The sequence below is a fragment of the Schistocerca piceifrons genome, chromosome 3 (genome assembly GCF_021461385.2).
Source record: "Schistocerca piceifrons isolate TAMUIC-IGC-003096 chromosome 3, iqSchPice1.1, whole genome shotgun sequence".
NCBI lineage: Eukaryota > Metazoa > Arthropoda > Insecta > Orthoptera > Acrididae > Schistocerca > Schistocerca piceifrons.
In genome coordinates, this window is record NC_060140.1 from 583,184,294 (window position 1) to 583,322,893 (window position 138,600).

The window sequence follows — 138,600 nt, forward strand, 5'->3', positions numbered from 1 at the left end:
TGAGTACTTCAATCGTTCAGGAAACTGACCATTCCTAAAGGAAACATTACAAATATGGCTAAGTACAGGACTAAGATGTGCAACACAGTGCCATTTTGTCTAAAACTGACATGGTGAGACTGTGGCTGTGTACAATTAATGTAGCTTAATTCTTACAAAGAAGAAAACAGCAACCGGCCACATAGTACTTTAATATTCTGATACGCACTCCATCATATCCATGAGAGTCCCTAATCTTCAGTGATTTAATTATTTACTCAATCTCCCCTTGCAGTATCACAGAGAAGTATTTCAGACATCAGTCTCGGAAAAGCATTTTCCAAGAGAGTTATGTGATTCCCTGTAGAAAATAATTTTTTATTTATTTCACCAGCAGTGCTCAGAAAATGATTGTTAAATACTGTACATATATCTGATTTATCAGGAACAGAAATATTTTTACTACGAATTGACTTTATATCGTAGAACTTGTTCTGCTGACCGTACACTTCCTTCACAACTGACCATATGATTTTAATTTTATCCTATGAATTAGCTATTCTATTTGCATACCACATACTCTTTGCCTTCCTAATAACATTTTTAACACCTTACACTGCTGTAGCTTGATTGTGACTACTTCTAACATTTTGATACAATCCCCACTTTGTTCTACATGATATCCTTATCCCACTAGTCAGCCACCTAGGCTGCCTTTTCCTGCTAGTACCCTATTTAGTTGGTTCTAATGGAAAGCAACTCAGGTAGCGACATAAGAAAGGATCTGATATTACATTATATCCAGCAAATCACTGAAGAGATTTGGAGGCATTTTATAGAAAACCACCTTACTTAATTTTATTCAGTTCTATATTTTGATTATCTTCCACAAACAAATTTAATGAATTCAAATTACTGCAAGAGGTGTGTCCAGGAAGGAGGTACTGTTTTGTTCTACCGCCATTGCGGCACTTGTGTCACAATTCTGCAGATTCACACTTTTCTCTCTGGTTCATTGTCTTTTCACTGACACCATTACAGCTGGATTGTATTGTATCTACTGTTATTAGTGATCATTGAAAATGTTTAAGACAGTCTCTGAGCTCGCCAACTAAGAAGTGTGTTTTGTATTATTTTTTTGTGCAAAGACTGTTAAACCGACTGAAATTCATTGTCAGCTTGTAGAGATTTATTGTGACAAGGTAATGACTAATGGAATTGTGAGAAAGTGGGTGACACAATCAGTGATAGATGAAACAATGATCATGAAAAATGGAGTGGGCGGCCTTCTGTTGCGAATAGGAAAATTCCTGAAAACAGACGGCTCACAGTAAGAATTCTTCGTGATAAATTTCCACAAATTTCAAGAACGATTTTGTATGAGATTAAGAAATTTGTGATAAATTTTTGCAAATTGTGTTCCGTCTGGGTTCCGAAAATGCTTAGGGTTGTCTACAAAATGAAGCGACTTGGCAGCGCCGTGACATTTGTTACTTGTTACAGTGATAAGGCAGACGAATTCTTAAATAGAACTTTACACCAGTGATGAACTTGGATTTGTCTTGTCACTCCAAAATCAATGTAGTCAGCACAGAAAACATTGCTGTGTTCTGGGACAGACAGGGCATTCTGCTTGTTGAGTTCCTTTCTAGAGGTGAAACCGTCAATGCGGTACAATACACTGAAAAATTGAGAAAACTTTGACACACAATTTAAAACAAAAGGCATGGAATACTGTCAAGGCACTGTCTTGCTTCATGACACTGCACTTCCCCATTCTGCTGGTGTTACTCAAAACCTTATTTAACAATTTGGTCGGGGGCATTTCGAGCACCTGCTATACAGCTTCAATCTCACACTTGTTCCTGAACTTGGAAGCATGATTTTGGAGGAAGCTGCTTTGGCAGCGGTGACAATGCAAAGAACGGTGTTCAGCTGTGGTTGTCTTCACTGGCTACATATTTCTATGAAGAGTGCATGGAAAAGTTGGTTTCCTGCTTTCATACATGTTTGAACAATGGTGGGACCTATGTAGAAAAATAGTTTAAGAAATGCTCTTTCTTGTGAAAATAAATTTTGGTTTAAAAAAATGTTTTTAGGAGCTTTTTTTCAAAACATTACTATTTTCCGGACATGCCTCGTATCTGTCTCTTATATTTCACTAGAAATCCTTTGCAATACTAAGCACTGCTGTGATTGGAAATAAATGGATATCTTTCAGCTCTACCAACAAAAATGAATTTTGAACTCGGGATTGTTTCTCGTTTTCCTGAGTACAGGGACAATGGTGCAACTAAAGCAGAAACATTCACAAACTGTAAGTAATAGTTAGATAATCACTTGATGCTATAGCACATGTCCCTTTAAACTTGTGGGAGCTCCATTTTGGTGCATCTGGCCACAGATCCCCAGTAGCTCAGAAATATCAAATGAAGGACAATTTAGTATGCTCTCAAAGGTAGTTCTTCTTCCATTGAGGATTGCACATCTCATTCGTATTACCATGGGGTTTGTACTTTGGCCTAGGAAGTATTTAAAAGCTACATGTATCTGTGGTCATATGTATCATGGCAAAGCCAAATGATTTAAATAGATGGACACAGGTGCTGTACCTTCGATTCTTTGACATTTGGAAGAGGATCTTAAGGTATGTGTCCCAAAATATCTGTTAAAGAATCTTAAGCCTAAAGACTTATTTTATAAGGGCAGATTTGTAACTTACTGTTGCTATTGAAAAGCCAGTGTACAAAGTGCAAGTATTTCAGACCATGAGTGAAAGTGTGAAGGTTACAATAACCATCCTCTTGCCCAAAGGCAATGGACATTAATAAATGGTTCCTAGACAATTCTTTGTTACTACACTTTGAAATAAACCCACTATAAGCAGTTCAGAACTTGCAAGTATGTGCTCCCAGCATACATCTAAAATATGAAAACCATCAGAGGGAACGGGCTGATAGTGAGAAACTCTTAGGATTTCAACCTGCTAATTAAACTGGGAGGAGGATATTACAGAATTGCTAAAGCACCTAAAAAACTTAACGTCATTATTTTGAGGCACAAGTGATACAAAAATATGAAAGCTGGCATACTTTGGCTGCTTTCACTCCCTAATGGGGTCATTTTTGGAGCAACTCATAAAGCCAAACTGTAGTTTTCTGAGCACAAAACCCTGAAATATTAATTATTTGTGATGGAAAGTGTCTTTCAGAGGCCTGATTCACAATATATTTATTCCTTAATGAAATTTGTCAGAAGTATCTTTCTTTTTTAAGCCTACCCCTCAGTTCATGGAATTATACTAAAAATAACTGTCTTCATACAGATTTAAGGCGTTTATTTACTTTGGTCCAGAAAGGTGTCCATTATTTAGCAACACACATTTTCCAAAACTTACCTGAATACAGTTCAATTTAAGCACAGCTTAAAGGACTTGTTAGGTGGCATTCCCACGCCAACGACGAATTTATTAATATCAAACAATGATGTTTTTTGTATGTACATTTACATATTTGTGACAGATTTCTGACTTATTCCACATTCACGAGAACCTTTCACTTATGATATAAGGAAGTGAAATAGGCATTAAAGAATAAAGTATTTTTGCATTGTACCGTATTCTACATCCTTGAGGATCAAGGATCTATGGAAGAAAAGAAGGATCTATGGAAGAAAAGTATATTTAATCTTGCACAGAATGCACTGGTTACTTGGTGCCAAATTTATGTTAAGGATAAGCAAAACTGAGGAAGACATTCTTTAAAAATCATTCTTGTGGTATGAGGGGGAAAACCAGATAAGAAGGAACTGTTAGAAAGTGACAATAAAAAAGATTGATTGAAACCAGATAGGTAAAGTATGCAGTGAAGAGGTGAATAAGTTGGTAGAAAATATTTTATCAGCTGAATGATACTCACTAAGGCACCCTGAATAGCTAATTTAGTACTGGAAGCCGCAGTATGGTGGAAAAATTCGAGGGGTAGCCAAGGATTACAATGTATATAACTCATAACAAAACACTGTGTTGGAAGATATGCCATCCTGTATCAGGCCATTAAAGTGGCTGGTGAGTTTATTCAAAAATTAAATGAATTCATATTGCGATAATTGCCCCAGGAGGTGTAGTTTTACAGTATTTTATCTGTCCTTGCATGCAGTTCAGTAACTGACAAAAGTAACTAGGTGCCTTCACAATGGTGAAAAGGTACAACTGCAAATTAAATATACTTTGACCATTTCTGCCAATTACCATGTACTTTGTTCATATGCTGTCATTATCAAGCTATGCTTGATTTGCTCATTAGTTACATTTTGTACCACTCAAGTATTTAAATTTTTGTTTTAACTTACTACACTTGGATGTTACTTTTAGTGTTCATGGTGTGTGTTCTAGCATCGATGAAATCGTCAGAAAACAAGCATTAAGGAAAATAAAAATATTTATTACAGACTTTTAGAAAGTCAGTCACAGCTGACATTTAACTTTAGTTTAATATATACAAGAAAAAGGAAAAATCTCACTATTTTGTGCAGTTAAAGCTTCATGTCATGAGGGTAAAAAAAGTTAAAAAGTTCACAGCACATACTTTGTTAAATAATAAGTTGTAGCAAAGCATTCATTACATTCATAGTCTGGTCGTCTACAAGAACAATGTCAAAATGATTTAAATATTCTTCTAAGCACTCGTCAACCTGGAACATAAGAAAATACATTTATTATATGGGATAACTTAAGAAGTCAGGAACGTAAATATTTATATTATGAAAATTATTTTTACAGGTAATAACTAATGTGTTTAAAACAGGGTATATGTCCTGTTAAATGAATTCTGTACAGACAAGTGTGCCATAGGATTGATAGAGCATCCAATCTTTTCCTGATAAATTGTTTACTACACATTTTTGCCCCCAGGACAGTGATTAACTTGAATGTTAAATCATTATTCTTTTTTCTTGTTTCTTTCTTTTTCTCTTCCTGAAACCTCTTCATTCTTTTGTTTTGTTCCTACTTCCTTTCCTCTGCCCACATTTTGTCTGTTTTCTTCCTTTCTTTTACTTTAAATTTTATATTCATAACTTTGTTTCTGAAGGTTTCTTTTTCATTTATCATTTCCCTACAGATCTCTGCTTGTTTTATGTCTTCTCCTATTTCTTGAAACCAATTTTTTTATTTGAACTGTTCACTGCATCAAAAATCCTCTTTGTGAGTCTGTTGTTCATTCTATGTACACTGAGGTGACAAAAGTCTTGGGATACCAATATGCACATATACAGATTGCGGTAGTATTGTGTACACAAGGTACTGCACTGGTGGAACTGTCATTTGTACTTGGGTGATTTGTACTTGGATGATTCATGTGAAAAGATTTCTGACATGATTATGGCTGCATGACAGGAATTAACAGATTACGAACACAGAATAGTAGTAGGAACTGCAGGCATGGGACATTCCATTTTGGAAATCAATAGGGAATTCAATATTCTGAGATCCACAGTGTCAAGAGTTCTTTGAGAATACCCAATTTCAGATGTTACCTCTCACCACAGACAGTGCAGTGGACGACAGCCTTCACTTAATCACCAGAGTAGTGATGTTTGCATAGGAACTGTCAGCGCTAATAGACAAGCAACACTGCATGAAATAACTGCAGAAATTAATTGGGTCTTACAATGAATCTATCCATTAGGACAGTGTGACAAAATTTAGTGTTAATGGGCTATGGCACCATACAACTAATGCGAATACTTTTGCTAACAGTGCGACATCACCTGCAGTGCCTCCCCTGGGTTAGTGATCATATCGGTTGGACACTTAAAATGACTGAAAAACCATGGCCTGGTCAAATAAGTCGTGATTTCTGTTGGTAGGAGCTGATGGTAAGAAAAATGTGATGCAGACACTACAAAGCCATGGACACAAGTTGTCAAGAATGCACTGTGAAAGTTGGTGGTAGCTCTGTAATGGTGCGGCTGTGTTTATATGGAATGGACTGGGTCCTCTGGTCTAACTGAACCAATCACTGACTGGAAATGGTTATGTCAGGCTGCTTGGAGACTATATTTTCAGCCATTCATGGATATTACGTTCCCAAGCAATGATGGAATTTTTATGAATGACAATGTGCCATGTGACTGGGCCACAATTGTTCGTGACTGGTTTGAAGAACGTTCTACACAATTCGAGCAAATGATTTGGTCATTGGCCACTCACACTGCCCTAAATGCACCCCACTGAACATTTATGGTACAAAACTGAGACGTCTTCATGCACAAAATTCTGCACCGACAACACTTTCACAATTACAGGAGGGGGCTTCCAATGACTTGCTGAGTCCATGTCACACAGAGTTGCTGCACTACACCGGGCAAAAGGAGGTCCGATACAATATTAGGAGATATCCCATTACTTCTGTCACCTCAGTGTATGTGTCCACAGAATTATAGTTGCCATTTTCTGATCATTTCTATCAATTTGTCTGTATGTCCATATAATTCTTCAGATGGTCTCTTCATCCATATACCATCTCTGTGTACTGCTCCAAAACTTTTTCTCGGGATTTTCTGTTCTATTTTTTGTGTCTCTGTGATGCCTCATGCTCTGATTATGGTCATTTCTGATGCCTAGAGCACTTCTGGTAGTACAACTGTACTGCAGTGCCTGAATTTGGCCTGTCTCGAAACATTCATTTTATTGTTGTGCATCATCATCAATTCGTACACTTTCTGACTTTTTTTGTTCATTTTATGTTGGATCCCTTGTCTGATCCTCCTATTTGTATATATTCCCAAAGATATCCGAATTTTTCCACTCTGTTAACCTTTCTGTATTTTGTGTACATGGTTTGGTTGTTATTGTTTTTCTTTCTTTCAATGTACTGCATTTTCTCATATATCTGTGAACCTCTTTTGTAAGACTTTGTGTAAGCATTCCTATGCTTGCTTATTGTCTACTGCTGCTGAGTATAGCCATGTCATATGCAAATGCCACACACCTTATGAGCATCTTGTTGGCACATGTTCTCCCTAACTGAATCCCTTTTCACCCCCCCCCCCCCCCCCCCTCCCCCCACTGTTTGGTAATTTGTTTCAAAGACCTTGTGGAATGAAATTGATGGAGACCATCTCTTTGTCTGAGCCCTGTATGTATCTCAAATGGGTCTGAGGTTTCTCCTATAAATTTTATTTTGGATGTGGTGTCTGTAAGTATCCTAGTTTTTCTGTCTATTCCATATACTTCTTATGTGTCAAAGAACGTCTGCCTGTCTATGGAGTTGCAGGCCTTCCTAAAGTCCATGAATGTGACTACAGTGTTGCTCATGTGTTTGATCTGCAGGAGAGTTGCAAATCTATTCAGTAAGGACCTTCCTTTTCTGAAGCCTTCTTAGTGTTCACCTATCTTTGTGTCGGCTTGTGGTTCTAGTCTGTTGAGTAGTGCGTTGGGGAGAATTTTCTACGTGACCGGTAATGACATACCTCTGTAATTATAAGGGTCTGGCTTGTCACTCTTTTGTCTAGCTGGCGAATCAATGCACTTTTCCATTCCTGTGGAATTTTCTTTGTATTCCATATTTCTTTGAGAATTTTGTCTTTAGAGTTTCCAGATCTCAGAGATAATGTTGTCTTCTGCTGGGGCCCTGTCTTTTTTTTTTAGTTATTTTATAATCTCCTCTTTCTCTGTTATTGTAGACTGTTTTCAACCTGGGTTTGGTGTTGTTTTTATGAGTGTAATTTTTCTTTAGACTTCAAGCAACTGAGGAGTTTATCAAAATAGTTTTTAAGAATTCTGCTATTTTCTTTAGTATTTGTTTCCAGAGATTGGCCTATTCTTTTGAAACATATATTTGGAGACCCTTTGTATTTTCTCTGAATATTCTATAGAAATTTCTCATGTTATTTCTCTTGCAGTCTCCCTCAATTTTATTTAGTCTACTTTTGTTGTGTGTCCTTTTCACTCTTCTAATATCTTTTGAGGATTGCTTCTGCACTTGATAGAAATCCTGCCATGTCTCTCGTTTTCTGCTACTGCTAAACTTCTTTCTATGTTCAATGGATTCATTGCAAGTTGTGTACCACCATCCATGTTCTCATTTCCTAGGAGGTTGACACCAATGAATTGCATTCTGAATTGTCTTCGTGAGGCCTGTCCAACTTTCTGTTGTATGTTGATTAATTTCTTCACTAATTTTATCTTTGAAGGGATGGTCAGACTCTTAAGATTTCTTTGAGTGTTCTCACATTCAGAATTCCTCTTGTATTTTTGTTCGTTTTGACTACATGACCTATTTGGAATTCCCCCCGTATGTTTTTGCGCTTTTTCCATGTTGTGAATTTTTGTCTTGGCTTTTGAAATTGCTTTGACATAATTTTTAGGTTAAAATTTTGACAGTACAGTATGAGATGTTGCCCTTGTTGGTGTGACTGTTTGCTGTGTTCGGGTCTGTGATTTGCTTGTTCTACTTCTCTTTGCCCAGTTGCGCATAAAAGTCTCCTAATACAATTTTAACACATCTTTCTGTTATTTTCTTTGTTACTTCTTCCATGTCTTCCCAAGTCTTCGACGTCTTGTGTTTTCTTTCAATTGTGATCGTTTGTTGGTGCACGTGCATTGTGACTGTGTATCTCTTGTTTCCTGATTCAAGGTTACTGTGGAGATTTTTTCTGATACTGAATTGAAATCTAGAAAATATATATGCCATCATATAACCAGGAGAGAGAAATAATTCTCTTTGCTCATGTTGGAAGTCGCATACTCAAACCTAATGTGGAAACTATACCATTTGAAAATATAAATAAAATTTTCTTGAAAATTTAATAAACTTAAGATGACAAAAGATCTGACCACAACATAGGAAATAATTCATGACAGAAAATATTCTGAATTCTTAGTTGCTTATGTTGATAAGAACCTCCGCCACACACCGTCAGGTGGCTTGCGGAGTATGGATGTAGACATAGACTGTTAAAGATAATGTTAAATTCTAACTTCAGCAACTTATTCATTGTGGATAATATTAGATTTTGAAGATGAAAATGTCAAAGTGGATTATTCCTGTTTAGCAGCATCATATCATGGAACAAGAGTGATTGTTGCACAGAAGTGTGTAATAAAGTTAATATGTGGTGTGCACTGTTGAACCCCTTGTACACAGCTCAGCACATTGACAACAGCCTCACAGTACATTTACTCCTTCACAAAGTTTGTTGCAAACAATCAACCACAGTTTGAAATAAACAGTAACGTTCATTAATTATAATACTAGCAGGAAAAACAATTTAAATTGTCCATCACTGAGCCTTATTGAAGTGCACAAAGGAGTAAGATATACAGTGATAAAAATGATTTATCACCTATGCAGTACTGTAAAAATTTACTAGATAATAAAATCATCTTCAAACAAATTTAAATGTTACTTGGTTGACAATTTCTACTTGAGAGAGAGAGAGAGAGAGAGAGAGAGAGAGAGAGAGAGGGAGGGGGGGGGGGGATTACACCCCCACCCCCCTCCCCTCTCTTTCTACTCCTTTTCATCATGCTTGTCTTTGTTTTTATTTTTAAATTATTTATTTAAATTCATGTATTGTACTGACCTTGTCATACAGAAAACCTATTTTCAGTATTGCATTTGGACAGTGCACGCCCTCTGCCATACCTGCATCTCCTACGACATCACCCATTAATATGACATTTGGACGGTTTGTGACCAGCTGGTGGGAGGGAAAAAAAAAGGCAGTTGAAAATAATTAAACTTCCTGGAATTTTTATCATAATAATCTCTAAAGCACATAACTGCATTATTAAGGACTTATTTCAATGACAAATATGTGACATGGATACCTAAACCAATCCAATACAAAATCTTATCTTTACCTGAGTTGTACACTCAAGGATGAGGTGTAGGTTTGACTTTCTATCAGTAAATTGTTCAACGTACTGAATCAGAAATGATGTTTTATAAAGTTTTATGTAAAGGCAGAGAAATCTGCATCAGTGCTTGTTAAAGCATACCTATACAAATTTGCCACAAGTAAAAGAAAAAGTATTTTAGAATAAGTGTGACGAGATAATCACACTAACAGCAGTCATTGTTAAATAACTTCCCAGATAAAAACACCCCAAATAAAGTGACATGCTGCAAAATATTCCCTTCTCATTCTTGTAAAAAGCGTTAAAACATGGATTAGTAGATATCATTCATTTCTCTGTTCATTATGTTGATGTAAGTGAGGGATGTGGAACATGAAAGGGATTGCAGGACAACTGTGAGAAATGATTGTAGCTTTCCTAGTAAATTTCACACTATAATGTCCTGAACATACATTTGTACCTGTAAGGTCTGATGACTCAGATAGGGATGTGACAGTGAGGTGTGGAGATTAGAGAAGACAGAATTCCTCTAGCTTCCGGTTCTCAAGCAATTCTTGAGAAGCCCAGAAGAAATTATGTGGTAGCACATGTCGCTGGGCGCTAGATGAGTGACAGACATGCACTGGGGTTGTTATTTGACTTGAATGCACTGGTCACACAAATATTCAAGAAAGGTAGTAGGAGTAATCCACTTAATTACAGGCCCATATCATTAACATCAATATGCAGCAGGATTTTGGAACATATATTGTGTTTGAACATTATGAATTACTTTGAAGAAAACGGTCTTTTGACACACAGTCAATGTGGATCTAGAAAACATTGTACTTATGAAACACAACTAGCTCTTTATTCGAATGAAGTATTGAGTACTATTGACAAGGGATTTCAGATCGATTCCATATTTCTGGATTTCTGGAAGGCTTTTGACACTGTACCACACAAGCAGCTTTTAGTGAAATTGCATGCTTATGGAATACTGTCTCAGCTATGTGACTGGATTTGTGACTTCCTGTAAGAGAGGTCACACTTCGTAGTGATTGACGGAAAGTCATAAAATAAAACGGAAGTGATTTCTGGCATTCCACAAGCTAGTATAGGCCCTTTCTGGTTCCTTATCTATATAAACTATTAGGAGACAATCTGAGCAGCCGTCTTAGGTTGTTTGCAGATGACGCTGTCGTTTATTGACTAAAAAAGTCATCAGAAGACCAAAACAAATTGCAAAACGATTGAGAAAAGATAGCTGAATGGTACGAAAATAGGCAGTTGACCCTAAATAACGAAAAGTGTGAGGTCATCCACATGAGTGCTAAAAGGAATTCGTTAAATTTCAGTTACATGATAAATCACTCAAATCTAAAGGCTGTAAATTTAACTAAATACCTAGAAATTACAATTACGAGCAGCTTAAATTGGAAGGAACACAAAGAAACTGTTGTGGGGAAGGCTAACCAAAGACTGCGTTTTATTGGCAGGACATTTAGAAAATGCAACAGACCTATTAAGGAGACTGTATACACTACACATGTCCATCCTCTTTTAGAATACTACTGCGTGGTGTGGGATCCTTACCAGATAGGACTGATGGAGTATATCGAAAAAGTTCAAAGAAGGGCAGCATGTTTTGTATTATTGCGAAATATGGGAGACAGTGTCACTGAAATTATACAGGATTTGGACTGAACATCGTTAAAAGAAAGGCGTTTTTCACTGCAACGGAATCATCTCACGAAATTCTAGTCACCAACTTTCTCCTTCGAATGTGAAAATATTTTGTTGATACCGCTCTACATAGCGAGAAACGATCACCACGATAAAATAAGGGAAATCAGAGCTCTTATGGAAAGATATAGGTGTTCATTCTTTCCGTGTGCTATACGAGATTGGAATAACAGAGAATTGTGAAAGTGGTTCAATGAACCCAGAATGAGATTTTCACTCTGCAGCGGAGTGTGCGCTGATATGAAACTTCCTGGCAGATTAAAACTGTGTGCCCGACCGAGACTCGAACTCGGGACCTTTGCCTTTCGCGGGCAAGTGCTCTACCATCTGAGCTACCGAAGCACGACTCACGCCCGGTACTCACAGCTTTACTTCTGCCAGTACCTCGTCTCCTACCTTCTAAACTTTACAGAAGCCATTAGAGGGTACAATTATTGCTTCATGTCTGATTAACAATGGATAAATGAAGTGTTGCTTAAGTAATTATGAGACAAGTATTTTTAATGACACTGGATAAAAATTCTCCTTCGCAGGAGAGCTTCTGTAAAGTTTAGAAGGTAGGAGACGAGGTACTGGCAGAAGTAAAGCTGTGAGTACCGGGCGTGAGTCGTGCTTCGGTAGCTCAGATGGTAGAGCACTTGCCCGCGAAAGGCAAAGGTCCCGAGTTCGAGTCTCAGTCAGGCACACAGTTTTAATCTGCCAGGAAGTTTCATATCAGCGCACACTCCGCTGCAGAGTGAAAATCTCATTCTGGAAACATCCCCCAGGCTGTGGCTAAGCCATGTCTCCGCAATATCCTTTCTTTCAGGAGTGCTAGTTCTGCAAGGTTCGCAGGAGAGCTTCTGTAAAGTTTGGAAGGTAGGAGACGAGGTACTGGCAGAAGTAAAACTGTGAGTACCGGGCGTGAGTCGTGCTTCGGTAGCTCAGATGGTAGAGCACTTGCCCGCGAAAGGCAAAGGTCCCGAGTTCGAGTCTCGGTCGGGCACACAGTTTTAATCTGCCAGGAAGTTTCAATGAACCCTCTGCCAGGCACTTAAATATGTTGCAGAGTGTCCATGTAGATGTAGATTGCTGACCCTAAACACACTGGCAGATCACTGCGCTCTTAACTCGTAAGGCTCAGGTTTAATTTGGAAACCTGTCCGATCTCCCATGTTCCAACCAGTCGCACACAGCTGTGACTCCTGCAACATTAGAAAGTATAGATACTCTTATTTGAAGTGATTGACAGATCAAAATTAAACATCTCGCTGCTCAAATGGACATCTCTGTTGGTGCTGACTCTCTCGTCCACCAGTTGAGGTACTCAAAGGTAAGCGCTGAACAGAATACCGTAAAGAGCAACAAAGGACCATCTGTGGTGGATTGGCACTTTATTTTACAGGTCCGTTTTGATCACACAAATTTTTACACTTCACTATTACCAGTTTCAGATACTGCCATCTTCATATCCGTTACAAACAAAAACAGTGAGTAACCAACTACGTTCAATTTGCTGACGCTAAATCTGTAAAAGTCCTGGTGCTACATAAGCAAGATAAAAAGTGTTTACATGATTAATAGCCATGTATACCAGCCACACATACCATAAAATATTCTGATGTAGTATCAACGTGAAACTAAACATGTAGGTACATAGTAAGTGCTGGTCATGATCGGCAGAATGTGTCTGCTATTTATGCAAGAAAACTGAGATCAGCAGAGGGTACTATAGCTAGGATACATGATTGACCAGTATCGCAAATGTAATGTTTAAAATGTGTTATGCATAGTGATTAATTAAAATTACTTCACATGGCAAAACGAGCATCTGACAATGAAACATGTACTGACATACTATACGTGGAATTGGATCCGTACTTAAAATGCACATAAAAAGTGCAAAGACTAATAATGTGAAGCTCCTAGCCTGGCAAAAGAACATAAAATTGTTAAAAAGCCTGTATAAAAAGTATAAGATTAAAAACATCTATAAAATAAAATCTTCCGGCCTGAGAGATCAATTACCATAAACATAATTGTAAGGTATTAACAAAGCAGTGACTGGTAATTAAAAATGAAGCAGTCAATAATACATTCGGAGTGTGCTCTCAATGGCGGAACATCCTGGCTTCTCTGTATGACGTGCTTGTTTTCCTGTGGCGGAACTTGCGGAGGAAGGTCCAGTCTCCTCATCGCCAGCAGCCGGCGCACATGATGGTATGCCAATCCGCTGGGGCGCTCGACGCTGCTTAAACTAGTAGGTTTCTGAACACATCAAAATAAGCATTTAGGTTAAACTCATTCTGTTCATTCAGCAGTAATTCCGGTTGCCGTTTTCTGTGCACATAAATCTCCATTTCCTCAAATAGGTTCAGTAACTGTCCCTTTGGCACCCTATGCAACACTTCCATATTATTCTCTATGTTCCCTACCGAATGTTTTTCTCTGTCTAAATGTGTACCGAAAGTGTTCTTATTTTGGATATATGTATGCTCTCTAAAACAAGTCTTAAAATTCCTTCCTGTCTGACCGATATAAAACCTGTCACAAATGCGTCACTTTTTATCTTGCTTATGTAGCACCACGACATATAGATTTAGCATCAGCAAACTGAACTTACTTGGTTACACACTATTTTTGTTTGTTACAGATCTGAAGATGGCAGTAGCTGAAACCGGTAATAGTGAAGTGTAAATAATAATAGCACTAATAATAATAATAATAATAATAATAATAATAATAATAATAATAATTTGTGTGCTCAGGACGGACCTGTAAAATTAAAGTGCCAAAAATATGATCAAGGACTCACTTTCAGACTTTGTCTTTAATTGATAAACATGGTGAATTGCGTGCATGTTATGAGGCTGATCATGACAATTTTTGTCGAACATCCTCACAGGCGATGAATTGTGGGTTCATCACCAAGTCTGAAACAAAACCATAATTGAGTGGTGCCACAACACTTCTCCTCTGAATAAAAAGTTCAAAATTGCACCCTCCACCGGTAAAGTCATGGCAACGTAACGATCAACTCTGAAGCTTATTGCGCTACCCTCAGGAAATAGAAGAAATGGATTTTGCATCTTTTGCCACAAAAATGCAAACAAGCTTCTTCTCAATGACAAGGCAAGGCCTGACCCAGGTCTGCGAAACTGAGAGGAGCTCACAAAACTTCGCTGGACTGTTCTTCCTCATCTGCCTCACAGCCCAGATCTCATGGCTTCTGACTTGGCCCAATGAAAGATGCACTCCGTGGGAAGCAGTATGTGGATGATGGAGAGGTTACTGATACAGCAAGATGGTGGCTCTGATATCAACCAGTAGAGGAGTACAATTTTGGCATACAGGCACTCCCAATAAGGTAGTGTGAGGCTATCACACTGGATGGTGATTATGTTGAAAAATAGGGTTTTGGAGCCAAATGAGTGGGAAAAATCAAAGTGTATTGGAAGCCTACCAACCTGCTTTCAGAAGAAAAGTGTTGCAAGACCTACTGTTCCTCATATACACACCGGAAGAATGCACAGGTTTTTGTTGCTGTCCCCTTTTTTAAAAATAATGTTTTTGTTTTGTGTTAGATCTGGTTTTTTTTAAAGTAAAAATTCTAAGATTTTTGTCTTCTGAGAAATCTACTACTAATTCTACAAAAATTAATGAAGGCAGTACAGTTGATACAAATTTAGAAAGTAAAATTTCAAATTCTTGCTTGCACATACGAAAGATAAAAATTGCAGCTGCTGCCGCTCAATGCTCTGCTGTGCAGTAGTTTTGTGCAGTATCACAGAGTGTGACAACTTCTCAAGAGAACCTGAGAAATTTGAGAATTTACCTTAGTATCACGCGTTTCTTGAGCATGATCACAGTCCATCCTTTGATAATTGGTCATGATAATTGAAGAAACTCCTTGAGAGAAAGAGGAGGAGGAGGAAGAGACTGAATCAGAACTATTAGATCAGGAGCTGAACTGTGGTTTTCATGAATAAAGGTCCAGGTTTTGTCATGTTTCAGAATGATTTTCACATACTAATATATCCTTGTCTGAAATTAAAAAAATCATCATATTATAGAATCCTAGTAATAAGCTCCCACACTGACTCCCATGAGTTTGTCATTTTCTACTGAATCCATATTAGGACCTCTCTCATGTTTTGTCCGTTGCTTTTCTGCCACTATCAAGTCTCCATGTGCATTATTTGCTACCCTTAACTTTTTTGTGCAGACTTTGAAATCATTTTTATGCTACATTTTTACAAATATTCCTATCCTCAAATAGCTCATCATAAGTTACAAAACATAAGTTATGTAGGCAGTGTGACATTACAGAATATAAATTACAAAGATAGTGTGATGAACAAACATCTGTAGCTCTTGTTCAGTGAGAGTTCTGACATAATTTCTATCTTGAATGACTGATGCAATGTTACCTGTGCCTTACTACGATTCTAGAAAAGTAAATTTCTCTAACTTTTTGCAGGGTACGCATCCTGCCAATAGTGAAGAACAAGGATGACCACAGAATTTAATTCCCGCCAAAGAAGATATGATACTTTCACAGAATTAGATTATAAATGCTTGAGGAAGAAATACAGAGATGTGAAGAAATAAAAAGAAATCTGAACACCAAGAAGGAGTTGTGCAAGATAAACAAAAGTTGGTAGGTATGTTTCTACATCTGAAACTTTATGTCTATTCAATTTTTGTGCCAGTTTCATAAGAATGGCACTAGTAGTGGCACTACGAGGAAGTGAATCAAGTTTGTTTTAATTACATGCTGTAACTGTGGTGAGCATTAGTTACCTCTGAGGTTGGATGAAGCGAGTTGATGTTAGTCAAGAATGCCCTTAAGATGATGATGACACCATTAATGACAGCTCACAGAGTTTGAACAAGGTCATTTAACAGAGCAACAAGAAGTTGGATATTCCTTCAGTGATATTGCAGAAAGACTTGATGGATATTCCTTCTGTGATATTGCAGAAAGACTTGATGGATACACAGGCAATGTACATGATGGCTGACAACAATGATCATGGAAAGGGTCACAAGAAGACTGAGCTCCAAATAGCCACATGACACTACTGAGATAGAAGAGCATTGTGTTCGGTTTCTGGATGTGACACATTGTACTGCATCTGCAGCAGCAATTTGAGCACCACAATGACACAGCAAACAATTTCAAATTGGTTACATCAAGGACAGCTCTGAGCCAAATGCCCTATAGCGTGCCTTCCGCTGACTCCAAACCACCCCCCATTTATGACTTCAGTGGTATCAAGTGAGAACTCATTGGGTGGGGGTGGGTGGGGGGGGGGGTGGAGGTCTGTTGTATTTTCTGACAAAAGCCGGTTCTGCCTCAGTGCCAGTGGCCAGTGATGACCGTGTGTTGGTTAGGAGAGGTCAAGTGAGCACTTGCAACCAACCTGCCTGTGGCTGAGACACACTGGATCTATACATGGAGTTATGGCCTGGAGTGCAATTTTATATGACAGCTGGAGCATTCTTGTGGTTATCTCATGCACCCTGACTGCAAATCTGTATGTCACTCTGGTGATTTGACTTGCTGTGCTGCCATTCATGAAGAGCATTCCATGGATTGTTTCCCAACAGGGTAACACTTGCCACATAACACTATTGTGACCTAACATGCTCTACAGAGTATCAACTTGTTGCCTTTGCCTACTCGATTATCAATATGTCTCCAACCGAGAACATCGGACAACTCCAGTGTCATCCACAACCAGCATTAACTGTCCTTGTATTGACCAATCAAGTTCAACAGGCATGGAACTCCATCTCACAAACTGACATTTGGCATTTGTATGACACAATGCATGCACATTTGCATGCCTCAGTTCAACATCCTGACAATGACACTGGTTATTAATGGACCAGCATTTCAATTTTCAATGGCTTTTCTTACACTTACATTAACCTGTGATCTTGCAATGTTCATCACTTAAATACGTTACCTAGACAAATGTATTCCCAAAATTTCATTACTCTACATTAATAATTTCTTGGTGTTGGATATTTTTCCCCATCATTGTATAATGAAAATTCCCATACTGATGAGTCTGTAGTGATAAGATAGCAGACAGAACAGAGCAAGATGTGGTTTAATATTTGAGTATCAATTCTTTTTTGTAGTTGGAGGACTTATGAAACAGTACAACTGTTCGAGCCACAATTGAAAAGGAAGGTGTTAAGGCGCATACACACTAGGGCAATGAACGACAGCCAGTGGATTTGGCCAAGCATTGGTCATCAATGGTGTGGAATCGCAGTTGGCTCTGATAACTTGTCGATGTTGCTCCCGTTTTGTTACTGTTATAAAGAAATGTTTTAATTACGATTTCACTGGCTGATATTATGAGGGAAGAAGAGTATTTAGAAATCACTCTATGTGCAACATTTATTTTACTGCAAGAAGCTGAGCATCAGAAAAAGGAGAAATGATGCTGGCAGACAACCTCTCTTTAAAAAGGTGGATCAGTGTGGTGGGGTAAAATTAATGAGTGACCTTAAAGCTGTGTTGGAATACGAGGTATATCATAAATTTTTTCCAAATGAAAGTAACAAATTTTGAATAGTTGTTGAAGTGTACAGGCTCTAAAATTTACAAAGATGGAATCTCTTCTGAGTACCACTCAGCTCCATTCTTAAGTTTGTTTCTTTCTGTCATTCACGGTGAAATGATGTCAATAACAACTCCATTTTCTTTTTCACATTGTACACATTACTTTCAAATTTCCCTCCAAATGTCTAACCTTTTCAGTTTGTTTTTACAATTGCAGTCTGTAGAGTCCCATAAACATTACTGTTTGTGATTAAACTATCAGGTTTAATGCTGTCTGCGTATTCCACTCCATGCTCCAGTGTTTATAAATTCAATAAATACATATCCATCATGCACACACAGCACATCACTATGGAGCCAAACTAGGAGAGAGAGGTCCAAGCGCCATCGCTTTTATGTTACTGTCAGCAAACCGAACTGCAACTGAGGCCAACCGCTTCATTGGCTCCTATTTGCCACCCATCCACACTACGCACATCTCAGCCAATGAAGTGCTTGTCTATCATTTGTTGGCCTAGCGTATATGCGTCTTTAAAATGATGTCATCAACAGACACTGAATGATTTGATTGCACTAAGATTAGGCATAGCATTCTTTTAATTAATCATTCCAGCATTCACCTGCAAAAACTGCAGGAAATCTACATCAGAACGGGCTGACTGAATTTGATCTCATTCTTCCTGTATGCAGGATAAATATCTTAAGCACTATGACACCTCTTTAGTTGCATAGTTCGACTCTGAGACTATTGATATCCATAGCACACCTACTTGTTGGATTATGTGATTAAGAAACAAGATTTTCTGATACTTCATGTCTATTTTAAATGTTGTTATGAAAGATAAAACCATCAATATACCGAAATAATAGTGGAACATGTTAAGGAGATTTTCTAGTCAAGTTAATTGTACATAATTCATCAGTTATTATTGTTGTTGTTGTTGTTGTTGTTGTTGTTGTTGCTGTTGTGGTCTTCAGTCCAAAGACTGGTCTGATTCATCTCTCCATGTTACTCTATCCTGCGCAAGCCTCTTCATCTCCAAATCAATTATTGATAGTGACAGGAAAATCTTGCCAAAAAGATAGTGTGAAATGTATAGCAAAACTGGCAGCCAAGAAACAAAAGTATAATCAAACCAAAGTTGAGAACACCCAAGAAGTGACCTTTCATATGGCTCCTTGAAGTTGGCAGTATAATAGAAGCTGTAATGCAGAAGTTGTCAAAATAGAGAGAGATTAATCATCTAGTACGAAATGTCCACATGCCTGTATATGACTATAAGAAAAAGTGTAACACTCAACACTGAGTCCTGAGGTATGCACAGGTTCTAACCCAAAACACAACAAAGTAACAAAATAATGTGTGTCAAAACTGGTATTATAGTATCACCAGGCAGTTTAATATGTTTTATGCAAATCATAAAAGACAACTTTATGATTCACAATAGATGGGCAACTATTATCTTCTTCAGTTTTCATGGCACATTTGTGAGACATTGTTCCATAACAGTCAATGGAAGTTGGGGCCTGGCTAAACAATGGGAATGATGGTATTGTCCTGCCACTGTGAGGGAATTCACCTCTAAGTCATATACAACTACAAATGATGAGCAGGTAGCTTTTATAATTCATATTCAGGCATTGAATCGTGAGTCAGTGCCTGGGCTTGTGTTGAGGTAGGAATTAAGGGTTCTAAGCAAATTCTTGTTCATTAAAAGTTTGGTTGTATGGCTTCGAAACATGTCAACATCAAGAAGGAATTACATTGTAAGGTGCAGAGAGTTTGGAAGACTTGTGGTCAAATAATGTAAAGGGGATAGATAACACACTTTCAAAATTTCAAAAATCACTAGAAAAAGTGCCAACAAGTTGAAGATGGTGTCAATATTGAAGGAGACTTACGGAAAAATGTCATCCACATGATCTTGAAGGTAGCAAGGGCAAATAAGTACAAGAACTATCATGCAATCAGATTAATGGCTCAGGCTTCTTAGCTGCTGACAAGGACAATACACATAAGAATGGAAAAGAAATTGGAGTATCTGCCATATTACGATCAGTTTGGCTTCAACACTTTGAAGACCAGCCACTTGGAAGAATTTCAGGCCTAGAAAACTAGCCATTTATGCCACTATTTAAAGTGTTATTAGCACATGCGTAATTGATGTACCTTAAACGAGTAATAAATACTTTGAAAAATAAAAAAAACAAAGCTTCAAGATTTATTTTTATATTTACTTTACTTCTTTGATAGATTCATCATCATCAGGATTTTCTTCCAGTGAGCCAGGTACGAACTTTGTGAATCATATGCCTCCAGTAGTTTTTGTCCTGGTATAGCTTTTCCCTCTCCACTACATCCCATGTTACTCCTCTCCTCTTGAGATCTTCCTTAACCTGGTCTGCTCATCTCTTTCTAGGCCAGCCAATGAGTCTTCTTCCTGGTACTTCCATCTCCAAATACTGGTGTGGAGTTCGAGTCAGGTGCATTTGCTTCACATGACCGAACCACTTCAATCTCAAAGCACTCATCCTCTCCTCTGTAGTCAATGTCACCTGCATGTATCTCCTTACATAATCATTCCTGACTCTTTCTCTCCTAGCTTTTTGTAGAGCTGACCTAAGGAACTTCATTTCACATGCTTCTATTTGACTCTCTTATTTATGACACAGGCCTCTAGACTATACATCCCCTCATGATTGGCAGAAGATAAGTTTTATATATGGTCTGCCTGGCTCTTTGAGGGACTTCTTTGTCCCAGATTAGATTTCGTACTTGGTGGAAGAAGCTAGATCCTTTTGTTATTCTGTTTAAGACATCTAGTTTGGAACTTCCATTGCACAATATGATACTACCCCCATAATTGAAGCTCTCCCCACACATTTAACCTTCTCCCCCTCCAGTATGATGTGACAAGGTGTGGGTGTCCTGCTCATCTTCATTGCCACTGTCTTGTTCCTAATTACAGTTAACTTGAATTTTTTAAATTTTGTGTTCTAGTAATCTAGTCTCCTCTGAACCTCCATTTCCGTCTCTCCCCAAATGGCAATGTCATCAGCAAAAACAAAAGTGTTGAGATGCACAGTTCGTGAGATGTCACAAACCTCTTCAGAGCCCAGCTCAAAGGACAAGTAGTGATCGAGCTTCACAATACATGATGGGTGTTGATGTCTCCCAACAGGAGAAATGGTTGTGGGAGTTGTTGTATAAGATCTGTGAGAGCCTCAGAGCCTATCACATCTTGTGGAGATAAGTACAGTGAGCAAACAGTGTCCTCTGACATACACGAATTTCAACTGCAACCACTTGTACATCAGTATATCCAGTGGGAGGGCACAGGAGTGGTGTGCATTATTGATGAATGTGGTGACCCCTTACCTGGCCCTTTCCCCAGTCAGGTTATCATTGCAATGGAGGGTTCAGCCCCACAGTACGGGGGCACCAGACAATTTAAAACGTGTTTTCTGCAAACACAAGTACAGAGGCCATTCCTGCACAAGAAATTTTAGTTCCTCCATGTGTGCCCTGAAACCATCAATGTTCCACAGCAGTATGGGACCCATTTATGATGGGGACAGCACTTTTATGCTGTTTTCCCATGGTGAAGGGAGCCTATAGTGGATTCAGGCTCAGTCTTGGGCGAGATTAGTGCCCTGGGCCAACATCGAGGTCCATTGGCTCCGAAGATTAATCGAGAGAGATGACAGAGAGAGTGACGTCAGCACTGTCAGACCGTATTTTTCTCACCTCCGCATCCAAGGTTGACACTTTGCCTTTAAATTTTTGGCCTGTGGAAGCTTCAGAGCCACAACTGCAGCAGTGGTAGTGGCAGTGCTGGATGGTGGACCAGGTTGAATCTTTGGAGGAGTAGGAAACTCTGAAACATTAGCATTAGCAACTGTGGTCTCTTCTGATGTTCTGGGGAGGGGGGCCGAAGGGGGGGGGGGGGGGGGGGGAGAGGTATGGGCTTTGAAATAATTGGAACAGCAGAAGTGCCTCAACAAGTGCAGGTATTAGTGCTGAAACTAGCAACCTCTGTTTGCTTAGCAGCATTGGCTTTCAGAACAGGAATTTTAAGAACTGAAGCAAAGGAGGTAGTGAATGTGGAAACTAGCAACCTCTGTTTGCATAGCAGCATTGGCTTTCAGAACAGGAATTTTAAGAACTGAAGCAAAGGAGGTAGTGAAATGTGAGAGGCAGCTTTGTCTTATACATCTTTTTGGCCTCATCATGCACTTCATAGTTTCAAGGTCTTTTATCTTCCATTTTTCAAGGTATATGCTACAGTCCCTACTCCAGACAGGATGATCCCCAGAGCAACTCACACACTTTGAGGATATAAACAAATGACTCCTTCATGGGTGGCCTAACCAGATTCACCCCAAATGGTGTGCACACAGCACTGCCACTTAAAACAGCACGACGTGTTGGGGACATAGGTCCGCACACTTAAATAAAGGAAACCTGCTGTAGGAATGTCCATCAGATCCCTGCATGCCAAAACACCTTTGCTGACATTTGAGGTGGTGTGTAGCTCAGTTTCAATGGCATATTCAACAAGGCTTTTTGTTTTCTGCAGGTTTGTCGCTTGTTGGGAACTAGAGGTTTCAACCAACAACATCCCACTGCACATCCATTTGATACACTTTAACATACCTGCTATTCTCTCTAAAACCTTTGGAACGTAAAAAAGTGAAACTTTATCAAAAATTCGCTCTCTTCTTTTAACTAACAAAAATACATTCTGGCTTGCAGCATGTGTTCTATTACATGAGGCCTCTTGAGAAATTTGGTGTTGGTATCTGCCCACAGCCCCATCCATTCTACTAGGAGGAGGTGGAGAAAATTTTGAAGGTTCCATTTCAGTCCCACGAGCAGCTACAGAAATAAGGACCCACTCAGACAGAACTCCACTTGCCTGTTGCAGCAAATTCCCCACAGATTTCGTGCTAACAACTATTCTATCCCAACAGCCATGCATTTTATTGCCTTGCAGCACAGCTTGAGATTAAAGGTTTCTTTTTTACATAGGGTTTTACCTCCCCACGAACTGGGTGCTAAAACCAAAATCCCCATTCCCTGTGACAGACAACGTTCACTGCACTGCACAGTGGTCACTGAAGCATGCCCACAGCTTACGGTGACAGAGAGCTGACGGCAGTTACCTCTCCCTAGCTGGGTCGCCAAGCCCACACCCAGCAAACAAATGCGAGCCCCAGAGGACAGGTATGGTAATGTTCGAGAATAGAATAGTGATTGTTGTTGGACTATGCTGATTGCCGAGTAGGATAATAATTGTCACAATTCCAAGACCATGGCAGTAGTACCAAATGATCCATCTATGGGGGCAAGGAGGAGGCTGAAATCTGGAAGTGAAGGGTCATGCCCTAAAATCCCCTTTCACCAACAGTTTTGATGGTATGATATATACAAACAAGGGATTAGTATTGATTTTTGCTCTCTCTCTCTCTCTCTCTCTCTCTCTCTCTCTCTCTCTCTCTCTCTCTCTCCCCCCCCCCCCCCCCTCCTTCATTTGGAGGGGGAGGGATGGTGTGTCTGTTACCACAGGGGTCAAAAGAATTGTCTTCACATTGAATTTCTTCTTCTTCGTGTACTGGCAACGACACACTCCACCCTGTTTAGTACAATATATAGAGCAGTACTCTCCTCCCCCCCCCCCCCCCCTACTCCATGAACCATGAATTTTGCTGTTGGCGGGTTGGCTTGCATGCCTCAGTGATACAGACAGCTGTACCATAGGTGCCACCACAATGGAGATGTGCCCATTGAGAGGCCAGACAAATGTGTGATTTCTGAAGAGGGGCAGCAGCCTTTTCAGTAATAGCAGAGGATGACTGACTGATGTGGCCTTGTAAAACCAACCAAAACAGCCTTGCTGTGCTCATATCGCGAATGGCTGAAAACAAGGAGAAACTACAGCCACAATTTTTCCCAAGGATACGCAGGTCTACTGTATGGTTAAATGATGATGGTGTCCCCTTGGGTGAAACAGTCCCTCAATCAGATCTCTAGATGGGGACTATCCAGTAGGATGTCATCATCAGGAGAAACAAAACTGGTGTTCTATGGATGGCGTGGCATGTTAAGTCCCTTAATGATCAGGTAGGTTAGAAAATGAATTTAATTGAAGACAATATAAAATGCAGCAAATGAAGCAGGTGAAAGAGAATACAAATGTCTACAAAACAAGACTGACACAAAGTGCAAAATGGCTAAGCAGAAATGACTAAATGAAAAGTGTAAGGACTTGAAAGCATATTTCACTAGGGGAAAAATAGATACTGACTACAGGAAAATTTAAAGAGGCCTTTGGAGGGAGGGAAGCAGCTCTATGAATATAGGAAACGGATAGGTTAAAGTTAGATGTAGTGTGAATTAGTGAAGTTCGATGGCAGCTGAATACAGGGTTATAAATGCAAAGTCACATAGGGATAACACAGAAGTAGGTTTAAGAATGAAGCTGAAATGTGGACGGAGTATAGGACGGAGTATATAGTGTGTCTATACAAGGGCGATGAACTTGAAGACAATAATATAAAAATGGAAGACAATGTAGACGAAGATTTTGGGGAAGACCTGTTTGGATTTCAGAGATATGTACGAACATGTGAGGCAAACCTATGTTTATAGCATTTGTTGACTTGGAGAAAGCATTTGATATTGTTGACTAGGATACTCTCTTTGAAATTCTGAATGTAGCAGGGGAAAAATACATTGAAACGAAAGGCTATTTACAACTTTTATAGAAACCAGATGGCAGTTAGAGTCTCCGCATGAAAGGGAAGGAGTGGTTGAGAAGGGAGTGGGACAGGATTGTAGCCTATTCCCAATGTTATTCAATTTATACTTGGAGCAAGCAGTAAAGGATACCAAAGAAAAATTTGGAGTAGGAATTAAAGTTCAGGGAAAAGAAATAAAAACCTTGAAGTTTGCTGATGACACTGTCATTCTGTCAGAGACAGCAAAAGACAATGTATTTGAAGGAGGATACAAAATGAACATCAACAAAAGCAAGGCAAGGATAATGGAATGTAGTAGAATCAAATCAGGTAATGCTGAGGGAATTAGATTAGGAAAGGAGACACTTAAAGTAGCAGAGAGGTTTTGCTATTTGGGCAGCAAAATAACTGATGTTGGCCAAAGTAGAGACAATATAAAATGTTGATCATCAATGGCAAGGAAAGCATTTATGAAGGAGAGAAATATGTTAACATCGAATATAGACTTAAGAGTTAGGAAGTCTTTTCTGAAGTTATTTGTCTGGAGTGTAGCCATGTATGGACAATAAACCGAGAAGAGAACAGAAGTTTCAAAATGTGGTGCTACAGAAGAATGTTGAAGTTTAGATGGGTAGATCATGTTACTAATGAGGAGGTACTGAATAGAATTGGGGAGACACGAAATTTGTGGCACAACTTGACTAAAAGAAGGGATAAGTTGATATGACATATTCTGAGACATCAAGCCATCATCAATTTAGTGTTGGAGGGATGGGGGGAGGGGAGGTAAAAATTGTAGAGGGAGACAAAGAGATGGTTACAGTAAGCAGATTCAGAAGGATGTAAGTTGCAGTGGTTATTCAGAGATGAAGATGCTTGCAACAGGAAAGAGTAACATGGAGAGTTGCATCAAACCAGTTGAGACACAAGACCACGACAACAACGACAACAACAACAACAATGTAATGTAATGTAGTACTGTGCATTAATTTGTATTTTTTGATTGAGTCAATGTCGGTCTAAAGGAAATGAAGTGGCATTATCTTGTTCAATGTTTTCAATTTTTTTTTGCCACATTTACTTTCAACAGAGCTTTTATTATAACTCTTACAAAATTTCATTGTTGCTATACATCGATTATAATGGTGACAGCTAATTTATACTAATGAACAGTGAGGTTTGCTTTATCATATGAGCATAAAAAGTTTAATGTTCAAATGGATCTCTTATCATCAACTGGGATGTGGGCATGACATTGTAAATGTCACAAAATGACTGGTTCCACTAATAAAGCCTTACTAACGATGTTGAAAGAACAAGACTTTGATGTTGGCGGTATATCAAGAAGTGAACAAGTGATTGACAAACACTAACAAGGAGAGGTCCCCAGTGGTGGGATTCAGTGGTGGGATTGACTTTTTGAAACCAAATATACAGTGACGTAGGTTAAGAGTCCAGGTAATACACCCTGCAGCCTTTCACCCTGATGGGCCCTTGTTTGTGAGTAACTGACGAAAAAAGTTTCAGAACTTTGTGTGATACTCAAAACATTAGTAAATTTGAATCACACAGTAGAGTTGCAATGGTGTAATGGATAGGAGAATAGCTCTTTATAAGCAAGGTGATGTGGGTTCAAGCATCAGGTACAACACTGTAACTTTTTTATTTTTAAATTTTTATAAAAATGATTCTGATCATTACTTTTACTCAATTAAATGGTTTAAATGTAATTTTTTTATTTCTATTCCTTTGTTACAGTATTTTAATCATCATATAAACTTTTTCCATTTGTTTCATTCTCTCTTCACATCATTAAAAGAATGAATTTTTGTGAATATGAATTTAATTATATTAATGTATTACAATATTCTGTTACTTGTAAATTCCGATCTATCAGTTATAAAACAGAAGGCCAAATAATCTATCAATATTCACTGTGCATTGGTGTTAATGTTTTTCATATTATATTATTATTATTTCTTTCTTGTCTCAGAAGTTATGTCTGGTTAAAAATGGAAGGTGACGCGGACCTTGATCAAGCGTGACTTCCTTTTAACTGTACGGTATATGTTAAATTGCATTTAGGAACTTTCGGGTAATTGAACAAGTGTCAATAATTACAGATTTCTGTAGTTGTATATACAGGGCTATTACAAATGATTGAAGCGATTTCATAAATTCACTGTAGCTCCATTCATTGACATATGGTCACGACACACTACAGATACGTAGAAAAACTCATAAAGTTTTGTTCGGCTGAAGCCGCACTTCAGGTTTCTGCCGCCAGAGCGCAGTGAGACAAAATGGCGACAGGAGCCGAGAAAGCGTATGTCGTGCTTGAAATGCACTCACATCAGTCAGTCATAACAGTGCAACGACACTTCCGGACGAAGTTCAACAAAGATCCACCAACTGCTAACTCCATTCGGAGATGGTATCCACAATTTAAAGCTTCTGGATGCCTCTGTAAGGGGAAATCAACGGGTCGGCCTGCAGTGAGCGAAGAAACGGTTAAACGCGTGCGGGCAAGTTTCACGCGTAGCCCGCGGAAGTCGACGAATAAAGCAAGCAAGGAGCTAAACGTACCACAGCCGACGGTTTGGAAAATCTTACGGAAAAGGCTAAAGCAGAAGCCTTACCGTTTACAATTGTTACAAGCCCTGACACCCGATGACAAAGTCAAACGCTTTGAATTTTCGGCGCGGTTGCAACAGCTCATGGAAGAGGATGCGTTCAGTGCGAAACTTGTTTTCAGTGATGAAGCAACATTTTTTCTTAATGGTGAAGTGAACAGACACAATGTGCGAATCTGGGCGGTAGAGAATCCTCACGCATTCGTGCAGCAAACTCGCAATTCGCCAAAAGTTAATGTGTTTTGTGCAATCTCACGGTTTAAAGTTTACGGCCCCTTTTTCTTCTGCGAAAAAAACGTTACAGGACACGTGTATCTGGGCATGCTGGAAAATTGGCTCATGCCACAACTGGAGACCGACAGCGCCGACTTCATCTTTCAACAGGATGGTGCTCTACCGCACTTCCATGATGATGTTCGGCATTTCTTAAACAGGAGATTGGAAAACCGATGGATCGGTCGTGGTGGAGATCATGATCAGCAATTCATGTCATGGCCTCCACGCTCTCCCGACTTAACCCCATGCGATTTCTTTCTGTGGGGTTATGTGAAAGAGTCAGTGTTTAAACCTCCTCTACCAAGAAACGTGCCAGAACTGCGAGCTCGCATCAACTATGCTTTCGAACTCATTGATGGGGACATGCTGCGCCGAGTGTGGGAGGAACTTGATTATCGGCTTGATGTCTGCCGTATCACTTAAGGGGCACATATCGAACATTTGTGAATGCCTAAAAAATTTTTTTGAGTTTTTGTATGTGTGTGCAAAGCATTGTGAAAATATCTCAAATAATAAAGTTATTGTAGAGCTGTGAAATCGCTTCAATCATTTGTAATAACCCTGTACAAGTTTGGATGCAGCTGTATTGCATTGATGTACTGGTAGATATTGTGTGGTATGACTCCTGTAGTTGATAGTATAATTGGTATAATGTCATCTTTATCCTGATGCCACATGTCCTTGACTTCCTCAGCCAGTTGGATGTATTTTTCAATTTTTTTCTCCTGTTTTCTTTTGTATATTTGTTGTATTGGGTATGGATATTTCGATTAGTTGTGTTTATTTCTTCTTTTTATTGGTGAGTATGATGTCAGGTTTGTTATGTGGTGTTGTTTTATCTGTTATAAAGGTTCTGTTCCAGTATAATTTGTATTCATCGTTCTCCAGTACATTTTGTGGTGCATACTTGTATGTGGGAACATGTTGTTTTATAAGTTTATGTTGTAAGGCAAGCTGTTGATGTATTATTTTTGCTACATTGTCATGTCTTCTGGGGTATTCTGTATTTGCTAGTATTTTACATCCACTTGTGATGTGATCTACTGCTTCTATTTGTTGTTTGCGAAGTCTGCATTTATCTGTTGTGGTATTGGGATCTTTAATAATATGCTTGCTGTAATATCTGGTGTTTATTGTTTGATCCTGTATTGCAATCATGAATCCTTCCGTCTCACTGTATATATTGCCTTTTCTTAGCCATGTGTTGGATGCGTTTTGATCGATGCGTGGCTGTGTTAGATGATACGGGTGCTTGCCATGTAGTGTTTTCTTTTTCCAATTTACTTTCTTCGTATCTGTTGATGTTATGTGATCTAAAGGGTTGTAGAAGTGGTTATGAAATTGCAGTGGTGTAGCCAATGTATTTATATGAGTGATTGCTTTGTGTATTTTGGTAGTTTGTGCTCGTTCTATAAAGAATTTTCTTAAATTGTCTACCTGTCCATAATGCAGGTTTTTTATGTCGATAAATCCCCTTCCTCCTTCCTTTCTGCTTAATGTGAATCTTTCAGTTGCTGAATGTATGTGATGTATTCTATATTTGTGGCATTGTGATCATGTAAGTGTATTGAGTGCTTCTAGGTCTGTGTTACTCCATTTCACTACTCCAAATGAGTAGGTCAATATTGGTATAGCATAAGTATTTATAGCTTTTGTCTTGTTTCTTGCTGTCAATTCTGTTTTCAGTATTTTTGTTAGTCTTTGTCTATATTTTTCTTTTAGTTCTTCTTTAATATTTGTATTATCTATTCTTATTTTTTCCATCGCTTCTATGCAGTCGCTGTGGTTATCCAATATGTAATCTTCTTGTTTAGTGTGTTTTCCCTTGACTATGCTATTTTTTTTACATTTGTCTGTTCCATAATCCACATTTATATCATTGCTGAATACTTCTGTTATCTTTAGTAATTGGTTGATTTGTTGCTGCCAGTAGTTTTAGATCATCCATGTATAGCAAATGTGTGATTTTGTGTTGGTATGTTCCAGTATTATTGTATCCATAATTTGTATTATTTAGCTTGTTGGATAGTGGGTTCAGAGCAAGGCAGAACCAGAAAGGACTTAATGAGTCTCCTTGGTATATTCCACGCTTAATCTGTATTGGCTGTGATGTGATATTATTTGAATTTGTTTGGATATTAAGTGTGGTTTTCCAATTTTTCATTACTATGTTTAGGAACTGTATCAATTTAGGATCTACTTTGTATATTTCCAATATTTGTAGTAACCATGAGTGGGGTACACTATCAAAAGCTTTTTGGTAATCAATGTATGCACAGTGTAGCGACCTTTGTTTAGTTTTAGCTTGATATGTCACCTCTGCATCTGTTATCAGTTGCTCTTTACATCCTCGTGCTCCTTTGCAACAGCCTTTTTGTTCTTCATTTATAATTTTGTTCTGTGTTGTATGCGTCATTAATTTCTGTGTAATGACTGAAGTTAATATTTTGTATATTGTTGGTAGGCATGTTATGGGGCGATATTTAGCTGGGTTTGCTGTGTCTGCTTGATCTTTAGGTTTCAGATAAGTTATTCCATGTGTAAGCGTATCAGGGAATGTGTATGGGTCTGCAATGTAACTGTTAAATAATTTAATGATATGAATATAATAGAGGGAAACATTCCACGTGGGAAAAATATATCTAAAAAGAAAGATGATGAAACTTACCAAACAAAAGCGCTGGCAGGTCGACAGACACACAAACAAACACAAACATACACACGAAATTCTAGCTTTCGCAACCAATGGTTGCCTCGTCAGGAAAGAGGGAAGGAGAAGGAAAGACAAAAGGATATGGGTTTTAAGGGAGAGGGTAAGGAGTCATTCCAATCCCGGGAGCGGAAAGACTTACCTTAGGGGGAAAAAAGGACAGGTATACACTCGCACACACACACATATCCATCCACACATACACAGACACAAGCAGACATTTGTAAAGGCAAAGAGTTTGGGCAGAGATGTCAGTCGGGGCGGATGTACAGAGGCAAAGATGAAGTTGAAAGACAGGTGAGGTATGAGCGGCGGCAAATTGAAATTAGAAATTAGCGGAGATTGAGGCCTGGCGGATAGCGAGAAGAAAGGGTATGCTGAAGGGCAAGTTCCCATCTCCGGAGTTCTGACAGGTTGGTGTTAGTGGGAAGTATCCAGATAACCCGGACGGTGTAACACTGTGCCAAGATGTGCTGGCCGTGCACCAAGGCATGTTTAGCCACAGGGTGATCCTCATTACCAACAAACACTGTCTGCCTGTGTCCATTCATGCGAATGGACAGTTTGTTGCTGGTCATTCCCACATAGAACGCTTCACAGTGTAGGCAGGTCAGTTGGTAAATCACGTGGGTGCTTTCACACGTGGCTCTGCCTTTGATCGTGTACACCTTCCGGGTTACAGGACTGGAATAGGTGGTGGTGGGAGGGTGCATGGGACAGGTTTTACACCGGGGGCGGTTACAGGGGTAGGAGCCAGAGGGTAGGGAAGGTGGTTTGGGGATTTCATAGGGATGAACTAAGAGGTTGCGAAGGTTAGGTGGACGGCGGAAAGACACTCTTGGTGGAGTGGGGAGGATTTCATGAAGGATGGATCTCATTTCAGGGCAGGATTTGAGGAAGTCGTATCCCTGCTGGAGAGCCACATTCAGAATCTGATCCAGTCCCGGAAAGTATCCTGTCACAAGTGGGGCACTTTTGGGGTTCTTCTGTGGAAGGTTCCGGGTTTGAGGAGATGAGGATGTGGCTCTGGTTATTTGCTTCTGTACCAGGTCGGGAGGGTAGTTACGGGATGCAAAAGCTGTTTTCAGGTTGTTGGTGTAATGGTTCAAGGATTCCGGACTGGAGCAGATTCGTTTGCCACGAAGACCTAGGCTGTAGGGAAGGGACCGTTTGATGTGGAATGGGTGGCAGCTGTCATAATGGAGGTACTGTTGCTTGTTGGTGGGTTTAGTGTGGACGGACGTGTGAAGCTGGCCATTGGACAGGTGGAGGTCAACGTCAAGGAAAGTGGCATAGGATTTGGAGTAGGACCAGGTGAATCTGATGGAACCAAAGGAGTTAAGGTTGGAGAGGAAATTCTGGAGTTCTTCTTCACTGTGAGTCCAGATCACGAAAATGTCATCAATAAATCTGTACCAAACTTCGGGTTGGCAGGCCTGGGTAACCAAGAAGGCTTCCTCTAAGCGACCCATGAATAGGTTGGCATACGAGGGGGCCATCCTGGTACCCATGGCTGTTCCCTTTAATTGTTGGTATGTCTGGCCTTCAAAAGTGAAGAAGTTGTGGGTCAGGATGAAGCTGGCTAAGGTAATGAGGAAAGAGGTTTTAGGTAGGGCGGCAGGTGATCGGCGTGAAAGGAAGTGCTCCATCGCAGCGAGGCCCTGGACATGCGGAATATTTGTGTATAAGGAAGTGGCATCAATGGTTACAAGGATGGTTTCCGGGGGTAACAGACTGGGTAGGGATTCCAGGCGTTTGAGAAAGTGGTTGGTGTCTTTGATGAAGGATGGGAGACTGCATGTGTGCGAGTGTATACCTGTCCTTTTTTCCCCCTAAAGTAAGTCTTTCCGCTCCCGGGATTGGAATGACTCCTTACCCTCTCCCTTAAAACCCATATCCTTTTGTCTTTCCTTCTCCTTCCCTCTTTCCTGACGAGGCAACCATTGGTTGCGAAAGCTAGAATTTTGTGTGTATGTTTGTGTTTGTTTGTGTGTCTGTCGACCTGCCAGCGCTTTTAGTTTCATCATCTTTCTTTTTAGATATGTTAAATAATTTAGTTAGATGTGACTGTGTTGAGGTGAATTTCTTTAGCCAGAAATTTGCTATTTTATCTTTTCCAGGGGCTTTCCAATTGTGAGTAGAATTAACTGCTTGGGTGACTTCATGTTGCAAAATTATCACTTCAGGCATTTACGGTATCATCTTGTACGTATCTGTTTCTGCTTGTATCCACCGTGCATGCCTGTTATGTTGTACCGGGTTTGACCATATGTTGCTCCAGAAGTGTTCCATGTCTGTTATGTTTGGTGGATTGTCTATTTTAATGTGTGTGTTATCTATTGTCAGGTAAAATTTCTTTTGGTTTATGTTGAATGTTTGGTTTTGTTTCCTTCTATTTTCACTTTTTTTGTATCTTCTAAGTCGTTTGGCCAATGCTTGTAATTTCTGCTTCTTTTCATCTAATTGCTCTATCACTTCTTGTTGTGAGATTTTACCTAACCTTTTTCGTTTTTTTTTCTGACATTTCATTTCTTATAAATTGTGTTAGCTGTCCGATGTCTTTTCTCAGTTTTTCTATTCTGATCTGTAGCCTGTGTTGCCATGCTGGTTTTGTGGGTTTCTTCTGTGTGTTGGTTGGTTCTGATCTCTGCCTAGTGTGTATATTTAGTGTAGTGAGAGCTCCTATATAAACCAGTAGTTTTAACTCTTCCATAGTTGTGTTTTCATTTATTTTGTTGTGTACGATTGTGTTGATAGTTTTTATTGTTGTTTCGACTTGTGGGTTATTTGGCGGTCTATGTAAGAATGGTCTAATGTCTGTATTTGTGTCTTTGTATTCTATATATGTCAGCTGAAATTTTTCTTCTATATCTAACACGTGTGTCACTTCGTGTTCTATTTGTGCTTGTTCTGGCGGCTGTCTTAAGATTTCGTTTTCCTCTGACTGTTTAATTGATGCGTGTTGTTCTTTGTTTGTTTGCTCTGGGATGTTTGAGTCCATTACTGTATTTTCTTCTTCTTCTGATTGCACATTATTTTGTTCCAGTATTTGTTGTACTTGTTGTTTGATGTTTTCCAATTCTGACTGGGGTATCCTGTTATTTTTGATTATTACACGGATCCGATCAGCTAGTCGTTGTTCTGTAAAAATTTTAATTCTGGGTATCTGGTACTAAATGTTGTGTATACTTGTGATTTGTATCCAGTTGTGTTGGTTCCTAGGTTTGTTGCTTGGTAATAACAGAACATGAGGTGTCGATTAACTTCATCTGACCATCTCATCCTCTGTCTTTGTTTTCCTTCTAGGGTGGTTGCAGGAAGCATATCCTGCAAAACACCTCTATTTGGATTTGAATCATTTTCCAGTTGGCTAGCAGTGTCGTTACCACTGTGGGCGGGCATAGGGTTCAAGCGTCGTCCCTGACCATGACGGCGCTTGTCCGAGGCTTCTTTAGTTCTGTCCTGAACCAACTAATCACACTAAAAGGGGGGTTAGCCCTATTAGTGGTTTGTTCTTTTCGTCGCCTTTTACGACTGGCAGAACATACCGGAGGCCTATTCTTTTCCCGGGCCTCCACGGGAATTATTATTATTATTTCATGTGGCTCACTGGCCTGGTGCTAATCTTTCTGTTGGATGCCACTTTGGCAACTCACATGTCCCCAGCCTACCACCGTTATTCAACTGGCGAATGGGGACCTACAGTTTAACGTGGAATCTGAACCATGTGTCATTTCTGGCAACTCATCATATCTTTGTGAGGTGAAGGCTAGGTTACAATGCAGACTGAAAAATCTAAGGTCTGACTGGGATTCAATCCCATGACCTCTCTGTTTCCAGTCAAGAATTTTTTTGCTGGACCACCAGGCCTGACATGTCTTTCATAGAATGTTGAATAAACATCCTCACTCATATTCGTGAGATGAAAAATACCTCCAAAGTGTCACAGAACCACATCTGACCTGAACTACATCTTACACACACCATGCATTAAACCACCTCTTTGGACCATTCTACATGCCGCTGGACAGTTTCCGTGTCGTTTGGCTGATGTGCAGGTTTGTGCGCCACTACAGGCAATGGTAACTCCAGCAGTCCATTGCATACAATTTCTTTTGCAATGTTCAATCAAAATGTGGTTGAGGTTGATGTGCAATTGCTGCTGGATTCAAAACAGATGGTCATTGACTCATCCATCTTTGGTTCCTGTCTGCCAGAACCTGTTTAGGACCTCTGTTCTTATGCAGTGTTACATGGCTGTGAGTGACACACTAGTCTTTGTAGACACCTTGGACAGTCTGCACTAATACACCAACAAAATGAGCACCTGCGGTGTGATCATGAACACGTACAAATACAATAACTCTTTTCTGCCATTTTGTCACGTCTTCACATTGACCCATCTTACTGCACTGATACCACATCTACCAGTGAGACCCAGGATGCAAAAACATCCTTATTAAAATAGAGTGTATGCACCTGAGATTTCATAGACCATTATCCAAGTTAAGTCACATAAAGTTGCAAGTTGATTTGATGAGTTGTTGCTGCCTCTACAAGGAGACTACCTGTTATTTGCTCAAGTACCTTCTGTATATAAAATAGACTTCTACAATATTCCTTTTTATCTCTTTATAATATTTATTTCTTCTTCAGAAGTACAACCTACTGTTTGGGAATTTAAAATATGTCACACAAATCACATATTACTGTTTAATGAATTTTTGTGTATAATAATTATTAGTAGTAAATACATATTAATCATATTAATATCCACCTCCCTCTCGCTCTCTTGTAATACACAAGGTGGCCAGAAACTGTCTGTAAAGCTTTTAAGAGTGTTGCATGGGAGGATGTGCTGAGAAATAATTATTGAAAAAAAATGATATTAAGCACCACTTCCAAGTTATTTAGCATTGAAGTTAGTGTATCAGGTCACTGCACTAGCAAATACAAGCACTTGCATGTGCTAAAATGTGATAATGCACAGACATCTTTGGGTCTGTAAGTTACCATCTGTTGAAATACACATTGCCAGTTAAACAGTGCATTTTTCAGAAGCAAAAAATTTAAGCTAGGTGAGCAAAAGCTATGTTTGTTCAAGAGGAAACCAAATGAAGAACATGCTTGGCAACATTGCCTCTGGCAGCCAGCTTTAACCTACACATGTGACAACCTAATCAACTAACTTCAATGCTAAATAAATCAGAAATAATGAAACTTATAAAATTTTTTGTAAACAATTATTTCACAGCACAACCACCCCTGCAACACCCTTAAAAGCTTTTCAGACTGTTTCTTTTATTAACTTCCCTCCATTACCAAATTGATGATTTGCTTGTGCCTCAGGCTGTGTCCTGTCAACTGATTCTTATTTTCCTTTAGCTACATTGTGCCAGAAATTTCTTTTTCCTCATTTTGATTTGGTAGTTGCTCATAAGATATTTGATATACCCATCTAATCTTTAGCATTCTTCTGTAGCACCACATTCTGGAGGATTCTGTAGTCTTAGTGTCTGAACTGTTTGCTATCATGGCTCACTTCTGAACAAGGCTAACCTCCAGGTAAGTACCTTCAGGAAAGACTTCCTGAGATTTAAATTCATAGCACATATTAACAGATCTCTCTTTTTCAAATACATTTCTCTTGCTACTGTCAAGTTGCCTTTTATTTCCTCTCTACTTCAACCATCATTTCTTTTGCTACCCAAACACCAAAACTCATCAACTACTTTTAGCCTTTCATTTCCCAACCTAATTCTCTCATCATTTGATTTAATTCAACTACGTTCCATTACCCTTGTTTTACTTTTGTTGATATTCATCTTGTAACCTCTTTTCATGATAGTCTCCACTTCATTCACCTGCTTTTGCAATTCCATTGCCATCTCTGAAAGAAAAACAATGACATCAGCAAATGACAATTTTTTTTTTTTTTTTTTTTTTTTTTTTTATTTCTGGTCGCTGATCTTTAACTCTTTTTCCAAATTTCTTCTCAGTTTCCTTCATAGCTTGCTCAATGTACAGACAGAATAAAGTCATGTATAGGCTGCAACTCTGTCTCACTTCCATCTAAACTACTGCTTCCCTTTCATGTCCTTCAACAATTACAATATTTTGTCTTTCTCACATATATCACACACCAGGCAGAATAATACTGTCAGTCTCTCAGTGCTCTGACTAATTCTTCTCACAATATCAATGTCCCATTTTCACTTCCTCTCCCCTTTCTATAATACTGTCTATTTCATTATATCCTTCCACATTTTGCTTCCACTTCTCAACTCTGCCTTCTCTGCTTAGCACTTTCTTGCCAGCTTAGCTCTTTATACTCACACAGCTGCTTCTTGTTTTCTCCAAAGGTGTGTCTAATTTTCCTATTGGCAGCATCTGTCTTTTTCCCTAATCAAGGATGGCTCTACAGCCTTTCATTTGTCCTCTGCCCTTCATACTTAGCCTTTTCATTTTCTATCAGTCTCACTTTTTGGAAGAATGTATTCCCTTTTATTGCTTCATTTTTATATTCCCTTCTTTGTCCAATTAAATTCAGTGTCTCCTGTGTTCCCTAAGGATTGCTGCTGGGCCTTTCCTTTATGCCTATTTGACCTCTACAGCCCAGTGCTATATCCTCTGCCAGAGTTACCCATTCACCTTCTACTGTATTTCTTTGCCATGTTTCTATCAATCATTGTCTAACGACCCTATGAAACCCTCAACCACTGGTTCATTTACTTTATTCAGGTCCCATCTGCTTGATTTTCTAACTTTCTGCAACTTCTTCAGTTTCAATCTGCAATTCATAACCCGAATCCATATCTGCTCTGGAAATGTTTTGCAGTATGAAATCTGGTTTCTAAATCTCAGTCTAACAATTATTATATAATCTTTCTGTAACCATCTGGTATTTCTAAGTCTCTTCCACTTATATAACCTTATTCCACAAATATTTGCAATGATTAAAGTGTTTGTAATTATTTAATTATGCTCTGGACAAAATTCTTCCAGGCAGCTAGCTTCCCTTTTTCATTCCTTTCCATCAGTCCATGGTTTTTTAATACTTTTTCCTTTTCCTGCTATTGAATTCCAGTCACCCATTACAATTAAATTTTCATCTCCTTAACTACCTGAATACATTCTTTTATATCATTATACTTTTTTCAATTTTTCATCATCTTTGGAGTTAGTAGGAATATAAACTTGTACTATTGTTGTGGGTACTGACTGCAGGCATACTTTGGCTACAATAATGCATTCACTATGTTGTTCAAAATAGTTTACCAACATTCCTATTATCTTATTCAAATTACTCCTGCATTACCCCTACTTGACTCTGTATTTATAACTTTGTACTCACCTGACCAGAAGTCCTGTTTTTACTGCCACCACACTTCATTAATGCACACATTTAATCTTTGAGTGGGCAAACTGATATTATTATTATTATTATTATTATTATTATTATTATTATTGCGTGAGTAGGTGTGTGGGGGTATACAGTACCCCATCTTGTATGATAAGTTATAATATCCTTAGGAAATCACTTAAATATTTATATGTTGTAGTTGCATTATTATATACACTGAAGAGCCAAAGAAACTGGTACCCCTGCCTAATACTGTGAAGGGCTCCCGCGACCACACAGAAGTGCCACAACACGAAATGGTATGGACTCGACTAATGTCTGAAGTAGTGTTGGAGGGAATTGACACCATGAATTCTAAAGGGTCTTCCATAAATCCATACGAGTACAAGGGGGTGGAGATCTCTTCTGAGCAGCTCGTTGCGAGCATCTCAGATACGCTCAATAATATTCATGTATGGGCAGTTTAGTGGCCAGCGGAGGTGTTTTCATTTAGAAGAGTGTTCCTGGTGCAATTCTGGACATTTGAGGTGTCTCATTGTCCTGCTGGATTTGCCCAAGTCCATCGGAATGCACAATGGACATGAATGGATGCAGGTGATCGGACAGGATGCTTATGTACATGTCACCTGTCAGAGTCATATCTAGACGTATGAGAGGTCCTACGTCACTCCAACTGCACACACCTCACACCATTACCGAGCCACCACCAGCTTGAACAGTCCACTGATGATGTGCATGGTCCCTGATTCATGAGGTTGTCTCCATACCTATCATAAGGTTGTCTCCATACCCATACAAATTCATCTGCTTGATACAATTTGAAACGAGACTCATTCAACCAGGCAACATGTTTCCAGTCATCAACAGTCCAATGTCAGTTTTGGCAGGCCTAGGCGAGGTGTAGAGTTTTGTGTCATGCAGTCATCAAGGGTACACGAGTGGACCTTCGGCTCCGAAAGCCCATATCGATGATGTTTTGTTGAATGGTTCGCACGCTGACACTTGTTGATTGCCCAGCACTGAAATCTGCAGCAATTTGTGGAAGGGTTGCGCTTCTGTCACGTTGAACAATTTTCTTCAGTCACTGTCAGTCCTATTCTTGCTGGTTCTTTTTCTGGCTGCAGTGATGTCAGAGATTCCTGATATTCACAGTAGACTTGTGAAATGGTCGTATGGGAAAATGCCCACTTCATCGCTACCTTGGAGATGCTGTGTCCCATCGCTTGTGCGCCGACTATAACACCACTTAAATCTTGATAACTTGCCATTGTAGCAGTAGTAACCAATCTAACAACTGCGCCAGATACTTGTTGTTTTGTATAGGTGTTGCTGACCACAGCGCCGTATTCTGCCTATTTAAATATCTCTATATTTGAATACACATGCTTCTGTGGCACTTCAGTGTATCTGTTTCAAAAGCTTCAATCAGCACCTGAATGAAGGAATTCATGATACAAATATGTAACAGAGGGAAAAAAATTACTTACTTTTTTTATCCTTGTAATACAGGTACTTTTACAGTTCAACCCTTTGCTTAGATAAAGTGAGAATGGCATACATGCTAAAAATTGTCAGAAAGCAATAAGTATAACACGAGTGAGGACATAGGGTACGGAGTGCCCCACTACCATTTTCCTGGCGAAACAATTCAATACTGAGGGCTCTGAATAGCTGCCACATCGCAGGACTCGGCATTATGCTACAGCACTATGAAATTCCGCAATGGGGTACTCAGTACCCCAGCACACCTTCTCAAAGGTTAGCTTTAACTTAAGACATTTCCTTCTTAAAATTCTTTAACCTACCTATCCGATTAACGGATCTAACATTCCACATTCCGATTCATTGGTTGAAATCAGTCCCAATATTTTATGTACTTCTGCTTGATAACCTTCTTTTAACAATAAAGGACTCCTCTTTGCCTGATTTCCAGGCATGTTCCCAGAACTGCGAGAAATATATTAGTCAGCTTCACAAAGGAGGTGACAGTTAATCTCAGCTGCACACTTCATTGTACTCTTCTGAGTACTAAAGCTGGCTTCACATACTATAACTGATAATCATAAGCTTGTATCATGTGCTACAAGACATTGCTTTAGATAGGTGATGTGACTGTTTTCAATAAAGTCTAAACTGTCAGCTTTGTGCTATTTATAATTTTGTGCATACCTTTGTACCTCTTCCGCCCGTCTCTCTGCATGATATGTTAAGTATTGGCATTAATCCCTCAAACAACAAACTGTAAAGTTTTACTGTAATCTAAGCACATTCTTAACCAGGATTTTGACTGCCTATCATTGTGAGCAGATGATGTACCTCATACCCACACAATACTTCCCAACCCTTCTAAAGTGGTAATCCACTACCCATCCCACCTACACAATTTCTTGGTCCATCTCTATGCCACACCTATTTGTGCAAGACCTATTTGATTCACCAACACAGACTATCCTCTCCAGTTCAGTCACAGGCTTATTCTATACCATTAGAGACAGGGCCACCTGTGAAAGAAGCCATGTCATATACTAGGTCTGCTGCAATTTTACAAGTGTTTTACATGGGCATGACAAACAACCAGCTGCCCATCTGAATGAATAGTCACCACTAAACTGTGGCCATGCACCCTCCCACACCCCTTTCACCCAAATGCTAACTTCTGTGAATTACATACATGTGAACTGTCCTTGTAACACATGCCTCGGTCTCTCTATCCTCAGGCCCTCAATATCTTACTAGCATCAGTCTCCCTCCCACATACTCCACACTGTTATTTATACTCACAGTTTCCTCTTTCTCTGAACTAACTCACCCTACACATCCACTTTTCACTTATTTGGCATACATAACACCGACTTGATGTGGGCAAGTTTAGTGATGCCACATTCCATTCCTTCCCCTTGCTGCCTCTCCATCCCAACCCTCTGTGTGTGTGTGTGTGTGTGGGGGGGGGGGGGGGGTGCATGCGCAATAGAAAATATATATATATATATTACCGAACGAAAGCGCTGGCAGGTCGACAGACACACAAACAAACGCAAACATACACACAAAATTCAAGCTTTCGCAACAAACTGTTGCCTCATCAGGAAAGAGGGAAGGAGAGGGAAAGTCGAAAGGAAGTGGGTTTTAAGGGAGAGGGTAAGGAGTCATTCCAATCCTACTGGTAAAAACAGAAAGAGAAAATAAAGAGAAAATAAGACGTCAGGAAAGATTTCGAAATGCAACAGCGACAATAACAAACGTAATTGTTGGGTTCAAATAAATGATATGGTTATAATAGAGGGAAACATTCCACGTCGGGAATATATATATATATGTGTGTGCTAGATCACCACACTATATTGAGCTATTAATCACAATGCAACACAAACAGTCCTATATGCTAAATTGCATACCTGGAAATAATCACTGTTTTCAATGGCATGTTCATTTTTGTTATACGCATGTATAACATTCCCCTTGAAGCCATTCAGCTGTGAGCCTTCCCAATTAAGAAAATTGGATATAACTTGCACATTTTTTCGAAGTGCCCCATGGTACTTGAGGATGGCAGAAACTATGTCTCCCAGACCAGCTGAGAAAACTAATACTGGAATACTTGCTTCATCCAATGCTTTAAGCATCATGTCGGAGCCATCCCTAATAACAAATCAACACACACACTAAATTAGCACACTTCACAAAGCAGTAACAGATGTACATGACAGAATAGGAATAGTAAAAATGTTTTACGATAAACATTATTTCTGTTCATTGTCAACATAATATAAGGAGACTTCATCATGAACAATGTTATATGGGACAGTTCTCCAGATCCTCAGTTCTCTGGGTAGTCATCTAATGTCATCTGAAAATGTTACAATGCAAGAAAATACAAACATTTAAATAACGACAATGCTATCTTCCCTTTTTTTCTTTTAAACAGTTGCCAGAGAGTTATATGATGCAAAGCATGCGTGGTCTTCCAAGAGGAAACAACTATGTCAAACTGGGAGCATTCATGGGTAGAATAGATGTTTACTATAATAACAATAATTCCATAATGCAAATAACAAACAAAAATTAGAAAAGACTACCACTTACATATAACTGACTGATGTGAGGTACATATCAACTCATAGCAACACAGCAACATTATAAAAGGTGTGTGTAAGTAAATGGATGCATAATAGAATACAGGAGGAGAAAACAAGCTCTCAGAAACAGTAACAAAATTATGACTGAAAGAGAAGAGATTCACAAAACAGAAGCACAGAAGAGGAAGCTGTGGGAGGAATGAATGGTTTCAAGATATGGACAGGAGAGGAGTGGTGTGCCATAAGGACAGGAGAGGAAAAGTGATTGTAAAAGAAGAGTAATAGTCGAAGTTGAGGATGGGATGCCTGAGAGCAGAGGATTTGCTGGAAGGCGGAATAATAATAATAATAATAATAATAATAATAACAACAATAATAGCGAACACTGTCCGAGTCGGACTTGAAGGCCCAATGGTACCGACCAGCCGCCCTGTCATTCTTAGTCCTTAGGCATCACCAGATGCAAATACAGAACGGCCTGTGGCCAGCACACCACTCTCCCGGCTGTTGTCAGTTTTCATGACTGTGCTGCTACTTTTCAATCAAGTAGTTCCTGAATTGATCTCACAAGGGCTGAGTGCACCTGCTTGCCAACAGCACTTGGCAGACCCAGATGGTAACCCATCCAGGTGCTAGACAAGCCCGACATCATTTAACTTTGGTGATCTGACTGGAACGGGCAAGGCCATTGGCCTGCTGGAGGGACAGTTCCCCTCTATGTGGTTCAGAGGGGCTGTTGCAGCAGGCAGGGTGGAGATCCAGATGGCACAGGTACTGAAGCTTGCTGCAAATGGTTTATACAACTGGTAGTTAGCCACAGTTTGGCAGTGAACATTTATGTTGATAAACAGCTGGTCAGCTCACATCTCCAAATAAAATGTAGTGCAGCTGGTGTTTAACGTGGCTGCTTTCACATGTGATCCTTCCTTTTAGAGAACAGGAAATCACTGTGGCTGGACTGGTGACTGCAGGTGAAGGATCGGTAATAAGATAAATCTTGCACCTGAGGGAATAACCCATGTGATGAAGAATGGGGAGCATAGCTGGCAAAGGATGAACTAGTTGGAAGAGCAACGGACTACTACTTCGGCAATGGGCATAGAGTTCTGGGTAGGATATATAGGCACTACAAATGTCCCAGGGGCACTACAAATGTAGTGTGTGGACAGTAAGCTGGAAATGTGGGTCTCACGGGGAGTGTGCCAGAGATAAGTCCCTGCAGTCACACTATCCTCCGTGTCCTCAATGGCTCAGTCAGATAGTGTGACTGCCATGTAAGCAGGAGATCTCGGGCTCAAATCCCCGTCAGGGCACACATTTTCAACTGTCCCCATTGATATTTATCAACACCTGTAAGCAGCTAATGGTCTGGATTTCACTGTAATTTTATTCTTCAAGAGCTACAAAAATCACTAATAGTATCTGTTCTTTCGGACATGTCCAAAAGAACATATACCATCTTCATATATTTGAGACAAGGTCCTTTGTGTACTTTTGGTTGTGGTCACCAGTAGGGTGGTTGCCAAAGAAATGATTCAACTAAAGAGAATGAGTGCAGAAAAGTAGATCCCCTGCAAGTCCAGCAAATTTTCCTAAAGATAGAATAAAGTCAGGTTTTTGGAATACAGGCTAACGGCAGTGTTGAGAGTGTGGACAGGCGGATAAGAAGCAGTAAGTTTTTTTTTTTTTTTTTTAGTACCATAGGTTATCAAGTGAGGGCTGAAGAGATGAGGAGGGATGGTGGTGGTAGTGGTAGTGGTGGTGGTGGAAGAAAGTTGATTGGGAACCATAGATTCCTTGTTGGATAGAGTTATTCACAGGCACGAATAAAAAAAAGTAGCCGAAATTGCCTCCTCAGGCAATCATTGGTTTAATGATGAAAGGGACCAAACTACAAGGTCATCAGTCCCTCCTACCTGGAACAGTCAACACAACCACACACCAAAGAAGAGCTCAGTGCACAACACCCAAGGAAAGAAAATTCCAAGGTCTACTGAAGATGAACAAAGGCTACAGATAGGAACAAGGAAGAGATGTGGGTGAGGTGCCCTATCCGGAGAGCAGCCAGAAGTCACCAAAGAAAAAAAAAGCGCAATGGGGTACGGATATGTTCAATAGCATGAAAGATGGCTACCAACTACGTAGTGAAAACACTACAGCTGCCTACAAGAAGCAGAGTTAATTACATCCTGCATGAATGTAAGCAAAGTCAGCACAACTGGCAGCCACTGAGCCATCAGTATAGACAACTTCTGAATCCAAAAATGCCCCACGAATTGAGAAGAACTGGCAGCAGAGGGCCTCACAATGAGCTGAGTCTTTCAAAACTTGTGGCTTGCAGTAGGTTAAGAGAGAGCTGTGGGGTGGGGGGATGCACCATGGAGTACGTGAGTGGGCCTGGAGAAGAAATGGTAGAGGTGAAAGCTGGAGTTCAGGAAAAAAGGGACCAGATGCAGATGGTAATCTTAACCCCACATCGGGGGCCACCATTATGGGATGTGGATCTTCATATCTGGAAAGAGGAGATGGTAGTTGGGGTGCTCTTCGGAGCAGCAGATGCATGTGTGTCAGTGAGCAACTGTCGTTGGCACAAAACCCACAATGGTGGAACCGTCACCAGCACTAGGAGGCTGATCATAGGGCTAGTCCAAAAGGTACCACTTGACCGCAAAATGGTGTAACAGGTCCAACATCTGTAGCATCGAAGATGATGCCCAGCTGCATGCCAGACTCCTGTAATCTAGACGGGACTGGATCCATGCTGTGTAGAACCATATTAGAGTAGAGCGAGCTACGCCCCAGTTGGAGTTGCTGAGGCATCGAAGAGCATTGAGGTGCAACCAACATGTCTGCTTCAATTGACAAAAATAGGGAAGCCATGTCAACCAAGAATCAAAGACCAGTCCCAAAAAACGATGATAGTCCACCACATTGAGAGACTGACCGTCAAGGTATGTCTATTGTTGTGCCTATCTGCGACTCAGCATCTCCGCTATATGGTGAGTAGCAACTTTCCTTGTTTAATATTGTTACATTCTTTCCTGGATTTTCCATTGTTTAGTATTTGTTTATGGTTCATTTAAAGTTTTTATAATTTTTTTGCTTTAAAATTATCACATATTGGTACTAAATTTTCTGTATATGTAAAGTGTGTTATACTGGAAGTTGAAGTGCTTTGCATTAAATATGAGTAATGTATGTAAAATACCATATAAATTGTTTATTATGTTAAATAATTTTCAGATGACCTTTCGTATTTAAAATGTGTGTGTGTGTGTGTATAAATTGTTCATGTTAATGTAAATCTGACAATTTAAGAAATGGTCATGCTTAGCGACAATATAAAGTGTTATGTAAAAGCCAGTGTGCTTTTGTTTAAAACGAAACTGGCTCTGGGGAGTGGAAAAGGTGGCAAGGGCAAATTGGTGTGCTACCTAGAGAAAACGCGGGAGTAAGTCACACAGTCTGCAGGCCGCAGTGATTGAGGCAACATCTTTGTGGAGCAGGAAAAGCTTTGCCTGCAAATTAACACAAAATACCTCGAAATGGAGAATGCAAATGGCTTACAGCATAGCTGTGAGTTGTTGGGCTACTGTATGTAGAATTGACTGATGCCACGAAGAGAAACTGAGCCCATACAGTAAGAGACTTGCAGGCCATACTGTGGGAAGTGGCATAATTGTTCGCCACACCCAAGCCTACAGCTACAAGGTACGACTTTTATAATAAATTTACTTTTGTACAGTGTGAACAATTAATTTAAACTGTGTTTTAATAATCACTCTTGAACTTTAAAGAAAGTGGTTCACTCTATTATTTCACCCTAATCATACAGGGTTCCTTCCTGGTGTTTGATGGATCCAAGTATCCTATTTTACAGACTGGATCTGAGTGTACTATTTTACAGACTTAGAAAGTGCCAAGTTATTATACAGAGGCACCATTTAAATTGTTTTTGTGTTTACTAAACAATTGCAAAGTGTTATAATAAAAGTTCGCTTATGTAAAATTCAGTAACAGTGTAGCCGAGTTACTAGAATCTGGTAAATGACTATACACAGATAGTTGAAGATAATAGCTTTTGAAAATAAATTCCAGCAAGAAAGAGGTTTTCTTGACGTGAAATGATCAGTTAAAAAGTGTGTGCTTTAGTATCTAAGTATATCAGTATTTAAGTTTGTTTATTATAGAAAATGATTTTCTATGTCCCCCCCATGGGCAAATTATTTTAGCTTCCCTGAAGTTATATACTGGGCTTTTTCTCTTTTTAAAATGTAATGTATAAGGATGTAGTAATCAAAAAGAAATTCCAGTGTCTGCACTAATATTGTTTACATGGAGTAATATTTATTTGAAGAACCAAATTAAACAGTGGGAAGAAAATAGGCAAAATTCATACTTCTGCTTTTCCAAATACTTCAGTGTTTCATCGCCCGGATCGGCTGGCTATTAGTACAAGTTTTGAACCACTGAATGAACTTGGAACTAACTTGTCCTAGCTTCAGTATAATATTATTCATACTGTGTTTCTTTAACCACAGGATAAAATCTTAGGAAAAGAATTGAATAGTCTGATTTACTTATCCATTAGACACAACATAGAGACGAATCCTGTAAAAAGGGTAACTCTATTAATTAGCTTTTACTATTAACAGGACTATCCTACCATAGTGTACTTTATTTGGAAACTAAACTAAATTTTAGTCAGAGGCTTTTCCCATAACAGGACTATTTGTTCTGTTCGGGTATAGTATATGTGACAACACAAAGACAGTTTTTTCTGTTATTTAGGTAAAAGCATACTAAATTACAATCGTAGTGGTACGGTTATAAAGGCACAGATCTGGATGGGAATGGACTGCAAGGCAACAACAGAAATGTGTTAACATAGGTCTTGGCAGCTGAAAATTAGAAGCTATGAGTAAGAACCTAAGACTGCGGTGGTGTATTGCTCCCTGCAGTCTACGTTCAGCAACACCCGTTGTGGGTGAACACAAATAAATCCAAAAATCATCAGCATACAAAAACAGGGCCACCATTGGCCCCACAACTGTCAACAGACCACTGTTAACCACTAAAATGAGAAGGACACTCAAAACAAAACGCTGCAGAGCGTGATTCTCCTGGAGACAGGTGGTGCTACTGGAAGTGTCAGCCTATACCTGAAAAGTGTGACATAAAAGAAAGTTCTGGATAAAAATCTGGAGTGGGCCACCGATGTGTCCCTCATGTTAGGTGGCAAGGGTGTGGTGGCACCATGTGGATCACAAGTTTCATGCAGATTGAAGAAGACTGCAACAAGGTGTTGATATCAGGCAAAATCTGTTCGGATGGCAAACTCCAGGGTGGACTAAATTACCTGCAGTAGAGCAACCTCGGCAAAAACTACACTCAGTCAAAGCCCAAAGGTCCTGAGATTCAAGGATCCAATACAGCCTTTGAAACCACATACGTCAAAGTAACTTGCACAGGACTTTCACTAAACTGATCGGACAATAGCTGCCCATCTGAAGAGGCAATTTACCTGATTTCAAAAATGGAATAATACACCTTCTCACACTGGGAAGGAAATTTCCCTTACTCCTGAGATGGTTAAAAAGGTCAAGTAAATAACACTGCCTAGGCAGTGATACGTGTTGGAGCGCATTTGGTTGTGTACTTGGTCTGGTCCAAAAGCCGTGTCAGAGCAGACAACAAGGATGCTGGTGAATTTCCACTTGCTACATGGAGCATTATACGACTGTAGGCAATGGGGAACACAAGAGAAAGGCAGTTGTTTCAGCTGTTGTGTGTGAAGACCAAACATGGGTGGACAGCGGACTAATGCTAGGCCTGGACAACATGCTGAGCAAAATGCTCATCAATAGAGTCTGGGCTGGTGAAGTCAACACCTTTCTGGGAAATTCCCAAGACACCTGTAGGAGAACAGTGGCCAGAAATAAGCCTGATCTTGCCCCATACCTGCGAAAAGGGAGCATGTGGTGCTATGTAACAAATATGTTTTTGGCATTTAAGAAGATAATGAGCCGGGGCACAAAGCAGTTTAAATGCCAGGAGGTTGTCAAGAGACAGATTCCGTATGTAGCATTGGAGGGCAGAACAATGGTCTTTAACAGCTGCAGCAATTTCGGTGGTCAACCAAGGGACATTCTTCTGTCGGAGAGTAGTCAAGGAAGAAGGAATCGGCCAAAGGTGTCAGTCAGACACTGTATGGTCTCATCAATCCCGTTGTGTGGTGAAGTGGTTGGGATTGCAACCGTGGAAAGGCATCCCAATCCACATTAGTGAAGGCCACCTGGAAGTGTGTCCAGGCGAGTGATGCTGAAGAAAAGGTATGATGATCAGAAAATGATCGCTGTCACACAAATTGTCTTGAACTCCCCATTGAATGGAGAGGAGGAATCCGGGGCTATGTACAGAAAGATCAATAGCCGAAAAAGTGGTGTGTGCCACAATAAGCTGTCTGGGGGCTCCAGTGTTGAGGAGGCAGAGATCAAGCTCTACCAACAAGGTCTTCAACAAACCTGCCCTGGTTAGTGATTGCAGTACCACCCCACAGAGGGTTATGGGCATTAAAATCTCGAAGGGGGAAGGAAGGTGTCAAAGGAGGGCAAGAAGAGCAGGAAGCATCATTAGGAGATCTGTCTGGGGGGGGGGGGGGGGGGATTTAAAAAAAAATTAATCTGAACAGTCACCACTTCCAGCGCAGTATGAAGAGGAACCCAGGTACTAAAAATGTCCATCTGGACCCACATGCAGGCACCACCAGAGGCTCACAAAGGGCAGACCAGAAGGTTTGGAAACCACAAAGAATTGGCGAAATGAATATCCACGAAATGAGATTCCTGCAATATAACACAAGCTGCAGAACGGACAGAAAGAAGAGACTACAGTTCCAGAAGCTGACAGTAATAACTACATTTCCACTGAAGGAGAGTAGTAAATGTGACCAGATGAATGTTGAACGAGCCAGAATCGGTCGCTGTGCAAAGTCAGAGTCCGTACCAGTACAGATGGAGAGATAGAATGTGTAAGTTTGGACCCTGACAGGGGGAAGGGGCAACACCCCCTCTGACATCAAGTGTGGCTCCATCCCAAGACTCACACTTCTTCTTCTTCTTCTTCTTCTTCTTCTCCTCCTTCTTCTTTCGACAGTGAGAGAATTTGTAGTTGGAAGAGAGAGAGCTGCGGCAATATCCCTTACAGAGGGGGAGGGGGCGGGGATATAAAGGAACCAAATTACAGAAAGAAAATGAATGGAATGCACAAAAAATGGGGGAAACATACACCACAAGGAAAAGTACAAGAAGGTATTAAAACCATAGAGCAGATGGTCTGAGCTGGCTGATCACAATGATAAATGAGCTAGCCACTCTGCAACATATTAAAATGTCCACCCCAAAAAGACAAGTCATATGTGAGCCACAGTGACACAGAGATGGGTCCTCACGACAGAGGAGGCAGTCATGTGTTAGCCACCTATGGCCAATTCAGAGCCGGCAGAGAACAACAGAGACCCTGTGAGAGGCCCGCATGGAGGTCTTCCACACATTCGTAGTCTCCTTAAGGGCACGCAGTTTGTTGTAAGTACCGAGATTATGCCATTCTGTCTCCCAAAGCTGAAAAACCTTGCGGCGTAATAATGATCGCAGGTCAGTTACAGGGATGCCAATATCCAGAAGAGATTTCTATGTAGCCTGTTTGGCCACCCTGTCGGCAAATTCATTTCCTGGGATTCCGACATGGCCTGGGGTCCACACAAACACAATGGAACGACTGGACCATTCCGGGGCATAGATGGACTCCTGGACAGTCGCTACCAAAGGATAGCAGGGGTAGCACTGATCGATAGCTCGTAGGCTGCTCAAGGAGTCAGTACAGAGGAGAAATGACTTGCCAGGGCATGAGTGCACGCGCTCAAGAGCACAAGAAATGCCAGCCAGCTCTGCAGTGAAAACACTGCAGCCATCTGGCAAAGGGGTGTGGTTCAATATGTCCTCCATGAATATATGCGAAGCCAACGTGACCATCAGCCATCGAGCCGCCAGTGTAAACCACTCCGTGGTCCCGGTACCTGTCAAGAATCGAGAGGAAGTGACAGCAGAGAGCCGCGGGTTTAACTGAGTCCTTAGGACCATGTGAAAGGTCTAGGCAAAGCTTCAGCCTAGGTATACACCATGAACTTCAAGTATAGGTGGTAAAGGCAAGGACTCCACTTCAGACAGAAGAAATCGGACGCAAACCGCAATTGTAAGCTCCGACCTGGGCCTCTGATACAGGATGCCATGGATGGGAAAAGGAGACGGTAATTCGAATGCTCAGGATAACTACGTGTGCAACGTAACTGGCGAGCAGTTGTGCACGCCTAACCTTCAATGGAGGGACTCCAGCCTCCACCAGTACACTGCTCACCAGACGTGTCCTAAAAGCTCCTGTTGCCAGTTGAACGCCGCAGTGGTGCACTGTGTCTAGTAAATGCAATGCTGAGGGCACCGCTGAACCATAAACCAAACTCCCATAGTCATGGTGGGATTGAATAAGGGCTCCATAGAGCTGCAGCAGCGTAGAGTAATCTGCACCCCAGTTGATGTTGCTCAGGCAGCGGAGGGCACTGAGGTGCTCCCAGCACTTCTGCTTCAGCTGACGAAGATGAGGAAGCCATGTTAATCGGGCATCGGAAACCAGTCCTAAGAATCGATATGTCTCCACTACCATGAGTGGATTATCATTAAGGTAAAGTTCTGGTTCCAGATAACGGTACAGCACTGACGGAAGTGCATGACACATGACTTCGTGGCTGTACTGGAGGCCGTGGGCTAGAGCCCATGACTGCGCCTTGTGGATGGTTCCCTGTAGACGCCGACAGGCAGCACCAGTACTGGAGGAACAGTATGAAATGCAGAAGTTGTCTGCATACAGAGAAGGTGAGACCGACAGCTGCTGCTAGACTGTTAATGGCCACTAAAAATAGAGATACACTCCCTGCGGGACCCCATTCTGCTGGATATGGGGGGAACTATGGGAGGCACCAACTTGGACATGGAAAGTACAGAGTGATAGGAAATTTTGGATAAAAACTGGGAGCGGGCCCCGGAGACCCTACTCATACAATGCGGCAAGGATGTGATGTCACCAGGTCGTGTTGTAAGCTTTTCATAAATCAAAAAAGACAGCAACCAGGTGTTAGCATCTGGAAAAGGCTATTCAGATGGCAGACTCGGGGGAAACTAAATTATCAATGGTAGAGCAACCCTGGCGGAAACCGCCCTGGCATGGAGCCAGTAGGCTATGTGACTCCAGGACCCAACATAACTGCCAACTTACCACACGTTCTAACAGATTACAAAGAATGTTGGTGAGGCTGATGGGTTGATAGCTATCCACACCAAGTGGGTTTTTACCAGGTTTGAGCACTGGAATGATGGTGGTCTCCCTCCATGTCAATGGAAAGACACCATCGCACCAGATCCGGTTGAAGATGACAAGGAGATGTCGCTTGTAGTCGGATGAGAGTTGTTTGATCATCTGACTGTGGATTCGATCTGGCCCAGGAGCTGTGTCGGGGCAATATGCAAGGATGCTGAGGAGCTCCCACTCTGTAAATGGAGCATTATAGGGTTCACTGTGATGTTCAGTGAACAAGAGGGCTTTCCTTTCCATCCACTGTTCGAGGGTGCGAAATGCTGGGGGATAATTCTCTGAGGCGGAGGCTCGAGCATAGTGCTCGGCAATTGCGTTTGCATCAGTAGATGACACACCATTGATTTTAATGCCAGTAACACCTGTCGAGGTCTGGTACCCACAAACACGTCTGATCTATGTCCAGACTTGGAAAGGTGACGTATGGCACCCAATGGTCGAAACGTACCTCTCCCAACACTCCTGTTTCTGTCTTTTTATAAGCTGGCGAACACCGGTACAGAGCCCTTTAAAAGCTATTAGGTCTCTAGGGAAGGGTGCCACTTATGTCACTGTAGAGCTTGCCAACACTCTTTAATGGTCTCAGTGATTTCCGGTGGCCACCAAGGTACTGACTTTTGCCGGAGGCACCCTAAAGAACAAGTGATTGTGTTTTCGCCATCGAAACGATCGTTCTAGTGACCTGCTCAACTACCACATCGATGGTACGATGCGGGGGAGATTCGATGGTGACAGCAGAGGTAAAAGCATCCCAGTCTGCCTTGTTTAAAGCCCATCGTGGTAGACGTTCAAGGGAATAGCACTGGGGGAGTGACAGGAAGATGGGAAAGTGGTCACTACCACACAAACCATTGTGGCCTCTCCAGCGGACAGATGGAAGAAGTCTTGGGCTGCAGAGGGATAAATCAATGGCCAAGTAAGTGCCATGAGCCACACTGAAATATGTGGGGGGCCCAGTATTTAAGAGGCAGAGGTCGAGTTGAGACAGGAAAGTTTCAACATCTCTTCTTCGGCCAGTAAGCACAGTGCCACTCCACAAGGGGTTATGGGCGTTAAAATCTCCCTAAAGAGAAATGGTTTAGAGGGTTGATGAATCAGTGCAGCCAATGCATTCAGGGGTACTGCACCATCTGGAAGAAGATATACGTTGCAGACAGTTAATTCCTGCATCGCCCTTATACTGACAGTCACAGCTTCAAGAGCGGATTGAAGGGTCACAGGTTCACTGCATACTGAGTTCAGGACAGAGACACAAACTCCACCTGATACTATTATAGTCACTACGGTTCTTGTAATATCCCCTATAGCCGTGAAGGGCAGGGGTCCACACTGCCAGGAACCAGGTTTCCTGGAGGGCAATGCAGAATGGATCTTTTAAGTAATTTTCTGTATGAAAAAAGACAGTAATTCCATGTGACATATTGAGCAGATCGGTGACTAGAAACTTGAGTGTATTACACACTGATAAATTTAATAGTATAGCGAGTATTTTCATTTTAAAAAAATCCGTGCTTAGTAGCTGTTCAGATTTCGGGTAGTACGTTACCATAAACTTGCTAACATGAATGAAAGGGTTTGTGAATGATTGTGATAGGATTAGCACGGGCTTGGCAGTGAACGTGTAATGCTTAACTTCAGGAAATACCGAATGCCAGTATTTTCACCTTTCGTTCAGAATTAAGATCTCTTCCTGAATCTTAGAATAGTTATGTTGTATGCAGCCTGGTGCGAGTTGCAGTACGGTAGGTTTCTGCTCGGCTTCCCTACCAGCCAACAGCTGCGAGTAGTTCACAGGTAGGTTCTGGTTTAAACCCAAAAAAGAACAGCATCGCTGCAGTAGGTGTGCAGCAGACAAGAGAAAAATATGGATTTAAGAATGAATGAATGAGATTTTGGTAAGAGAAGAAAGACATCAAGGTAGGAAATGGGCCATATGCAGGCACTGAAGAGAGCCAAGTTGCAAAATATAACACTAATTCCAGGAAGCGGAGATGCTGAGTTGCGATAGGCACAACAAAAAGATTCACACAATTATAGCTTTCGGCCATTAAGGTCTTTTTCAGCAATAGATACACACACACACACACACACACACACACACACACACACAACTTGCACACACTTCTGCAGTCTCAGACAACTGAAACCACACGTCTCTGTTGTCTGAGACAGCAGGCGTGTGTGCAAGTTGCGTTTACTTAGTGTGTGTGCACGCACATGTATGTACATGTGTCTATTGCTGAAAAAGGTCCTACGGGGCGAAAGCTATAATTGTGTGAATCTTTTTGTTGTGACTATCATGACTCAGCATCTCCGCTATATGATGAGTACCAACTTTCCTTCTCTAATATTGTTACATTCCATCCTGGATTTTCCATTGTTTAATTCCAGGACGGGAATAATAAACAAAAATGAAAAAAGGCATCCACCTGTGTCTGCAGCATGAGTGATTGTTCGTGTATAACTGCTCATGATAACACAAGAGGAGAGAGAGGAAAGGTGTGTGACAACTTGGAGGCAATAATATCTATGGGTAAGAAGCAGGCTGATCAGATAAAGGAAAGCATCACAGAGGGGAAGCAAACAAAATAAGGACTTGAAAAGCAATTCACAAAACTGAGAAAGCTGTTCTATAATTTCTGTGCAGCATTCTAGGCTAGTACGTTTATAAAGATTGCTAATTGAGAGGGCTGCAGTTCAGAAGTGGAAGTTTTTGAAAAGGACTGACAATTTATTCTATAATTGAAAATTTTATTTTGATCTGTTATTAATTACCTGTAATACATATATAAATTGCTGAGAAATTACCTGAGAGGAACTCTAGTCTGTGCAACAACTTCATGAATCTCTTGACAGTCAAAGTCATAACCTCTCAGGAGATCCTGAGCTTTGATATACCATTCCAACATGTATTCCATTTTCTGTTCTCTGGTCAACTTTGGATCAATCTCCAGTGCTCGATAATATCTGTAAAGAGCACTGGAATCTGCTTTATAACTACTAGGCAACTGCTTGCACTCTCCAAAGATACCTGACAAATGATAAACATATATTAACATTTTATTTATTCTCAAGAAGGTCCAAAAGAGAAAAGTACTTCCCTAACAAACTGACTTCTTATTAAATATATCTAAAAACAAAGATGCTGTAACTTACCAAACGAAAGCATTGGTATGTCGATAGAGACAATAAAAAACACACAAACACACACACAAATTTCAAGCTTTCGCAACCCAAGGTTGCTTCATCAGGAAAGAGGGAAGGAGAGGGAAAGATGAAAGGATGTGGGTTTTAAGGGTGAGGGTAAGGAGTCATTCCAATCCCGGGAGCGTAAAGACCTACCTTAGGGGGAAAAAAGGACAGGTATACACTTGCACGCACACACATGCGCACACACACGCGCACGCGCACACACACACACACACACACACACACACATCCATCTGCACATATACAGACACAGGCAGACATATGTAAATGCAAAGAGGTTGGGCAGAGATGTCAGTCGAGGTGGAAGTACAGAGGCAAAGATGATGTTGAATGACACATGAGGTACGAGTGGCGGCAACTAGAAATTAGCGGAGGTTGAGGCCTGATGAGTAACGGGAAGAGAGAATATATTAAATGTTGTATGAATACCTTGCCTCACATAAAACTAATATTTCTTGAATGGCATCGCCTTCACAAACACCATATAGCTACACCAATAATTTAGTTAGCAGTATTTGGAACTGCTTCAGGACAAACCCATTATCAACAGCCAGATGTGAAAATATAAAGTAAATACTGCTAACACTGCAGATTTTTATGCTTGACTGTTTGCTGATTTTATTGCTTGACTGTTGATAATAGGTTTATTCTGAAACATGTTCAGTAATTGATAAATCAATTATGTCATTCACAAAACATTATTAAAATTAAATATAATCCAGTTAAATAAGTGAGCATTATAGTCCTGTAACTTATTTCTTAAATACCTATTAAAGAATGTAGAAAGGTGGGATGGGAGACGGGGGGAGGGAATGGTTAAATACTTTATTTATCAACTGGACTACGACAAAAATTACCTAGACAGGAATGAATGGGCAGATACAAAAAAAAAAAAAAAAAAAAAAAAATCACAGTCGTGGAAGTCAGGAGGAGTAATATCCAGCTCAGGAAAAGTACTGATAGTTTTTGATTTACATGATCGTAACACCAGGACAAAATGTAACTACTGCACTTTCAATAAAACTGAATGTGACTGGTAAGTCCAACAAGATGCCAAACTCACTAAAATCAAGTATGAGACATGATTTAACAAATAAATTAAAAATTTCTTTAGTTTGATTTTTTTAAATATTCATTCACAGAATTTTAAGTGTGAATTCTAACAATTTGTGCTGTTTTATATAATACCGATGTATTATACAACACTGTTTACGTTGGCAAACAGTTTGAATAAGCACCAGCAGCAGCAAAACATGAACTGAAATGTAATAAACATGCCTGATAAATCCAATTGTTTTATGCAGGTTTTGCTTAGAGTATAATTATTGCAATTATGTTATTTTTGATATTTGCAAACGCCATTTGTTTAATAAGTCCTTGGAAACAGAAAGTAAATAAACTTTTTTTTCACATTGCCATGGAAATCACAGGCATTTATACAGATAAATGCCCGTAACAAGCTAATTGAAATCATGGAATCTTTAGTATTCATTTACAGGGTAAATGGGTAAGAAAGCATATATATTCCAAATTAAGATTTATACTTACCAAAACTTGTGAGACATCGATTTCCATTGACATGTTGTTTTGTCAGTGTTTGGTCAAAATCAAGTATTACCTGAAACAATATTCACAGCTCATTTACTATGCTTGCCAAGTGCTTCCTATAATTACAACAAACTATTGCACAATATGTGTGCGGAGGCTTAAGCAATTTTCAACTTTTTATTTTCTGATTCGTAACAATTAATCAAGTACTATCTTAGAAAATTTGCCTTTACAGCTATACCTACGTACATACTCTGCAAGCCAACATAAGGGACATGGCAGAGGGTATTAGTACCAATTCATCCATACTTTTCTTCACTTTGCTTTGATTATAAGATGGATTCATTATGAACTTCATAACCTTATATTCCCCCCATGAACCATGGACCTTGCCGTTGGTGGGGAGGCTTGCGTGCCTCAGCGATACAGATAGCCGTACCGTAGGTGCAACCACAACGGAGGGGTATCTGTTGAGAGGCCAGACAAACGTGTGGTTCCTGAAGAGGGGCAGCAGCCTTTTCAGTAGTTGCAAGGGCAACAGTCTGGATGATTGACTGATCTGGCCTTGTAACAATAACCAAAACGGCCTTGCTGTGCTGGTACTGCGAACAGCTGAAAGCAAGGGGAAACTACAGCCGTAATTTTTCCCGAGGGCATGCAGCTTTACTGTATGATTACATGATGATGGCGTCCTCTTGGGTAAAATATTCCGGAGGTAAAATAGTCCCCCATTCGGATCTCCGGGCGGGGACTACTCAAGAGGACGTCGTTATCAGGAGAAAGAAAACTGGCGTTCTACGGATCGGAGCGTGGAATGTCAGATCCCTTAATCGGGCAGGTAGGTTAGAAAATTTAAAAAGGGAAATGGATAGGTTGAAGTTAGATATAGTGGGAATTAGTGAAGTTCGGTGGCAGGAGGAACAAGACTTCTGGTCAGGTGACTACAGGGTTATAAACACAAAATCAAATAGGGGTAATGCAGGAGTAGGTTTAATAATGAATAGGAAAATAGGAATGCGGGTAAGCTACTACAAACAGCTTAGTGAACGCATTATTGTGGCCAAGATAGATACGAAGCCCACACCTACTACAGTAGTACAAGTTTATATGCCAACTAGCTCTGCAGATGACGAAGAAATTGAAGAAATGTATGATGAAATAAAAGAAATTATTCAGATTGTCAAGGGAGACGAAAATTTAATAGTCATGGGTGACTGGAATTCGAGTGTAGGAAAAGGGAGAGAAGGAAACATAGTAGGTGAATATGGATTGGGGGACAGAAATGAAAGAGGAAGACGCCTGGTCGAATTTTGCACAGAGCACAACATAATCATAACTAACACTTGGTTTAAGAATCATGAAAGAAGGTTGTATACATGGAAGAACCCTGGAGATACTAAAAGGTATCAGATAGATTATATAATGGTAAGACAGAGATTTAGGAACCAGGTTTTAAATTGTAAGACATTTCCAGGGGCAGATGTGGACTCTGACCACAATCTATTGGTTATGACCTGTAGATTAAAACTGAAGAAACTGCAAAAAGGTGGGAATTTAAGGAGATGGGTTCTGGATAAACTGAAAGAACCAGAGGTTGTAGAGAGTTTCAGGGAGAGCATAAGGGAACAATTGACAGGAATGGGGGAAAGAAATACAGTAGAAGAAGAATGGGTAGCTTTGAGAGATGAAGTAGCGAAGGCAGCAGAGGATCAAGTAGGTAAAAAGACGAGGGCTAGTAGAAATCCTTGGGTAACAGAAGAAATATTGAATTTAATTGATGAAAGGAGAAAATATAAAAATGCAGTAAGTGAAACAGGCAAAAAGGAATACAAACGTCTCAAAAATGAGATCGACAGGAAGTGCAAAATGGCTAAGCAGGGATGGCAAGAGGACAAATGTAAGGATGTAGAGGCCTATCTCACTAGGGGTAAGATAGATACCGCCTACAGGAAAATTAAAGAGACCTTTGGAGATAAGAGAACGACTTGTATGAATATCAAGAGCTCAGATGGAAACCCAATTCTAAGCAAAGAAGGGAAAGCAGAAAGGTGAAAGGAGTATATAGAGGGTCTATACAAGGGCGATGTACTTGAGGACAATATTATGGAAATGGAAGAGGATGTAGATGAAGATGAAATGGGAGATATGATACTGCGTGAAGAGTTTGACAGAGCACTGAAAGACCTGAGTCGAAACAAGGCCCCCGGAGTAGACAATATTCCATTGGAACTACTGACGGCCGTGGGAGAGCCAGTCCTGACAAAACTCTACCATCTGGTGAGCAAGATGTATGAAACAGGCGAAATACCCTCAGACTTCAAGAAGAATATAATAATTCCAATCCCAAAGAAAGCAGGTGTTGACAGATGCGAAAATTACCGAACTATCAGCTTAATAAGTCACAGCTGCAAAATACTAAAACGAATTCTTTACAGACGAATGGAAAAACTAGTAGAAGCCAACCTCGGGGAAGATCAGTTTGGATTCCGTAGAAACACTGGAACACGTGAGGCAATGCTGACCTTACGACTTATCTTAGAAGAAAGGTTAAGGAAAGGCAAACCTACGTTTCTAGCATTTGTAGACTTAGAGAAAGCTTTTGACAATGTTGACTGGAATACTCTCTTTCAAATTCTAAAGGTGGCAGGGGTAATATACAGGGAGCGAAAGGCTATTTACAATTTGTACAGAAACCAGATGGCAGTTATAAGAGTCGAGGGACATGAAAGGGAAGCAGTGGTTGGGAAGGGAATAAGACAGGGTTGTAGCCTCTCCCCGATGTTGTTCAATCTGTATATTGAGCAAGCAGTAAAGGAAACAAAAGAAAAATTCTGAGTAGGTATTAAAATTCATGGAGAAGAAATAAAAACTTTGAGGTTCGCCGATGACATTGTAATTCTGTCAGAGACAGCAAAGGACTTGGAAGAGCAGTTGAATGGAATGGACAGTGTCTTGAAAGGAGGATATAAGATGAACATCAACAAAAGCAAAACAAGGATAATGGAATGTAGTCTAATTAAGTCGGGTGATGCTGAGGGAATTAGATTAGGAAATGAGGCACTTAAAGTAGTAAAGGAGTTTTGCTATTTGGGGACCAAAATAACTGATGATGGTCGAAGTAGAGAGGATATAAAATGTAGGCTGGCAATGGCAAGGAAAGCGTTTCTGAAGAAGAGAAATTTGTTAACATCCAGTATTGATTTAAGTGTCAGGAAGTCATTTCTGAAAGTATTCGTATGGAGTGTAGCCATGTATGGAAGTGAAACATGGACGATAAATAGTTTGGACAAGAAGAGAATAGAAGCTTTTGAAATGTGGTGCTACAGAAGAATGCTGAAGATTAGATGGGTAGATCACATAACTAATGAGGAAGTATTGAATAGGATTGGGGAGAAGAGAAGTTTGTGGCACAACTTGACCAGAAGAAGGGATCGGTTGGTAGGACATGTTCTGAGGCATCAAGGGATCACCAATTTAGTATTGGAGGGCAGCGTGGAGGGTAAAAATCGTAGAGGGAGACCAAGAGATGAATACACTAAGCAGATTCAGAAGGATGTAGGTTGCAGTAGGTACTGGGAGATGAAAAAGCTTGCACAGGATAGAGTAGCATGGAGAGCTGCATCAAACCAGTCTCAGGACTGAAGACCACAACAACAACAACAACCTTATATTCTCTGCCATTATGACTTTGCCATTATATTTTCCACCACAAAGAGAAGAAACTTTGGTGTCAGATACCCATTTTAAATACAATGGTGCCATCACAACAATTAACTCAATTGTCTTGTCACCAGCTAGAATTATAATTGGAGTTACGTTTCTTTCAGTTTCTGTTAACTACCAATATCTCAGAACTGGCAGTTAAATGAACCAATATTGTTTTGAAAGTATGCCATTACTACTTTATGAGAAACTTTGTTATCTTGTTTCCCTTGACTATGTGTTGCAAGCAGCACAAGAAATGAGAAAGAGACAGACTCATCTCCCGTACAATGAACTGCCTTCAATTTTCTTTACAAACCTAGGTTACATGCATCAGAGCATTCCTGAAATAAGGAAAAAAGTTTCAAGCAACTGCATGGAAAACTGGATGGAAAGCTACAGAACTTCTCACATTAATAATAGTGTATGCTAAAGCCACAGAATGTTACATCTCACCAAGTGAAGTTTTATAAATCTGAATCCTGCATTACCTTTATGTCAGTCAGCAAGAACAACTTCAGAATTGCTTCAATTCATTGTCAGTTCTGACTTCCCCATCAAGTAATGATAGCTAGATGATTTCCTTGTCACACTGTTTTAGGACGATGCCACTCTTATGGGGAAAGGCTCCCTAGATAAAAGCACTGAAATGACCTTTTGTGCTGTACAATGCTGCAACCTGAATGCACCAGTAGCAAAACATAGTATATGACAGTAAAATCCAAAGACGCTGCACAGCCAAAATAAACTTATCAGATGGGACAGAGTTTGCAACTGTTCACTGGAACCACTTCATGATTGAAGAAATGTGAATTTTACTTATTGATGTCATTTTCTGAAGCCACAGAACTTGCCTAAAGTAGCAAATGACACTGGTAGGTGCTCTGAGTTGTCAGTCTTCTGTGATGCAAAGGAAGACCGGCTTCTGTCAGCAGCCACTCACTGGGCCACCCGAGACTACACCCGTACATTAGATTTACTACAATGTAACTAAAAAACCAGACATACTATAAAATATTGTCAGGAGCAGTTTGCCAGAAAGCAGATGTCAGGATATAGTTTAAGTAAAGGCTCCATATGCTGTATGACCAGGAGTGAAAAGAAGTTTGTTTACCTGAGGAATCAGTGCCAGCAATTTTTCAATATTTTCACCATTCATTGGTCAGGTGCTTCTTAGTGTCCATAAAACGACCATGAAGATCAAAGACCACTTGACTTGGCCTACCTTACGCAAGGGTATCCGGAAATTAGTGGGGGAGTTTAAGGCTGCTAAAGCAGATCTTAACTCTTGGAAAGGGCTTCTTCAGTCAACATGTGGGCATAATCCCATGGAAAAGTCATTCATTGATTACATTGGGCCATTGCTGCAGACCCGCAACAGGAACTGCTATATTTTCTTTGTTATAGACATATTTTCCAGGCTTTTGTGGCTCAGTCTGAGTCATGGAGTTACTGTGGCTTTAACTATCCATCATTTGTCTAAAATCTTTTCCATCTTTGGCCCTCCCAGAACTTTGGTTAGTGACAATGCTCTGGCATTTTTATACAAAAACTTCAAGAAGTTGTATTTTGAAAATGCAGTAAAAGATTGCATGACGATTCAATGCTACTCCCAGCCCTCATTTGTGGAGAGGGTCAACCATAACCTCAAATCTTACACTGATAATGTTCCATGCACGCACTCAGAACAAATGTGATATTCCATCCCCTGGATGAATCTAGCATTTAACTCAGTCCATCATGAAGTCATCAGGGTAACACCCCCATCCATGGTTTTCAGCTGCCCCCTCAATTCTCCCTGGGTCAATTTGTGGTCCATAAACAATATCCTTCCATACAAAATCACCCCTGAAATTATCCAAAAAGAATGGCAATGAGCCAGGAGCAATATTGTTCTTGCACAACACAGACAGGTGCAGCATTATTATAAGAGTCAGCGCCTATTTAAGGTAAAGGTCAGTGACCAAGTCTTTATCTGTAAGTCTGTCATGTGAGCACAGGATGTTGCCATTTTGCGCAAGTTATCACATTGCTTCGTGGGACCTTTTGTGAGGTGAGTAAAGTACTAAATCCAGTCAGCCTCTTGGTTTTTTTTTTTTTTTTTTTTTTTTTGTGGTTTTAGGGCGCAAAACTTCTATGGTCATTAGCGCCCAGCCCGTGACGTAGGAAACAGGAAAAAAATGAAATTTAAAATCAGCAGCAAGGGGAACAAAGTCATAAAATTTGAGAAACTAAAGGCAGAAGGAATGCTTAAAAATCCACTATAGAAAGGGGTTGGTTGTCCCCCCCAAAAAAAAAAAAAAAAAAATCAAATGACTGACGTCATTTCACTGTCACTAATAAACTGTAGAACGCGGTCAGCTGAGCGCGTGTCATCTGCTAAAATCAACGATAGATCAGGCGATAGCTGTAGACGGGAGCGTAACGGATTAAAATAGGGGCATTCAATTAAAAGGTGTCTGACTGTCCACAGCTGAGAGCAGTGGGGACAGAGTGGGGGAGGATCACCGCTTAAAAGATGTCGATGGCTAAAAAGACAGTGCCCTATCCGGAGTCTAGCTAAAATTACCTCCTCCCGACGACGCGTTCGGGAGGAAGAGGTCCAAGCGCAAGGAAGGGCTTTCACTTCCCGCAATTTATTGTGGGGAAGTGTTGACCAATGCGCATGCCATAAATGAGCAACTTGGCGACATAAACCGCTCCGTAGATCGGTAAACGGAAGAGACTGAATAGCTGGCCGAGGAAGAGAGACTGCAGCCTTGGCCGCTATATCGGCCGCCTCATTCCCACAGATACCAGCGTGTCCCGGGAGCCAGAGGAACGCCACTGAGACGCCCCCCAGGTGGAGCAAGCGCAGACAGTCCTGAATCCGGTGGACCAGAGGGTGCACAGGGTAAAGAGCTTGGAGACTTAGGAGAGAGCTGAGAGAATCTGAGCAGATTACGTACTGTATCCGCTGATGGCGGCGGATGTAGTGGACAGCCTGGAGAACAGCGTAAAGCTCCGCAGTATAAACCGAACACTGGTCGGGAAGCCGAAAGTGATTTGGGGTGTCGCCAACAATATAGGCACTCCCTACACCTAACGATGTTTTCAAGCCGTCGGTGTAAATAAATGTGGCTTCCGTCATTTGTGCACATAGAGCAGCAAATGCCCGACGATAGACAAGTGTAGGGGTACCATCCTTGGGAAATTGACATAGGTCTCTGAGCAAGTCGATCCGGGGACGGAGCCAAGGCGGTGCTGTACCCCAAGTTGTCAAGAAGGTTTTAGGAAAGCGGAAGGAGAGAGAATGGAGCAGTTGACGAAAGCGGACTCCCGGGGGTAGTAGGGAGGAGGAGCGGCCTGCATACCCGACATCAAAGGAGGTGTCGAAAAAAAGGTCATGGGCTGCATTAGCAGGCATGGAAGACAGATGGCTAGCATAACGACTCAGAAGGACTGCCCGCCGATTGGACAGCGGAGGTTCAGCAGTCTCAGCATAAAGGCTTTCCACAGGGCTGGTGTAAAAAGCTCCAGACACTAAACGTAATCCACGGTGGTGGATAGAGTCGAGACGCCGAAGAATAGACGGCCGAGCAGAGGAGTAGACTATGCTTCCATAATCCAATTTCGAGCGCACTTAGGCGCGATAGAGGCGGAGAAGGACCACTCGGTCCGCTCCCCAGGAGGTACCATTCAGGACACGGAGGGTGTTAAGGGAACGCAGACAGCGAGCCGAAAGATAGGAAACGTGGGAGGACCAGCACAGTTTTCTGTCAAACATAAGACCCAAGAATTTAGCGACGTCGGAAAACGGAAGGTTGACAGGACCTAGATGTAAGGAGGGCGGAAGAAACTCCTTACGTCGCCAAAAATTAACACAAACGGTCTTACTGGGTGAGAAACGGAAGCCGGTTTCGATGCTCCACGAGTGGAGGCGATCGAGACATCCTTGAAGACGTCTTTCAAGCAGGCTGGTCTGTTGAGAGCTGTAGAAGATCGCAAAATCGTCCACAAAGAGGGAGCCCGAGACATCAGGAAGGAGACAATCCATAATTGGATTAATGGTGATGGCAAACAGTACAACACTCAGCACGGAGCCCTGGGGTACCCCGTTTTCTTGGGAGAAAGTACGGGAGAGAGTAGTGTTCACCCGCACCCTAAATGTGCGCTCTGCCATAAATTCGCGAAGAAAAAGGGGCAGCCGGCCTCGAAAGCCCCAAGAGAACAGTGTGCGGAGGATGCCTGTCCTCCAACAGGTATCGTATGCTCTCTCCAGATCAAAAAATATTGCTACCGTTTGGCGTTTCCGGAGAAAATTGTTCATGATGTAAGTGGAGAGAGCAACAAGATGGTCAACTGCAGAACGATGCTTTCGGAATCCGCATTGGGCAGGTGTTAAAAGACTGCGGGATTCCAGCCACCAAGCTAAACGGTAATTCACCATACGCTCTAAAACCTTACAGACACTACTCGTGAGAGAAATGGGGCGATAGCTAGAGGGGAGATGTTTGTCCTTTCCAGGTTTCGGAACGGGAACGACAATAGCTTCCCGCCATCGCCTGGGAAAGGTACCGTCGGTCCAAATTCGATTGTAAAGGCGAGGGAGGTAACGCAGGCTATGGGTTGATAAATGCAGCAACATTTGGACATGGATACCATCCGGTCCTGGGGCGGAGGAGCGAGAAGAAGAGAGGGCATGTTGGAGTTCCCGCATGGAGAAAACAGTATTGTAGCTTTCGCGATTTTGAGAGGAGAAAGCAAGATGTCGCACTTCCGCTGTACGTTTCTTCGGGAGAAACGCTGGCGGGTAATTTGAAGAGCTCGAAATCTCAGCAAAGTGCTGACCCAATGAGTTAGAAATTGCGACGGGGTCCACTAAGGTATCATGCGCGACAGTGAGCCCAGAGACCGGGGAGGAACTAGGCGCGCCTGAGAACCGTCGAAGCCAACTCCAAACTTCCGAGGAGGGAGTGAAGGTGTTAAATGAGCTAATAAAGAATTTCCAGCTTGCCTTCTTGCTATCGCGGATGACGCGATGGCATCGCGCACGGAGCTGCTTATATCGGATACAGTTTGCCAAAGTTGGATGGTGACGGAAAATGCGAAGAGCACGTCGCCGCTCACGTATTGCGTCACGGCATGCCTGGTTCCACCAAGGAACTGGGGGGCGCCGGGGCAATTCGGAGGTGCATGGTATTGAACGTTCCGCAGCTGTGAGAATAACGTCGGTAATATGTGTGACATCATCGTCGACGCTGGGAAAGCGACGATCATCGAATGTCGCTAGAGACGAAAAAAGTGTCCAATCGGCTTGGGCAAACTTCCAGCGTCGCGAGCGCATATATGGCAGTTGAGGCTGCAGTCTAAGAACACATGGAAAGTGGTCACTCAAGTGTGTATCATCAAGGGCGAACCATTCGAAGCGCCGAGCTAGCGGAACAGTACCGACCGCAAGGTCCAAATGAGATAAATTTGTCATGGAGGCAGACAAAAATGTGGGGACCCCAGTGTTGAGGCAGACTAGATCCGCTTGGTGGAGGACGTCTAGCAATAGTGAGCCACGTGGACAAGGATGTGGAGATCCCCAAAGCGGGTGGTGGGTATTGAAGTCCCCAACCAGCAAATAGGGGGGTGGAAGCTGACCAAGAAGATGAAGGAGATCAGCTCGTGCCATTGGTGTGGACGATGGAATGTATACTGTACAAAGAAAGAACGTGTATCCAGAAAGGGAAAGACGGACGGCTACAGCTTGGAAGGAACTGTTTAAGGGGATTTGGTGATAATGGAGAGTATTGTGGAGCAGAATCATGAGTCCTCCATGGGCTGGAGTGCCTTCAACAGAGGGGAGGTCATATCGAACGGACTGAAAATGAGGGAGAACAAAGCGGTCATGGGGATGCAGCTTTGTTTCCTGAAGACAGAAGATGACCGGCGAGTAGGATCGTAAGAGGATCGACAATTCATCCCGATTGGCTCGAATGCCGCGGATATTCCAGTGGATAATGGATATAGGGTGAACAGAAAATAGAGGAACGTGACCAAGGGTGCTGTCAACTCAACGACTGCTCAGAGCTTGTGACCGACAGCATGGAATGGCATTCAGTCGAAGGCAGAAGATCCTGATCCATAGGTTGGTCAGGAGCAGCTCCAGCCACCAACGATTGGCCAGTTGACCGGCCACCAGCAGTGCGCCTCGGCGACACAGAAGACGGCCGAGGGCGATTTCCGCCAGGTGATGCTGTAGATGGGACACGCCTTGGCGGAGAAGGAGAGGAACTGTGTTTCTTCGTAGCCTTCTAGGAAGTATGATGTTTAGATGAAGGAGGAACCGATGGTTGTAAAGTTGCGGTACGTAAAAACTCTTCACGAGAATGCTCTTTTTTCGAAGACTTGCGTCTGACTTTTGGGCTCGAGATTTAGCAGAACCCGACGAAGGGTGAGCCATTGAGTGGGCAGGCGAAAGTGGTGAGGTTGAACGGGCGATCTTTGCGCTGGCCGATCTGACGACCGTGGTACTAAAGGTGAGGTCGCAAGTCTGCGTGGCCGCCTCCTTTGTTGGCCGAGGAGAAGCAAGGACAGTGCTGTATTTTCCTTTCTGAGGCATAGTGGGCTGTCGACTGGCGAGTAACTTTCGAGCAGCAAAGGTCGACACCTTTTCCTTCACTCTTATTTCCTGGATGAGTTTTTCGTCCTTAAAAACGGGGCAATCTCGAGAGGAAGCAGCGTGGTCACCCATACAGTTGATGCAGCGAGGGGCTGGAGGTGGACAAACACCCTCATGGGTATCCTTGCCACACGTAACACATTTGGCCGGATTGGAACAGGACTGGCTGGTGTGATTGAACCGCTGACATCGATAGCAATGCGTAGGGTTTGGGACATAAGGGCGAACGGAAATTATCTCATAGCCTGCTTTGATTTTTGATGGGAGTTGAACTTTGTCAAATGTCAAGAAGACAGTGCGGGTTGGAATGATGTTCGAGTCAACCCTTTTCATAACCCGATGAACAGCTGTGACGCCCTGGTCAGACAGGTAGTGCTGAATTTCTTCATCAGACAATCCATCGAGGGAGCGTGTATAAACAACTCCACGCGAGGAATTTAAGGTACGGTGCGGTTCCACCCGGACAGGGAAGGTGTGGAGCAGAGAAGTACGCAGCAATTTTTGAGCCTGGAGGGCACTGTGTGTTTCCAACAACAGGGTGCCATTCCGTAATCTGGAACAAGACTTTACAGGACCCGCAATTGCGTCGACACCTTTCTGAATAATGAAAGGGTTGACCGTGGAAAAGTCGTGACCTTCGTCAGACCGAGAAACAACAAGGAACTGTGGCAACGATGGAAGAACCGTTTGTGGCTGAGACTCAGTGAACTTATGTTTGTGAGCAGACATAGTGGAAGGTGAGGAAACCATTGCGGAAGAATCCCCCATGATTACCGGCGTCTCCGATGGCGCGCTCCTTCCTTGTGGGGGCCCTCACCGAGGGCACACCCGCCTTAGGTGATTGTTCACACCTCCCGACAAACGGACGGAGGGACCAATCGGCACTTTCGGAAGGTATCAGCTCGGGTAATCACCCCTCCCTGGGCCTGGCCGTTACCAGGGGGTACGTACGTGTCCTACCTGTCTACCCGGGGCGGGGAATTACGCGTTACCCCGTCACCGGCTACGCATGGAAGTGCGTGGGTCGGCCTTCAGACACGCACAGGGAGGAAGAAAGAGACAGGGAAAGGAAAGAAGAGAGGTCTCAAACGCCGCAGCGGAGAAAAGGGTAAAGAGAAGAGGTAAAGAGAAGAGGTAAGGAAAAGAGAAGGACGAAGAAAGATGAAGACATACAAGCAAGGAAGGCGAAGAGTGCGGTACATTTACAAGCGTCCGTCTCCGGACGTAGGCACAAACCATACTCCCAGAGGGGGAGAAAGGGAAGGAAAGAGCCAGAGGTGAGGGGGGGGGGGGGGTGAAGATGGGGGATGGGGAAGGATACGGAAAGGGGGGGGTATGCAGCCCGGAAAAGAAGGAAGGCCACATTAGCTCGGGGTCCCGTGCTCGCTACACACGTATCCACAAAAGAGTTGTGGATCCCCTGGGGGGAGCCTCTTGGTCTGCCACCTCGTTACAGGCAAGACATTGAGAGTACATGTCTCTCAGCTGAAAGGTGGCATCTAACTATAGTTGTTTCCAAGTCCTTCCCTGGGGGAGCAGGGCTTTCTAGCTTTGGGTGGGGAGGGTGAGCCGTGCAGGTTCCTACTGATCTTGTTTCCCCAGCAGGAGTCATTATCTTTGACTGACAGCCAAGCCGGGTGGACTAGAGGGCATGTGTGGAGAGCAGAAGGGAGCGTAAGAGGACAGCGTTCGGACTGGAGAGCGGCAATCGTGGAGTTACGACTTGGCCAGTCACCAGGAAGTAAGTTGCAAAACTGAGTGCTAGTGCAGCGAGCTGGGGCTAGTTGTTGTGAAATGGCTGTGGGAGTGGGTTTTAGACAGCTGGCTGCCCAGGATTATACACCAAGTCACCTGCATGGTGACTGCGATGCATCGTGCAGCTCTAGTCAGTGGAATGCCCTTACCTGCCTGTACCAGGAATGTCCATGTAGTAATCAACCTGGCTATTTTTCATTACTACAGCTTGTGCTATTGCATTGTAAGAAACACTACAAATTTAAAATGTAATTGATTCTGCTTGTCTTCGCATTCTGGTAGAAGTTGGCAGTTTGGGTGAATGCAACACAAGGCATATGCAATGGTAGCTTCAGAATGACTGGTATTTCGTAACTAACATTTGAATGTGAATCAAGGCCAAGCTGTTGAGCGAACTTTCTTAGTGTTTGTGTTCCAGTTTGACTGAGCCTACTAAGAGCAGTAAATTTACATTCTCTTTCGCCATTTTGGAAAGCAAAGCTGTTTCAATCTTTGGTTATCATAATCTTAAGAATTATGTGACTTCCTCATACTGGGCAAATTCATTAGAATGCCTTTGCAGCACAGAAAACTTTGTGGTTTCTTAAGTTGTAAAACTGTTGTGCAATCTGAATCAGATTTTAGAGTCATTAGAGCATATTGTGCTGAGAGTTTAAACCCCTGTACAATTAAGCAATTTAATTCATAAATGGCAGTTTGCCACTGAAGGGCTTTCTTCATTGAATGGTTAACCAAATCAGTATACATTTTACTGCATAGCTGCCCACTGCTGTCCTGAATTTCTTGTAGTTATTAAGCCTCAAAGCAGGTATTTGTTCATAAGTTAACCTTTTTAATTATTCTCTTAAAGAAACTTAATTTTCACAAAATTTTAAGATCTAAATTATTTATGGCCATTTCCAATATCTAAAATTTCAAAGTTTTTAAATATTTTCATGACTTTTCTACTGTGCTATGGTTTAAGATTTTAAAGTACTGAGGACAGTAATCACGATGCTGAGCACCATAAACTGCATAACCTATGATGCAAAATAAAATTCTTTTCTGTGCCGATGTGACTATCACAGTTGAAGTAGTTCGTGACCATGACAAAAAAGATAACTCCAACAGGAAAATCAAAGTCCCCTTATGCCAAATCCTGTCTGTTACAGTTTCTTTGACCAACCCTGGCAACTGAGCCATTACAAAACCTGACATTTTCTACAGGGGTCCTGACAATAATCCACCTTTTGCTATTCATGTTCACTCCCCTGTCATAATGTATGTAATCAATTTATGAGTTTGTACTGTTTTCAGTATTGAATTAAGCATGGTACAAGATTTCAGATGGCTTAAACTTACTCATTATCTTATATCAATTTGGTATTGCTGATGTTTGCAGCACAGCTGTAAACTCTCTCTCTCTCTCTCTCTCTCTCTCTCTCTCTCTCTCTCTCTCTCTCTGTGTGTGTGTGTGTGTGTGTGTGTGTGTGTGTGTGTGTGTGTGTTTTATTTATGTTAATATTTAATTTTTTCTTCATTGCCTCTCCTTCCGTGTAATTTTTTTTCCTCGATATGTGCAGGTGGCATTTGTCGATGCTTCTTTTTTAAAGGTTTAATGATTTTATTTGTGAAGGGTGTTTATTATTTGCACTGTACGCTTAACTGAAGCCAAAGAGTGGAGCTTCACAATTAGAGGCACACTTCACCCTTCATGGCAATTTTCAACAGTTAACAACAGACACATGCTCAGGAGATGGGATGTGAATAGGTTGAAAGAAGCAGAGGTTGTTGAGACTTTCAGAGGGAGCATTAGGCAATAGAACAAGGGGAAGGAATACAGTAAAAGATGATTGGGTAGATTTAAGAGATGAAACAGTGTAGGCAGCAGACGATCAAACAGGTAGAGAGACAAAGCTTAGTATAAATCCTTCGATAAGACAGGAGATACTGAATTTAACTGGTGAAAGGAGAAAATATAAAAATGCAGCAAATGAAACAGGTAAAAGGGAATACAAATGTCTAAAAAATTAGGCTAACACGAAGTGCAAAATGGCTAAACAGTAATGAATAAAGGACAAATGTTAGGACTTAGAAGCATATTTCACCAAGGGAAAAACAGATACTTCCAATAGGAATATTTAAAGAGGACTTTGGAGAAAGGGAAGCAGCTCTAGAATATCAATAGCTCAAATGGAAAACCAATCCTAAGCAAAGAAGGGGAAGCTGAAATGTGAACGGAGTATATAGAGGTCTATACATGGAAGATAATATTACAGAAATGGAAGAGGATGGAGATCAAAATGAGATGGGAGATATAGTACTGTGAGAAAATTCGAGAGGGCACTGAAAGACTTAAGTTGAAGCCAGCCCCCTGGAGAAGACGACTTTCCATCAGAACTATTGATAGCCTTGGGAGAGCCAGCCATGACAAAACTCTTCTATTTGGTGTGCAAAATGTATGAGACAGGCAACATACCCTTGGACTTCAAGAAGAATATCATAATTCCAATACCAAAGAAAGCAGCTGCTGACAGGTGTGAAAATTACCAAACTATCATTTTAATAAGTCGTGATTGCAAAATCCTGACAATAATTTCTTTACAGAAGAATGGAAAAACTGGTAGAAGCTGACCTCGAGGGAAGACCTATTTTGATTTCGGAGAAATGTAGGAACATGTGAGGCAAACCTACATTTATAGCATTTGTGGATTCATAGAAAGTTTTTGACGTTATTGACTAGGATACTCTCTGTGAAATTCGGAATGTAGCAGGGGTAAAATACATGGAACGAAAGGCTATTTACAATTTGTATAGAAACCAGAAGGCAGTTATAAGAGTCTGTGCATGAAAGGGAAGGAGTTGTTGAGAAGAGAGTGCGAGAGGGTCGCAGCCTATTCCCAATGTTATTCAGTTTGTACATGGAGCAAGCAGTAAAGGATACCAAAGAAAAATTTGGAGTAGGAATTAAAGTTCAGGGAGAAGAATTAAAAGTCTTGAAGTTTGCTGATGACACTGTCATTCTGTCACAGACAGTAAAAGACTTGGAAGAGCAACTGAACAGAATGGAAATGCATTTGAAGGAGGTTATGAAATGAACATCAACAAAAGCAAGACAAGACTAATGAAATGTAGTTGAATTACATCAGGTGATGCTGAAGGAATTAGACTAGAAAAGGTGACATTCAAAATAGTGGATAGGTTTTGCTATTTGGACAGCAAAATAATTGTTGATGGTCGACATAGGATATAAAATGTAGACTGGAAATTGCAAGGAAAGCGCTTCTGGAGAAGATAAATTTACTAACATTAAATACTGATTTACGTGTTAGGAAGTCTTTTCTCGAAGTATTTGTGTGTGAAACATGGACAATTAACAGTTTAGACTAGAAGAAAACAGATGCTTTTGAAATGTGGTGCTTCAGCCAAATGCTGAAGATTAAGTGGACAGATCATGTAATCAATTATTAGGTACTGAATAGAATTGGGGAGACAAGAAATATGTGGCACAACTTAACTAAAAGAAGGGATAGGACAAATTCTGAGGCCTCACGGGATCACCAATTTTGTACCGGAGGAGAGTGAGAGGAAGACCAATAGATTAATACAGTAGCCTACATAGATTCACAAGGATGTAGGTTGCAGTAATTATTTGGAGAGAAAGGAGTTTGCACAGGATATAATAGGTTGGAGAGATGCAATACACCAGTCTTCAGACCTCAACAATAACAGATTGATATACCTCTTGCTCTATCTCGTAACACTATAATCATAACACCCAAAAACCAACCAGACAGGATTGCCATAGCAGGGGATGTTTTAAAGTGCTTATTCCTTAATACTAAAGACACCACCTACTGTAAATTACTAGTAGTTCATACATTTGACTGTTTAATGGGTTCATACGGATTATAAATATTGAACACTAATAGTTCCCTGACAAACCCACTATATCTTTACATCAAAATAGCACAACAGACTGATATCTATCAGAAATGTATTGAAAAATACAGATGGCATAAAGTGAAAGGATCACATGGATGTACAAAAATAGGGTAGACATCTTAAAAAGGGGGAAATTAATGATTAAAACATATCTGTTAAAGGATCTGTGTCCTGGAAGAGATTTGTACAAAACTGACATAGCTGACAAAAACAACACACAACAAACACATACATATTAAATAGGCAGTTATAAGCTGCACATACGTACCTGCAATTTATCCTTCCCATCACTGATAATCCTGTTGACCATCTCCTCGACATGATTTTTGTCCTTAATGTGAACAGCTCTACTTAATAAGGCCTTTACCTGCAAAATATAAATGTATCATCTATTTTCCATGTAAGTAAACCAAAATAAAATTAGCTGCTGCATGTAAATGAAAGCTGGATTATACACAGTGCACAATTCCTTGTGTGCAGCTGGATAATAAGTTAAAATAAGAGTCAATACATAGATAAACTTATCAAGATGTTAAGATCAACATGATTTGCTATTAAAAGTATATCTTGTTACATTTACTTAAAGACAAGTGTGTGTGCTTATTTTCATCCCTGTCTCCACATTCTCTTACAGAATTATTGTGGGGCAGTGAACTTAAAACAAATTAAGTATTAGGCTGGTCAATAAGTTTGTAGCATTTTAGTTTTGCATATTGGTATTAAGGTTGCTATGGGTTTGTTTATCAACTGTCATTTTTTATTTGTAGTTCACTGTTGCTATTGCAGTTCACATAATGTCATTTTGTCATTTGGATACAGTGAATGGAGTGTTAAGTGGAGAAATCAGACATGTCTGACATATCCTTCTGTTTGAGTTCAATAGAGGAGTGACAGCAATGGAGGCAACCAGAAGAATTTGGCTTGTGTATGGGGATAATGCCATTAGATAGAGCACGGCAAAAAATTGTTTTCTCGTTTTGAGGAGGATCTTTTTGACATTTAATTAATGACATTCAAAATGACCTATGAAAACAGTTTAAATGCTAAATCCACAATGATCTGCATTAGTGAACTAGAGAACTGGCAAATGTGATGAACTGAGATCACTCCACCTCGGAAATTTGCTTGCAATGGGGAAGATTAAAAAATTGGTTGTAAGGGTGTTGCATGCTCTAAGCCAAAATCACAGAAAACAGTGGGTGGCAAGTGTGCATCTCTGCTTGCTCGGGCTCATGAGCAACACCGACCATTCCTATTGTGTATCACTACTGGTGACAAGAAATGGTGTTTTTATGCTAACATAAGGAAGAGAGAGGAATGGTTGAGCCTAAACAAAGCAGCAATTCCCCATACAAAGACCTGTGAGCTTCCACAAAAGATAATGTTTGATATCTGGTGAAACAGTGACAGTGTGGTATACTACGTATTGCTTGGCTGAGGTGTGACCACCGCTGCTGACATTTACTGTCAACAACTGAGATTTCTTGCAGACACAATCTTAGAACCACAACCAGTACGACTGTATGAAGTGATCTTACTCCACTATAATGCCTGTCTGCTAGACAAAAAATCGCTATGCAGGAGTTGGGATAGGAAGTCATTCCACACCACCTTATTCAGCTGATCTTGCACCCTCAGATTTTCACCTTTTCCACTCTCTATTGAATAACCTTCAAGAAACTTTCTTTACGGATGAAAATGCACATGGCTCGACAAGTTCTCTGCCTCAAAACCACACGATTTCTACAGTTGTGGAACCGAGAAGTTATCCCAGCAATGGCAGGCTGCTGCAAATTGTGGAGGATTATTGATGACTCAAGTCTCCTGTTATGCATATCTGTTGTGTTTATTAAACTTATTGAGAAATGCTGTGAGCTTAAGCACCAATGTGATACTTTATATGCAATATTGTTACTGGTCAATAAACAGCTGATCACATATCTTACAGAAACCTTTTCAGGTGATCTGAATTCTTGCACTCACTTTCCAGTACATTAAAAGGTCTTAATAGTTTTTTTTTTTTTTTAATACTGATAGTAAAAATTAGTGCTAGCAAACCGTGACATACACAAACACAATTTCAGTCTTAAAACTAATTTTCATGCTGGCTTGGCTTCCTTGTCTAGGACTCAGAATGTGGAGTTATGTACTCTGGCACAAAGAAAGTCAACAAGCTACCATCTAACATAAAGCAAGATTATAAATCTCAAAAACATCGAAAGAAAATTAAAAATATTCTTCATGAGCCACTCTTTCCACAAATCAACTGTGTATCCAGTTTAAATGGTTTGTAAGTTCTGTTACATGACAAACAGCAGTGTCCATTGTAAAGATGCATAACAAGTAGTAATCTATTGCAAATATTTTCTTTGAAAAATATTAGTATCATCACGTGAACATTAAACCACCAATAGAAGATCAACATCTGCTTTCTTCCAAATAGCTGGCTACTTTAAAATTAGCTGGCGTATGCTTGAATAGGACTAAGCAGTGTAATGATGTACTGTATATAGTACACAGACTGTTTCTATGATTTGTTTGTCTGTTGTTAACGTATTTCTTGACTCATTTCACATCCCTGAAGTTTCTTTTTCTTAATGGTATCTATGGAACATGGTAAAATGAAAGAAAGAAAGGTGCCAGTTTGGCTACAAACTGGCGAAGAAAATGAGTATTTTGTCATAACAGTAACTGTATTTATTGAGCGTACATTTTGTACACATTTCTGCAAAATAATAATAATAATAATATCATGTATGAAAAAGTTCCCGGAACTGCACAAGCTTACAAAAGACATTTATAAAAAATCAAAATATTCGACTTTTAGAAAGAACTGTCAAACCAGAGTTGAGATGAAATGTACATAGAAACCAACGTAAATTTGAAATTCTCTAAATTGTCAACATTATTTAAACTGAACTTTGAAAAGACATTCACAAAAGTAGCCATATCAGTACCAATGTCTCGCAAAAACAAATAGATTCAGCAGGTATTAAGAAGTCCTCCCAAACCCTAAACTGATATCAGTGAGTATTGTGCAGCTGTGATAACAATGATTACCAAAGTACAAAGGACAATTAAACCATGCAGAAAGTCATATATATGTTCAGTAAATGTGAGAAAAAAAAATCAGTGCCATATCTCAATGAGGAACTTGAAACTTTCAGCACAAGGCAGCAGCATGTAGAAGAACTAAATTTACAGGAATAGTTGACCATGCACTGGATATATATCTACCCAGCAGATCAGTTTATAATGGGAGGAACTTCCATGGTACACAATCACTGTCAATAAACTGAGCTTACTGCATAATAGCGGTAACACAAAAGTGCAGGGCTGTAGATAGAGAGATGCTGAATGAAAAACATTTGAATGTGAAGAGAACAATGCATGATGACTTCAATGACTACCGCACCAGAATATTGTCAAGTGGTCTTTCACAAAACCCAAAGAAATTCTGGTCATATATAAAGGCTGTTAGGGGCTCTAAAGTTAGTGTCCACTCCCTAGATGGTTGGTTGGTTGATTGGGGTTGAAGGGACCAAACAGCTAGGTCATCAGTCCCTTGTTTCAAATGTGGTCCATTCAGATAGTGTGACATCTCAGAAAAGTCAGAACGATAAAAGGGAAAAGGCTAAAAAATGTAAAAGTGCAGTCAATGGTAAAAACAAAATGAGGTAAGTCAGCAAGAGAGCGACCCGAACACTATGCTAGAGGCAGGAAATATATCACCTCTGAAGCAGTAGAGGCAAGACCACTTGCGACTTAAAAGTGTTCAACCGCTAGAATGTAGAAGTGTGTATGGGAAAAGGAGACTAACCAATCCTAAAAAGTGATAAAAACTGAGTGAAAGGGGATGAAAAGAGGATCTTGGCCAGGGAAGGGAGTAGGGAATCTCCAAACACAGCATACAGTGGGAGATACCCCAACGCTCAATGCCCCGCCCCAACACCAGAGTGAGATTAAAAACCTTAAAACTGAGAATCCACTTTCCCGGAGGAAACTGAGAACCAGTCCGACTATCCGGGAATCGTCAGCCAACATTAAAGGTAAAGTGCGAGGGAGGCTGTAGTCAGTACGGAGAGCCAAAAGAAGGGGGCATTCCACCAAAATGTGGGCTACTGATTGGAAGGCTCCACAACCAAAAAGTGGGGGTGGCTCATTACACAAAAGAAAACCATGCGTCAGCCTGGTATGGCTGATGCAGAGACGACACAGTGTGGTCGAGTCCTTTCGGGAGAGGCGAAAGGAAGAACGCCACGGGCCTGGTGTCACCTTAACCGCACGAAGTTTATTAGACAGGGAGGTAGCCTCCCAAGAGTTGGCCCATGATTGTGCAAAGTGGGATTTGATGTGAAGCCATAAATCCGCTGCAGGAGGGGTTACAGAGAATGGAGGGTAAGTGACTGCTCCCTCAGTCAAACGATCAGCAAGCTCATTACCTGGGATACCCACATGGCCAGGGACCCAAAGGAAGTCAACAGAACAAGCAGCACGGTGAAGATCAGCGAGATGGTCATGGATGGCAGAGACCAAGGGATGGCGCAAAAAACACCAGTCAATAGCCAGAAGGCCACTCATTGAGGCCATACATAACAAAACGCGGTTGTGATGGGACTGTTTAATAAAGGAAAGGGCCTGGGAAATTGCCTTCAATTCCACAGTAAACACCCCACATGTAGATGGCAGCAGATGATTTTCCATGCCAACAGAGGACGTGAAGGCATATCCCATATGATCAGCACACTTAGAGCCATTGGTGTAAAAAACAACAGCATCCCGAAACTCCCATAAAATTCACCGGAAAAAGGAACGGAACACCATCAGGGGGGGATGGAATCTTTCGGTCCTCAGCAGAGATCCATCCAAATTCGGCGCCGAGGAATTAACCGATGAGGAGGGGGGGGGGCATGGAAGACAGGACAAAGAAGGAAGCTGAAAATCATGGCGAAGAGATGCAAGGTGGAGCCCAACCGTTAAACCCAACCAAGGGTGACGTCCATGGTCTGGGAACGGGATAGAATAGGAAGGATAAGTGGGAGAGGAACGAACAGCAACTGCATAAGACACCAGAAGCTGGGACCGCCGAACAGAAAAGGAGGGGGGAGGGAGGGGGATCCCAGCTACAACCAGGAGACTATCAACAGGGCTAGTAGGGAAGGCACCGGTGGCCAGACAGATCCACGATGGTGGACTGGATCCAGCATGTGCAGTGTGGAAGGAGCAGCCGAACCATAAACTTGACAATCATAGTCCAAGCGAGACAGAACTAAAGCATGATAAAGGCGGAGAAGGATGGAGCGGTCCACACCCCAAGAGGTGTGGGCAAGGAAGCGAAGAACATTAAGTTTACGGAAACATCCTGCCTTCAGAAGTCTGATATGGGGCAGCCAAGTGAGCTTGTTGTCGAAAAGAAGACCCAGGAAACGAAACTGTGGGACCACAGGCAATCGTTGTGCATCGAGATAGAGCTCTGGATCGGGGTGGATCATAGTACATCGACAGAAGTGGACCACCCGCGATTTTAAAGGAGAGAATTGAAACCCGTGTGAGAGGGTCCATGCAGAGGCACGCCGTATAGCTCCCTGGAGTTGCCGCTCTGCAGAGGCCATTGAAGAGGAACTAACCCAAATGCAGAAATCATCCACATACAGAGCAAGGGTGACCAAAGACCCGACAGAGGCCACAAGTCCATTGATAGCAATGAGGAAAAGAAGTACACTCAATACAGAACCCTGTGGAATGCCAGTCTCCTGGGTCCATGGAGAACTAAAAACAGTACCAACCCAAACCCTGAACGATCGATGGAACAGGAAATGGCAGATAAAAATGGGGAGTGGGCCCCGAAGACCCCACTAATGAAGTGTAAGTAAGATGTGATGGCGCCAAGCCGTGTCATAGGCCATGTGACGGTCGAAAAATACTCCAACCAAATGGCGGCGCTGGGAATAAACCTGCCGAACTGTGGATTCCAAGCAAAGTAAATGATCGATCGGAGACTGTCTCTCTCAGAAGCCACACTGGTAAGGGGACAATAGATCCCGAGATTCGGCTACCATCTGTTCTAGTAACTTCCAAACAACATTTGTCAGACTAATTGGCCAATAGCTTTCAACAAATAGGAGGTTCTTACTAGGCTTAAGGGCAGGAACCACGATGCTATCCCTCCACGGAAAGGGAAGTCACCCTGGAGCCAAATACGGTTAAACACCCAGAGAAGATGTTGCCATTGTGGAGCACTGAGATGTTGAAGCAATGGGTTATGAATAGAGTCTGGGCCAGGGGCCGTATCATGAGAAGAAGAAAGTGCAGAAAGAAATTCCCATTCAGTAAAAGGTTCGTTGTAAGATTCTGGCTGACAAGGGGTAAAACTTAAGGCAGAGGCTTCGGCCCGCTGTTTCCGATTAAGGAAAGCAGCCGGATAGGAGGCTGATGCTGATGCCGTTGCAAAATGGGTCGCAAGATGTTCCGCAAGAATCTGTGGGTCCGTACAAAGGCCATCTGGGAGGTGAGGGCCTGGAAGGGTGGACTGCTGATGGAAACCTTGGAGAGAGCGAAGTGTACACCATACCCGTGACATAGGGACAGCAGAACCAAGGGAAGAAACAAAGCGTTCCCAACAAATCCATTTGCTCTGTTTGACTAAATAATGGGCTTTAGCGTGAAGGCATTTAAAGGTAATAATGTTGGCAACAGATGGGTGCCTCTTAAAGTGTTGCAAAGCTCAACAGCGATCACGGATGGCAATGGCAATGGCCGTACTCCACCACGGGACTTGCCGGCGGCAAAATAGTCCAGATGAGCACTGTACAGCAAGGCTAGCAGTGCGAACAGTCGTGTGTCAGACACGTCACGTAGGACGTCATCAATACAACCCGACAAAGAGGGAGAAAACACGACCAGTGCAGTGTATACAGGTCAATTGGCGCGTTGGAAAGACCAACGAGGTAATCTGTCCATCGGGGAGCGGGAAGGGAGCTAGAGAATCAACGGGAAATGGTCACTATCACAAAGGTCGTCGTGTGGTGACCAGTTTAATGAAGGAAGGAGGGAGGGAGGGAGAAGAAAGGGAAAGATCAATGGCAGAACAGGTACCATGACCGACACTGAAATGGGTAGGGGAGCCATCATTAAGAAGGCACAAATTGTGGTCTGCAATAAACTGGTCTGTGAGAAGACCTCGTCTAGATGGAAATGCACTGCCCCACAAGGGAAGATGAGCATTAAAATCCCCGAGAAGGAGGAACGGAGGAGGAAGTTGCTGAAGAAGGGCAGTTAAGGCAGCAGGTGTAAGAGTCCTGTCAGGAGGGAGACAAAGATTGCAAACCATGACCTCAGCATCCAGGTGGACCCTAACAGCAACCGCTTCCAATGTAGTTTGAAGAAGAATCCATGTGCTAGCAACGTCTGTATGGACCAATGTACAAACGCCAGCAGAAGCCCACAGGGGGCCGACCCGATTTCGACAGAAAACACGGAACGTACAGAGGGTCGGTAAGTGATCATCAGTAAAATGAGATTCCCGTAGAGCCACACAAGCTGCAGAGTAAGACTAAATAAGGAATTTCAACTCCAGAAGGTGACGGTAATATCCATTACAATTCCATTGGATAACCACAGAACGATGATGCAAATGGGGGTTGAACAGGCTAAAGCCAGTCATGCCACCGGGTCACCATCCATCACCGACAAGGAGGGGGCGACATCCATGAACAACAGGTCAGAATCTGATTGTGAAACCAGGGATGGGACCTCTGGTGACACCAGAGGCTCCTTGTGCCGTTACGTTTCTTCTTCTTTTCTGTTTGAGATCGAGGAGGGCTACATGGCATAAAGGAGCCAGCTGCAGCAAAATCGGGAACAGAAAGAGATCGGGCGACCTGGCATGTGGCATAAATGAGCCAGCTGTAGCAAGATCGAAAACAGAAAGAGATCGGGCGACCTGGCATGTGGCATAAATGAGCCAGCTGTAGCAAGATCGGGAACAGAAAGAGATCGGGCGACCTGGGGGCCAACAGACTGTGGTTCTCACAGTTGTCGTGTGGCAACAGACCGTTGGCCTGGAAGGTGCCGGGAAGGGGTATCCCGGAAGGGACGCCCTTAACCGGCAGACGCCGAAGAAGTGGGACACTTTTCCAGCTGGGGAGGGGGAGCAGCGCCTGGAGGAGAAGGTGTGGGAGCCACAGGTGAGGGAGGGAGGAGAGAGGTCTGGGACTGGAGTAAGGAAGGGGGAGGATGGGGGTGAAGATGTAACTAAAGAATAACTAGACGTCATGGACACAGGGTGAAAACGTGCATACTTCTTACGAGCCTCAGTGTAGGTTAAACGATCAAGGAACTTATACTACTGTATCTTCTTTTCCCCTTCTTATATACTGGGCAATCCGGTGAACGTGGAGAATGATTGCCATGACAATTCACAAACACAGGAGGGGGAACACAGGAACTCCCCTAATGGAGTGGACGTCCACAGTCACCACAGAGAGGGGCCTGCGAACAGCAGGAAAACGTGTCCAAAACGCAAGCACTTAAAACTCCTCATAGGAAGTGGGATGTACGGCTTCACATCACATCGATAAACCATAATCTTTACTTTCTCAGGTAGGGTGTCCCCTTCAAAGGCCAGGATAAAGGCACCAGTATCAATGCGATTGTCCTTCGGACCCTTCTGAACACGCCTAACAAAGTGAACACCCCGCCACCCGAGATTGTCCTGAAGTTCGTCATCAGTTTGAAGGATGAGGTCCCTGTGAAAAATCACACCTTGAACCATATTTAGAGACTGGTGGGGGGTAATGGACACAACAGTTGTGCCAAGATGGTTACAGGCGCGAAGGGCCGCAGACTTGGCAGCTGAAGCAGTTTTGTTCAACAATGAACCCGACCGCATCTTGCTCAGGGAGTCCACTTCGCCAAACTTGTCTTCAATGTGTTCCACAAAGAATAAAGGTTCGATATTGGTGAAAGTATCCCCATCAGTCCTGGTGCAAACCAGATAGCAGGGGAAAGGTTTCGCCCCTAGCCGACGGGCCTGACCCTCCTCCCAGGGGGTAGCCATGGAAGGGAAGGCCGAAGGGGCAGGAGAAGCAGCACTAAAAGTATCAGTTCCACTCAGAGAGACGCCCGCAGAAGAATGGCCAGGGTTCTGGACCCGTATGCGTTTCATTTGCATAGTGTCCGCCCTAATACCACCCACTCCAATCGGGGGCTCTCCTCACGGGCGCCACCCAGCCACAGCAAGGGCGGTCTGACACGGTGGCCATTGCTGGGAGTTCCGACCAGGATGACAAGCAACCACCCCTGGGTTACATGAGGAGGTCACAGCTCAGGTATCAGAAGTGTGATCCCTGTGTGTTCAGGGGCCTCAACCAAAAGGGTACATAGCGACCCCACCACACGGGCTGGCTACCGTGCTGGCTATGCACCCTAGCTTCAGACAACGACGTGAAAGAAAAGGTGGAATGAACTAGGAGGGTACATGTCGGAGGCACTAGGTAAGGTGCTCTTCCCAAAATAGCTCACACTATGGAAGAGAAATTTAGTAATGGTGGTCGAACCCCAGAGGGGGACCAGGAAATGCCAAAAGGATGAGGTGATTACGCAACAAAACTAAATTGCAAAACCAACATAACCAGGAGGATAGTGGGGCCAACATAAGTAAGGACACCAAGAGAGGGAGAGGAGAGGGCGAAGGGGAAGGAGCAAGGAGAGGAAAGGAGGGGAAGGGCAAGGAAACACAGTCCTGGAAAGAAGGAAGGCTACAATAGCTCTGGGCTCCACGTTCGCCACGCACGTACTCACGAAAGAACCGTGAGCCCCCTGGGGGGTCCACTCCCTAGAGAATCAAACAGAAACTGAAACTATGAGTAGCAAAGCAAAAGCTGAAATGCTTAATTCTGTTTCTAAATGTCCCTTTAGAAAGGGAAACCCACTAGAATTGCACCAATTTCATTCTCATACCACTGAAAAGATGAATAAAATTAGTATTTAATGCCAGTGTTGTCAAGAAACAGCTGAAAGCATCATAACTGAACAGAGCTCCAAAGACCGACTAAATTCCTGTCAGATTCTATAGTGAATTTGCAACCAAGTTAGTCCCTCTTCTAACTATAATCTATTGTACATCCTTCAAACAAAAACTGTGCCCAGTTCTTCAAAAAAAAGCACAGGTCACACATGCCTACAAAAAGGGTAATAGAAGTGACTCACAAAACTACCATCCAATATCGTTGACATTGATCTGTTGTAGAATCTTAGGACATATTCTGAGCTCAAACACAATGAGGTATCTTGAACAGAATGACCTCCTCAATGCCAACCAGCACAGATTTCAAGAACATAATCGCATGAAATTCAACTCACGCTTTCCTAACTTGACATCTGAAAGCCATGGATCAAGGTAATCAGTAGATGCAGTACTCCTCATTCTCCAAAAATCATGTAATTCAGTACCACACCTACACTTATTATCAAAAGTACAATTGTATGGGGTATCTGGCAACATCTGTGAATTGATCTGAGGACTTTTCCATAGGGAGGACTCAGCATGACATCTTGGATGGAAAGTCATTGTCAGATGTAGAAGTAACTTCAGGTGTGCCCCTGGGAAGTGTGTTGGGACACTTGCTGTTCATGATGTATAATAATGACCTTGCAGACAATGTTAATAGTAAACTTGGGCTTTTTGCAGATGGTGCCGTTATGTATAATGAAATACTACCCGAAAGAAGCTGCACATACATTCAGTCAGATCTTGATAAGATTTCAAAGTGGTGCAGAGGCTGGCAACTTGTTCTAAATGTTCAGAAATGTAAAATTGTGCACTTCACAGAACGGAAAAATGTAGTATCCTATGACTACAGTATCAATGGCTCACTATTACAATTGGCCAACTCTTACAAATACCTGGGTATAATAATTTGTAGGGATATGAAATGGAATGATCACACAGGTTCAGTCATGGGTAAGGCAGGTGGTAGGCTTTGGTTTTTGGTAGAATACTAGGAAAGTGTAATTAATCTACAAAGGAGACTACTTACAAATCTCACTCTCGACCGGTTCTAGTACACTGCTCAAATGCGTGGGACCCATACCAGATAGGAGTAACAGGGGATATTCAACTCATAAAGAGAAGGGCATCATGTCACAGAGATATTGCAGAGACTGAACTGGAACTCTCTTGAAGATAGATGTAAACTATCCCGAGAAAGTCTGTTAGCAAAGTTTCTAGAACCAGCTTTAAATGATTACTCTAGGAATATGCTATAACCCTCTACACATTGCTCAGTAGGGATTGTGAAGATAAGATTAGAATAATTAATGCAAGCACAGAGGCATTCAAACAATCACTCTTCCTGGACTCAATATGTGAACAGAACAGGAAGACACCCTAATAACTGACACAGTGGGACAAACCCTCTGCCATGCACCTCACAGTGGTTTGTGGAGTGTATATGTAGATGTAGAAGTGCCTCAGTTCCATGATAGAGTCATGAAGAACCACAGTCTTGAATTTCTATAGTAAGTACAAAAATATTTATAGGAATGTGCTGATTGCTGCAAAGAAGTAAATGACAAAATAATATACAATGCAGAGAATAAAGGCAAAGCAGTCCAAGATGTCATAAGAAAGGAAGATGGAGATACAAACAAAGGCATAACAACGTACTGATAGCAGAGGGGGACAAAGTAATAAATGATCCACACTACCTGGCAAACTACATGTATGAAAATTCTTCAAGTATTACAGAGATGTTACAGCAAAAACTCACAAAAGCAATTATGAGACCTGTAAATAATGTTTTTGCTACCAACGACAATGCATGAAATCAGTAAAACTGTACAAAAACTGAAAAAATGGAAAGTCAGCAGTCTTACATGAAGTATTAATGTGTGTGCTGAAATAATGAATAAAGAGCATACAAGCTCCCTTAAAAAGCATAATGAAGGATTCCTTCGCATCTGAGAATTTTCCACAGTACAGTATTTAAATTTTAAAACATGCGAGAGTTGTACCGCTGCTAAAGATAGGTAACGGGATTACAGAAGCGTCCGATTCCGCCCGTCTGCTTTGACCCATGCGTCACCAATATGGCAAAAACAACCAGTCTCAACATCTGCAATATGGCGCCTACAACATCATTACATAAACACGTCAACAAACACAAAAATACATATAAAAACAACAAACACATCTCCCTCAAAAAATATAATCAAACTAACGGGATCAGCGTGGTGAAATTGGGTTTTTTTGGGTGGGGACAAACTTAATATAAACACACAAACACACACACCACAACCTGAAGCCACACAAAATGATGACATAGAAACAACACAAAATTCCCACATTCCGCTACACTCACAATATCCACAGGAATCGGTCATTTCCCTTCACCTACAAAGCTCAACCGCAATTATCGATAGCACGAAATAAAAACCAACAACACCCAAAAATTATAATTATACCACAACTATCAATCCCTCAAAACCAACACCAATAACAAAAATTGGAATCTAACACATTCCTTGACCTATATAGGTCAACTAAAACTGACGATACCAAAACACACAGAGCTATGTTGACACATTGGAATAGGACACTTCCCTTGACCTAGACAGGTCAATTTCAAGTGACAGTACCAAAACACACCTATGACAACATACATTAGAATCTGACACTTTCCTTGACCTAAATAGGTCAACAACAGCTCATGATACCAAAATGTATCTACAACTAAAACATTGGAATCGGATACTTCCCTTAAGTTACATAAATCAACCAGAAGTGATAATACCAAAACATAACACCTACACCAGCGATAAATAACACCATACCAAAAACACATGAAAAACCCCACAAGACATCACAACTCGTGAACAACAGACCCAAAAAAACGACTACTTACCGCGCAAAAATTTCAGCACTACACGTCAGCCACCACAATCAAATACAAACACAGCCTCAAACACAGTGCCCCCCCCCCCCTCCCCCACAAAAACCCGCTCCCAACTCACCCACCACCTACCAACCCCAACCGCCTCTCCCAACCCTCCCCCCCCCCCCCCGGCAAAAAAAAAAAAAGATACAGAAACTCAAGCACATACTACAATCAAAAAAAGACCCTCCGCAACATAATCACATCTCATCTAGATGAGATTGCAGGTCAGAAGAGTGCCTCTTCCCCCTTCCTGTGACTGATTTAACTACCCCGCAAAATCCCTCTATTGTATTAGTACACGCCCCAGTCTCTAAATTCTCGATTGACCCTCTATAAGACAAAAGAGCTTCTGACACTATTGTACTCCCCTCCTCTATATACTCTTCAATCAACCCCACTAATTCCCTCTTCGTACTCCCCTCCAAAACCTTGAAAACACAATCTGCATACCCACCTCCACGAAATAATGCCCCCCCCCCACACCTATAAACCAGCTGGAGACTAATAATCTCTCTCACGACCAACCTAGACTTCTTGAAGCAGGTACTCCATCTAATGGAGCACCAAAGGTTATCACTTCGGCACCGGAACTCTGGCCAACAGCATATTCTCTTTACAGACACTGCACTTGACTATTTTGACCAGCAGTCCAAACATCTGCCAAAATTTTATGAGGGACATCATGTCCTCCCCCATCACAGCACACAACCACGAACTGTTAAATTTCACTGTCATATCCATACCTAACAAAAGAAGCCAGAAAATAAATTAAAGACCTTACCGCACAACGAACAGCAAACCAATAACATCAATAGATACCGTAATCATAATAAAAAAATTAGGTAACTCACTGAAACTAGATTCTGTTCTTCAACCACAGTCAATACAAATTAATTCATACTGCGACCAACGACACTCAAATGAACCCAATACACCTCATAACACGTGGATCATACAGACAGCACCAGAGGACACCATCAACCGCACCAAGACGACACCTACAAACACAACAAACTCAAACCAAACTCTGCACTGTAACACAACAAGATGACATCTACAAAAACAACCAACTCAAACTAAACTCCATGCTGTCATGACGTCACACAGCACAACACCCTTACATCACAGGTCAAAGCCAGTTGGGATCGGACATCTCTGCTGACCCCAGGAAACATAGAAAATTTAGTGGCCCTTTTTCCTAATGTCACAATTCTTTAAAACAACAAAATCAGTTTTGAAAGGCAGATTAATGAGTTACTAGAATAAATACAACATTTTAAGTGAATCACAATTTGGTTTTCAATGTGGTAGCAGCAAGGTATTAGCCATCGTAGAATTCACAAAAGTGGTACTTTATGTTCTTCACAAATACAAATGTGTTACAGGAATAGTTTCAGATCTTTCTAACGTTTATTAAATTATCAATTTAGCAGCTCCTCAGGATAGCATTTTAGGACAAATACTGTTCATGGTGTACACCGCCTCACTAGTGTTAGTCATGAAGGATGACAGTAATATCACAGTCACTGAGAAAACAAGTGAATGCGTTGCAGAGAAAATAAATCAAACCCTCCGGGAAGGTTACAATTGGTCAATAAAGAGTAAAATGACTCTGAAGAAAAAGAAAAAAAGCCCTGATTTCGGTTTGAGGGAAAATAGAGAGGGCAGCACTATATGCAGTGCAACAAATGCAAACTTTATAGGAATGGATAATGATTCTCAGTTGAAGATCCTTGCAAACAGAATGTCATCGGCATGTTACACCCTTCAGGTCCTGTCATCAGTATCAGCCAGTTTTAGTTACATACTAGTCATATGTATACACAATTCTTAACTATGGAATTCTTTTCTGGGGATCAAATGCACAAAATGTGAACACAGTTTTCAAGATGCAGAAGAGGGCCATAAGAATAAATAACCAAAAATAGGGGTTGAGATCATTGTAACTGGGGAATTAACCTGCACCATGTGAATACATTTACCAAACAGTTTTACACACAAAAAATAACATTGTTAATTATTGCTAAAACAGTAATGTCCACGATCATGGAACAAGATCTAGACTGAACTTATATTCATCAAGAAAGAATAAATACAAAACTCAAAACATAATTCTCTACCAAGGAATAAAACTGTAAGTTAGCAAATAAGATTAAAGAAATGACTAAAACAAACTTATTTAAAAAGACAGTTAAAAATACACATTAACCCAAAAAAAGTTATACACTGACAGATTATTTATACAACACAGAATTGGGATCTAGAAAAAATTTAACCCAATAATAATAATAATGTAACATCTACCATCCTACATAAAACTAAATTACATTAGTTCCTTTTTTTTCATTTTCTGGAAAAATGTACCACCGAAGCAATGTTTAATACTAACATCTTATCCTCTTCATGAGCTCAGTACATCACTTGTTACAGAGGAATACAGACTCAGTTTTTCAGCCAGCAAATAGGAAGCTGCAGTGCGCAAGATGGTCCTGTTATCAGTTGATAGTGTGTGTGTAGTGTTACGAAACAATGTGTTTATAATGTGTGCAATGACTGGTCAGGAGAAATGAATGAACAGTGTTGCTTTACCCATTTATCATTATCAAATAACTTATTTGTAAAACAGTATTGTACACTAGGGTTAAACTGAATGAGGTTGCACCACTTTACAGAGTGGACTTACACCGGGCGAGTGGAGTCTCTAATCTCCAAGCAGCCAGCCTAATTTGTGTGTTCGATGGTTTTCTTAAATTATTTCAAGTAAATGCTAGGACGTTTTCTGCTATAAGCCATTGCCAACTACGTTACTGATCTTTGTCATTCTAGACATGTAAGTCTGTATATGTGAGTTACTTTGTTTTTGTTATTCTTAAATTGTAATACTCTGACACGCCTAATATCCTTGTAAAAGAGATATAAAGATAAACAAAACTACTATAATTACTACTACATATATTTCGACGAGTGGAATATGTCCGCCTTGGGCCAAAGCAGAACTTTGGTATCAGCTGATTCAATGATTGTTCACATGTGTCACAAACCAAACAAGAAGTCATTCTTCGTGTTCCGACAGTAAATGAAAACTAGTCGACGTCAGCATATATGAATGTCTGATCCTCAGTCAATTCTATTTTTGTATGTGCAGCTACAATCATATACTGATGAAACCGAAACAATATGCTACAAAAACACTGAGGGAAAAAAAAAACTTTGTCATGGAAAATTAATCCGTAATATTTAAAATTGTTAACCAAGTAGCTGGTCTATTTGAAAGATGAATGTAACTGCCTTAATTAGAGAATCTTACGTCTTCGATCCTTATCTTCTTCCCAGCCTTTATGTCTTTCATTTTACACCAAAACGGCAATTCTGCAAAATACGGTTCATGACGACAATTACTCGAACATTTTTACTGCCACTGAGTTATTATACTCATGCTTTTCACAGCCGGAAAAGTAATGAACAGTCCATAAAAAAAAGTTAAGTAGCATACACACTTTACCAACAGTCTTGATTCACGGCTTAAGACATCAGTTGGACAATGATTATAATTACGTTAATCCCACAGAAAATAAACAATAAATAAACGACTCATAGACGCCAATCTATTTGCTGCCTTTGTCACTTTCAAGTCGCCAGCGACATTCTGCACGTTGCCAAAAACAGCTGTGCCGCTACTCCAAAGATAGCAAAAGTGATCGCCAGTCAGTACAATTATAGGAATAGTCACGGCTGGTTTTAAGTTACGGAATGAATTTATATAATGAATATAATGACCAGAAATATTTTATAACGCTCAGCTGTGAAGTAATCCAGCATTCGATCCTCTTCGTCAAAGGATCTTTGTAGTCCGAAAGTAGAAGGTGTTTTATTTATTTATCCATCCATGGACACGATATATTATTTGCAGGTAGCCCAAATTTACATAAAAATCTTATTAAATTCACTTCCAGGGCAAAGAACATGTAAAAACATACAAACATGCAAAAATTAGACACACAGCGCCCGGTCGTTGGACGAAAGCGCAGGTCACACCAATCTACAGGAAGGGCAGCAGAAATGGTTAACAAAACTACCGTCTATTGTCCTTGATATCCGTTTGTGTAGAATCTTAGAACATATTTAGATCTTAAATGTAGTAATATGTTGCGAGCAGAGTGATCTCCTCCATGTCAACAAGCATCGATTCCGAAAACATCGAATATTTGGAACCCAACTCATGTCTTTCTCATGTGGCATTCTGAAAGCCATGGATCAAAGCAGTTAGTTAGATATAGTGTTTCTTAATTTCCGAAAGGCATTTGACTCAGTACTACACAAATGCTTATTAATGAATGGAGTATCAAGTGAAATGTCTAACTGGGATGAGGATTTATTGGTTGGATGGACACAGCATATTATTTGTAAGTACAAAAAATAGATCAAATGTCTCTAAGCACTATGGGACTTAACATCTGAGGTCATCAGTCTCTGAGACTTAAACTACTTAAACCTACTAACCTAGGGACATCACAAACATCCATGCCCGAGGCAGGATTCGAACCTGCGACCGTAGCATCAGCACGGTTCCTGACTGAAGCATCTAGAACCGTGATCGACTGAAGCAGAAGTATTTTGAGGAGTGCCCCAGGGAAGTGTGTTGGGACCTTTGTTGTTCATGTTGTATATTAACTGTGTGGCGGCATACAGAACCCCAATTTAGTCTTCTTTTAGTAGATATGTTTCGATGGTTTAGACAGGCACCAAGATGCATTACTGTTGCGTCATCGCACCCCTCGTAACAGCTGTGACTGATCTATGAAATGAACAACTACACTGAGATGCACTGTATACTGCATGTGTCTGGTAGTGTAAGTAAATGTAGCGTAATCACTACAGAACATTTTGAAGACCAGAACCTATATTTTACAAAAACACTTCGGATGAATGGTTATCTAGCTGTTAAGATTAATTCAGTGTTACAATATTTTCCTTTTGCTATCAGGCTCGCAACACCAATGGGGACCCAAGTGACTCTTGGGTTCTAATCGCTCATGGTGCACAGTTGGCAAGTATCATACTGTGATTGTAGAATAAATTTTGTGTCATATAATAACTAGAGAACGCTGCCCCAGCACCAGCACAGCCAATCTAGCTCTTGCTTTCCACTTAGTTATTCACTTTTGTGGCTCTAACAGGCTAACTGCATGCAGTTCTATATCACATATAGTCTAGAACGCGCACTGTTTTCTTTGGACATCATGTGGTAAAACTACCTTGTGATGGAACAAGAAATGCACTTTCTTTAAATGTTGTTGGAAATCCTACCATAACATTTCCCAACAAATGTACATGGCAACAGTTATGAAACATTTCTATAATTTGGCAGGATTGCCAACAACATCAAAGATGTGGAACTTCTGATTTCATCACAAGGTGTTTTTTACAAAAACTACAGAAAATATTTTGCATTCAAGAGTAAACACAAAATAAAATATATCTGTTTGAATATAGTTGTCCTGGAAGATTTGTAAAAGTACGGAAATGAAATGACATAGGTCATGTTCTTCTTTTATTCATGTGTAGAATAGCCAACTTATGAGGGAACTCTCATATTTCCTGATGTGTCAGTATTTCTTGGTTAGAGAGGTGGCGTTAAGAGGTTCACCTTCGAGAACTGAAGACCCAAATGATGGTAATTTCCTTAGAATTTAAGAGATCTCGAGCCACTATGATCCAGTTCATGAAAAACCCATTAGGAACGTCAGGGATGGACAAGAAGCTGGAAACATTTATGGAAAGTCTCCCAGAAATTGAGAACAGGAATCACTGTCACTTAACAGACAATTTGAAAGGACTGTGAACAAAACTGATCTGATGCTTGAATCGTAAAAGGAAACAAAATGCTTCTGTATATTCAACAGAAAGTTGTCTTCTTCGTGAAGTGTTCAGATCCAAACAACAAAATTTGTCCATTCCTAGGAGGAAACTCAAACGAAACTTGGAACAAAAAGACAGGTAAAGTCACTGGCGCATATAAAGTCCTGCCTTGGCCCTGAGCTAAAGTCCAAATCCAGCGTGGGATACAAAAATTTGACTAAGTTCAGAGGTCACCATTGACAACATCTCCAACTCCAAAAGTGTCATGCTAAGCAGGACATCCTCAGAAGCGCGACGTCTAAGACAGATGGCGAAGTCGATGAGCAGTGGACAGGGCAGTAGCTGTGGTGCTGACTTCAGAGATGAATATCAGTCTCCAGCAGGTAGATGAACTGCCACTTGTGGACAGAATACAGTCTTAAATCCTGGCTGCATGGATGACCACAACTTTCCTATTCACGGGTTCCCTTGTTGGTGGATGCATGACATAGCCCAATCGGTGCACCTTGCCTGTGTCGACTGCTGGCTTGGTGTGGCCACTAGGACTGCCCTTAGCTACTGATAGTGCAGAGTGTTTAAATGCTGTGATTCACAGATGCTCAGTTGTTGGCACATTGCAGACAGCATGCCATAGCATCTCTCCTACCCTCCCCCCCCTCCCCCAACCCTCAGGATGAAGGTGTCGAGAAAGAGGCAGGCAACATAGTCCTCGAAAATGCCCTAAGGGTGAAAAAGGCCAGCTGCAGATCAGTATCCATCTGCATGGCTGATTGGTGCTCTGGGACCTGTTGTCATGCCTCCTCCCAGGATGAGTCTGGTTCGCCAGCCACAGGAGGTGAACGAGGTCCTGGAACATGTACTAGAGGTAGATTGTAACTTAATGGTGTGGCACCTCTTCTCTGATGAAACTGGTTAATGTGCGACCCATGCATGGATGCATTGGCACACTCACTCTCGACCATGGTGCGGCCCAGAAGGCGCTGAACAGTGGCAGAGATTCACCTTGGTCTAAACCTTGTGTACATGTTGGACCAGACAGGATTGGGGTAGCGTAATGGTGGCGCCAAGACTAGAAATGGGTGGTTTTTCGAAGTGTGGAATGTATGACTGACAACTAGGACTGAAGATGGCAACTGTGTATGCATTACATGGCAGACAAACCTTCATGAAGTCAGCCCCAGTAGGAAGATAAGAATAAGGGCAAGATGTCTGTAAGGGAATGATGTTGACAGAATTTGGCCATATGGGTTTAAAATGTCATAAAGAAACTCTCGGTGAGGCCATTAGATGCTGGATGGAAACGAGCTGTGTGTATCAAGGAAATTCCACCAATTGCGCAAAATTCTTTGAATTCTACAAACATAAATTGCGGCTGTTGTCGATCACAATGTTTTGGAGAGTCCTTCCAACAGCAAAGTCGCTCCAATGCTTCTATAGTGGGATGGTGGTGGTAGATGACACACAGGAAACAAAAGGAAAGCTAGGGATGGTGTCAATCACTATCAATGAGGAGGGCCCCAGGAAAGGCCTGGCTAGGTTGAGGTGTTGGGGGGTTGGGTTGTTTTTGGAAGGAGACCAGACAGCGAGGTCATTGGTCTCATCGGATTAGGGAAGGATGGGGAAGGAAGTTGGCCGTGCCCTTTCAAAGGAACCATCCCGGCATTTTCCTGGAGCGATTTAGGGAAATCACGGAAAACCAAAATCAGGATGGCCGGACGCGGGATTGAACCGTCGTCCTCCCGAATGCAAGTCCAGTGTCCAACCACTGCGCCACCTCGCTCGGTAGTTGAGGTGTATCCTGGACCTTAGGGTGGAGGTGGTAGGCCAAGGAAAGTACCTGCACACCATGATAGCCAGCTGGCTTTGACAGGTCGTGCATACTGAGACCATGGTAGAGATGGGCTGCATCCTTCCTTCTCCAATATGTAATATGATGTTAGGACATGTGTTTGGTGAGGACAACCCTCCAATAGCCCTGCTATAGGAGGTCAAGGGTTCTGTGTTGGAGAGAGCCATGGATGACAACCTGCATGAGGCCACTGTCCCACTGGAGCAGCAAGACCCATTAGAGAGCAGAGAGCTCATGGTCAGGAGTCTGCAGTTGCCTCTGATATGCCAGCCACCCGTAAGGAATGCAGATCAAGACTTTACTGAGAACTGTATACTGAGCCATGCCCTGCTTCATGAAGGTGGAACACAAGGATAAGGTAGTGACAGCCTCTTCTACCATTGTGTCTAGGTGAAAAGAGATGTGAGGAACAGTGCTGAATAGAGGGTCTGCACTCATGGGCAGAGGGGAAAAAATCTGCAATAGCATGTTGAGCTGACATTTGAATCATATAATGCAAGAATAGCTGGACAAGAATAGGAGCCATTGCTGTAGGTACCAAGCTGTTGCCATAGGTACTGCTGCAAAAACTCGAAATGGTAGGACAGTTCATAATTTGTAAGTAGAGTAAACTTGTGGCCATACATGTAGTCATGAAAATTCTTGATTCAAAAAGTTATGGTCTGGACTTCTTTCTCAATTTAGGTTTAGTTCTGGGCATAGGTGAGCATCTTGGATGTGAACACAATATGTCGTTCTATGCCACTGAAGATGTTGTTGTTGTTGTGGTCTTCAGTCCTGAGACTGGTTTGATGCAGCTCTCCATGCTACTCTATCCTGTGCAAGCTTTTTCATCTCCCAGTACCTACTGCAACCTACATCCTTCTGAATCTGCTTAGTGTATTCATCTCTTGGTCTCCCTCTACGATTTTTACCCTCCACGCTGCCCTCCAATACTAAATTGGTGATCCCTTGATGCCTCAGAACATGTCCTACCAACCGATCCCTTCTTCTGGTCAAGTTGTGCCACAAACTTCTCTTCTCCCCAATCCTATTCAATACTTCCTCATTAGTTATGTGATCTACCCATCTAATCTTCAGCATTCTTCTGTAGCACCACATTTCAAAAGCTTCTATTCTCTTCTTGTCCAAACTATTTATTGTCCATGTTTCACTTCCATACATGGCGACACTCCATACAAATACTTTCAGAAATGACTTCCTGACACTTAAATCAATACTGGATGTTAACAAATTTCTCTTCTTCAGAAACGCTTTCCTTGCCATTGCCAGCCTACATTTTATATCCTCTCTACTTCGACCATCATCAGTTATTTTGCTTCCCAAATAGCAAAACTCCTTTACTACTTTAAGTGCCTCATTTCCTAATCTAATTCCCTCAGCATCACCCGACTTAATTAGACTACATTCCATTATCCTTGTTTTGCTTTTGTTGATGTTCATCTTATATCCTCCTTTCAAGACACTGTCCATTCCATTCAACTGCTCTTCCAAGTCCTTTGCTGTCTCTGACAGAATTACAATGTCATCGGCGAACCTCAAAGTTTTTATTTCTTCTCCATGAATTTTAATACCTACTCCGAATTTTTCTTTTGTTTCCTTTACTGCTTGCTCAATATACAGATTGAACAACATCGGGGAGAGGCTACAACCCTGTCTTACTCCCTTCCCAACCACTGCTTCCCTTTCATGTCCCTCGACTCTTATAACTGCCATCTGGTTTCTGTACAAATTGTAAATAGCCTTTCGCTCCCTGTATTTTACCCCTGCCACCTTTAGAATTTGAAAGAGAGTATTCCAGTCAACATTGTCAAAAACTTTCTCTAAGTCTACAAATGCTAGAAACGTAGGTTTGCCTTTCCTTAATCTTTCTTCTAAGATAAGTCGTAAGGTCAGCATTGCCTCACGTGTTCCAGTGTTTCTACGGAATCCAAACTGATCTTCCCCGAGGTTGGCTTCTACTAGTTTTTCCATTCGTCTGTAAAGAATTCGTGTTAGTATTTTGCAGCTGTGACTTATTAAGCTGATAGTTCGGTAATTTTCACATCTGTCAACACCTGCTTTCTTTGGGATTGGAATTATTATATTCTTCTTGAAGTCTGAGGGTATTTCGCCTGTTTCATACATCTTGCTCACCAGATGGTAGAGTTTTGTCAGGACTGGCTCTCCCACGGCCGTCAGTAGCTCCAATGGAATATTGTCTACTCCGGGGGCCTTGTTTCGACTCAGGTCTTTCAGTGCTCTGTCAAACTCTTCACGCAGTATCATATCTCCCATTTCATCTTCATCTACATCCTCTTCCATTTCCATAATATTGTCCTCAAGTACATCGCCCTTGTATAGACCCTCTATATACTCCTTCCACCTTTCTGCTTTCCCTTCTTTGCTTAGAACTGGGTTTCCATCTGAGCTCTTGATATTCATACAAGTCGTTCTCTTATCTCCAAAGGTCTCTTTAATTTTCCTGTAGGCGGTATCTATCTTACCCTTCGTGAGATAAACCTCTACATCCTTACATTTGTCCTCTTGCCATCCCTGCTTAGCCATTTTGCACTTCCTGTCGATCTCATTTTTGAGACGTTTGTATTCCTTTTTGCCTGCTTCATTTACTGCATTTTTATATTTTCTCCTTTCATCAATTAAATTCAATATTTCTTCTGTTACCCAAGGATTTCTACTAGCCCTCGTCTTTTTACCTACTTGATCCTCTGCTGCCTTCACTACTTCATCCCTCAAAGCTACCCATTCTTCTTCTACTGTATTTATTTCCCCCATTCCTGTCAATTGCTCCCTTATGCTCTCCCTGAATCTCTGTACAACCTCTGGTTCTTTTAGTTTATCCAGGTCCCATCTCCTTAAATTCCCACCTTTTTGCAGTTTCTTCAGTTTTAATCTACAGGTCATAACCAATAGATTGTGGTCAGAGTCCACATCTGCCCCTGGAAATGTCTTACAATTTAAAACCTGGTTCCTAAATCTCTGTCTTACCATTATATAATCTATCTGATACCTTTTAGTATCTCCAGGGTTCTTCCATGTATACAACCTTCTTTCATGATTCTTAAACCAAGTGTTAGTTATGATTATGTTGTGCTCTGTGCAAAATTCGACCAGGCGGCTTCCTCTTTCATTTCTGTCCCCCAATCCATATTCACCTACTATGTTTCCTTCTCTCCCTTTTCCTACACTCGAATTCCAGTCACCCATGACTGAAGATATGAGACAATAATGCCATCAACCTTTAGTAAGCTGTATCTGCTGACAGGACCAACAGCTTGGAAGGATCACAGGTGACAAGACACACCAGCTGCAGGAAGGGCTGCCTCAAGGTCAGGATGCCTGCTGCACTGATCTGACAATTTCCATGGGACATTCTTTCTGAGAAGTCAGCGCAAGGGGTCTGCCACTGATGCTGCAAGGCAGGATAAAATGGCGATAGTAACTGATCTGCTCCTAAATTGATTTCAGTTGTGTGACACACTTAGGAACAGGAAATTCTGGACCGTTTCGTCGCAGGTAGGAGCAGGGAGGATGCTGGACAAAGTATTCAAACTTATCGAGGTTTCAGTGCAAGTTTACCTTTTAGAAAACAAGGTCCCTAAACTGGTCATCAGATCCATGACAGTTTTCCCTGCAAACCAATATGTCTTTGAGAGATTTGGCGAATGTGTTGTTCCAGACACCAGGCGCCACTGAAAGATAGGCGGCGCGCACGTCATGCTGAATGCAAAGCGGTTGTGACGAAAAAGTCAGAGGGAGGTATTAATCACCAATAATTCCCTAGATATGTCATCGTGTGGGAGTTGGAGATCTGCATTTTTAAACACCTTTCCCCTTGCGAGGCATGGCATTTCTTCCATCTTCGGTATGTAGTACGAGTCTACAACCACCTGGAAATTAATAGTAGCTTTAGAAGCGCCACAGATGCAGAGTGTTGCATTCAGATTTTGGACCAGGACAATAGGTGTTACACAAATTCTGTTCATAATAGGTGAAATGACACTGTCTGTGGCAGGCACTCAAGGTCCAGCCGAGCCTTAGGCTGGAGGAAAAGGAACAGTCTGGGCTTTGGAGAACTTAGAAATCACACGAGGCAGCATGGTAACATGGTCCTCAAAGTTGTTGACACTCTGATGGTGGACGAGAAGACAGTGGGGAATTCCTCAAGGAAACTACTAGCATGGGGCAGCTGTCTCCCTGTTCGAACTGCTGGTGTTGCATCATAAATTGTAAGCCCCAGAGCTTGAAAAAGGTGCAGCCAAAGCAGATTACATGCACGAGGGGTAGCAACCATGAGGATATAGTCTGTGATGGAGATAATACCCTTCCATGTACATGCGTGGAAGACCCCAGTGATGGGAATCTCATCACTGCTAAAACTCTTGAGAATCGTGGAGAAGCGATGGAAGGAAGGGCACGCCTATCCACTTTTATGTGTTGCAGTCGACATTGGTGACCGCCAAACTTGTGTTAAATTGCGAAGTGACCAGAACTGCATTTGTTCTGCATGTCCAGCACCGTCTGGATGGTGGAAGATGGAGTGAATATATGCAACACCCACCTCACTGAGATCGGCCTAGAATGGATCCTGTCCATTGTGATTGTCGTGTGTATAGTTCACCAACATAAATGTGGAAGAGCAACACATGGAGTTGGTAGCCCTGCACCAGGCGAGACGCGTGAGTTTTGTGCTGCCGTACAAATAAGTGATTTAGAGTGTAATAACACTCTGTTTAGTTCAGGAAACTAGTTTAATACGTGTATTAGTGTGTTTTGCAATCTTACTATTAAAGGTTTCACTTTTCTTTGCGTGTTATTCTAGAAAACGCGAAAGGAACATGAAGTAGGGTTACGATTGTATTCTTGCATACATTTTAGCGCAGTAAAACTTATAGAATCTCATTTAATTGTTCTGTTCCGTTCCAGCAAGTTAAGAAAAGCGTATCCCTTTGTTGCTTAACTCTTATTTTGCGAAACACAGCGTATATTTTAAATTCCGGTATCTGGAAACTTTGTACATATGGTGGTAGCTTTGTTACGTACAGTTGCGACTAGGCCTAATTTTTGTAAACGTGTTTTTCTTCTTCTTTTCGGTAATATAACTTATTGTCACTAAAGTAAGCTTGTTTACATACGATTGAGACTAGACCTAATCTTTCGTAAACGTGTTTTCTTGTTTTTCTGTAATTTAATTTGACTTAATCTCGCTAAAGTAAGATTTTTACCATGAGTGAAAAGTGCCTGACGTGCCGTAGAATTGTTAGCTCCGGGGTTTGGTGTGATGGGTGTAGCAGTTTTTTCCATTGGGGTGACTGTAGCGGCAGGGGAAATGGGGAAGTGGATCAGACTCATCAGTGGTTCTGTGGGATATGCAGTAGAGGTAGGAAAATAATGGAACCGGAGGGGAAAATTGCTGTCTTTCAGGCACAGTTAGAGCAGGCTAGGGAAGATCTGAAGAGGTTAAAGAGGGAGAAGGGTAAAGAAAGGTGGGAAGTGGCAACAGGCAACAGGAGTAACAGACTAGAACTTTGTCAGACAGCTTTGTGGTGAATGTGAAGAATAAGTTTGACCTGTTGCTTCAGTTAGAAGCTGATGAACCTCACACAGAGGTAGGTGTAGAGAGGGCACGAGAAACTTTCAGTTTGTACTATTCAGTTTGTACTATTCTTTGAGTCTCCTACTCCATGGCGCTGGTAGTCTTTGTCACTATAATATTAGGTTGTTGCATAAATTCGTAGCGTTTTTGTTTTGCATCTTGGTATTTCGGTTGCTGTCGGTTTATTTATCAATTTTCATTTTTTATTTGCAGTTCATTGTTGTTATTTGAGTTTTGGTCGCTGTGCTTGAGAATCAGGTCTTGAGACTACTATGCCTGTTACAGGAATAATACGTGCACCAGAATATCTTCAAAACAACAACGAAACTTTCTTAGATTGTAGAATGCTAAATACTGGTCTCATGAGATTAGGAATGCAAGAACAGATCAGTTGCGCTTAGTGAGCTCATTGTCTGCTTGCGTTACTTGGTACAGTGTACATAGGAACGCATACAACATAGAATAACCAACATACAAAAAGTAACAAAACAAGTAATAAAATCTCTGCACATTGTGAGAACAAAACACACTGTCCCTAGACGAACACGTGAAACTACTTGGTGCATGCGCATAAATTGACGCTCAGGTTGATACTCACGCTCTAACACAACACAAGCCAGATAATGGTTGCAGTCGCTACAACAGTCCCCTCAGTGAGAGCGGAGCGCCATCTAGAAAGAGCGCTGGGAAGTGTACATGACTGTGAGACCTCGTGGTGCTGGAAAAGGCAGTGCAGTTGTCTGGGTCACTTCTGGAGCACAGATGAGCGCTGGATCAGGCGGTGGATGTGGTAATAGTTGTCGGCCAATGGGTGGTGGTGGCTCATGGAACATGTAGGCTGGCTTCATTCTGTCTACAGTGATCATAGTACGTTTTCCATTGAAGAGAATGTCCATGGTGCAGTCTTCCCTGTTAACAACCTGGTGTGAATCAGTGCTGAGCGGCTGGAGAGCCAGTTTGATGCCATCACTATGTAGCATCTGCATCATGGGTGAGCATGAGCTGAGGTCTTTGTGTGTGAACAGTAGACCAATATCATGTCTGGACGGCTATGGGAGGTATATCTTCTCCATGTGTGCTCTGAGATGCCCAACAAGGGTAGCTGAGACGATCTCTTGTCGCAGGGCAGCTTCTAAGAAATCCCAGGGTAGCCTTGGTGTTTTCCCATATACTAGCTCTTCCGAGGAACCACCCAGGTCTGGTCTGTAGATGTCGCAAAGCGCCAGGAGGACGGTTGGCAGAGCCTCAGTCCACATGGCCACATGGCACATCAGTGCCACTTTTAGTGTGTGATGTCATCTTTCTACCATTCCATTGCTGGCCGGGTGGTAACTGGTCATCCAACGATGCCTCATGGCTCAAAGCGTTGCCAGTTTTGCGAACAACCTGGACCCAAATTGTCTGCCTCTATAGTTTGTGTCATGGAAAGGGCTGCCAAACTGCGATAGCGTTACTATGGCCTGCGCCAAGGTTTCGGCCGAGATATTGCCTATCGGTATTGCTTCAAGCCAACGAGCGACTCTGTCGACAATGGTCAGCAAGTAATGCTGGCCGTTTGAGGACAGTAGCGGTCCGACGACGTCGATGTGGACATGTGTCAAGTGCAATGTGACGTCGAGGAAATTACCTATTTGTACATGAACATACCTGCTAACCTTGCTGTGTTGGCACTTTAGACAACACTTCGTCCTTTCTATGCAATCCTTCTTCGCCCTGGACTCACAAAGCAAGATAGAACTAGATGGAGCATAGACCTCATACCTCAGTGGCTCAGGTTGTGCAGGGATTCGAACGCTTGCCAAAGGAAGTTCGGAGACAGGTATGAACGTGGTTTGGCTATGGACACATCACAATATAGCTCTTAGCTGGTGCCAGGAATGTCCACGAGTTGTAGTTGTAATGATGACTGCGTGTCTTGTAACAGGACTTGAAGCTCTTGATGCAACCTCTTTGCTTCTGCGAGTGCCGTTTAGTCCAGTGTAGAGACGCTTCCGATGCAAGAGAGGCAGTCTGCCACGATGTAGCAGCGCGCATGAGTAGATGCATAGATCGGAGCCTGTATTCATCAGGTACTTACGCTCGGTGCGTCGATCACTGATGAACAGGCACCGTGAAGTTGGCCAGCAATCTATGGTCGATTGTCGCTGGCATTTGGGAAAGCGTACGTGCTGTAGCGTTGCGCACGTTCCGCGAAACGCCGATGGTGCCAGCAGACGTCCTTCTTCGCAACAGGTGTCGGCGCAGCCAAGCGAGATGCGGGCTTGCTGCGGGAGTGTCTTCTATCCGTTTGCCGGCTGAGATCTCCACCGACGCTTCATCTCGCTACCAGCTGGCTAATCCGTTGCGCCAGCTGATAGACCTTCGCCGCTAATGCCTCATACTAAGTGCGCTACCGTGGTGACTGTAGTCGGACACTGTGTACTTCATACCACAATGGGCGCAGGCTATACGGCATCCAGTACTTTGTCGCCCAACTGTGCCCAGCGGAGAGGGCTGGGATGAAGAATGGAAGAAAACAACCTGACATCTTGAGTGTCGGTAGAACTCGAGGTGCTTTAACCAATCCTCTTCTTCTTCTTCCCACACCCTTTTTCTTCAGAGGACTTTTAGCTGCATACATCATTGTCAGGATACAGGTTTTTAAACACCCTTTCTTCTTCGTCGTCGTTGTCTTCTTCTTGTCTTCTTCTTCTTCAGTCTATGATGTGCAGCATTCATAACTCACTTGAAATTCATCACTCCTGAACCCAACTTAATTTTTCCATGCATGGTTTTACCAACTACAAATTCTCAATGTGTTGATCTATACCAATGTCCTTTCTCTGCATATCACCTTAGCTTTATCAGCTAAAATCCTATCTGCAATGTGACGACTTGAGATATCTTTATTTGCATTGTATGCAATGTCGTGTTCCCAACACGCTTTGTCGAGCAGATTAACCCCTCTATCACCTCATGCCAAGCGTTTTTGAAGCTTTCTTCCAAGTCTACAGTAGTTATATCCTAGAATGTGTAATTCCACTGGCAGTTTGTCTAGAATATTCCCACTTCCTCTAATGCATCTCCTAGTGTGCTACTGTGCCGGTTGTGCTCCATGCTTCCCATTATATAGCAGATAATCAGCGCCAGTCCAGCTGATTTGTGCTGCAAGAAAACCACGCCATTTAACTAGAGCTCTATTTCCAAGATGTCTTATGACTCTCTCCACGAGAAACACAAATCCGGTCCAGAGCTCTTCTGCATTTCCTCAGTGTAGAAGCAACCTGTAATTTCTTCATCTTTACTATCTTTCAAGATGTAAGTTCTAGGATTTGTTCTTTGCAATTTGGAAACCCTAAATATTTCTGTTGATCAGTTCATAGGTATTATTTCTCAAATGCCGTCTTGTGTTTTGACGTAGGTGCCAAATCACCTACATTAAATTTCAGTTTACGTGGATCCAGCATTTTAATGTGATAGTACACTGTATCTACGAGTCCTTTAACGAACATAGATTGCTCTCATTTTTATTGTGCTATGTTTGGTTCGATTATACTGAGCAATTATTTCTGGAAGGATATCTGTCCATTTGTATGAGCCATGTAGATTAAAACGCTTCCACCTTTGACCTTTTATTGTTCTGTTCAGATGTTCCACAATGCACGCCTTCAGGTGGGTGAGTGCTGAGTAGTGATGTATTCCACACTGTTGCATCATGGTCTTGAAATACCTATTGTTAAACTCTCCACCGTGATCGGTTTGGAGGTTGGCCAGGCATCAATTCATCCTTGTCTGCAGAAAACGCTCAAGCACATCCGCAACATTTCTTTCCATTTTTGTTTTAACAGGTGATGCCCAGGCAAATTTGGAGTCTGTATCAATAACTATTAAAATATATTTGAATCCATTATTCTCATGTGAGTAATTCCTCATATCTACAAGATCAGCCTTCCGTAAGTCATCCAAACCTTTAATGATAACATGGCTACAAGGGTATGTTTTGTGTGCTGGTTTGTGCAGTTTTCGAACAACTATCTCTGTACTTATTTGATGATGCCTCTCTCTCTAAGCTTAGAGCTTATTGAAACAAGCTCATTCGAATGACCTGTATTACCTGCAGCAGCTGATGCCAGGAGATGGCATAGTCGATCTATTAGCTCGCTGGGTTTATCACAATATGCATACTGTAGGACTCGATTGTTCACTGATTTATGCTCAATGTCAATACTATCGCTGCTGCTGCTGCTGCTGCTGTTGTTTTCACCATCAAGTATTCGTTTTATAATGAAACTGGAACAGAAATATTTTCGAATTTCGCCTTGGTTCTTCACAGCAACGTTGTAATATGAACACAGTGTTTCACTGAATGGCCTGTATGTAATGCTTTTTACACCTTGCAATATCTCCTGTAACAGTTGATACCTGTGTTGAAACAGTGTTTCTGAAAATACACAATCATATTCAAATCGGACTCCATCTGTGTGCCATGAGGACATTAGTCTTGCCACAGTTGGATAGACCTACAATTATTGCTCGTATATTATCAGGAAGGAGTACTCCATTCTTCTTCTTCTTCTTCAGGTTTTCTTTTGCACCTTCAGAGGACCAGTCACCGACAACAAAGTCCTGATGCTTCACCCACCTGGCCATGATACCAACTACATCAGATTTGATGTGCAATGGGCTTTTATTGAAAACATGAACACTTGCAATGACAGTGATGTATGTAGCGACTATAGTGCAATCATGTTACCAAGTGAGCTACAATGGCTACATCTTACATTGTAGAATGCGAGGGTAGTTAAATAATAAAAACAATAAAGATTTGCGATTATACCTATTTTATTTACATTTCAGCAATAATACATAGGCTGCATTACATCAACAACAACAACAAAAACAACTGATTCATTTTTTACAGTATTACCCGAATAATTGTTTCTTGTATGCAGTAAATTCAGCATGTGTTTCTCTCAAACTGATGGGAGTTCCTTTAGCTTCTTCTTTTGACACCATATTGTTGTACTGTTCAATATCATCTGCATGCACATTATAGGTATGGAGATAGTTTGTGGTGTGTTTATATATAGTATGATCACATGGCAGCCCATGGTTCAGTTTTTCCAGCACAAGGAATAGCACCATCTGTAGACCAAAAAAGTTTGTAACGAAGGAGTGCTGCAGATAAATGGATCGATCTCCAGGTCTCACTATGAGTATCAGTCTTACAGCGATATTAAAGAACGTGTCAGACATGCCCAGTAAGTGTCCAGAGATGTATACTCAGAGGTCATCTATTGGCTGATGTAATGTTCTGCACAACATGGTTCATCCCATTCCAGTTCTGTAAACTGTACTTTAACACTTCTCGATGCCTTTTCAATCTCTAACACAGCACGCCAGTCACTGTCCACTGATGCTTCTATACCAATATTTAAGTGCTTTGGACCACCAGCTGTTAAATTATAAGTTGAAGGGAAAAGCAGTAGAGCACTAGGAGGAATCGGCAGCTTCTCATCCACCACATCAACACTCTGTCTTTGCAGTAACATCGGATTGCTCTGGGATGGTGCGTATGTCAGAGACCAGTACTGATGCACATCGTGTGGTGTAGGGCCCCCAGAATGGTTCTTCTGAGTTGGGGACTTGCTGGGTGTCTAAATCAGTGAGTGGGATGAATGCTCCAGCATGCTGGTCAGATGCACTACAGGATCCCATGGAGCTACTACTGCTGCTGATCCTGACAGGTCACAGTTCGCTGCAGGTCCCAACAAGGTAACGGTGGCTGCTGCTGTTCCAGACACCTCAGAGGCCGCTGAACAAAGAAGAAGAAACAATAAGAATCCACAGACAATGACATAAAGCTGAACTAAGAAAGGGAACTGCTACGTGCAGTAATAGTAACAACGCCATGTAATGACTGCTTAGTTTTACCCTCCTTCTGTGATGGAGAGGCAGATGAGTATCTCGACTGCTGGCAGGGCCACCGGTACACCATGAGGCCGTGTGGAGTGGCCATGCGGTTTGAAGCGCCACTTCATGGATTGCGCAGCTCCTCCCACTGGAGGTTCGAGTCCTCCCTTGGCATGGGTGTGTCTGTCGTTCTTAGCATAAGTTAGTTTAAGTAGTGTGTAAGTCCAGGGACCAATGATCTCAGCAGTTTGACGTTTGGACATTTGAACTTTTTTGCACCCTGAGTCTGGGCAGCTTACACAGGTGGCATGACAGGATGATAGGCGGTGTGTGCTCCAAGATCTAAAGATTTTTAACTGTGTATTATGTGTAATGGGTGTTTCACGGTGGTATTCCTTGTGTGATCGAAATAATAAAAACGATTGAGTTAATTACTTATTTACAAGACCTGCATCTTCCCAAACAGCAAAGAATGATGAGCAAGAGAGATTCAACCCTTGCAAACTTAATTGTTATAAATAAACAATATACCCTCAGCTATGTAATTGAATTTCCTGTCGTGAGATCCTTCCTCTCCAGCACAGAACCGCCAATTTCCAGGTGGAGGAGGGGGAGAGAGAGGGGAGGGTTGGAGGGTATAGCAGAGGGGGAAGCGTAACTAATTGATCAATTTAATTACATAGTCAATCAAATTGATAAGAGAGGGAGGGGAGTATTCGAATAAATCAGGCCTGAAAGTGTACCTGTACCAGTGAGGGGGAGGTTGAATGTTTCCTGAGGGGTTGGGGGAGGAGGTGGAGGGAGAGGGGTGGGGGAACAATAGATTAAGAACCTGTCAATCAAAAGGCAGGATTATCACTGGGGTCAGAACCTGTCAGTCAAAAGAGAACAATAGGTTTGTCCCTGAGTCAATACTTGTCCCTGATTTAGGCAACCCCCATTAACAAAATGCACCTGTGCCCACATTGTCCCACTACTTATCGATAGATGGGGTTTCTCTATGCAGAGCCTATACCTAAATAGGAGTGGGAAGGGAAGATGGGTCAGCTGACAATGAGTCTTGAAAGTATAGTGGGTGGATCTTGAGCCACACATAATCAAATACTTGTTGCCATGAGTAGGAGAAGTAGGACTTTTTTGAGACAAAATCCAAACATTAGGTTCCCTTGCCTAAAGTGTACACCTGGCAGTTTAAAAAAATTTGCAGTAAGCATTCACAAGATAGAATCTATGTTGTGAGTGCTTATTGCTGACTATAATACACAAAATGGCACACATACTACATGTTATAAAGAAAAAGAAACAATCGAAAAACTAACAAGGACCTTCTCAGACTTAACAATCCGTTGTAGAGATTGTGGGTGTACTGTGATGGACGATGGTGGATCACAGTGCTTCAACAGCTCTTTGATGACAATATAACCCCCTTCTTACTTTCCAACAGTTCAAATTAGTAGCTCAGTACCACATCTAAAAGGCACTGGAAGCTGGGTATCGACCCACAGATCTCGGCAGTGAACCGTTGTCATAATGATGTCTGTAGTTGCTATGCCCTTTGCAGGCCAGATGCGGCATTACTTGACATGGTAAATATTCCTGGTCTGCAGCTGAGTTATGGTAAGAGCTGATGTTGCAGACTGGCGTGGCCAGGCCAAGTGCAGGAAGATTCAACCATTTATACCAAACTCACAGGTATTGAATTAGCTGCTGATCTTCTTACAAAACAACTGTAAGGGACTTTTGGGCAGCAGAAGAGATGGTAATTACGTTTCCATAATCAATAATCTGTTCCACAGCTGCAAGAAAACGAGTTGTGGAATTCGCTTTTTAATTCTTATCTTGATTTCTTTCTGGAAAATTGGGAAGCCATAAGCAGTGAGCAAGGTGAACGCTTTCACCAAGACATCCACATTTTGGAACACCCTTATCAATATCACAGGAACCTTTAGATTATGAGCAATACTGCTGGAGTCTTGTTAGGGAGATTGATGGAATAAAAGAGAAAGGAAGACCACCATTGTCGCAGTTTTCAAACACCAAAAACGTTAAAATTGAAAATGTGGGGTGAACTAATTTAGAACTTATATTTGCATAATGTCTATGTATACATATTAAGTAGTATCAAGATGTCAAGTTATGAATATGTATTTTTTGTTGTTTTAATTCTGTTAAGGTTCACCAGTACTGTTTCTGATTCTGCTCTGTATCAAGGAAATGTTAAGTGATTGAAACTGATTTTACCAGTGAATTCAGCACCCCAAAATTATGTAAATCCAACCATTTACAAACCAGATACAGAAAAAAGTTCAAGTTTGTTCAGTAGTGTCCCCCCCCCCCCCCTCTATACCTATCTTCACCAATAAAGTCGTCCCATCCCCCATGTTACACATTATCTTAATGGTATATTGTGTTTTATGACTACATCATAAAACAAGGGCAAAAGTTTGCAAGAACTGAACACCAATTATTTTCGAAAAAGGAATGCTTTCTAATCATAAAATCTGAATAAATATCGCTTAAATCCTAAAACTTATCTTTTTATTTGTGACAGATTCACTCAACATATTGTGCTTCATGAGTTATGCAATACAACTTATGTATGTACTTAAGCAGTGGCATTCCACTAGCTACAACTGTGTCCTTTAAGTCTAATCATATTGCTCAATAACATTTTCTCCTCATCATATTTATTTCGCTGAAACTCTATAAATTCTCCCATTATGATTTAGATTGTTTCTTTTATTAATTCTGACATTTGTCTTGTGTAGATTCTCTAGTACCATGCCAAGTGAACTTTAAGGGACCGGTGTACGTATAATGATGACTTCACAGCAAGTTACTCATCTCATTTTCTTATCTACTAATTGCCATGCTATAATGGTTTGAGTCAGCATCCCATGGTAAGCCAAAAAGCTTAAACTATAGGACACTGATAAGACACTGGCATGTTTTATTCTGTCTACACTGTTGCGACAGCAGTCTATTCTATCCCATTAGCAATGTACCACTGCTTTCAGTCACTTTAGTAAAGAATAGCATCACCACTAGTTTTGACAGTTATCTTAGGTAGATTCTCTGCTAATATGCCAACTGAACTCGAGGTACTAGGAGCAGTATAATAAAGATCTCGTGGTCAGTGACCCATCTCGCATCTGTGGCATCTCAGTGCCATGCTACACATCTTTGAGTCAGTGTCACATGATAAGACAAAATACCCAAACCACAAGACACTGTTGTTACACTGGTCTATTCTAGCTATGAAATCTTCACGGTTTATCAGCTGAGTGGCGTCGTCTTCTGGTCGCAACGTTTCAATGGATTGCATATCCATCTTCACCTGAATGGTTCAAATGGCTCTGAACACTATGGGACTTAACTTCTAAGGGCTCAGATCTTTGAACTGCTGTCTAATTTGTGTCACTGAACATTGGTGTAGAAACACAGAAATCTTACATATTTTACCATTATATGGAAGTACAGATTCTTACTGTAGGACTATTTCAAAGACTGAAGAATCATGAACCTACACAGTCCATCAAAAAAGTTCCAAGTGACATCAGTGCAGTAACAACAGTGCCAGCTTGAACTAAGAACTGTAAACAACAGATATCCATTAGAGCTGTCAGTTGTGTACAGGAAGTGTTAAGTAGTGGGGATATGGCCGTAGTGTATCACATTATTGTATCACAAATAGCAATGGAGCAACATTTCTAACTCAGGTGTTCAAGAATCTCCAGAATGTTTTCAAGGAGAGAAGACTGAATGCAGTTTGTCCTCTACATCTTGATTTCTGAACAAAAACGACGATGCGTAGAAGCCTACCACAACTTGACTGAAGTACAAAACACAGGCCTTTTTTTTGTAGAAAAAGTCATTGAAGGTGATGAGACTTGGTGTTATCAGTACCTACCATAAAATGACATTGTGCAGAAATTCACATGAAGGGTCAATGCTTTGATGATGTAACTAAAATTCAAGCCAATGTTACATACAAGTTGAACAACAAAAATTATAAAGAATGTAGTAACCAGTCATGGAAACATAATTTATTTATCTTGTTGCAAATCGATTACGACTGATATCACTCATCATCGGTGTTAAAATAAATACAAGAGACAGGGCATAAACAACAACTACTTTAACAAACGAAAAAATGGACAATAAAACACATTTACATCAATTACAACATTCACTGCATAATTTTTTTGTAATGAGATATATTTCTTATTGCTTGTATTTCACATTACCTTTTGTATTTCACATAGAGGGCGCTTATTGCAACGTGGCGCCACCTCGTGTTGTCTTGTTGTAATGTTGACCTATGATGTGTCACTTCATGATAGAAATCTGCCAAAAACAGTGCTTCTCCTTATGGCTTGTATTAGTTAGAAAATTGGTATGTTATGACTTTGAATTTTAATTTCAGAGATCTGTATATGTTGTAATTGATGTAACTATGTTTTATTGTCAATTTTTTCGTTTGTTAAAGCAGTTGTTGTTTATACCTTGTCTCTTGTATTTGTTTTAGCACCGATGATGACTGATATCAGTCGAAATCGATTTGCAACGAGATAAATAAATTATATTTCCACGACTGGTTGCTGCATTCTTTATAATTTTATATTCAATGGTCGCTGCACAGAAAGGGAACCTTATGGAGCCCAACATTCAAAAGTTGAACAATGTTCCAAAAAAGGACAATTCTGACAGTTTCACATAGTTGTTTGTATGTTCTGTCCATTGTACACAAGTGAAATGGGGGAGGCAGAGACTGTGCAGACTATGTAGAACATCTGAAGCATTAAAACGACCATCTTAACTTTTCTCACAGTCACAAAGGTTTTTGGACTGAGTGGGTGTATCAGAAAAATGAGCACAGTTGACAGGGCTTGACATCAACAAGAAATTTAAACATTTTGTATGTATTGATCAGCTAGTGGCAGTGTGAACACTTTTACATAAATTAATAAAAGTTCTAGATACAGTCTCAGTTACAGAAGTCAACATGACTTTGCATAGTCAATAGTGCAAAAAAGGGTTCCTACAGTGATTGCATAGTAAATGGCCGTGTCACTACAGATATGGACAGGTAAAAGTATGATGTAGCTGCAAAAGAGCTTGGACTCTTAGACCATTTCTGCTGAAAAATAACAGTAAAATCGGTTATACAAGATCCCTAAATTGCAAGTGTACAAAAGACATTTATCAAAAATTAAAATACAAAATTTTTCAATAGAACTAGCAAACTAAAATTAGGATGAAGTATTCAGAGAAGCCAATACAAATGAGAAATTCTCTAAATTCTTATCATTATTTAAACTGAGCTATGAGAAAACATTACCAAAAGCACCCATATCAGAATCAGTGTCTCATAAAAACAAATGGATAATAGCAGATATTACAAAATATCTCACCTCATTTCCATAAGCACATTATTTTCACAATAAGGAGCTATAATGAGCCAGAATTCTTAATTTTCTATCACAGATACAAAAAGATTTATAGAGAGGTGTTTATTGCTGCAAAAAGTCATTTAATGACATATAAATGTTCAATGCAGAGGATAAAAGCAAAGCAGTCTAGGGGTGTCATTAAACAGGAAACAGGGAGAGACAAACAAAAGCATAATAATTGGCTTACACTGGAGGGGGACACAGTGATCTATGAGCCACACTATCTACTAAATTAAGTGAATAAGTATTTTTCAAGTATTGTAGAGAAATAACAACAAAAATTTGCAAAAACAAGTAACACGTCTGTAAATAATTATGGACTAAGTACAGTGGCACTACTACCAACCACAGAGCATGAAGTTAATAAAACTTGAAAGTCATTGGACCTAGAAGAACTACCAATGTGCATGGTGAAACAATGCTTACAGCATACACAAGCTCCCTTAGCCTAACGAATGTAATACAGGAATCTTCCACAAGAGGAAAATTTCCAGAGTATTGAAAACAAGTAAGAGTTGTGACCCTGTTAAAGAAAGATCACACAGACGACATAGGTAACTACCACCTTATTTTCCTGCTTTGCACTCTCAAAAATAATAGAATCAATCATAAAAACAGATTAATGAATGGTTGAATAAATACAATCACAATTTTTTTTCTGAAATGGTACCAAATGGTACAGAATCAGCGATAGTAGAATTCGCAAAAATGTTATTTGATACTAGTAACAAAGATGGATGTGTCACAGGCATAGTCTTAGATCTTTGTAAGGCTTTTGATATTGCTGACCATGAGTTTCTACTACATAAGCTACAGTCATTAGGAATAAAAGGCATAGCTAATAACAAGTTTCAGCCATACCTATTAGATAGGGCATGAAGAACAGAGCGAATACATACCTTGACCAAGGGTAAAATTTTTAGTGAAGACCTGGTACAAGTTGGTTGGTTGGTTGGTTTGGGGAAGGAGACCAGACAGCGAGGTCATCGGTCTCATCGGATGAGGGAAGGACGGGGAAGGAAGTCGGCCGTGCCCTTTGAAAGGAACCATCTCGGCATTTGCCTGGAGCGATTTAGGGAAATCACGGAAAACCTAAATCAGGATGGCCGGACGCGGGATTGAACCGTCGTCCTCCCGAATGCGAGTCCAGTGTCTAACCACTGCGCCACCTCGCTCGGTGGTACAAGTCAAAATACATTAAAATAGCAGTTCCTCTGCCTGAACAAGCTGAAGTGGGAGCCTGCAGGCTAATGTGTCACCCTGCAGGCTGCTAGTAGCGGTGGTGGTGTGACAGTAATGCAGTGCTGCAGCAAGTTCGAGTACTGGTGAGTACCACTTCATGCATCAAAGCAGACATAAATCACTGTTATGGGTAATGCAGTTGTTGGTGACTTACACCTCTCCTGCATGCAAGCAGCCAGCTGACGTTGCAGCACAGCATGTGCAGACTAAGCGTGTTACTGTGGAGGCATGCAGATACCAGCAGTCACAATGATAGTGCCACATGGTGGTTCCGTAGGAGTGGCAGTGGTGGCATGGAATGTGGAGCGCCCTTCCACAGTGTGCTGTCAGGTAAATAAAGACATAAACGCCCCTAACATTCCCCAACATAGTACAAGTGGTCAGGTAGAAACTTAGCATGACATCAGAGGGGAACTGAACTTTAACTTAGGACGAATGGTGAGTATGACATCAGGGGGTAAGCCCAGTTGCTATCTTGAATTGTATACTTAGAATAAGTGACCTGATAATTGCACTCTAGATCTCTACACGTCTGAGTGAATAGTAGCTTGGGGAAGATACATTAAGTGATTTACACGTCGCTAAAAGTAGGTCAGCAGGGAAGTTCAGACTCAAGTTCAGTCTAGTTACTATGTGTGGGGTGGAAAATATGTTTGTCTATCCTGGGAATAGCCAACAAGGAAAAAATGACGTGGGGAAAATAACCTTTGTCTTACAAATAGGCTACGACCTGCAGGAGAAACAAACACATTTTGTCCTGGCTGTGAAGTGCTTCCCATGCAGGGTAAGACTGGCATGAGGGCTGGTTAACACCCAGAAAATCTGGCACCAATGCAGATTCAGCCAGTATGCCAGGTCAGTCACCTTGGATCGCCTTCTCAGAGTTTGTTGTCATACAACCTGTGCCAGTATGAAAGGGTCGCCATCTTGGATCGGAATCTTGAATTTTTTAATTTCACACCTACATGATAATGCACCACCTTGTATTTTTTAATTTACTGCTAATTCGTATTTAGAAAACAGCTCCACTTCCAACAGTGAAAATTGTAGGGAAATTGGATTATTTTAAATTTCCTGCTGAAATTCGAATTTCTCGCAGTTTTCGAATTTCCCACCATTTTATACATAGGGAAATTGGCCTATGCCAGAGGACTTTGGTGGAGGGAGGGACTAAATCTGGCAACAGCACGTGATGTCGTAGTATGGCGGGGAGGGGGTGAAATCTGGCAACAGGGAATAGTTGGTCTGAACTCTCCTTGTCTACCTACCAATAACTCTCATTCCTGGTCGCCATTGCTGCAGAATTTCTCCATGATTTAAGCTGGTGGATGGAGCAGTGCGGAAGGCCATTGACATACTGGGAACTGAATATGATCTCTCTCAGAAGTAACTCCGTCTCCAACCAGAGCCACAAAAGGAGCTGCAGAGTGGTGTTCTGTCACAGAGATGTAGACCCCCTTGTGTTCTCACAGAACTGTCGCAGATGCTCTCCCAGAGCTGTCGAACCAGAGTGGCCTCACAGAGCTGTCTTCCCTGCAGACTCCCTGAAGTTCACATAACGTATCCTTCGCCACTGGTACGACTCCATGAAATTCTGGTCAATGGAAATGTTTGTATCAAAACTGTCAAAGAACCCGTCTTAGTAAAATTTTATCAAGCAGTCAATGGCTTGTGTTTCCACAAACATAGTTCCTCAAAGTTTTGCGCAAAAATGCCCATTCCCCAAAGATACTTTTATTTCAGCTAATCTGTGGATCTCCTGCATCTGTAATTCTTAGAGAGAGCCAGGCTATCTTCCGGTTTATGGTATTCTTTTAGGGGCATCCAATGGAGTTCTTCGTAACATTTTCAGTGACACAAGAGGCGATTCACCCTGTTAGAAGAAGGCATCCTGCTGTCGGCAACTCGCCACTTCAAAGGGAGGAAGGAAATTCTAAAACGAACCCGACTATTTCTCTTCCTAAGAAAAGATAGAGCTCTTTTATCTGCGAAAGGTATCCCACCCTCCTACTTTCTAGGGAGGCTGCCAGCTGCAGCAAACAAAATTCTATAGAGCGATGCTCTGATCAAATGGCTTTGGTTTGCAAAAATGGCCAATATTCTGCACAAGGTCAAGTTTTCGATATGGCTCATTACACTGGCGTTTTAAGGTGTAATCGATCGGCCTTCATGCTTTGCTGTCCATCATATTCAGAAAAAAAAGTATGCGACTGTTGGTGGACACGTGCCTGGCCTAGAGAACACATAGGGTGTGTCCCCTGCCCTGCAAATGCCCCACTGACCCTTGGCAGCACTTCTCTCAGAAATGGAAACAATTCACAGGAGACCACCCTGGAGTCACCAGAACTCGCCTGTCAGTTCCTCATCTTATTATGCGACCCAGACATGCAGTTACAGAAAAATTCTGCATGCAGTAGTTACCCAGTGTGGAGAGAATTTTAAAATCAGAATTGATGGCTTAGTCTTTGCAATCACTGAGGCTCCTCATAATCAAGACTGACACAGTTAATCGACACAAAAAATTCTTAGATGCGAGAACTGAATTACACAGGTGAAATAAATATGAGACAAGTGGATCCAGAATGAAGTAACATGTTTCAATTCCAGCATAACCAAAACTGCAGAAACAGAGAACCATAGCAGCCTTCTTATCGCAAATTTTCGAAAGAGAAAAATGAAGATAAGTGCTTCCAAGCCCCACCGACGACGAGGTAATTAGGAATAGAGTGTAAACTCTGGTTGGAGAAGGATGGAGAAGGAAATCAATCATGTTCCTGTACAGGAATGATACCAACATTTGCCTTAAGTGATATAAGCATCTCACAGAAAACCGGAATCTGGGCGGGCAGATGCAGATTTGAACGACCGTCCACCAGAATAGGACTCAAGTATCTTACCACTCCATCACCTCCTGTGATAGAAAATCTTAGGCTACCATTTCATCCGAGTCATTATCGCAGTCCTGGGATATTAAATCCTCTCTCCCCATTCAATTTCTCTCAACTAGTGCTCTGACCAAAGATGCAAGCCCTGGCTTGGTAGCCCATACTCTGAGATTAAGAGATTGGCAAGATTAGAGTTCGTGGTGGGCTGTATCAAACCAGTCAGAGGACTGATGACTCAGAAAAGAAATCATAAGTAATGGTGTGTGACTGAGATCTACGCTCAAATATCTAGCTGCATAAGATCGAGCAATGCTCAGGGTTTTTGATCATGCAAAATGTTGGCTGGGGTATGTCCATGGATTGAGTAGTATCGATAGGTGGCGAGGAGACTGATCAGCGTTCCCTTTGAAGACATCGATATTATCATTTTCTGCATTTGCTTTGAAAATGTCCTGCCATTCTCTCTGACATAGAATTCTATGTTGGGTGGAAGGTGGTAGTGGTCAGGTGCTCTATTCCATTTCGTTGTCAGGCATGCTTAAATACAGGTACAATGTACTGGTGACCGTTGTCAGACACTGTGGTGAATGGAGAACCTTTAGTTAGAGAAATGGTGGTCTGAACACTACCATTCGCTAATTTGGCAGACATTTATTCCAAGTAGGGGACATTTAACACAAGTAGTCATGTTTCTTCTTGGAATGGTGGAGCAAAATCGACATGTACCTATTCCCAGGTACCAACTGGATCTGAGAGCACGCAAAGCAGGCCCAGTTGTTGTGTTCAGTCGCAGTTTCGATGTTTGACCAATAAACATAACCTGTGCACCTTCTCTCTGCTAATTCCCTAGTGCAGGTTGTGGGGAAAGTTGGGGATGTGGCGGCAGAGTGAGGGTGGAATAAGACCTGACAATGTTCTTGTTCAGTAGTCAGGAATAGTATACCACAAGTGGTGTTCAAATGAACCTACAGGGAAAGTAATGTTTAGAGTGTACAGTCAGTTCCTTTTCTTATGTGTCCTGGGCACCCTCACTGAACAGAAAACACTGTGATAAGTAACAAATCCCACCTTGATGAGGCTGCTTCGTTAGCAGTTCCTGGAAATTCATTTAGGATCTGACAAAGAGTACCATGCCAGGCAAAGCACATGGCTTAGTGCCTATCAGAGTTAGCGTCAGGCCCTGGAATTAGGAGTAACAAGATGTCAGTGTTCACATGCTGTTTGGTGGACCTGTAGCAAACATCATAATTGTAACTGCTCAAGTAGAGTGCCCACCATTGAAGTTATTTTGCCATGCTTCCTAATAAAATTTAGTGGGAGCAGGAAAGGGGTTCAGCAACTTGTGGTGTATGATTGAATGAAATTTTATTGTGTACAAGTACACATGAAGTTTCTTTTGTCCATGAAAGAATAGTAATTTCTCGATGTGTTAATAGTTTCACTGAGCTGCTTATTGCCTTTGATAAAATTCTATCTGCTACTCCATGCTATCCATGCTACAGTATAGCCCTAACTCCTTGCATGGTTGCCCGTGTAATATACTTCATAGATGTCGATGTCACATATCGCTTGTGCAGGAAACTGACACACTATCCACTTTTATCTTTGAGCTACTGCCAACGTTTTGAGGAGGGAGGGTGGGGATTTACTCTCTTACTTACTAATTTAACCCTTGTCGCTGCCATTCCATGTGATGGCAGATGTATGGTCAAAGACCCTGGTAATGGCTTACAAGACAGTTTGGCAGTATGAACGCTGTTATTAAAAGTTTGCTAAGAGGAAGCAGCGGCTTGGAATGCCCACAGCTGTTTGTAACACTTCACTGAGGACTGGGTCAGACAGACCCATAAATCAAATATGTTTATGAGGAAGGAATAAGAGACTGATCATATGACGCACTGCACAACTCACACAATAAACTGCACTGTTTGGATTATCTTGGAATTCAGCGCCCCCTGTTATGTGAGACTAATGCGGTGTTTGTTACAATGATTACACTTGAATCTTGTTGCTATGACGTAGGATTGCTTACAAACACTTCCAAAAATTCTAGGTCCTTGAATCTGATGAGACAGTCGTCGATAGAATGTTAATCTTCCTATCTTTTGTAGCGACCTTTGTTGCACTCTGAGTGTATTTTGGTAGATGGAATGGTATTTACACCCTACAGACCTCATACACATTGCCATTAACAACTGCATAACATATTCTAGTGTTGATGTATGCGCTGCATCAAAATGTACATTTCAAACATATTCTAATTTCGAAGAACAATTATTTGTCTGAGAGTGTATTTTATTTCTGGTTTGTTGCGAATCATTTGCTTCCCACTTGTACAAGTTTCATCTTAAACGACTGTCAACTTAAAAGTTACTATTTTCTTTTCAGTAATTTCTTTTTAATTAAACCATTGTGTGACTGTCTGGTAACTCTACTTACTAAACTTTGGTCTCTGCAATTTACTTTGTAGAGAATGAATCCAGATTACACAGAAATAAAAAGTTTTCGATGGTGCTGAGTCACAGTCTCACAGTATTTTTTGAAGGAATACACCGCCGTTTAACTATATATATCTGTTTATTTCCTGTGTATAATATAGATTTCGGCTGTTATGCCAGTATCGAGTTCAACGCTAAAAACATGAATATGCAAATAGTAAGTCACTAAATAAGAAAAACTGAAAATTTCAAAAAAATATTAAAAAATATTGCCACAAGCTGGTATAAAATTAGCGAGATATGCACTTAAATCTTAGACCATTAACATATTTTTCTGTGTACTGTGCAGGATAGCATATTTTTCTGTGTACTGTGCAGGATAGCATATACACAAAAAAATGGTTCAAATGGCTCTGAGCACTATGGGACTTAACTGCTGTAGTCATCAGTCCCCTAGAACTCAGAACTACTTAAACCTAACTAACCTAAGGACATCACACACATCCATGCCTGAGGCAGGATTCGAACCTGCGACCGTCGCGGTCGCCCGGCTCCAGACTGTAGCGCCTAGAACCGCTCGGCCACTCCGGCCGGCAGCATATACACAGTTCAACACATTTGACTCACGTGATGTAAGTGGTACAAATTTAACATTTTGTAGAAATGAACCATATTGTGTATCGGTGACATCACATCTGGGAAGGGTAGTACAAATCAGGCAAACAGAAGACTAGTACATGACTTTAAGATGTAACTATGAAAATGATGTCAAAGAATGGAGACTCTAGAAACCTGACACATTAAAATGTAGAAGCATCATTGACATAAGCTAAGGATGAGGAGGGAGAAGGGGGTTGGGGAATGGGAGCTGGCTGTTGGCAAGAGATCTGCTAGGAGAAGGAGATTTTCAGATAGTTTTACTATTGGTGTTTGTAATAGATATGACCAACTGTCAGAGTCTAGTGGAGAGGAACCTCTAGTAGCTGTAGATGTAGGAAGTATGCAGCAGACCTCAGCAGTTACGGTGGCTAGGACAGTTGCAAAGTCTAAGAGAAAGAAGAAGGTTCTGCTGTTAGGTAGTTCTCATGGTAGAGGTGTAGGCCAGCAGTTGCAGGAAGTTTTGGGGAGTGAGTACCAGGTCACCAGCATTGTGAAGCCTAATGCAGGATTGGCTCAGGTGACTTTTAACATAGGGGGGTTATGTAGGGATTTTACTAAAGAGGATCAGGTAGTGATTGTGGGTGGGGCTGGTAATAGTATTGATAGGGATGGGGAGTATGACATAGATGGTGACCTGGAAAAGATAGCCACTCAGACTGGCAACACGAAGGTGCATTTCATGGAACTGTTTCAGCGTCACGATCGGCCTCATCTTAATATAGCCGTCAGGCGTAATAACATGAGACTTGGGGGTGCGCTGATGACAGAAGGCATGAGTCACATTTCAGTGGTGTCGGTGGAGTCTATCAGTAGGACGGGTTTCACTAGACATGGCCTGCACCTCAACAGGTATGGGAAGGGGAGGTTGGCAAATCTTATAGGTGACAGCATAGGTGGGGGGTGGTGGGATCACTCATGGGAAAATTCCGGTAGTTGTGGGTGTTAGAGCTGTACCTTTTTTAGATTGAAGTCAGCTGATAGGTATTCCTGCTTAAGGGAAGTCTGTCTAACAAAGAAACCACTTTCTACAAAGCTTGGGTATCCGATTAATGAGGGAATTAGTATATTTAATCAAAATATACAAGGTATTAGAGATAAAGTTAGTGAACTGCTTACAGATGTTGACTCTGAAATTATTGGTATATCTGAACACTTCTTAAATAAGGAGATAATTCAGAGGCTTCCTTTACCAGGATACAGGTTGGCTGGCAGCTTTTCTAGGAGCTCTTTGCGGTGTGGGGGAGTAGCCATGTATGTGAAAAACGGTATCCCATTTGAGTCAATTGATGTTTCAATGTACTGCACTGGAAAGGTGTTTGAATGTTGTGCAGGTGTGGTTAAATTTAGTGGAGCTAAACTTCTTACTGTTGTTGTTTATAGATCCCCAGACTCCGATTTCACAACATTTTTGCTAAAGCTAGAGGAGGTTCTTGGTTCACTTTATAGGAAATACAAAAAGTTAGTTATATGTGGTGACTTCAATATTAATTGTATAAGTGATTGTGCAAGGAAAAGGATGCTGGTAGACCTCCTTATTCATATAATCTTATGCAAACCGTATTCTTTCCAACGAGAGTGCAAGGGAAAAGTAGAACAACCATAGACAACATTTTTGTTCATTCCTCATTACTAGAAGGGCATTCTGTTAGCAAAAAGGTGAATGGCCTTTCAGATCATGATGCACAAATTTTAAGTCTAAAAGATTTTTGTGCTGCAACACGTGTTAAATATAGTTACCAACTTTTTAGGAAAGCTGATCCTGTTGCTGTACAGACTTTTATAAACCTTATCAAGGAACAAGAGTGGCAAGATGTTTATAGTGCTGATACAGTAGACGATAAATATAATGCTTTCCTCAAGACTTTTCTCGTGCTCTTTGAAAGTTGCTTTCCGTTAGAACGTTCAAAACAGGGTACTAGCACAAACAGGCAGCCTGGGTGGCTGACTAAAGGGATAAGAATATCTTGTAGAACAAAGTGGCAATTATATCAAAACGTTAGAAACAGTCAAAATCTAAATGCAGCAGCCCATTACAAACAGTATTGTAAGGTGCTTAAAAAAGTTATTAGGAAGGCAAAAAGAATGTCGTATGCAGATAGAATAGCTAAGTCTCAGGATAAAATTAAAACCATATGGTCAGTCGTAAAGGAAGTGGCTGGTCTGCAGAGACAGGTCGAGAATATAGAATCAGTGCGTAGTGGGGATGTCCGTGTTACTGATAAGTCGCATGTATGTACAGTACTTAATAATCACTTTCTGAATATAGCAGGTGAACTAAATAGAAACCTAGTCCCAACAGGGAATCATATAGCGTTCTTAGAAAAAAATGTTCCGAGACTGTTACCTGAAATGCTCCTCCATGATACTGACAAGAGGGAGATTGAGTTAATAATTAAATCACTAAAGACCAAGAACTCTCATGGATATGACGGGGTATTGCATGTGGGCTTAATTAAATATAAATATGATTGAAAATGATTTTTTTGGTTTTTAGTAACTGTCTGTCCGATTACGCAAGTCTCGTAATCGGTTGGCCCTGACTAGTATTATTACGCAATCTGACTGCAAAGAACAATGTAAGAAAATTTTCGTAAACACAGTTAATTAATTAAGTCCCCAGCAACTATAAAACCTACAAAATCCAAGCACAAGAGTAACTGTTCTGTATGTGGGAGTGTGACTCAACGTCCACATCTGGCACGGTTCTTTTCCAACAAGACAAGAATTTTTAAATACCAACTATACAGACGTGACAAAAGAAAATTAGAAAACTATAATTACGCAAGAAAACCAGAATTCCACTCTAATCCAAGAACACAAGCCAGATGCTTTGTTGACTGAACCTGTAGTGACACATTATTTCAGATAGACAATTAATAAAAAAAACATTATAAATTTTACCTTCATATATATTGACGAAATGCACTCATTACAATAACATCTGCTATCTCTCCCATCAAATAACTGCATAAAACAAGGAGCAACACTCTTTACTACCACATCTCACTCCGACTTCACGACAATCACGAGCTCTTAACACACACTGTGCTCTCTACTAGCACTGACTGCCACGAACTCTCAACAACCACTGACTTCCACGAGCTCTCTACTAGCACTGTCCGCCATGAACTCTCGACAGCCACTGACTGCCACGAACTCTAAACACGCACTGTGGAGGCGGCTTAATAGCACTCTTTGGCGCAATCTCTGGCGCAGTGGCACAGTGTAGCCACCTTTCATATGCCCCTCCTCCACAGGCCAGAATTTGATGGTATTTTTGCCAGCATTGGTGGTGAAAATGCCACCAAATTCGTCCACAAAAATACAGACAAAAATAAAAGATAATATTAATACCTAAATATCACATAATTAGTTAAAAATTTTGGCTTTGCACTGACCTTACAGTAACCTAAGATATAAAGTACAGTAGGCAATACAAATTTTTTTCATACACGTGGCTTTACATAATAGTTTACACAATATACAAAAAAAATCAGTTTATACAAATGTTCACATAAAATGCTTTCAACGATTAGTTAATACAAAAAAGAACACCAACAGGTAACATCTTTTCAGTAGAAGCAGTCCATCAGTTGCACCCAGTAAAGTTTAGCAGGTACACCCAGCAACAAGTCACATTAGTTCAGTAGAAGCAGATCATCAGTGGCACCCAGCAATGTTGAGTTGGTGCAGACAGCAACAAGTGACTTCATTTCAGTAAAAACAGTTCATCAGTTGCACCCAGCAATGTTGAGAGCAGGTGCAGACACCAACAAGTGACTTCATTTCAGTAGAAGCAGTCCATCAGTTGCACCCAGCAATGTTGAGTAGGTGCAGACACCAACAAGTGACATCATTTCAGTAAAAACAGTTCATCAGTTGCACCCAGCAATGTTGAGCAGGTGCAAACAGCAACAAGTGACTTCATTTCAGTAAAAACAGTTCATCAGTTGCACCCAGCAATGTTGAGAGCAGGTGCAGACACCAACAAGTGACTTTATTTCAGTAAAAGCAGTCCATCAGTTGCACCCAGCAATGTTGAGCAGGTGCCGACACCAACAAGTGACATCATTTCAGTAGAAGCAGTCAATCAGTGGCACCCAGCAATGTTGAGCAGGTGCAGACACCAACAAGTGACACCATTTCAGTAGAAGCAATCCATCAGTTGCACCCAGCAATGTTGAGCAGGTGCAAACAGCAACAAGTGACTTCATTTCAGTAAAAACAGTTCATCAGTTGCACCCAGCAATGTTGAGAGCAGGTGCAGACACCAACAAGTGACTTTATTTCAGTAAAAGCAGTCCATCAGTTGCACCCAGCAATGTTGAGCAGGTGCCGACACCAACAAGTGACATCATTTCAGTAGAAGCAGTCAATCAGTGGCACCCAGCAATGTTGAGCAGGTGCAGACACCAACAAGTGACACCATTTCAGTAGAAGCAATCCATCAGTTGCACCCAGCAATGTTGAGCAGGTGCAAACAGCAAAAAGTCACATCTCTCAGCAGAAGCAGTTCTATAAAATTCACTAGCACTGATCACACTGTTCATCAGAGTTTATGAGCACAAATTAAACATGTCCTAGTGGCACCAATCATGTAGAAAAGGTACAAATAACAGTCCATAATTTTTTTGCCATCACTGATCACACAGTTCTTCAGCAGAAATTAAACACGACCAAATGTCACACATCATGTTGAAAAGTGCAGGTAACAGTTCAGAATATTTATCTTCACTAATCAGACAGTCCAGGCATGAACAATAGTTTGAATGCACATACAAATGCTTTTACAGTAACATACAAATCATAACAAACACACAAATGATATCAGATAATTGTCCTATTAACTATTACAATACACAAATACCAGTAAACCTATAATATTCATGGGTGTCAGTGCAAGCCACTACAAACAAATAAAATAATATTTAGGAGATAGGTGGTTATGATTAGTAAAGGAAAACACACAGAACACACTCACTCATCTCTCATCCACCTTAAGTACTACTGTGTAATTGAATAGTGTTAACTGTGTAAATGTAATTCTGTCAAAATCTGATGTTCATCATGTGTATCAAGTAGTAGTGGCAGCAATGTATAACAGTCAATAATAGTTAGGTCAACGTCATAGTCATCATGTCAAGACCAATGTTTGCCTAGCCAGATCAAATGTACTGTTGCTGAACAACTGTCAGTGAGCCACGATATGCAATTACTTCCTCTCTCCAAAAAAAAGTATATACTGCTTAGTGATTTAACAAAGTGTGTGTATAGACTGTCTTCTTTCTACTTTAGTGTTTTAGTCTGCTCTCTTCATCCTCTTTGTTCCATAAGACCAACAAAAAAAATATGCTCCTCACTTACTTTACCTCTTATCCACCAAAACTCCAATAATCATCAGCATCACATAATCTCAATAATACCTCAATAATACGTCGATAAATGTAAACCTCAGCACCAATATCACCTTACCTCTTGTCCACAAACAACTTCATATACTCTCAATACCTATAATAATACATCGATAAATATAAACCTCATTGCCAATATCATCTCACTTCCAACACAACTCTTTCCTCTAGTCAGTCTCCTTGAACAAGTACAGATAAAATCCTAATGCAACTTCAATTCAGCATTCCATACAATCCGAAGACACAGTGTCCACACACAACCTCTGTGTAATCCATCTGACCCAAATTTTCTACTCATTATAAATTATAAGATACATTTTGGTTCCTTGTCCATTATTAAATAAAAGAAATGCATACCTGACCTCTAACAGACTTAGTTCGAATAACTCTCAGTAATTAAGTACGATTACGGAGTGTGAATGATCATAATATTTCACAGTGTGTACACCACTTCAAGAATCATAGCAGAAGCAAACATGTGGACTATTTTTTGTGTCAAGTGTCACTTCCTATTTCAATTGCTCACGAAAAATGCAGTGTAATAACTGTTAATGGTCTAAACCTAGTATTGGTATGTCATGTCGTTAGCTTCCTTCCTATTAGCATAAATTTATACAGCTTTCATAAAACCTCAGCTCATGTGACTTCTATGACTCTCTTGTACTAATGTCGTTCGTCGAATTATAGCAGTTAATTTTCTTATCTTAAAAATATAAGGCACTGAGCGTAAGCAAAACAAGCAATAGCGATTAAATATACCAGTAGTGAACAGAATGTCCACAAGTCTATGCAGCACAATTCCTACAACGAGGCTCTGCCAAGCGAACAATCTATAATTAATTCAATAGTGTGACCTAAACTCTATGTTTATACACAGTATATCAGCATTTCTATACACCAAATTAAAGAGCAGTTATGGCAACAAAACAGAAATGTGTAAATATGTAATCCATACGCATAGCAGTAAAGATATATCTTACGTAATAAACAAGTCATTAGCATCATATCAGCATAAGCAAATAAATGTTCATATGTCATCCTAATAAATAAACATGAAGGCGCAAGCAGATAAATCACAAAGTATAACTTACATACCTAAACACATCAGCACAATAAATCAGGTTACAATTATAATTCAAATAAATAAGCACAGCAGGCACATAATTAAAAAAAAAAATGACATCAGTGAAAAAGCAGTGTAGCCAAGCGATGTATAATATATACAAGTCACAACCCAGTTCATTAATCAATAATTGTCAAAATCAGTAAATGTATACAAGCACGTCGCTTCACACGTTAATTCATAGAACATGAAATTTAGCACAAAGTATGAATCACGTAATCGCGAGCAGCAAATTACGTCTAAAGTACGTACCTAAGTGGAAATAGGTTACCTGTAAATGAACTCAATGAATAGTTACCCTTTTTTAGTTTATTAGTTTCTTCTTCGAAATTACATTCTTCCTGAAAATTTCTCGATAGCAGGTCGTCTTAACGTCGGAGACACACAGAATTCACCTGTAGTTCTTAAATATTTTATACAACCGTATCCTGAAAAATACTGAATGTTAATAACACAATTCATCAAGTCACTATAGCTTTATACTGAATTTAGTCGGAGAAATTAAACTGTGTGTTTGTTTACGGCTGTCAGTGCATTCGCACTGAGCGCTCGATCAGCTGTGGCCGCGTGACGTATTTTATACAACCGTATCCTGCAAAATACTGAATGATAATAACACAATTCAACAAATCCTTATAGCTTTATACAGAATTTAGTCGGAGAAATTAGACTGTGTATTTGTTTACGTCTGTCAGTGCATTCGCACTGAGCGCTCGATCAGCTGTAGGCGCGTGACGTAGGAAGTCATTGTTCGCGGTCAACGACTGCCTTGTGCGGCGCGCAGACTTGACTGTTGCTTTGAGTATGTGCCGCCGCCAAAACACAGCGCGGTATCCTTGTACTCTCTGCGTGTTTACATGTAGCTGTTGGTTCCTCAAAAGTATGTCATTCCACAAAAATTTTTACGTTAGATATGTGATGTATTCCCTTAGAGCGTCGAGATTTAAGAGTTTCTACTTCGATAGTGTTATCATGAATAATTTTGCGAACCCTATATGGACCGTTATAAAGCAGAAAAAATTTGCGACACAAGCCTTTTCCTTTATGAGACAAACGGTGGGACTTAATTAATACCTTTTGACCAACTGAAAAAGTTTTTAAACGACCAGGACGTTTCGCTGATTTCTCTCTTCTCGCAGCCGCAGATGCAATATTTTGTAGAGCCAGGTTAACAACTTCAGAATGCCGTAGTTTCTGTGAAGGCGGAAAAGGAACGATTTCAGAAATGCGATTTGTTGGTACTTTATTTTTTAATATCAATAGAGGCGGTAAAGAAGTTGAGTCATTAGGGAGTTCATTCAGAATATTTTGAAAAATATGCAGATACTGATCCCAAGTTCTGTGATTCTGATGACAATAAAGACGACACAGTTTATTGATTTCCTTCATCCATCTCTCTGAAGCATTAGATTGAGGGTGAAAAAGTGAAATGAAAATTGGTTTAATTTTACGACGCTGTAGAGTACGAAGCCAAATTTTAGAGCGAAACTGTGATCCATTATCTGATATAACCTTGTCAACATGACCAACTTCTTTAAGAAAATGTTTGATGAAAGCGTTAGATACTGAACGAGCTGTTGCTTTGCGTAAAGGTGTAAAACACACATATTTTGGTGTCAGTTCCACTGCTACGAAAATGTACGCAAAACCATTAGTAGAACGAACCACTGGACCGAACAAATCGACTGCAGCCATCTCCTTTAATTTCGCTGGAATGATGGGAAACAACGGTGCTCTGTGAGAAATCGTTGGAGGCTTAGCCATTTGACATAATTTACATTTGGCAAGAACAGATCGAATACGTTTTTCCATATTACTGAAGTAACAATTTTCTCGTAATTTGTGAAAGCATTTTCGGGGACCAAAGTGTGCATAACTGAGATGCGTATACCAAATCAATTTATTGACCCACTCATCAGGAATACAAACTAACCAAACGGAGTTGTCAACCGATTTTCGTTTAAAAAGAACTTTCCAGATAGATCGCAAAAACGAGGTGTGGCCAAATCGTCCAAACTAACAAAGCGTCGAAGAAAATTACAGAGACCAAGAAAACTACGAACATCACGCCTTGTGGCAGGAACAGCATAATTACGAATAGCGTCTAATTTCTCTGGATCAGGAAGAATACCTTCTGTAGAAATAATGTGACCAAGAAATTTCACCTGAGAACGACCAAATTCAGATTTTTCCAAGTTCACTGTCATGCCAACTTTTGCAAAGATACGTAATAATGAGTCCAAAATTTTGTTGTGCTCACTCCAAGAACGTTTAGCAATAAAATTTCATTTAAGCTACGAATGAATGCTGCTGAAGGTACAATAAGTCCAAATGGTAATTTACGAAATCACTTTTAGGTACAATTAGTCAAATCCGGTTATTGTTTACTTAGTCTCTAGATAGATTGATAGTCGAAGAGTTGTTTTTGACAGATGCAAAGAATAGTAAAAGAGGAGGCAGCGGTACAGAAAACTAAAAGAGAAATAGCACCACTACAGCTCGGGGCCCTATGCTCGCTACGGCACATATTCACTTAGAGTAGTGAATCCCCTGAGGACGTTAATAGCTGCACATAATTTCTAGTTTGTGACTTAATGGCAACTTTGGCGGAAGTGCGTACGTAAATTGATCTAACCATGCACATGGATGTATGTCATTCTTAGAATTGCGGAAGATCTTAAATTTCCGAACAGTTAAGAAGTGTTTATAGTCAAAGTTTTCGCCTCGTGGCGACAAAGACCTACCGCGTCTGTCCCGGTCCGAATGTCGATTATTGTAAAGTTCGCGCGCCTGGCGCTCTCTTGTTGCATCCCGTAAATGAAACAAATTATTTTCTTCAAACCCCTCTGCTACCTGTGATTCCAAATTTCTTCTGCTATCTTTTCCTACAATTTCCCCTTCGATCTGCTTGACTTGCTTTCGTAATGCCTCAAATTCCCTTTTCACGCGTTCATTAAATTTTCCCTGATTCTCAACATGCTTATTTATGTTCTGATACTCTTCGGTTTCTGCAAATGGTAATGGGGCTGTATCATCCGAATCTCTGTCCCCATGTAAACTAAGATTTGTCAATTTATCTGAAATTTCCTCAACTCTTTCCGATAAGTCACCTAATTGTTCTTTCTGTTTATTTACGTCTTCCGTAAGTGTCGCGACTCGGGTTTCAGTATTGTCACATTTGGTAGCTAGCTGTTCATATTGTTGTGTTAAGTTATTTAGTCTGTCATTTGGTACGGATTCCTCGATTCTTTCAATTATTTCTTCCTTGTCTTGTGCACGTTGTAAATTTAACTCTGAAAATTTCTGTACTATCACGCGATCTCTTTCTTCCTGTTCTCTATCCTGTTCCCTTTGTCTGATTTCTACTGCAATTAATCTATTATTGTGAGAATTCAGAATCGGTTGTACTTCTTCCCTGATTTCTTTCTTTAATTCATCTTTCATATTTTTGAAACATGTCCCTATTCGTGAATCTATCCGTGTTTCCATTGTTCCCATATCAGTTTTAATTTCAGATCCCAAAGTTCCCATCTCTGTTTTAATTGTTCCCATCTCAGTTTTAATTGTTCCCATCTCAGTTTTAATTGTTCCCATCCGTGTTTCCATTGTTCCCATTTGTGATCCCAGTGAGTCTAACTTTGTTCCCATTGTTCCCATATCAGTTTTAATTGTTTCCATTTGTGATCCCAGATTTAATATTGCACCCATCAACTGCTCCATATTAAATTGTTCAGAATTCTTTTCGCCCCTAACATCTCCCGCAAAACTATTTTCCTTCGTCATAGCTGTAAAGCTATCAGTGTTCGATCCTATTCCAGAATCTTCTATCGTTAATCTCGGATTCTGTGGATTTTCTGATTGAGAAAAATTTTGAAATGGTTCCGGACTATTTTCCCGACTTATTACATTATTTTCCCCTTCATTATCCATCATACTGTTTTCCTCTGTCGGCGAGTTCGCCATGATAACAATTTCGTCATTTTCACTATTCATCATTTTTGCCTTCTTCATTGATCGCGTAATCATTTACAAAATATACAAAAAAAATTCGTCACTGTACGAAAATTACACACAATGCCTCCTTATCTCCAACAATACCATTTACGTGCAATATCTCCCTCAAACACGATCAAACGAACAATTGAAATAATTGCACTAATTTGTCAAACGCGTGTACAAGGCAATAAAAATTAAATTTTGAAAAATACCATTAGAAGAATGCTAATTACCAAATCTACACACTCAATACAGACTACAATCACTAAACTCAAAATTACTACAACAATACTACAGTCTACAATTTTCACAATCAGAAGAATCCAAGGGACGATCCTGGCAGGGTCGCCACGTGCATGTGGGCTTAATTAAATATAAATATGATTGAAAATGATTTTTTTGGTTTTTAGTAACTGTCTGTCCGATTACGCAAGTCTCGTAATCGGTTGGCCCTGACTAGTATTATTACGCAATCTGACTGCAAAGAACAATGTAAGAAAATTTTCGTAAACACAGTTAATTAATTAAGTCCCCAGCAACTATAAAACCTACAAAATCCAAGCACAAGAGTAACTGTTCTGTATGTGGGAGTGTGACTCAATGTCCACATCTGGCACGGTTCTTTTCCAACAAGACAAGAATTTTTAAATACCAACTATACAGACGTGACAAAAGAAAATTAGAAAACTATAATTACGCAAGAAAACCAGAATTCCACTCTAATCCAAGAACACAAGCCAGATGCTTTGTTGACTGAACCTGTAGTGACACATTATTTCAGATAGACAATTAATAAAAAAAACATTATAAATTTTACCTTCATATATATTGACGAAATGCACTCATTACAATAACATCTGCTATCTCTCCCATCAAATAACTGCATAAAACAAGGAGCAACACTCTTTACTACCACATCTCACTCCGACTTCACGACAATCACGAGCTCTTAACACACACTGTGCTCTCTACTAGCACTGACTGCCACGAACTCTCAACAACCACTGACTTCCACGAGCTCTCTACTAGCACTGTCCGCCATGAACTCTCGACAGCCACTGACTGCCACGAACTCTAAACACGCACTGTGGAGGCGGCTTAATAGTACTCTTTGGCGCAATCTCTGGCGCAGTGGCACAGTGTAGCCACCTTTCAGTATCTAGCAGAATACTGAAGTATTGTTCCACGTATGTTAACTCAGTACTTAGCCATATCTGTAACTTTTCCTTCAGGAGTGGTCGGTTTCCTGACCGATTAAAGTACTCGGTAGTGAAGCCACTTTATAAAAAGGGAGACAGGGATAATGTTGACAATTATAGACCTATTTCTATGCCATCGGTGTTTGCTAAAGTTATCGAGAGGGTTGTATATACAAGGTTACTGCAGCATTTAAATTCACATAATTTGCTGTCAAATGTACAGTTTGGTTTTAGAAATGGCTTAACAACTGAAAATGCTATAGCCTCTTTTCTCTGTGAGGTTTTGGACGGATTAAATAAAAGGTTGCGAACGTTATGTGTTTTCTTTGATTTAACGAAGGCTTTTGACTGTGTTGACCACAAAATATTACTGCAGAAGTTGGAACATTATGGAGTAAGGGGAGTAGCTTACAATTGGTTCGCCTCCTACTTTAAGAACAGAAAGCAGAAGGTAATCCTCCGCAATATTGAGAGTGGTAATGATGTTCAGTCTCAATGGGGCACTGTTAAAAGGGGCGTTCCCCAAGGGTCAGTGCTGGGGCCACTGCTGTTTCTTATTTATGTAAATGATATGCCTTCTAGTATTACAGGTGATTCAAAAATATTTCTGTTTGCTGATGACACCACCTTGGTAGTGAAGGATCTTGTGTGTAATATTGAAACATTATCAAATAATGTAGTTCATGATATAAGTTCGTGGCTTGTGGAAAATAATTTGATGCTTAATCACAGTAAGACTCAGTTTTTACAGTTTCTAACCCACAATTCAACAAGAACTGACATTTTAATCAGACAGAATGGGCATGTTATAAGCGAGACGGAACAGTTCAAGTTCCTAGGCGTACGGATAGATAGTAAGCTGTTGTGGAAAGCCCATGTTCAGGATCTTGTTCAGAAACTAAATGCCGCTTTATTTACCATTAGAACAGTATCTGAAATAAGTGACATTTCAACACGAAAAGTATTATACTTCGCATATTTTCATACGCTTATGTCATATGGTATTATTTTTTGGGATAATTCTTCTGATTCAAAAAGGGTATTTTTGGCTCAAAAACGGACTGTTCGAGCTATGTATGGTGTAAGTTCGAAAACCTCTTGTCGACCCGTATTCAATAGTCTGGGAATTTTGACATTGCCCTCACAGTATGTATTTTCTTTAATGTCGTTTGTTGTTAGCAATATTAGCTTATTCCCAAGAGTTAGCAGCTTTCACTCAGCTAATACTAGGCAGAAATCAAATCTGCATGTAGAATGCACTTCCTTGACTCTTGTGCAAAAAGGAGTGCAGTATTCTCCTGCATCCATTTTCAATAAGCTACCACAAGAACTCAAAAATCTTAGCAGTAGCCCAAACACTTTTAAGTCTAAACTGAAGAGTTTCCTCATGGCTCACTCCTTCTATTCTGTCGAGGAGCTCCTGGAAGAGCTAAAAAATTAAGCAGATTCCAGTGTTACATTCTTGATTTTCTTTATTTAAACTAACGACTTGTCGCCTGAATATGTTTCTTTTATTTCATTTTATCTGCTTCTACAATCGTGTTATAATTTCATGTATTGACTCGTTCCATGACCATGGAGACTTCTCCTAAATGTGGTCCCACGGAACAATAAATAAATAAATAAAATAAATAAATAAACTAGTGTTAGGTGCCATCAGACTGTATGTGAGGTAGGTAGCTTTGTGTATCATCATCTTTGCATTTACATGTAACCATCAGATCGTTAATAATATGAAGTGAACATACATTATGTAGCATGAAAAAAGTCTGTAAGTAACAGCTAAAATTAAATGCAAAAGCCAATGAATCGCACAGAATGACATGGTAAGCGCCAGTAATAATGTACTATACTAATCCAGTCCAATAGCTTACTCTTCTTTCCTCCCACATTTCTTCAACCCCTTGCTTATCATTGCGTTAGTCATGGTAACTTGTTCCTTTGCCCCCCCCCCCTCCGAAGTATTCAATTCCTTGTTTATAATCCTGTTCATCGTAATTTCTTGCCTTGCCCCCTCCAAAACCTTTTCCCACCCCACCCACCTAATTTCAACACTTAATCAAATATCCATGAATGTTTCTTATGCTGCTTCTCCTCCTCTAAACCCCCCTCCCAGTTCCCCATCTACCTACCCTTCCACATATACATACACATGACAATATCTTCTCCCATTCTCCCCCAGCATGCCTCCCCCCACCAATTTTTTTTACTCCTATTTTTATATTTAGTATTTTCATATAATTGCTGTACCGCTATATGTGATTTGTTGGCTTTAGTATTTTGTTGTATCTGTTCCTTAATGGTCTAAAAAGTAAGTGTGTCAGTTTCATACCAGCTTGTATCTATGTTTTTAAATATTTTTAAATTTCTCAGATTTTTGCTTTATGACTGAATAATTACATATTTTAATTGAATCAACTGTGGGTTCTTGGTGAAACATAGTAAATTAACTAAACAAACACTGTATTTTGCCTTGTATTTGAAACAAGGCAAAAAACAGTGTTTATCTGCATATTCTTGCTGTTAGCATTGTACTCGATAATACTCTGGAAGACGAATTCTAGGTTGTACACAAGAAACACACAAAAATATACAGTTAAATGGCGGTGTATTCCTTTAAAAAAATTCAGAGGCTGTTTACAGGGGTAATTTATGAGTATTTTGGTGTAAAGGTCTCTTTTTCTCCAGTGATACAGAGTAAATGCATTTCTTGTAGAGGACATTTATCTTTCTATGTATGTTGTAATGAAAGTATGTTCAAAATGGTACAAATATTGACAGTATGCGGTCTATGTCTTGCTTGGAAACAATTTTGTTCCATGTACTTGTGGTGCTTCCTGATGACGACAGTAATGCCAACTTTACACTTCAACCTCAAGCATGCATTCAGTCCTGTGAGAGGGAACACACACTTTGTTTAATGGAAGTCGAAAGTGCTCAGCAGATAAGAAGTTGGCTCTAGAGAAGTAAGCAGCCACCATGTTGTCAGCATCATTACTATGGACTACATCTGTAGAAAATTGGCTAATTAAGTCTAAGTGCTGTACGTGTCGTGGGGGAGGGGGGGGGGGGGAGCATTCCTTGCTAGGACTCTTGATCGTTTTCACCAGAGGTCTATCTCCGTAAATATTATAAGTTCAAAACCTTTAATGACCGCTCTGAAGTAACAGATAGTTTCATAAACTACCAGTAATTCGCCATCAAATGCTGTCCATTTTCGATGAGAGACATTCAGCTTGCATGAGAAAAATTTAGGGGTACAGCTGCCCATTGATTTGTGGGTGCAATATAGGGCTGATTTCTAGATCACAAGCGCCGGCTGGATGGATAAAGGTGCACCTTCGACAGGATACACTAATGTTACTGCTTGTTCTAAACTGTCCTTAATATTGTCAAAAACATTTAAGGATAGTAGCCTCACTTGCAATCTAAGGAAGTCGGTATTACGCCAAGGAAGGTGAAATTCTTAGGGCAGATCAGCAGCTGTGAGAGCATTATGCTGGACTCAGCAGACCTCAATGCAATTCGAGATGCAACCCACCAAAAAACATCAAGCAACTACGTTCATTTATTAGGCTTGTAGTGTTTTATTGAAGATTTGTGAAGACAAAAGCTTTAAATGCACATTGCTGCTGGCATTAACAGGTAGCAAAGCAGTTTGGGACTGGAATGGGCTGAGTCAGGTGGAATTTGAGCTTATCGCACAGGAATTAGTTTTGGCCTCAACACTGTACCACTCAGATCTCGCAGTGCCATTTTACCTGGTCTCAGATAGTTCATCTTGTGGTATTGGTGCCCATGAATTCCATCTATGCAGTAAGGTGAAGACACTGAAGTTGTAACTATACTTTTGCCAGCAGACTTCTCATAAACACTAGCGAAACTATCTGGTTACAAAACTGGAAGCACATTCCATTGTCTGGACATTCCAGCACTTTCATTACTACTTATTAGGGAGAAGAATGATTAGTGAACCTATCACCATGCTCTTGAGTTCTGTGGGCCAAAGATCATGTGTAGAATACTGAGGAGATAGATGTTGCTCTTACACGAGTATGATTTACAAATGCTATACCACCATGGAAAGGAGAACGTTGTGGTTGAGCACTCTCTCAACTTACTGTAGGGGCAGGAACAACAAAGGGGTAGCGGATATAGGTAGACTAGTTAGAGTTTGATGTCTGAAGAGAGTGCCTTTTGAAAATTACTTACGTGAAGTGTTACATGACTTGCTAAATGCACTTTGCCAAGATGAGGGGCTTAAGAAGATCATAGATCATTGGGAATCATGTACCCAAAAGGCACAAAATTCTAATTAGAAAGTTACGAATTGTTTAGGAGTAAAGGAGACGACTCACTGAAGGGCAGAAGTGCTGCATTATCGACAGATACACACACAAAAGGTACAGAGCTTTAGTTTTCTAGCTTTCAGAATGGAATTCCTTTTCCAAGCTGTAGGAGAAACACACACACACACACACACACACACACACACACACACGACGACACACACACCCACATGCGCACGCACACACACACACACACACACACACACACACACACTCACACACACACACACACATACACACACAACACATGTGTTGTGTGTGTGTGTGTGTGTGTGTGTGTGTGTGTGTGTGTGTGTGTGTGTGAGTGTGTGTGTGTGTGTGTGTGTATGTATGTGCATGTTTCTCCTACAGCTTGAGAAAGGAATTCCATTCCAAAAGCTAGCAAAAGTAGTGGGACAAAGTTCGTTCTGCCCAACTCTGCATTGTTGCCAAATTTATTTAAGATGGTGGTGATAGATGTGGCACTGTGGCAACGACATCAGTGTGGGAAGTTCAAATTTCGGCTGGAAAATAGGACAACTGGGCTCCCTCCACTAACCTAACTCCATCCCCTCCTCTCCTCCATCCCCTCCCTAAGAAAATGGCAGGAAGTTCAAATTTTGACAGGAAAAAGGTCACTGGGGCTAGCTCCACTAACCTAAGAAAATGGTGGAAAAAAGATGACTTGGGCTACCTGCACTAATCTAAGTCATCCAACCAACACCTCTTCCCTGCCATTGGCAGGTAAACGACTCTCGCTGTGCTGGGTTGCTGGATAGGATGGACATAAGTCTTTATTTTGCATGCAGTGTTTATAAACAATTTGAGTTGTAATAGGCAGTAGCTCCAGTGAGTATCTTCACCATGAGGTCCGAAGTCCAACTGACCTAGTAGTAGGCTACTGCAACCAGAGGGCGCTGTCGCCCCTTGGTAGTCTGGGGGAAAATGGTGGGAAAAGGACGCAGTCTGTGTCCAGCTGCTGGAGAGGGGAAGGAGTACACATTTATTTATTTTTTCAGTGGGAAGTTGGATCAATTTATTTAGGGATGGATTTCACATAGTATATTTATTACACTGATACAAAAACTCACCCTAGCGTCCTTGGGGTCACAGTAAATATCCTACAGACCTGCAAACTACCCGTAAATCATCGAAATAATGCAGTACACTGATGTGCAGACACGAAAACAACTCGTAAATTGTCAAGATAATGCGTGTGTAACCCTCTGCAAACAAGCTCACTAATTATAAACTTTCGAAATAATTCATTGCACAGCCTACAGACCTGCAAAGTACTCGTAAATTACGTAACTAATGCTGTAATCTGATGTACAGACACACAAACAACTCGTAAATTGTCAAAATAATACCTATAAAACGCTATGCAAACACGCTCACTAACTATAAACTGTTGAAACAATGCGTTGCACAGCCCACAGACATGTTCACGAAATAATGCGACACACTCACTACACGTAAAATTGGCATAACAATGCATATATAACGCTCTGCAAACGCGCTCACAACGCTTAAACGACCGAAAATAATGCAGTGAACAAATACTCATTGCATGTAAAAACGCTTTCGAGCTATCGTTAAGAAATCCAACTGTGAAATATCAGCGAATTGTTCCCTACAGAGGTCCCAAGGTGCACATGCCGGCGAGGCGTGCTCACGCTGGTCCCAGATGCAAGACGCTTCCAGAGGCATACGTGTTTACATAACCACAGTTGCTGGTGCAATGATGCATATCCTTTGTACCTGTGAGTCCAGCAAGATGCTTACCTAGCGACTCACCCTTGCAGGTGCAGCTAAAAGGTTGTCAGTGTTATACTGAAGTCACACATCTATGTAAATAACAGCCAAGTCTCCCCCTGGATGCACCATAGAAATCTTTTGCAATGCTTTCAGAAACAGTTTACAAATAGTCCAGAATAACACAGGTTGCATTCTTCCTAGCGATCCAACGGAACAGCCAGTCCATTACATATTGGCCTCTTCCCAGAAATCGTAAGTGTCGCAGAAATAGTTAACGGTCGCTTTTGTTGTTGTTGTTGTTGTAGGAGCTTTCGTAATGTCTCAGCTTGTCTGCATGGAAATTCTTGTCCTAACAGGACCTGTTTACGAAAATAGCCCAGAATAACACCGAATGCATTCTTCCTGTTGATTCTGACAAGGCACCCCATCCATCACGTGTTACCCTTCCTGAAACTCAACGCTAAAAGCCTTCATCATGTCTGTGCATGATTTGCTAAAACACTGTTAATCATAAAAGCGTTCTTGTTACTTGGAAAGAGTGATGATGGTGGCATCAAACTCTTGCAGGAAATAGTGACATTCCATAAAAGCTTCCCGTTGGCTGTCCATTAAAATGAAGCTCTCTCATTGGCCGCCTCCCACAACCAACCACCATTGTCCTCAGTCTGCTGCTGTTTGCCTTGTGTGTACCTTCATCTCTGTATGTGTTTTGGAAATTTGTGGCAAGGTCTTGTGGGACAAAACTATTCAGGTCATCGGTTCCTAAGCCTACACACAACTTAATCTAACTTAAACTAACTTATGCTATGGACAACACACACCCCCATGTGCAAGGGAGGACACGAACCCCTGACAGGGCGAGGCGCACAGACCGTGACAAGCTGTCTCAGACTGCATGGCTACCCCGCACGGCTCTGTGTGCGTTCTTTTTCTCCCCAAGATAAAGAGAGATAGCAGCAGCAACGATTCAGAGTATAGTGGCAAGAGGTATAGAGTTCTGGAGACAGGGTTACCATGTTAGTGAATGATTTGTATTTTGAGTGTAAATTTTCGTGTGTATGTTAAATTCCGTATCTTTGTTATAGTACAACTCCAGGATTTTATCTTGCAGTGTGAGGAGAGACAGAAGGGGTCTGGATTGTGGTAGACTCTCGAAGTCCAGCATCCTGTGTTGGGAACACAGCAGGATTGCCACGTGAGTTTAATTTTCATTGTAATTTGTTCTTCATATTGGCGATTCAGAGTTTTCTTATTTCACACTTGTTTTTTCGGTTTATATGTCTTGTTTTTTGTTGTTGTAGGCGAGACTGACCAAGTGCCAAATGTCGATTATGACAAGGACAACGACATGCCTGAATAGGTCAGACAAAGGGCCACTGAACTAGAGGAGGAGGAAAGGCGTCATGTTATGGTCCTGTTAGATGATGTTGATGATGACTTCTTTGAGGGTGTGGCGGAGTTTCCCAATGAAGTGTTAATGCCTTGGAACCAGAGTAAAAAAAGTAATTACTTATTCTGCTCATAACCTTGTGATCGTCAGTATTCTTTCTTTCACTCTGTCAGCAGCGGTAAGCAGTGTACTTAACTATTTTTTTTATCTCTTCTTCTACAGCTGTCGCGCCTCCGCGGCCGCAACACAGAGTGTCACGCATACCCGTGGTGTCTAAAACTTCTTCCTTGCAAAGCAGCGCCCAGTAAGGCACGCATCGCCTATAATGGCGCCACTAGTCGCCGAGCGGGAAGCCGCCGCCGCCGCCGCCACCCTGGCACCACCGCTCTGGCATCCATGGGCCAAGGAACGTACCACCACCCCTCAAGTTACCGGGTTGGGTCTGCAGCAGCAGCAACATCTACATCTACATCTACATCTACATGATTGCTGTGCAATTCACATTTAAATGCTTGGCAGAGGGTTCATGGAACCACAATCTCTCTACCACTCCCGTACAGCGCGCGGGAAAAACGAACACCTAAAACTTTCTGTTCGAGCTCTGATTTCTCTTATTTTATTTTATGATCATTCCTACCTATGTAGGTTGGGCTCAACAAAATATTTTCGCATTCGGAAGATAAAGTTGGTGACTGAAATTTCGTAAATAGATCTCGCCGCGACGAGAAAGGTCTTTGCTTTAATGACTTCCATCCCAACTCGCGTATCATATCTGCCACACTCTCTCCCCTATTACGTGATAATACAAAACGAGCTGCCCTTTTTTGAACCCTTTCGATATCCTCCATCAATCCCACCTGGTAAGGATCCCACACCGCGCAGCAATATTCTAACAGAGGACGAACGAGTGTAGTGTAAGTTGTCTCTTTAGTGGACTTGTTGCGTCTTCTAAGTGTCCTGCCAATAAAACGCAACCTTCGGCTCGCCTTCCCCACAATATTATCTGTGTGGTCTTTCCAACTGAATTTTAACACGCAGGTATTTAGTTGAATTGACAGCATTGAGAATTGTACTATTTATCGAGTAATCGAATTCCAACGGATTTCTTTTGGAACTCATGTGGATCACCTCACACTTTTCGTTATTTAGCGTCAACTGCCACCTGCCACACCATACATCAATCTTTTCTAAATCGCTTTGCAACTGATACTGGTCTTCGGATGACCTTACTAGACGACAAATTACAGTATCATTTGCGAACAACCTAAGAGAACTGCTCAGATTGTCACGCAGGTCATTTATATAGATCAGGAACAGCAGAGATCCCAGGACGCTTCCCTGGGGAACACCTGATATCACTTCAATTTTACTCGATGATTTGCCGTCTATTACTACGAACTGCGACCTTCCTGACAGGAAATCACGAATCCAGTCGCACAACTGAGACGATACCCCATAGGCCCGAAGCTTGATTAGAAGTCGCTTGTGAGGAACGGTGTCAAAAGCTTTCCGGAAATCTAGAAATACGGAATCAACTTGAGATCCCCTGTCGATAGCGGCCATTACTTCGTGTGAATAAAGAGCTAGCTGCGTTGCACAAGAACGATGTTTTCTGAAACCATGCTGATTACGTATCAATAGATCGTTCCCTTTGAGGTGATTCATAATGTTTGAACACAATATATGCTCCAAAACCCTACTGCAAACCGACGTCAATGATATAGGTCTATAGTTTGATGGATTACTCCTACTACCCTTCTTAAACACTGGTGCGACCTGCGCAATTTTCCAATCTGTAGGTACAGATCTATCAGTAATGGGTACCATCACCATAGCGTGATGATCGTCGCATCAAACTGTTCCCATTGGTCTGACCCAGTAGCACCGCAGCATTCTCCTCCATCATCATCATCATCATCATCATCATCATCACATCAGCCTTGTTGGAATCGGTGTAAACGCAAGGTATGTGTGCCTCAGCGAATACCTACTACCATGATCAATGGGGTGGATGCAGAAGAGCATTAATAGTAATAGAGAAGATCCTGGGGCTAGTGGCAGTTAACTCTCCCATCCTTTTAGTGAAGGACATCAGGTCAATGACACCATACCACAGTTAGAATGCTCGGTCATTGCAGACGCCTTTGAGGGGCGAATCTCATTCATGAGGATCGAGAGCCCGGCAGGAGGGTACTGTGATGCTGTTGGTTTTCTAAGGGCGTGCTTTCCTACCATGGAAACAGGGTCAATGATCCGCAGCATCCCACCATGAATGCAGTGCTCTGCATCGAACTATCACACCCCCTCCCCCCTCCCCCAGTTGATTCTGGTGTTGAAGAGAGAACTCTTCATTATCTTTGGGGGGAAAATGGCGTGATAACGCGGAGCTCGTCAATCGTCGAGTGGTTTTGTAAATCCACCTTTACTGCTATACTGGCCCGGTTT

The 138,600-nt window shown here is 41.2% G+C and overlaps 1 protein-coding gene across 4 annotated transcripts; it reads right to left on the minus strand.

Moving 5' to 3' along the window:
- Window positions 1-4,400: 4,400 nt before the first annotated feature.
- Window positions 4,401-88,739, minus strand: LOC124789933 (7-methylguanosine phosphate-specific 5'-nucleotidase). Of its 4 annotated transcripts, none has more exons than XM_047257459.1 (8): window positions 88,579-88,739; window positions 88,384-88,445; window positions 72,407-72,505; window positions 56,109-56,178; window positions 54,159-54,381; window positions 41,250-41,493; window positions 9,568-9,684; window positions 4,401-4,671 (listed from the first exon to the last, which is right to left on the minus strand). In XM_047257459.1, the coding sequence occupies exons 2-8, from the start codon at window positions 88,423-88,425 to the stop codon at window positions 4,570-4,572; spliced, it is 897 nt and encodes a 298-aa protein (XP_047113415.1). In that variant the 5' UTR covers window positions 88,426-88,445; window positions 88,579-88,739; the 3' UTR covers window positions 4,401-4,569. The 4 variants fall into 4 exon arrangements, with proteins under 4 accessions (XP_047113415.1, XP_047113414.1, XP_047113417.1 ...); XM_047257458.1 differs by having other exon boundaries at window positions 88,574-88,738; XM_047257461.1 differs by lacking the exon at window positions 88,384-88,445 and having other exon boundaries at window positions 88,579-88,737.
- Window positions 88,740-138,600: the final 49,861 nt, after the last annotated feature.

Excerpts from the sequence above, each read along its gene's own strand:
- LOC124789933 (XM_047257459.1), bottom strand. The coding sequence starts at position 88,425 with ATGAAAGACATAAAGGCTGGGAAGAAGATAAGGATCGAAGAC. Across the intron at positions 41,494-54,158 it reads CAGACTAGAGTTCCTCTCAG|GGATGGCTCCGACATGATGC; the intron begins GTAATTTCTCAG and ends ATTTGTTATTAG. Across the intron at positions 9,685-41,249 it reads AAAACAGTGATTATTTCCAG|CTGGTCACAAACCGTCCAAA; the intron begins GTATGCAATTTA and ends CCCTCCCACCAG.